Below are 144,179 nucleotides of genomic sequence, written 5' to 3'. Positions count from 1 at the left end.
AGGGATGCACAATTTAACCAAAATTTGTGATTATATATCAATATAATAATAATGTAATATTTTTATATAATAAAATTATTATTATTACTAAATAAGAATATAAAACAAAATAAGACATTTTGTGATTTATATAAATATCAATATAATAATAATAATAATGTAATATTTTTATATAATAAAATTATTATTATTACTAAATAAGAATATAAAACAAAATAAGACATTTTGTGATTTATATAAATATCAATATAATAATAATAATAATGTAATATTTTTATATAATAAAATTATTATTATTACTAAATAAGAATATAAAACAAAATAAGACATTTTGTGATTTATATAAATATCAATATAATAATAATAATAATGTAATATTTTTATATAATAAAATTATTATTACTAAATAAGAATATAAAACAAAATAAGACATTTTGTGATTTATATAAATATCAATATAATAATAATAATAATGTAATATTTTTATATAATAAAATTATTATTATTACTAAATAAGAATATAAAACAAAATAAGACATTTTGTGATTTATATAAATATCAATATAATAATAATAATGTAATATTTTTATATAATAAAATTATTATTACTAAATAAGAATATAAAACAAATGTAATATTACTAATATAAAATTTATAATATACATTATTAATAATTATTTATTAATGAGATATATATATATTATATTATATATATATCATTAATTCATTGTTTTATTTTACATTACAACTGCAAAATTACAATACTAATATTTATGGATGTTGGCTGTATGTCGCACCGATATCAATGTTTGTAGATTTTGATGTCAGTTTTCTCTATGTCACACTACCAGATTTGGAACTCAAACATCCTCCTTACAAGGAAAAGGATATGACCTCTCCCCCCAAGTTCACCGCACCCCTCGTCAATAGATCTGTGACTATAGGCTACAGCACCGCCATCAGCTGCTCAGTCAGGGGCTTTCCTAAGGTAAGACACAGTGATCATCTCAACAGTATGTTGAGTACATGTGGGCAGAATCCTTGTCTTCAGCTCAGTGTGTAATATTATTGGGTAGCTTTGATTGAAACCAAGCTCCCAAAATGACTCGTTTCGGATATTGTCTCAGTATGACATCATAGTGTGACGAAAGACCGCCTCTCTGCAGATGATCAACGCCTACTTCTACATCATCACTTCTTTAGCCCCGCCCCCTGATTCATGCATGCCATGCAGTGGTAAATACCAGAGACCAGTGTTGGGGGTAACTCATTACAAGAAACTTGAGTTACGTAATCAGATTACTTTTTCAAGTAACTAGTAAAGTAACGCATTACTTTTTCAATTTGCAATAAAATATCTAAGTTACTTTTCCAAATAAGTAACGCTAGTTACTTTTTCACATTTATTGACTGACAGCTCTCCTGTCCCCATGTTGAGAGAAACAAAGTGAGGTGGTGGTGTGTGCGCTGTGTAAACATGATGGTTATTGTAGTTCTAGAGTAAATGTGAACTTACTCATCTCACTGCTCAAAATAAATAAAAACAGTAAAATGCAATCTCAACTTTTTTTTTTTACTCAACTTTTATAATTAACTATTAAATTACACAAATATACTTTGTGAATTTAATCTCACTTTATTAATGTCTTTGCTGCTGACCTTCAATGATCTAATTCAACCATACTAATAAGCAACAATTACTTAAGATTTAGAAATAAGAGTGTTGAACTTCCTTCTCCTGTATATTATTGCTCTTTAATCCAGAACAGCAGCGCGAGCGGCACCCTTTACTGTACAAGCGTAAATATACATTTCCTTCAGCCTGAGGCTTATTCAGTTCACTTTTGGTGTGAAAGGGCCTTAACATTTGCCAAAAATATAACTTTTTTGTTGGTTTTGTTATTAAAAAAACAAACAAGCAAGCCCAGCCCAGGTGAGAAGAAAAAGTAACGTAAAAGTAATGTAACACATTACTTTTCATAAAAAGTAACTAAGTAATGCAATTAGTTACTTTTTTGGGGAGTAACGCAATATTGTAATGCATTACTTTTAAAAGTAACTTTCCCCAACACTGCCAGAGACACAGGATTAGTCCAGCAACAAAACCATAGAGACGCCTCTGAGGATTACAAGACGTTTTACACAGTCTTTGCTTTTCCATACTTATGATCCTAACATTAAGAAAGCATGGATGAACTTTATTTCAGTAGGACACGGTTCGTGTTCACTTCATTTGACTGCGGATTCGTGTTTAAGCGACACAGTTCGACACTAATATGGTGTAATAAAATACAATACTACCTTACAAATACATAAGGAATAAATATAAATAAAGATGATTAATTACCACGCAGTCGCAGACTGGAGTGTCTTTGGTATTTGTGTAGGTTTGTCTTTGATTCAGGATCAGACTCTGGCTCAAACATGCATGGCTGAATTTCACCGGTTGCTATTTTTCAGCATCGGAAGTTTTCAAAACAATTTCACACTTGTAATGGCGGCGGGGATGTTGAAAATTATATTAATATGCAAAACTGTTACCCAATCATTGCAGTGGGTGTTTACTTCCACACCAATCAAAACGTTTTTGAAAGAGAGGGTCAAAAACAGGATAGAAAATAGCTTTTATTTCTTGTAAATTAGGATGCTTTGCTGTAAAAATCTTGCTAACATTATAAGTGGACCTTAGATATCATTATAAAACTTAAAAAAAATGCAGTTCTTCAGTTTTATTCCTATCTATATTCTGAAAGTTTTTATTGAGAGATTTGTTCATATAGATACAAATAAAACTGTACAATTTGGTGTATGTAAGTGAAGATTTTGAGAGAAAAAAAGCCTTTAAAGATGTATTTTAGTGCAAATAGATAAAGTGCAATAAAATAAACACTTACCAGTGTAATTTGGATTTTTTCTTTCCACTAGTCTGAAACAACAACATTATGAAAAGCCAAATAGCCCAAAATCTTAAAATTGACCAATGTTTTTGCCTTAACATGCACTCACCATCATTTAACATCATTCACATCCCTTACAATCCACTGCAGGAAAAACTACAACATATTCACTGATTTTACCATGAAACAAGATCAGTGTCATATCTAGTTTAATACTATGATGTTAATAAATAAACAAACATTAAACTTCAATCCTGATTAGAGTAATTATACATTAATTCAAATTCAGTTCAATTAAAAAAAACTTTATTATCTGTCAGCTAGTGATAGAAATTTGTCTTAGGTTAAAAGGCTCACATAAACAGTGAACACAACTTCACAAAACACAACTAATACAAAGAAAGTACCTTACAAACATGTAAATAAATAAATGCTTAAATACAATATACGAATACAACTTTTTAGTCTTATTTGAAATAGAATTTGCAGTAGGAATTACAGCTTGACCTCTTTGTGTTCCTGTCCAGCCGAAGATTATCTGGATGAAGAACAAGATGATAATAGGCGACGATCCAAAGTTCCTGATGCAGAATAACCAGGGCGTTCTGACGCTCAACATCCGCAAACCCAGCACCTTCGACAGTGGAAAATACTCTTGCAAGGCTGTAAACGACCTCGGAGAAGATGAGGTGGAGTGCAAATTGGAAATCAAAGGTAATATAATGTGTGGACTTAACAAAACTTAACAAACATACTAAATAATGCCTTAATAAAAATATAAAAAGGTTAATGGGCAGGGATAGGAGTTAGAAAATATCATAAGCTCAGTGTTAAACCCATATTATTCAATGAAAAATCCCCACCGTGATAAACAGATGTGTGTAGGAACAAGAGCTGATTGTTTTAAAAGCAGCGCTTCAGTGTGTCACTAGAGGGCGCATGTAGAACGAGTCAATGCTTCCTTAATTAAACTGCTGTGTCATGTTTTCTGACATTCTTGTGTCACCAGTTAAACATTATCACTGGGAGAACCTCTGTAAAACATCAGAATATGTCATCAGACAACATTCAGATGGAAAGTTACATGACACAGACAAAGAATACGAACAAACAATGAAGTTACGCAACCTGACATCTCTAGAGCTAGTTTTCAAGTCATTGCCTGAGGAGAATGAATACATTTAAGGTGATTTAATGTATATGTCATTCTGGCTTCCACACAGAATTCAAACAAGCTTTAGATGCGGGAAACTAACTAGATGCGTTATGGATTTCCTCCCACGCAACATGTTACAGAAAGATAATTAAAGCGGGAAAGTCATACTTAATTTCACATGTCTCTTTTTAGTAATGCCACTGGCTGGCGTAATGTGGAGCATTTAAAACAGCACATTATCATCGTGCTACATCTGAATTCTGTGTGCAGAACACACAAACAAGATATTATCCACATTTCCTGCTCATTCCATCCACTTATCATCACAATTTACAGTTAGATGTTCATAGGCCACTTACTAATCATAGATCCCTTAATCTGTTTATAATATAAGTAGTTTACCCAGATTAAAAAAGGATTGATTATATTAATTAGAAGACATTCATTTACCTGTTTTGATGGCCAAGACAACGTGTATTAAAATGTGATTATGTGGAGATGAGAAGTTTGTCACCTAGTATTAACTGGAATGTGTTGAGGTCCAGGTCATGTTTATCCTCCAAAATAAAAGGAAAATATATTTAAAAATATATAATAATAATAATATTTATATTATGTTCATGACAATTAAATAAATGAAATTTATATATATATATAAATAAAAAAAATCTAATTATTGTAATGCAAAAAAAATCTCATTACATTCTTATTCTAATTACTCTATAAAATCATCCTATTCAGACACATTTTTCTTAAAATTAGCATAAGTTAAATGCAGTACACCAGATACTACCATGATATACACTTTTTATATGCACTCAATTTACATAATATATCATTTCATGAGTAATGAGAATGATATTTCTTGCACATAATTGGTTGAGAGGTTTTGGGTGACGGCATATCATATCTCACTTTCTCTTTCTCTCTTTCTCTCTTTCTCTCTCTCTCTCTCTCGAACTCAGCCAGGCCGATAGAGAAGGAGTAGGATGAACGGAAGCAGCGGAGATGAAATGGATCGGAAACGACACTGAATATGATCGGCCTTAAACTTATGTTTTACAGTCATTTGTGTTTGCCAGGCTCATGAAATGACTAACGGCGGCTCACGTGGTGTTAAACTCTCGCTCTGGTTTTGTAGCTTTTGATGGCTTTGAATAAACGCTCGGTTGACTGCATTAAGCCCCAGTGAGAAGTATTTTTATCAAAACTATAGCAACCGCTGACGTTGAGCAATTATGCATGTTCAAAAACAATGGCTTTAATGGGGACTGAAAACAGAACCTTCCTTTCAACATATATCCTCTTCATAAATGATTTTAGGGTTAAAACAGGTGATCAATTACCTTGGTTTTGCTGATCTACGTTATTATTGATAGCAGTTACATACCTTAATGATAAGTGAATTTAATCACATCAAATGGAATTGTGCTTTCATTTTGCTACACACTATCTGGACTCAAAACTGCACTGTATATGTAACTTGTATCTGCATTTGTTGTGTTTCAGGACAGAAAATAAACTATTTTATGGCAACTGCACCATCACTGATTTCACAGCACAACTGCAGAGTAAGATAAAGCACACACCTAAACACATAAACTATGCGCATATTTTCAAAGGCCACTAACCAGCGATATTATAGATCTGTTAATCGGTTTATAATATAAAGAGTTACCCAAATTAAAAAAAGACCACTAATTGCACTGAGTATATAAATTAAAAGACATTAATTGACTTGTTTTGATGGCCAATGAAACATGTATTAATATTTATATATATATGTATATGTATATATATATTAATTGTTTTGTAATATATATATATATATATATATATATATATATATATATATATATATAGATAGATAGATAGATAGATAGATAGATATAGATATAGATGTGTGTGTGTATATATATATATATATATATATATAATTACAAATTAATTATATAAATGAATTATTTTGTAATAATATATGTATAATTAAAAAATATGTAAAAAAATATATTACATTTTTTTTACAAAAAATATATAAACCGTTTTTAAGGTTTTGTAATTTTATAATTATATATATATATATATATATACAAAACATATATAGAGAGTTTTTAATGTTTTTGTCATATATATATATATATATATATATATATATATATATATATATAACATTTTATATAAATGTATATGTATCAATATATATATATATATATATATAAACCGTTTTTAATGTTTTTTCAAATGATATATATACAAAAGTAATCCTAGTACAAATAAAACATTGTCATTTCAGTTTGACTTGGCCAATTTACTGTATTAATTTGCATACATCATTGCATGCAGTTGTGCTCAGCCACTTGGTGCTGCTGAGGCAATGCTGTAAGACCCGTCACCATAGTTTCTGGAGGTTTCCATGGCAACTGAGCCACTATATATCAGCCGAGATGGAGGGAGAACAGCGGAGGGGAGCAGAGAGGTGAGCTTTGGAAAGCAAAGGGGAGGAGAAAGCCAATGAGGGGAGAGTCAGACAGCAGGGGAAAGGAGGAAAAAAACACTGGCATGTCTTCAGAGACAATAAATACATGCATGTTAGAAAGAGAGAGAGAGAGCGGGCTATTTTCAGCCCGTGGTTGTCATGGAAACAGAGGCCTCGCTACTGATGCAGACGTTCAGTGCTCACAGATGCTCGGCACTTGAATCTGATTAACAACAACTGGCGATAACTATTCGATATATATCAAATGTAACAAGCCAACATAAACACTACGACCTTAGTGTAGAGAGAACTGCAAATGTTATAAAGCACTACAAACATCTCAGATTGCATGAAGCATCCCAGAGATGCAGTTTGCACTGATGTAGACACAGTCAGAAAGCATCTGTCATTGGGAAATAAGACCGTGGAGAAATACAGTAACGCATACAGTCAGTCAGCGAGCGGCATCATTGCAGATGATTTCCATGAGTGCAAACACTATATGCTGATGCTCCATCACTGTTTTCAATCACATGATTACCAGCACCCCCTCACTCCTCTCTGAAGGACAGAGGGTTTCCCACATTTCACAGTTGCTATGGAAACGCTGCAGCCAGAGCGGGGAGTGTGTGCAGGAAGTGTGTGTCGTATAGGTGAGGCCACAGGAAGACGGCGACGTGTGCACATCCACTTCAGCTTTACATTACTGCTCAAAAGTTTGGAATAATCGTGATTTTTGAGCCACTCCAAGGCTGCATTTATCTGATAAAAAATGCTGTAAAAATGTTTAAACAATTTTAAACAGCTGTTTTCTATGTGAATATATAGTAAAGTGTAATTTATATCCTGTGATCAAAGCTGAGTTTTCAGCATCATTACTCCAGTCTTCAGTGTCACATGATCCTTCACAAATCATTCTACATTCTCAATCAACATTTCTGATTATTATCAATGTTGGAAACGGTTCGTATTTACGTGGAAACCGTGACATATTACCATACAAAGTTTAAGGTAAGATTTAAAAAAAGAAAGAAATAATTGAATGTTTATTCAGCAAGGATGCATTCAATTTATCAAAGTGACACATTTATAATGTTACAAAAGATTTAGATTTCAAATTAATTCTTTTGAACTTTCTATTCATCAGTAGCCTGGGAAACTTCCGGTAAATTTAGATTTGCTCTGCAAGTAGTCTGGCAAAGAGCCCATTTCTAATCCGTCGAAATCGCGGCACCAATCAGAAACGCTGAGGCGGGCTTTACATGATGACGATTGCTCTGATTGGTTTTAGGTCTATCCAATTGCGCCCAGAGGCATTTGAGCGACGTCCGTTGGTGAAGCGCACCAACTTTTAAATGCATTATTATATTCAAATTGCACACACGAGGACAGTCTCCATGAAAGACCCACTGGCAGATGAAGGTGCTACTACATTTCTCTCCGAAACGGTAGGAAATTAAATTAGATTTAATAGAGGATTTTAACTGTGACACGATGATTGACAGGGCAGTTTACGTGACAGGACGCACGCGACAGATCCGTCCGATAAAGATGACGAAGTAGTATGTCCCAAAGCTTGCCTACTTTTTTGCTACACATTCAAAAGTAAATACCTTTTCTTCACATACTTTTATGGCGTAGTGTAACTTAGGTGTAACATATGGCTTTACACGATGACGATCGCTCTGATTGGTTTTAGGTCTATCCAATTGCGCCCAGAGGCATTTGAGCGACGTCCGTTGGTGACGCCCCTTTGGAAATGAGTTATTAATGAAGCTTTGCCAGACCATAACTCAGTTACTACTGAGAATGGTCTGGTTTTAACCAGGCTAATTCATCAGAATCCTGAAAAATGTAGCACTGTTTTTAGCATTGATAATATTCAGAAATGTTTCTTGAGCATTAAATCATCATATTAGAATGATTTCTGAAGGCTCATGTGACACTGAAGACTGGAGTAATGATGCTGAAAATATAGTTTTGATCACAGGAATAAATTACATTTTGCAATATATTCACCTACTGTAGAAAACAGCGATTTTAAATGTTAAAACATTTCACAGTATTACTGTTTTTACTGTATTTTTCATCAAATAACTGCAGCCTTGGTGAACATAAAATAATCGTAATTATTCCAAACTTTTAACCGGTAATTTAAATGTCATATTCCAAATGACTTGTTTCTTTGGTCAATTGCAGCATTCTGCTGCCAAATACTCTAGTATAATGACGCTAAACTCTACAGTTCACTGAACTTAATTTCTCTCAGAATCATTTACACTTGAATCGGTTCATATAGTAGCCGTGTAATAAGTGGGATCATGTACAGTCATCCGGTCATTATCCCAAACTAACCCGGCCGCTCTATGGCGTGTATTTTGCGGTATTGACTGTACACGTGTGTGTCTGAGAATCAGAGGCTTGATGTGGGTCGCAAGGTCACGGTAACATCTGTTGAATACAAATAATAAAATGCAACTTACTGTAAACATGCATAGGATAGCAAAATAAGGTCACGCTTTAGTTTAGGGTCCAGTTCTCACTATTAACTACATCTTTGTGTATTACTGCTTCTCAATAGTAAGTAAGGTAGTTAAGTTTAGGTATTGGGTAGGTATTCATGCAGAATAAGGCATTAATATGTGCTTTATAAGTACTAATAAACAGCCAATATCCGCATGCTAATAAGCAACTAGTTAATAGCGAGAATTGGACCCTAAACTAAAGTGTTAAGCATATTGCAATGAGGATAAATATGGTTTGTACACCATTTGTTTTGTGCTGGCGAAACCAGATTCAAAGACGAGCCAAATAAATCATTAAGTAAATTTTCTCATTCAGCCAGTGTCCTCTTCCAATTTTATGTGTGCATTTCATGGCAATATTTCAGTGTTTGGCTTTTAGTTTTCAGTTTAGGACATTTTAGTATGATGAATAAGTGTTGTCCTGTGTTGGGTCTGGGTCTTGAATAACAGCCAGTTGAGAACCACTGATTTACTCATCTAGAAACTGCAGAAAGAAATAACTGTTGAATCAGACCACGCCCTCTTTTCAAAACCCCGCCCTCCACAGACATGAGTCACATCCAGACAGCATTAATGATTGGCTAAAAAAAAAGGCACAGGCCACTCCCCTTTCTTTGCTGTTTACAGAGTCTTAGGCTGTGCAACACTTTCACAAATATCTCAGTTTATGGATTGTTGACAGCAGCTTTAATCAAAGTTGAGCATAAAGACACACAGTCAGAGTTCTAAAGCCAAAATGTCCATGTTTTATTGGTAAAGAGCGTCTGTGTAGCGAATGGCATAGTGCAGAGGCTCACACGCACAGTTAAGCATTTGCCACAACCTTTGACCCGGAACTGATGGCCAACCAACTATAGCTCTTCACAGCCGAACCACACAGCATCAACAAAGAAACCAAATCAACTAAAAAATACTCAGTACAAATAAATAGGTAAACAGATGAAGAACAAAGCCGATATCAGCAGTGCTGTATTTTTCTTTTTTTTAATGCAAAAAAGATTAATTCTAAGGTTTTTTTTTTATTTCGTTTTTTTTTTTCTTGAGGAGTTTGTTGTTCTAAAGACAGAATAAGAGAAATATATGAGTGAATCTCACAAAACCTGCAAAGAACTGGTTTCGGGTCAAATTTCACCCCAAAATCTCATTTTATTTTGTTTAATAATAGTGAGAATAAAACCCATTACTTTTTTTTTTTTTTGCAATGTGTCATTTTCATAACAGATTTTTTTTCTTTTCTTTTTTTCTGGGACAATCTCTCAGAAAAAAAGGAGAGAATAATAATTATTCTCAACATTGCAAAAAAGAAATATATATATATATATATATATATGTGTGTATTTTTAATGTATGATTGTAGTACTTGTACAAAATGTTTTGCTAATATATATTTACATTTTTAGAAATTATTTTTATTTATTAAAGCACACACAGAAAATTGGAAATTACAAACAAAATATCAAGATGTTAATAATAATTAGTAGGAAAATTAGTTAAAAATGCCACAAAGCAAAAAACAAACCAGCATTATTTTTCTCTATGCACAATATGATTTTGTTCATTTGATACTGTGGTGAAATTTGACCTGTTTTCATGAGATTCACCCATAAATAGATGGAGAGAGAAATGCAGATAGTTTCCAAAAAGCTTCGTTCTGTTTCAAATCCTGAAGAACGCGTGTTCTGCTCATGGTAAGTCAAAAAATAGAGAATATTTACATCTTTAGATTATATACATGGCAATATATGAACACATGGTCAGTGTGAGAACGTGATAGAGAGATACGGAGAGAGAAAGACCCACCACATCAAGAGTCTACAGTGATGAAACTGCTTCATAATACAATCTTTCTGCGCCTCGTCTTAAAACACACTGCAACACGGGTCTCAGCCTCAGTGTCTTCATCTCACAGCCAGTGAAATCAGCTTAGAGCAGCTTTCTGAAACGGGGAAAGGTTTAGATGAATTGTCTCTCAGTAGCCGTAAGGGTAATGTGATTTTTCTGACCGCAGAGAGGATGCATAGAGGAGAAGAACAACCTGCTACAGGACGAAACACACATCTGAACTCTGACACACTGTCTCGGGCAGGTCAGGGTTTAGCCATTTTGCATTTCACAAGTTTATATGATAAAACAGAGGTATGGAAAGGTTAAAGGTGAGGTTTGCTGGCTATAACGCCTGTCTGTATCAACTACACTTGTTTGTAGTTGATGTATGTTAGCAATATGCTGGTGTACTCTTTAAAAAAAAAAAAAAAACCACTCCAAAATGATCATATATATATATATTTGCATTTAAAATGTACAGACTATGTCTCATCTTGCACCAAAAATGCTCTCTAGAATTAGAATTTTTCTCACCCAATACGGCTAATTGGCCAAATCAAGGTTCAATTGTGGTATCTGCTTTATCATTGCGCTTGGAATTATACAGATGTGTTCCACCAAAATCAATACCATTCAACAGGCAAAAAATGTTCAAATCTGTTATGCAAATTTTGGATCCGGGTTCAATGCAAACATGCCAGCATGTGTGTTTGTAAGATCATCTCGTATCTTTCCCAGCTCAATGAGCAGTTTTTAGGCGTCGAGGACACAAAGCGAGGCAGAGAACACGTTCCTCACATTAACTAACCTTTTGCTTATGTGATACTGACGTAATTCTGCTCTACCTATGTGCCGCATCAGCCGATGAGGGTCAGGTGCTACAATAAGCTTTTAAGAGCATTTCCTGGCAATGATGTTGTTGCTAAGCAACTCCACTGGATATTCAAACACAATCAGCTTTCATACTGTAGGGAGAAAGAGGGGAAGCAATAAAAGAAACAGAAAAAATAGAGTTTGTCCTATAATTCCATTATGAAGAATAGCAGGGAGACATTTGAGAGGGATATAATGTCCTCAGGTTGCTGAGCTATGTATAGCACTTCAACAAAAAAATCAAAAATGTCGATGGAGAAAACAATTGCCAAGTTGGTCAAATGAAGTCCAGCTTGATTAATGAAAGTTCCCACCATTTGCAAAAGGATGAATCAGTTTTAACAACAACAGTTTGATAAAAAGATGATGAATTGGAAATTAAAAACCGAATAAAGTTTAATGCAGCAATTACAATAATACACGCATGTGTACTCTACTCCAGTTAATGGCACATTGCACATTGTTATTATACAACTTCAAAGCCATTCAAGAATGAGGAACTTGATCAATAGATCGCTTTATGTAGTCAGCAGTTGTTGTATGGCTCCCACGAAGGACTGGTCAGTCCACAAATCTCTTCAAAGAAAATACTCTCTGAAAGTGAGGCATACAATTTCGCCAACTGGATGGCTAACGTTTAATCTGAAGTGGCCCAAAGAGCGGTATTCCCATTCCCTGAACCCTGACCCTTAACCAGCCCCTTGAACCCAAACCCACTGATTTGGTCTATAAACAGTATACTTGAAAATCTTTACATAAGATTACATGTCATATTGCAAAATCTTTCGTCAGAAAAATCTGGACATTTTCACAATGTCTTTCATTCTGTCTCTGTTAAAAATCTAAAATTTTCAAGTCAATGAAATTCTCCTGTGCTGCGTATCCCAGTATATTTCAAAGCTTTAATACAGCTTATTTTAAAGTCAACATGAACTCAAAATGGACACTATTTACTTTCCTAACACACATTCCTGGCCTTATTGTGCACGATTCAACTGTGCACATTATGCCAAGCCAAAAAAAAAAAAAAAAAAATCTAGATTTTTTTTTATCAAACTGTAACCTGCTCCGCCTCTGAAACGACTTTCCATTTCGGCTAGAATCACAAATCCCTCCTGGCTCCATTCTGGTACACCCACTTTTCACGATCCAATCAATTCCCGATGGATAAAGTCAAGTCCCGCCCCGCATCCAATGTTTCACATAGAAATACTACAGAAGTTAAATGGCGCTTCATGTTGGCTTTAAGTCCAGATACGTTCTGCGCACATCAAAAACACCCAATGCCAGTGAAATAGCCCTTACACACTGCTGTTACTCTTCATTTCAGCGCTGACAGGCGAAAAGACAAACATATGACACTCACGATCTCTTCAAACGTAGATATGCACAGAGAGTTTGCACTATGGCGGCTTGTTGGGAGGTACTATGGTACCTTTGCTGAGGACAGCAGCCAAGTAACTCTTATTGTTCACAGGGAAAGGCTTCTTCTCTCTGCCCTCTCCTCTAGGTATGATGTGTGTCACCCTGAAACTGGTGTCTTTTAGAGTTCAGATTTCTGAGCTTATGAACTGATCCTCACTTGTGCTAGATTCAGAATGTCATCATGAAGCAGAGTGAACATGAGCATGTATTCTGGATCACAGCAGTTTAAGTCTTTATTTCTGAATCAGTCTCAGTTAATACTGTCCCTTACACACACACATACACACACACACACACACACACACACACACACAGGTACACTACCTACCGAGGTGAGTACAATGAATAATGATGTCAACCTCCGGGGAGTGTAAATGTGTGTATGCTTTTATACAGGTCTGTTAGCTGCTGTACATCGGTGTGTGCACTCTGTGTCGCTGGACTGTGGCAAACCAACACTTAAGTAATTACACTACTTTAATATAGACTATATTTTTTTATACGCGGACACAACTCAAAAAGAACTGCAAAAAAGACGCTTGCTTTGGCACATATGTACTCAATAGCGCCATGTCCACGTCAGTAAAACCCTGTCTCTCTGTTCACTGAACGGAATATTCCATAGAATCTGTCGGAAAGGGACGGAGTTCCATAATCTCAAAGACTTGACAGTCACACTGGCGTAAAAACCAGTCTACTTCCCTTCCTGCATGTGTATGTGAGTAATCAGATCTGGGTCTCCTGAACGCTCTCCTTGGAGCCATTCGATAGCAACAGCGGCTCAGTCTGCATATTGGGAACGTGACTAAGGCCTTTCAGAGTTCCATGGAAAGTCATCGCCATTGGGATGGGGATTGGCAGGGGAGGTGAGGTCGAGCCAGGGATGGTGTCACCGGTCCCTATTTTCATGGTCGAAGCCTGATTTTGGGAGGAAAGATTGGGTTTGTTGTTGAGCATTCCAGTGGTCATGTTTAAGCCCAGCACATTGTTGTTAAAGTGGTGCGCTTTGTAGTAGTGGTTCAGGTGATCCGATTGCCCAACGCTCGGCAGGGTCATGATCTCAGGTTCATGAATCCTTGGACTCTGCCCGCTTCCTCCACCAGTTCCCGCTCCGGTGTGGACAGTGCTCCCTCCAGTGATGCCACTAGTTCCCGCAGATCCAATCTCATCTTCGACGTTGATGATCTCGATGGCGCGCGCCGGGCCGTGGTGTTTGTGCAGTTGGTGCTGCTTGCGAAGCTTGTAGAAGACGACCAGCATCACGGCCGCCATGAAGGTGATGGCCACAAAGCAGCCTATGATGATCTTAGTTGTCTTCATTACGTCCTCAAGACCCGACAGGTTGGCGACGTCTGTGATGGAGACGGTGAACGGGCGATCGGGTGCACGCGTAGCTCGCGGTGACAAGGAGGACAGCATCGAACCAGTGGGACCTGCTGATGCAGATGTGGCTGTTGGTCCAAAGCTAATAATCGTCTCGTTGACGAACTGCCGAGCTGATTCGTGCCCTTCTTGCCCCGTCTCTACAGTTTCAACAGTGACAGTTGTGAAGTAGCTGTAACCATTGCCTGGATCAGGAGCTGAGACGTTCAACACAGCAGTTGCTGTGGTGTTGCCAGCAGAGTTGGTGACCATACAGGTGTATGGTCCGGTGTCTTGCATGGTCACGTTGGTGAAATTCAAGGTTCCATCATGCAGGACAGAGATCCGGACCTTGTACGCTCCATGGGTCATCAAGGTCCCATTGGGGGTCAACCAGTTAACAGAAGTCATGGATGTCCCGCTGCGGCATTTTAGCTCCGCTGCCATTCCCTCGGTCACGTTCAGGTCCGTTGGTGGCTCCACAATCACAGGTGCATAGCAGGTGAAGTCTCTCTGATCAAGGTCACCAATGTACCTGCCCTTAGTACCTGGTGGGGCATGGCATCGGGCACAACAAGTGGAGTTATCAGGTACGGTTTCTTTAAGCCACCAGCTCAACCACAGAACATCACAGTTGCAAACCCAAGGGTTGTGGTTCAGATGGACACGCTCTAACTGCTGCAGTGGAGTGAAGAGATCGTGTGGCAATGAATGCAGAGAGTTATGCGACAGATTGAGCTCCTCCAGGTTCTTGAGGTCATCAAAGGCATTCCTCTCAATGACAGAGATCCGAGAGTGCATGAGCCACAGTTTGTGTAGAGACACCAGGCCTTGGAACGATCCAGGACGCACCACGCCCAGCTGGTTTCCCGACAGCTCCAGTTCCTCTAGCCGCACGAGAGGCGTCAAGTTGGGTACGTCCTTAAGCCCGCACATGCCCAGATTCAGGAAACGTAGGTTCAGCAACCCTTCGAATGCGGCCTCCGAGATGAAACTGAGTTTGCGCAACTCACCGAGGTCTAACCGTCGCAGTGACGGCACGCGGTGGAAGGCGTACGCTGGGAGTGTCTCTATGGGGTTGTTCCTTAGCCAGAGTTCACGCAGCTTGCTCAGGTACTCAAACGCCTGTGATGGTACCAGTGGGAGTCTGTTGTCAAAAAGCTCCAGGGTGATGAGATTGGGAAGGCCATTGAACGCTCCCACTTCTATCTGACGAATCTGGTTCTTAGACAACTGTAAAATTTCCAGATGATTTAGGTGCTTGAAGGTGTCTGACCTGATCAACTGCAGAAGAAGAAGAAGAAAGGAAGAAAATACTGTTAGTTATAACAGCTGACACATTCTGGAACGGGGTTACTGCATCTTCTGAATCTATATTGTTAAGGTTTAGCCTGTTTTGCAGAACCCACGAATGTTGCATCTTTGATATTTTGTTCTATTTCAGTATGTGCGTATGCGTGACCATCTGTCACTCTGTGATTGGAGATGACTGATCTACAATGCCTGATGGTTGTTGCATTGGAAGGTCTAACTAACAGAGCTTGTAAACAAAGGCTAACCAAGTATGTTTGACACTAAGGCTCTGCAAGTCATTGCAAGGAATCCATCATTTTCATTTTTAGCTAATTTCGGCATGCAGTTTTCATGAAGAAAACGTATATATTTAGGGTATCAAGGAGGTTACCTGTATGGAGTTCTCCTGGAGGTTGAGGTATCGCGTATTGGACGAGATACTCTGTGGAACTTCATTTAAGCCTTTTCTGGTACAGATCACTCGACTGGCTTGATTGGAACAGCTGCAGGGATTGGGGCAGGCGGGACTGGCTTCGGCCAATCGAGGTCCAAGGAGGTGTGGCCACAACAACAGTTGGACCAACCAGATAAGGGGGGAGGGGCTGAAAAAGCCTGTTACGATAGCAGCCTGCATGGCAACTGAATCATGTCCTGCCCCTTTCCTGAACAAAACAAAGCAAATAGTGAGCACCAAAAACCCTCAAAACTTCTTAAATGTTAATTTTATGATAAATAATAAATATGGAAGTGTATTTTGAATGACAACATCCACAAAACAAGAAAGAGAATTAACTTTTTTTACGATTAACTTGTGGAATCAGGTATCTTGTGGCATCAAAGTGTAATCCACACAGTTGTCAACAGCACTGGATGCTGCTACGGGAGTCTTCTGCTTGCCATCACAATCATCACAGTCAGCACTGGCCTTGCTTACTGGAAGAAAAACACGGGACGGGGAACGCGCGCGAGAGAGAGAGAGAGAAAGGACGAAGGAGGTCAAAAACTGCATATATGTACAGCTTATCGTATTTCATTTAGCTAAGGGTGTTAGGGTCAGTACATCAGCAACTAAAAACTGTGACCTGTGCAACTAAATACTGTGACCTCTAGTCCAGTCAAAGCAGAATTGTAATTTCAAATTATTTCCACTTTTATTACTTATAAACATTGAGCAGCCACAGCTGTAGTCAATAACACAGTCTTTCTTTTTCAACCTTCCAGACTTGGATTGGTCTGGCCTTGACTGAAAAAAAATTGAGGTTTAATATTTAATTTGACTGGTTGAAGGCAACAGGTTTGTCAGAACAATGTCTAGCTCTAAAATTATATTTGCAAATTAGTATTCTTTATTTAATGTGCATAGATGTGTGGTTCTGTAAACGTAAAAAGTAGAATAATGAGAATATACAATATTCACATTATTACTTATGTAAATGAAAACAGATGTTTAATACAAACTGCACAAAGAAATGTGTGTGTGCAACCACTGTGTATACGAGCAAGAGGTAAACAACTCTCATGTCTAAACACTTATGTTTACAATGAATAAATAGAGAATAATGACGAATGTTGGATGACAGTAATGCAACAGCAGCAGGATTAGTTTGTATAAACAGACTGCAAGAATGTTAGTAGATGCTGCCTTTATTTAAACAAATGTTGTTTTTTCTGAATTCTACTCACGATTCTATTAAAAAAAAAGTTCATAAACCAGAGACCAGTCTTTAAGTCTTTTAAGATTGGCTAGAAATGAACTCTAAACCAAAAGTCCGAGCTCGACACCACCATGTTTATATGAAATTACTGACATCAAAATGGAAACCAATAGACACAGAAAAAGAAAGAAAATATTTGGACACCAGAAAAGGTTTACAAGTGGAATTGAGGTAATATGGGCAAAAATGCAGGTGTTCCAATCTTTTTTTTTTTTTCACTTTAAACTATTTGTGACATTTACCTAATAAAACAACACGTTTCAATGCGGTTACATGAACTCACACATTTATTAGAGACATAATCAGTGTAAGATCATGCACTCATTAAAAACGATCAAAAATCATCCTACAAACCCAAGGCACAAGAAAAATATGTTTGCGTTACATTTGAAATTATCACTTTTATTATTCAATTTTGACATCAAAGCAGGCATGCGCAGAACACATGCGCACAGTGAATAAGTCGCCAAAGCAGGGTATTTAGCCTACATGCAGAGCAAAATCGAGGTAATGGGAAACTAATGCCAGTCGGGTTTGTTTCAAAAGTTTACGACCTTTAACTGATAACAGAGCACGTTTATTAATTATAAAGTAAGATTGTGCATGCAAATACACACCCTGTCTTGCATCAGAAATATTTAAAATGAATAGTCTTGCAAAATGCAAAATACGATTTTAATTCAACGTTTTGTTCTAATATGGCTCTAACATCTTTGTCCATCATCACACACAGGCGCATCTTTACTGTGTGTGTGTGCGCGTGTGTGTGTGTGTGTGTGTGTGTGTGTCACAGGTGCGGTGGTGCAGCTTCACTGTAACCATGACAACGCTAAATTGATTTGCAGATGCTGGATGTCGGAATCCGGTTGGGTGGCGGCGCTCTGTTTGCACTACGGCTTCGTTAAAACCAGCCACAGGCCAAAAAACGAGTCAAATGCATGGATTAAACATCTATTTCATAAGCCATTATATTGATTATTAATTAACCTTCATAAGGCATCAGATGCAGTGATCTCCACCATGCCAGAGACTGCAGTGGGTCTGATGCTCTTATGTGAGTAAATCGGTGCATCTGAATGCGTTAGTGACTGCGGCGTCTTAACGGAGACCGCCGTACGCGCGTGAAATACACAAGTGAGGCCCCGACACGCGCGCGCGCTCCCTCGAAGACGCGCAACAAAATGGCACACGGGTGTCTGTGTAATTCACGGATAATGAGAAAGAAAAATGCAAATCAAGCCAAGCCATCATTAACACAACTGCCAGCTGCGAAATCATCACAATTCCAACGGCCAGATTCATTGCTATGAATAAATATTTAAGTAAATAAACTGACTAGCTAAATAAATAAATCGAATTCTGAATGAAAGATCTTACCGTTCTCCTCTCATGCATCCATCACATCCTCCGGATCCTCTTCTAATGAATCATGTTGGACACGAGGAAACCTAAATCAAACCAATTCCCGTCAGTCCCACAGCATGAATTATAACCAAACCTATTGATCAGTTCCACAGCATTTGAGAACATTCATCTAATCAAATGCACATTGTACCTTTTCCTTTCTCCTCGCGCCGACTCGACGAATCTTCTTCTAATGATTTTCCTCCCGTTGATTCGGTGTCTCTCACAGATCCGGAGCGCGTCAGTGCGCGCGGACACGGTGAATATATAGTTAACAGATCATACCACCGCTGGGAGAGAGAAAAACGACGCAATCGCTCGCTGTAAAGTGTAAAAATCGAATGTAATTTGATTATCCGGGGTACGAGGCGTACAAACCTACTGGCGCATTTTTGTGAGTGTATGCAGGCAGCTCGCGCGCGTCGTGGCCGTACACAGGGACTGATGCTGCACCCAGCGCAACATCTTACGCAAAGTCCGTAGCCACGGTCCTGAATACAGCGACCACTGAGACATGCACAAAACACACCTGCTCTAGCCTGTTTCCATACATCCATGCATACACACACACACACTGTTTCATCTGCAGGGACGACTGAGATTGTGATCATGCCTAGCCTACTACGACAACTTAAACAGAAATCTAAAATGGAAAAGCTGTTTTGGTTCTGAGCTGCTTTTGCTTCAGAGTTTACAAAAGGAAATAAAACATTGAAATGTGTTAGTATTACCCTGAACTGCATAAGCCCCAAAATATGCCAAATCATTAACATGATATTGACTAAACATAGGAAAGCTGACTATATTTGGATTTTGTTGGTTTTTGCTCACAGCAAGTTCATTATTTAATGTCATCTGGGTCATATTTTCTTGTGCCTTGTGTAGTTTTGTGTATGTTTATGAGGGTGAAGCTGTCACAAAACTTTGACATCAAATGTGACTCTACCTAACTCTGTACCAAAATACAGTTTGACTGGATGCATGGCAAGTGTTTTCTCTTCATATGCATGATTATATATTTACCAGTTTATATATTTACTTTCGCAGTTAGAATTGCTTTTACATTGCTGTCTGCAACCCTATAAGAACATTGCGTTTTACATTACATATGTGCATTTGGCAGATGCTTTTATCCAGAGCCACTTACATTGCATTACAAGATATTTTTCATGCATTCCCTGCGACTCGAACCCATGACCTTGACGTTGCTGGTGACCTGGCTATTTAATGGACTAAATTAGTTTTGTGTATGCGGATGAATTAATCATCATATTCACAGAATGATTATTTTGTTCACAAAATGTTTTTTTCTTTTCTTTCTTGTACATTAAAGTATACAGTAACAGTGTTTTGGCATGAAATACATGAAAAGCTCTTATCCGAATGATGGTTAAATTGTAACTTGAGGTGTATATATATATTTACTAAATGTATATTTGTTAATTGTCACCATTGTTGAGGGTTGATATAACAGATAACTCGCACTAAATGTTTTCAAGAGATGATAACCATGAAGCAATAAGACATTCAAGTTCTTCTAGTTTCAGCTTCAGGGTTTGGAACATGAAGGTCCTGCCCATGGATAGACATAAAAACAGATTTTCTTTTTTTTTTTTGTGCAGTGGAAAGACTCAGTGGAACCATCAATGCCAATAAAGAACCTTCATTTTTAAGAGCACAATATTTGTTCAAGTTATTTCTAAAATATAACCAGGAAAGCAGTTCTTTAGTGTGCAAAACGCATCAGATGAATTCACAAGCGGGCCTAAAACATACATTTACGCTGATGCTTAGCTATGCAAACTCAGTTTTATCTCATAATTGGTCACCGTGCAATTTCTGCTTGGAAAAAATTGGAACACTTTAGTTCAGGGTCCAATTCTCACTATTAACTGGTTGCTTATTAGCATGCTACTAGGATATTGGCTGTATATATTCTGCATGACCATATTCTACATCTCTTAATCCTACTCAGTACGTAAACTTAACAACCTTACTAACTATTGTGATGGATTTTTTAATTAATCAACTAACATTTGTTTTTCTTGCAGGAACGACATTCATATGCTTTTAAATGTTTCCAAACTCTTTGGGGAAAAATTGTGACTTTGATTTTGTGTGTGTAATAAATAACAAACAGGGGAAGTGAAACTAGACAGATGACTAGTTCTCAAACCTTGTGATAAGTAATCACAAAATCAGAGTTTGCTTGTGCCAGTGACAGAGGGAAAGGTTGGGGCTTTTGAACCAGTTGAACCAATCATATTGACTCACTCTAATCTTATTTGTTGTCTCGATTCTATAAAAAATGTTGTATTCGTGTTTTCTGGTGGGATTCTCAATGGAATTTGTCTGAGATCCTCCAGCCTTGCTTCTTGGGAGAGATTCCCTGAGAACTGCTCGGGAAGATCTCCCGGCCGTGATTAAAGCATTTGAAGGACATTTGCTGAAGTCTGTTTGTCGATTATTCCTGCACAGGAAGTGAGCTAGTTTAGGGAAGCAAGTTAGTTAGAGTAAGACTCGGCCAGTTGTCGACTGAAGACGCAAGAGCTAGAGTATAAAGGTATTGGGTGTCGATTTGTAGACGCCCCCAGATAAAGGTATTGGTGTCGATTTGGAGACGCCCCCAGTTAATAAGATCAATTGGGTGTCGATTGGAGACGCCCCAGATAGTTAAGTTTAGGGAAAAATCTACCACACTCTTAATACGCAGTGATTAGAAGTTTACTGAGGCAAAAGTCGTAGTTAATTATTTAGTGAGGATTGGACCCTAAACTAAAGTGTGACCAAAAAAAGGTTGCATTTTTATTAGGCTATTTTTGCAGCTCCTGGTAAATGCCGATGGCCGCTAGCAAAGCTGATTCTCCCAGTAAAGGAATAAATGAATAAGCAGGGCATCTTGACCAGATCTAGCGGGCGTAATGGTAATGGAGCTCGGCCTCCATGTTGAACATGCTTGAGGTAGTTAGTTCACATTAGCGGCCCTGTTTGAGCTCTCCTGTGGTTCTGTGTTGAACTCTGTCTGCGTCCCACACACTTGTGTCCTCCAGTATGTATTATGACTTAATGATAAGCCATCTACCTACCTCTCTCTCTCTCTCTCTCTCTCTCTCTCTCTCTCTCCATCCCCCCTCCCATTAAGAATCCAGTCACACAGTGGTGCAGTGGATATTCTGCCTTCCCTCACCTCACTCCGTTCCGTACAACACGCACAGACGCACGCACACACAAATATAAACAAACAAACAATAAACAACAACTCCCCCGTTTTGCAGCGTCTATATCACTCGCTCTGGTTTGAGCTGAAACTCGAGCTGTGTCATCAGTTTGGCTGATGTCTTTAACGCAGCTGTCGTGCGCTAGGTTTCTGCCCTCACAATGTCATATGATCCTCAGTCTTTCATTTTTCTTCCAGTGCATATGTGCGTCAACATCTTGTGGCATGTATTATTGTGTGTTTCCTCCCACTAAGGGTTTTCATGTGTGTGTGTGTGTGAGTGTGTGTGTGTGCATGTGCATGTGGAGGACTGTGCTTGTGTGTGAATGAGTTCTCTGTATCTGCCTCACTGAAACGCTATGTGCTTCTGTTACTAATACTGACGCTATCGCCTGCTACATATGGACTGGACACTTTATTGATATTATTAACCAATATAATCTCAACAGCTTGTTGTTTTCGATCTTTAATTAGCACAAACCTTTAAGATATTTTTGTTGTGAAATTATATCGCAGCGTCCCAGTTCAGTTGCTACATCCTAATAAATAGTACAGAAGAATAAAATAGCTAATATCTAAATGTGCTGGTTCGAAAGAAATTTAAATGCATGAACGTAGCTGTGAAATAATTATTAATTGTAATGTAATGGATTTAGCTATAGATTTTAATGCTTGCATCCAAACGAAAACCGTTCGTTACAAGGGTTTGGTGTTATCACGGTTTACTAACTTGAAACTTTCCCATTACTGCTGTTAGGCTGTAGTAAAGGCCAGACACATGATCCACAGAAGTACGTGAGCGTTTGTGAACAGTTCTGGGCCTGAATAAATTAAAAAGTGGCACCAACTTGTTACACGAGAGACTAATAAACAATTCACAATTAAAAATAGTCTCTTAGTGAACTAAAGATGCTTCAAACTTGTGGATTTTTTGGTGTTTACAGATTTATTTATTTATTTGCTAAGAAAAAGCAGGCATAAATTGGTGCTTTTATGAATTAACATTTGTTTTGTTGTTGAAAGAATTCAATACTTTTATTCAGCAACGATGCATTAAATACATTTATAATGTTATAAAAGATTTCCACAAAATATTAAGCAAGTGTTTTCAACATTGATAATAATGAAATGTTTCTTGAGCATCAAATCATCATATTAGAATGATTCCTGAAGGATCACGTGACACTGAAGACTGGAGTAATGATGCTGAACATTCAGATTTGATCACAGGAATAAATTACATTTTACAATGTATTCAAATAGAAAACAGCTGTTTTAAATGGTAATATTATTTCACATTTTTACTGTATTTTTAATCTAATAATTACAGCCTTGGTGAGCAGAAGAGACTTCTTTCAACAACATAAAAAAATCCCTAAACTTATATGGTAATTAAACTGCATTTATAGTACTTCATATCCACAAAATAACATTCAGAGTAATACTTTGTGCAAACAGTAAAATAGACTAGCTTTGAGGCTTAACTTCTGTCTTGACTGTAAAAACAACATTAAAACAGATGGAGAGATGGGAATTCAGATCGGCCACCAGAGGTCCCTGTCATTCCAGAATTATTGACTGGTTGCTATAGTTACGCACCTGTTCCTTGATGTTTAACCAGATACCTGTTCAAATCCCATCTTTACTCGTTCGGTCCTGGGTGTGTGACAGAGCCGGAGCTGATAGTCAAGTGTTCAATGCACAGAAATGTTAGTTTTATTCCTTCCACTTTTTCAGGTGTGAATGCCTGTAGGTGAAATATAATATGGATTTGGCTCTGATGATAATGGAGGCTTTTCTCCAGTGCACAGTAATCTTTCTAACAAGCTCCTACTGGTTTTTGTACAACCCCTCATTAAGCAATATATAAATTACAAAGAGGCCGTTTCTTGACTCTGCTTGAATCATTTGCAGGTCTCTGGCTCTCTTGGAGGTTTTCCAAAAGCAAAAATGTGTTAATTAAAATTAATGACATCCCATATTATTAAATAAAGAGGTAAAGGTTCCATTGATGAAACAGAATTAATATTTTATTATCATTTTGGTCTGTAGAAACACTGGTTGTAGTTGTAGGTTGTTTTCCGATGAACACACTTATTAACTTAATTCTTTCCATTCATACGGTGGAAGTATTTAGAGACATAAAAATATCTGAATGTCACTGTTACTAAGTAGCACTGCAAACTGAGTAGCAGTTCATTTATAGAAATAAAACGCAAATACACTTGACAAGAAGAAGAAAAAAGAAAAAAAAAATCACATAAAGACTTTAAGATGGTTTTAACCCTTAAACACATACCTTGTGATTTCATTCACTACCCTCCTCATTCATTTTTTTTTAAAAGTTAGACATCAACCTTCTTAGTATTCCTCAATCAATTCATTATAAACAATATAACAAGAAGAAAAAAAAATGATAAAATGATGCCTGTTTTCCCATTCATTTTTTGTAAAATAAATTATATATGGTTGCTAACGATAACGAACGGTTGTAACAATCTAAGTATATATTTTTTGCACAACAATAATTGAATCTTTGATGACTGAATAAGTGCAATTCACCATTATTCCACATGGTGGCGATGTCTGATCCACAATGATGATGTGATGTTTCACTCATAGTTACCGCAGGCAGAAAACAAAAGAATAGGAAGAATAATCAGAAAAACTTGAAATGGCTCAGCGACTCAAGTACTGACGCAATCAAATATTACTGTCACTGTCACTTGATGGTGGATCTAGTAAAATAGCTGTCAGCGATCAAAATATTGGTTTTGAAGATGAAAACGACGGTTTTGAGAATATGGCTGGGCTGGCGAATATGAGCCAGATGCTGAATGTACTGAGAAATGAGCTCTGATGAGGACAGTGATGATGGTATAAAACTTCTGCTCAAACTGAACCCTTCCAAGCTCCAAAAGATAACAAAATATGCTTTATTTCATCCTTCTGTAACTGTTACTCTAATATCTGTGTTAGATACAGATCCGGGTCGCTAAAGACCCGAATATGTAATGATTGGCAAAACATTCATGCATTTAAGGGTTAAATGACAAAACAATAGAAATAGTGTTGAAAAAGTCTATGCAATCTAATGCAATGACATTCAGACATTTACATACTTTTTGATGGCCACCGTATAAATGTTTTCCATAACTGTAAATATGCATGGTTGTGCCTCATCTATGATTCCTGATGTCCTTTCACAGGCAACACGTAATTGGCTGGGTATAACCCTTGGACTCCGCCCTCCTTCACCCCCCAGCACCAGCCCTGATCATCCTCTTCCTCAATCTTGAGGAACTCTTCACCTGTGAGACAGAGCGACAGCCGTCAGCGCCTCAGTGAGATTCAGTTTAACTTCACAAGGGTCGAAGATCACCTGCTCTGAAGGACAGTTCATCTTCTTCCTCTCCGGTGTAGTTGTACAGCGCTCGCACACGCACTCCTCCGATCATGACCCTGCGGGAGAAGATGACAGAGAAATCTGAGCGCTTTCAATTTTACCTCAACTCCTGAGGCGTCCAAACCGTATGGAAGCTAAAGTGCTATTTTACTATTATGCTAATATATTATATACAGTGTAATAGATGGAAATGTTATATGCAATTCAAATGCATGAATCTACTATATGCCTCGAAACATAACACTAAAAGAAACCTCGCCAGCACTGATTAATTCCTCCCCAAAAACGTTTATTCAACCCACTAAACAACTTGCAGCCATTAACATTGAATATACCTTAAAGCACACCGAACACCATCATTAAAAAGGTGACATTCACAAATGTGAATCTGCCCAGGACTGGCTGCCCTCCAAACACAGTGTCCGCATAAGAGAGAAACTGTTTTAAAGGAGACTCATGCCTAAAAGAGTTACAGTCCTCATGGCAGAATAAAACAGTTCACAAAGATGAAAACATCTCAACTGGAGCTCAGCCAAAAGCACACTGGAGGAAGATGACAAAACCAACTTTTGGGTCTTCATGCTTAAGTGCTAAAGATTGTCAGTAAGATTGTTCATCACAATGAACACACACAGCGTCCCTACAGTGAAACATGGAAGTGGCAGCATGTTTTATAGATGTGCTCTGAGGAAGGGACAACAAAACTCATGAAGGAGCGGAACACACACACACAATCTTGGAGGAAAAGTCATGTTGCAATACCTGGCTGGCTGCCTATTTTAAGCTTTTTTCGAATATAACCTTTCATGCAGTGTGTAATATAGCAGTTTGTGAATGTAAAAGGCCTGCAAAGTTTTAAAGATTTAACAAATCTGCATAATGGTCTTCATTGGTTGCCTGTGAACCACATTTGCTTTGCCCCGCCCTCAAACGCTGAAGCTGTCGCTGAGACGTTTGGTTCGTGTTGTTGAGAAGACGCTGTTTTCTGCAATGCAAATACACTTTAGAGAGACTGAATCTTCAAACGAACCGTTTTCAAACTCCAGAGAAAAGAGCTGATGCTGCAATGTAGAATAAGTATCTGGAGAAAATTAAAAGGTTTTTTGACCCTTGCATGTAAACCTATTGTGAGATTTGAAACCAAAGATAGTGTGTCAACCAAGATAATGTTACCTTAAAGAGCTATTTCTACCTGATTTAACACATAAAAATGAGTTTTGTGGGTATAAAAGTATGTATTCAGGTTGATTCAGTGATCGTCAATCATATTTCTGACTAGGAAAAAAAACATGTTAATTTAGATGTTAACCATTTTTAAATTCTATCTATAACATTCCATTCAATGCATCATTATTTTTGAACATTAAAATCAAAGAAAAATTAAAGTAAAAGAATGGAACGTTCACAGACTGTTAACAGCATGCACTACATGCTATTTTTAAGTATGCATTGTGCAACAATAAGCATTTTAAAAAGTAGTATGCAACATTGTTGTCACATGACCTCGTGTTTAATTCAGTGACTGCCAGCCAGGTATCATGCAAGAAACATAAATATGCATTTTTAATGCATTTTGTGTAAAAAACATTTCTTCAATCTTTTGACGGCTGATCAGATGATCAGATGAAATCAGCTCCAGTTCATTCATCACAGTGGAAATGAAGGTCAAGCTGAGCGCATTATAATATTGCACACAGCATTCTGCATATTTCGGCAAATGACACACTTCACCTTTATGACTGCAGTTCACAATCATTCCTCATCCAGCCGAATCACTTCAGCCGAGAAGGATTTGAACCGCTGACAGACGGAAACCCAAAGAGACTCGCTGCTCAATACTTACACATTTCATTTCATAATCTGATTCATTTTCTAATTAACTTGAATTAATTAATATTACCTTTGACATTATAATAGAGCACGTTGAGTGCAACAATTCTCAGTTAAGGCAAGACACTACAGGTGAATAGGGTCAAAATGTAGACTAATAAACATCACCATAATTTCCCTAGTTGATTAATTACAGTACATCAAGACTATTGTAATTTATTACAAGTTCTCTGAAATATGTTTAAATACTGAAATGAGGCATTATTTAATTAAATATGCCCTAATTTGCATACATTTCCAGAACACAAATGTGACACTGATAAAGCCAGGTTGCTTCATTTTGTTGACATATTAGAGCTAAAGTTTTTTTTACAAAGGGGATCTCTTTTTATCATAAATCAGAAAATACTGTCAACAGAAAATTCATGTTTTAGGGATAAAATGTATTAAATCAGGCAAATTATACATGAACAAACCCCTCTGTAAAACCCGTCAGAATATAGATAGGAATAAAACCGTAAAGTTTTTAACCTTAAGGTTAAGCTTTTAACCTTAAATACATCATAGTTGAAAATTTAGACAAAAATCTAATGGTGTTAAATATACAATTATAGACACTTTATTGTGTGTGTGTGTGTGTGTGTGTGTGTGTGTGTGTGTGTGTGTGTGTGTGTGTGTGTGTGGTGAGCTTACGCTTTCTCCTCAGGTCCTCTGTGTGCTTTTGGTTTCTTTCCTGGTTTTTGTTTTTTAATCGGAGGATTCCAGTCCTGCACCAAAAACACACATAGACGAGATTAGAGGACAAAAACACAGAAAGAAAGAAAGAAGAATCAAATGGGTCCTGTAGTCATTTTAAAACTTGTTTTGTGAATAGTCAAGTCATGAAACACTAAATTACAACAGTTTTTGACACAATCTGGATGCATATGATGACACACACCTCTATTTTGGGCCAGTCGGTTGGCATGCCCGGCCCATGGTTGTTCTTCCACCAGCGGAGATCATCAGGTTCACTGATGGACATGAGTGTGTGATGTAGTTCACCGTACACTGCTTTTATACTGAAACACACGCAATATACATATAAAAACCCTCAGGCTCAAACCCCATCAGCTTCCATAATATACATACATATAAAGTATACATACAATTTTTTCCTCAGAATTGTTCATTTAAGCTTGCAAATGCAAATTATAAAGTCAGAATTTTGAGATATAAACTCGCAATTCTGAGAAAAAAGTCGCAATTACCCTTCTTCTTTTTTTTCGTGGTGAAAACAAGCCTCCATAATATATACACATACATACATAAAGTGCAGAAAGCAAATATATATGTACACACAGGGTTAGAAATGGACACCCGCCAAATGCGGTTAAAAATCAACTGTGGCGAGTAACGCTGTCAAATCACGAGCCAATTTGGCGTTACTTATTATGTTTACTCACTTTGCTGGGGAAGTTCGTGTATGCCAAATCTGCGCAGATTTAGCACAAATACTCAACTTGTGAGTCATCATGATATATTAAATCCAGCGTATTGCGCAGAATCTGCTCATATCTGGTTTACTTGAACACACACGCCACTACGCAACAAATAACGGCGCGCTTGTTCATTTGCATTGAAGCAATAGCGAAGATTAAAAAGCATTTGGTTAACAGAAAAGACTTGAAAAGATTGTTATTTTCCAACATCCTACTTTTTTTTTTTTTTGATGTTCTTTGTACTGTATTGATCTGTCCACCTAAAACACATTTTTGTTGAAAAGGATGAGGATAAAAGAGGAAGGGAAGAGATGGCTGGATGACAGGATTTTGTTAAAATAAGAAATTAATGTATGAAATCCAAATTTTATAATATATATATATATATATTGCTGTGACGTAGTTAATTTGGATTGTTTTATCTTTTGGCTAGTAGAAGTTCTGAATGGCCGGTAACTTTAGCAGCCAAATTGGCCGGTGAGTGAAAATGTTAATTTCAACACACATAATTTTTTGTTAAAAATCAATTTCAATTGAAACTGTTCTGAAATCAACACTAACACATATTTGTTTTTGCTCCCTTCATAATGAACGGATCGCTTTAATGTATTCACTACAAAAAAACAACAAAAAAACTATCACAATTGTTTTATGGCAGCTAATGTAATGTTGTAATCAAACGCGTGTTGCCATTTTAAACCTCTCATTGTTGGTGATGTCGAGGTGTCTGTGAATGGACAGGAAGGCCTGTTTCAGGAAGCTGATCCTCTTCTTCTCCTCCTCCTGTGATTGGTCGAATACAGACTCCATTTCCTCCATGTATCGCGGTGCAAAGCCAGTGACGTCCTCTAGGACCTTCTCATAACGATCACGTGCCTGCAAAAACACGTAAATAATTCATGAATATATTATATATAATAAATATAATATGTATGTGTAGAAAGCCTCATTGCTCATTGACCTTGCTGCGCTCCTGTGTGGCTTTCTCTCTCGTCTGCTGAATCTTGGACAGTTTGCTCTCACTCAGGTTGGCGTTGTGTTTGGCTTGATTCTCTTTTTCCTGAGCGATCTGCTCCCTCTGACATGACTTATGATACGCCGCACGGGCCTTTTCCAGCTAATGGATACACAAAAACTTATTATTAGGATCACGTAGTGCTTTTCATGTCATATTCAGCTCTAACTTATGCTATTAAATGCACTGGGAATACAACTCATCTCATCTTCTCTCTCTAACTGGGACGTTTCCAATGTCAAGTAATATTTTTTTCCTCACTAAAAGCTGAATGCTGTATGAAAGGAAATAAATGCAGATAATAATAGGGTACAAATTTGAACTAATAGATATCACCACAATTTCCCTATAGTTGATTAATCACAGTACATTAAGACAATTGTTTTGAAATGCAAGTTTCCTGCAGTGTTGTTTAAATATGCTGTGAGGCATTATCTAATTAAATTTGCACATACATTTCCAGAGCTCAAATCTGGAAAATTTCTGGTTTCCTTTTATTGGCATGTTAGAGTTAAAGGGTTTTACAGAAGGGATTTTGGATATCTATTTTTATTATTCCATAAACCCCCAAAAAATACAGTCAACGGACAGAAAAAAATATTTTTAGGAATAAACTGTATAAAATCAGCCAAATGATATATGAACAAACTCCTCAGTAAAAATCTTCAGAGTATAGACGGGAATAAAACTGTAAAATTTGGTGTATATAAGTGATACCGAAGTGGAGAAAAAACTCAGAATAATGGCCTTTAATGATATGTATTGTAATTGAAATCTACGCTAATAGATCTACGTGTAATAAATGTGTATTTCGGATGTTTTCTTTCCACTAGTTAATGAAGCAAAATAGCTTGAAATAGCCTGTTTTTTCCTGTACTATCTTGCTTTAATATACTGAAATACTGAGTGGGATTTTAAAACAAATGGTTCAGTTATCGCCTATTAATTTGAAATAGTTGGCGACCTCCAGCGATTATATCATCGTCAGTATACGTCTTACTATCACCTTCTTTAATCTCTTCACCCAGGGCTTCTGAGCACGTGAGAAAGCCGTTCCAAGGTCATGTGACTCCCTGAAGCCGCAGAACATTTTCCGTGGGAACGTCTCTTTCTTCCACGAGCGAATGCGCTCTCCGTCTTCTGAAACCAGAGACTGGGAGATTGACGTGTGAAGGGCAGACAGACGCTCGGTGGACGAGAAAAAGCACTGCCACGCTCGCAAGAGGGACCCGTACAGCGGCCCTGAGAGAGAGAGAGAGAGAGAGAGAGAGAGAGAGAGAGAGAGAGAGAGAGAGAGAGAGAGAGAGAGAGAGAGAGAGAGAGAGAGAGAGAGAGAGAGAGAGAGAGAGAGACATCAGCTTTTATCCATTTACGTCACACTAAGCAAAACTGCAACTGAACTTGACAGCCAGCAGATTTTTGTTTTTATGTAACAGTGCTATTTTAATATCACTGAGATACTGTTAGCTTTTGTTAATATTTTGAATTAGCTTTTATTTTTATATTTTTCTGTTTTAATTTTTTTTTAAATGCATTTTTTTTAATGTATTCTTATTTCAGTTTTAGTTATTTTAGAATTAAGTTAAAATTTGTTTTATTTCAAGTAATGAAAATGTTTTTTTTTTCATGGTTTTAGTTAAAGGGGTGGTTGATTATGATTTCACTTTTCTAACTTTAGTTAGTGTGTAATGTTGCTGTTTGAGCATAAACAACATCTGTAAAGTTACGACGCTCAAAGTTCAAAGCAAAGGGAGATATTTGCTTTTAAAGAAATCGCTTTTTAAGGACTACAACAAACGGCTGGTAGAGACTACACCACATTCCTCCCGGGTTAATGACATCACCAACCCTAGAATTTACATAAACCCCGCCCCCTGAACACGACTTATAGATTATCAAGACAGAATATGCTAATCAATGACTAGAAGATAACTACACATACGCTACATAAATTCATCAACTAACCATTCAGAAATGTCCTGTTGCTTCTACATGTTGTCACTTCTTCTTGAGTCTCTCCATCTTTCTGACTCCGGTTTGAACATAAAAGGCTAAAAGTTTTTGAAATTTTCAGTGCATGTGTGTGTGAGGTAAAAGGACACGAACTCTTGTAACTCCGCCCTCTGTGCCGGGAGCAGCAGCTCATTTGCTTTTAAAGGAACAGACACAAAAACGGTGCGTTTTTGCTCACCCTCAAAAAGTAACAATTTTAACATGCTATATAAAAATATCTGTGGGGTATTTTGAGCTAAAACTTCACATACACACTCTGGGGACATCAAAGTCTTAATTTACATCTTGTGAAAAGGGCATTATACCACCCCTTTAATTATAATAACCCTGGTATGTAAAAGAGCAACAAAATAAGGGGTGGGTTGATGATAACAGAATCTTCAGATTAAAGCAAATGAAACTACTGTACAATAACTGACAAAGACATCAAATACAAAAACTCAAAAATGAGCAAAGATTCAATAATACCTATGCCAGTTTTAGTGAGTGTGACGCTTCTGAAAACAGTGGACCAATTTCGGACCAATGAGATCTGACTGTGGGCGGAGCTACTCTGAGTTTTAAACTGATCACTTATTGACAGTTTTTGACAGGTCAGACTGAAGCACTCACGAGTCTCAGTGATTGATTTCCACTTGCTGCTCCACTCAGTCAGCTGACGGGCGTACTGTCGCTCCACATGAGCCCGGTCCTTCATACATGCTATGATGTCATTACACGCTTGGTACGACTCTGATGTCCTCCGCACCGTCCGCACGTAATTTCCTGGCTTGAGACAAGAACAGAAGGAAATGGATGGCGTATTTTTGTAGGCCAAAACCCAGAAACAAGTTAGCATTTTAGCACTTAAAGTCAATGGGGGCTTTGAATGTTTGTTTGTTATTTGTTAAATACCCGAAATAAGGTCTGTGGTGAACACAAGATATTTTCACATTTTATTCTGTGACATAAAATGCATCCGTAAAACTCCCTTGTGATTTTCTGAAGAGCCTACAGAGACTACAGAGGTTGTTGGACATTAAATGTCATCAAAACTGAACAGGAAAACTCATAGTCAGGTAATGAATATGTTTTTTAATGATCTAACTATAATAACTCTAGTATGTAAAAGAGCAACGTTTACAAAATAATGGTGGATAGATGATGACAGCATCTCCAGATTAAAGCAAATGATCGTGATTGGACTAACCAAATTTACATATGTTAATGAGTGATTTTTTGCCATGTTACCAAAAGTAATTGTGCAAATTATATGACAAAGATGATAATATATAATTTCCCAAATGGGGGACTGGGAACATAATGTGTGCAAAGTTAGCACATCTGCATAATATACAAGAGGACAATATATTAGCAATAGGCTTTTTTTAGAAAGGAAAATGTAAAAGATAAAAAATATGATTTAGAGAGAATATATTGAATAAATAGTTAAAATGGGGGGAACAATTTTCAGATATTTGTGTGCCACACTTTTTAAAATAAAGGTTCCAAATGTGGGTTTTCACAGTGATGCCACAGAAGAATAATTTTTGTTTCCCCAAAGAACATTTCAGTAATCAGTTCTTATAATATATAAGATAATACATAATATAACTTAATTTTTTTTTGTGTGTGAAGAATATTTAAATAATCTGAAGAACCTTTTTCCACTATTAAGAAAGGTTCCATTAAATGTTACAGATTCTTTATGGAATGATGGATGCCCATTTGAATCTATGTGAATTGAGTCTCTCATGAAAAGCACTATTTTGTGTGGCACATGCTATGTAGTGCAACCCAAATCAGTCACTTTTGATCTATGGTGCTGCCGTAGAAGGAAGCTACCTATGTAGGGTGTAAACAGCAAGGCAGCTCACTATAGGTGTTGGGTCAGCTTTTTCCTTACCATCCAGAAGCTGATTTTGTTGAGGTCCTCAGGTGGGCCTGCGGGAGTGTCCGCCATGGTCACAGCTGGCTGCAAAAGACAGTCTGATTACATGTGTGTAAGTGAGGAAGAATCTGCATGCTTCATGTTATGGAGTATAAAACCAATACACCAAGAGAAGTCCAAGTTGTCCAGTTTCCTCAAGGCTGTTGTTACCCCTGCACTATCAGAACCTGCCTTGACACATCAGGTGACATGTATTCAGGGGCATCTGGGTATGTTTACTCATTTGTTTCCACAATCCTCCTAGAGGCTTCATGGCAAACAGACGGCCGCTCACTGCAGCGTCTCAGAAGTTTTTGAACCTTCTGCACATTTGCATTCCCCGGGCCTGTTGTTTCATCGGATGTAAACATCTTCTTGTTTTGACATATTGCAGAATGAGTTACATGCAGCAGTTTAGAAGTGTTAGAGATTTGTTCAGAACACTATGAGCAATGGTAATGATGCTTGACTTGCAAACACAGATGCTCTTGAAAAAGAAAAAAACGTCACCTGTGTACAGCCAGGTTGTTCCTTTTGACTTTTACAATATAACAACAGCCAACATTTTAGTCATGTTGATGAGTAACTTTAATCTAATATATGTCTATATTTATGAACTGAATGTAATGTTTTCGAAAAATTAAATTGCATGTCATTTGCAAATGAATGAAAATGTATTAAAGTTTAAATTTATCTTTATATGTGTCATTTCATAATTATTTCTATTCTCTTTGACGTGGTTAAAGTGCACTGTCGACTGAAAAATGTATGGTACACAAAAATAATGTAATTTCTATCGAAACTTGTATGTCATGTATTTAAATATATTGACAGTTAAACATTTGTAATGAAGAAGTTCCAATTTAGTGCATTTAAAATGTATTAATTGAAAAAAAAGTAACATCAGATAACACACTAGTTAAAATTTGAATCAACTACTTTATGTGTGCTTTAGTATGCATGTCAAATGTGTACTTTAAAGCACAGCAAAAGATCATTAAAGTGCACTCCCTTTAAATGGCCTTTTTATTTCATTAATATCATATTATCTGCAAGTACAGCTTTTTAAAAATATACTTTTAAGATTTGGCGTACACTACAAGTGCATATTAAATATAATTAAGAGAACTTTTTCACAAGGTAACAAAGTCTAAAATTACATCCGCTGTGTTTTGGGGTCAAAAACACATGGTCACAAGATGCAAAATAGCAAATGACGAGAGCAACAAGTCCTGCGACCCGCTTGATATAAAAAAGAGTCTGTAGAGCAGTGATTCTCAATCTGTTGTCTGCAAATCACGGCAACTTGATTGGATGATGATTAAAATAAAAAAAGATCTGAATAGTCTTGCAAAAATAATGCACTGGTAAAAAATTAAGGCAACTTCAAAAATGATAAGTGTATGAGAGCCACTGCTATAGAACACAAAACTATTGACACATAATATGACTTGTGCCTAAATGCATGGGTGAAACTTTACAATAAGGTTTCATTTGTTAAAATTAAACAAGAACTAATAATGAACAATACTTCTACAGTAATTAATCATCTTTTAACATTTAATGATACATTTTTAAAATTAAAAGTTGAATCTGTTAACATTACTTAGTGCACTGTGAACTACAACTGGTCCATTTTATTCAATTAAATAGAAATTCAATTCAATTTCTATTGAATTTAATTGATTTGTATTTTTATGGCATTAATAAAGATGAATAAATGCTGTAAAAAATGCACTGAGTGTTGTTGTTAGTTAATGTGAGGTACAAATGAGACCTTACTGTAAAGTGGTAACACTTTATGCATGTATTTGAGAAGTCTATCTGATAAAAATAGGTCGTGGGTGAGTTTCTGGCCGTTATCCAGAGCATGCAACTGTCCATGTGAATCACTCTGGGGACTCGCTGCATGCGAGACTGCAACTGGATATAGTCAGTTGTGATGATAAACATCTCTGAAATGCGCGGTGAATTTAATACGATTAAAACTGACAGAAATCTTTATACTAAAGATAAGGCTCACAAAATCACACAAACTAGCCAAATTAAAGAACGCCAAAATAATTAATGGACATAACTGCATCGGTATGTATTAATACATGCATTTATAAGCATACTATAAAGGCGTGTCTGTCTGTGTGTGTTGCTACTGGAATCTGGGATCAGAAATAGAGTTCTCCCCCACCCAGGATTCCATGCACCAGCCGAGCGAACTCCAAATAAACAAGAGCTGGTGGGTCATCTTACACATGCTTCACAACACACACACACACACACACACACACACACACACACACACACACACACACACACACACACACACACACACACACACACACACTGTGCAAAATACAACAGTCACAAAGTGGAGTGATATTTGCCCCCCTGGAGGCGATTTTATCAGAAAGTAAAGCTATAGTTAAATAAACTAATTAAAATGATCACTGTCGAGTCTAAACCCATAACTAGAACCCAGAATAAAATTGTCAAATATATCCATTAGAGTCACATAAAATGCCCACAAATTTAAAACATCATCAGAGGGATTTCCCTTAAGTCCAGGTTCACTTCTGACCGTGATGGTCATTTATATTCTCATGTTTCTGCATGAGAAACCTACATGAGATCACAATCATATCTCTAATATGAAAGAATGGCATAGGGAAAAACACATGTATACAAAAATACAGCATCATATCAAAATTAAATCACATCTTTAAATAAACTCATAAAGCCCAAAAATCTAGGATTTTTGTTATTGCACGTAACAATCAATTGATAGTAAAGTACAAAAACATAATAGAAGCATTTCAACAGCACTGATCTATTGATCAAGCTCTGCGTGAGCTAAATATACACATTAACACACAAAAGTTAGTTTTTCACATGCAACACTTTCAGATAAATCAGCGTGTGTGCGCAACACTCTTTACACTGTATGGGTAGTTGACGTGACACACATCTAAAACAATTTTTTATGATTATCATGCATGCATATTTTATGAGCTCATATTATGAACTAATTGTACCTACTTAAAAAAGAGGTGCAAAACTTTTTCTTTTTTTTTTTAAAAAGATAGAAAAAAGACCAGTTGCAGCACCTAAAATAAAAACATTCATGTCAATCTAATCTTAAAATCTTGATGCTGAAAAAAAAAAAAAACATGAACATGTTATTTGTCAACTACCCAATAAACTTAAGTTAAACTGAATAGAAAAAAAACAAGGCTTTTTACCTCCAGTCCTTGGCTTGTTCTGTCCTCCTTCAGGATCCTTCACTTCTCTCCCATGTCTCTGTCTGTCTGATGTTCACTCCAGTGTCTGTGCAGTCAGTCAGCTGTTGCCAAAGTGCATATGTACATGCAAGTGTGTGTTCTCCTCCTCTCTCTCTCTCTCTCACACACACACACACACACTGAAACATACATAATCTCTCATCTCAGTGTAAATGAGTTGTCAGGTGTGAAATTTAAGTGTGTTGTAGAATGTGAGAGTTATTTCAGCTCTCTGCCAACCACAGCTCAGAGCGAAAAACCGCCAACATGTGAAGCAATTAGTGTGTATCGGTGTGGTTCATAAGTTCAGAAGCAAACAATACAGCCTGAACAGAATATGCAATTTCTATATCAAAGCATTTAAAGTTATAAAGTGCTTAACTTAGCATCGTAACACTGGCTGAGTGAATGTTGATGATTGTTTATTATCAGAGTTCATCACCTCAGCAACAGGAACGGTGAAGAACCCGCAGTGATCTCTACTGCATCATACACAGTCAATGGTGGCCTGTGGGAATTTAAGAAATAGTTCATCCTAAAATAAAAAAATGACATTATTTACTCACCTTAATGGTTGTTTCTTCCATGGAACAATGTTCAAGCATTAAATTAATAAAGCACACAGTGAAAATAGGCTGTTAAGCTGCAAAAATGGCTAAAAAAATAGGGGGGGGGGGCACTTACTGTATGTTTTGCGTATGATTGTTTCTCAAGAACAGATGAGAATAAATTCAACGAGAATAATTTATTCAAACCTCTTAAGTAGAGCTTATGTATCATCATATTCATCAATTATTGTACAGAACAATAGAAATATCTGATATTTATATATATACTTTAATTCTGCATTCATTTCCATACACACACGCACACATATATTCATATATATTTCCTTTGTTTCTAATTCCTTAAATATATTTTCAAATGAAATGGAGTTATGCTTTACTCCTATAAAACAACCACCACCGCCATCACAAAACACACACATACACACACAGTCCGTGTTTGTGTGTATGTGTGTGCGTGTAGGTTAAAAAGAGCGCACTTAAGCAATATAAACGATGGGTTCTTTCATTGTGTTCTGATCTTTGGAAGACTGATTCTGCTTATGGTATTAAAATGCTTACATACTTAATCCTTATATGGTTATTATTGGCATTACGATGACTGTTTTTAGTGCTTAAAGTCAACACGAAATAGTTTGTAACCCATTTTTCTTTCATAATCCAACATATTTTCCGATTTAAAAAAGGACATTCACTGATAAAAATGTAAGGCAAGGCTTGTTTTTATCTATCGCAAATTGATTGGATGGTGAAAAGTCACTCAACATGACTGATGGTTAAAAATAAGAGAGCTTGATGACATCAGCCAAAAAGGAATTACATTTGTTTTCTTTGGAATAATGTGCACTGGAAATGTGTATTAAAAAAGTAAACGGGGTCGATTCTGATTTCATGTTGACCTTAATCATCATATTATCAGATGAATCAAAGCCTGTACGTCATGATGCTAAAATATGCACAGTAGCCTCTTTTTTATCAATATAATGATATAATATTACTAAAATTCATTACACTTTTTGATATAGTCATCCCAAAAAACAATGAAAGAAGTACATTCTTTGTGTGTCTCTGATTGGCTGAAGAAGTTTGCCCATCTGGCTTCAGCTGAGATGACAAACATTTGCTCAGAACGACGGAGACGATGACTTTAGCTTTCACTCGGCAAGAGTGTTTGAGTATTTCATAGCACTTCTCCTTTGCAATCATCCCCATCTCTGTCCTTCAGTGGAAGTCTTTCCCTTTCATCCCAAGTGCTTTTTGTCTAACCACATTCTTTCTTTCTTTCTATCCTCAAACTAGTTCTCTCTAATTCTCCTCTAGCTCTGAGTCGTATCATCTCTCATGCGTTCGTTCTGCCCTTCAGAAGAAACAGTGGAGACAGAGAAAGCAGAGGAGAGCCTAGAAAACATGGAAGGGGGAAAGGAGGAAAAGAAAGGAGGCAGAGCATGAGGTATAAGAAACAAAAGTGCTTGACCATCTAGAGACTAAGATGAAGAATTTGGCATTCAAAAAGCAATTAGTTACATTAGTGTGCAGTATGTAATTATAGGGCATGTGTCAGTTGTGTAATTTTAAATAAATGCCATGTTTAACAAAAGGAATGAGATGCAATTCAATTGATTGGTGTGTTCTTAAATGGAATATGAAAAATCATAACTCAATGCATTTATAATATACACTACCAGTCAAAGGTTTAGACACACTTGACTGATTTTATGTTTCTTTCAACCTGATTTTAGGTTGACTTTTGATCTAAAGCCTTCTCTCTATGTTTAAAAAAAAAAAAAACAACAACTAGAAACTACACGTTTGCACGTGCATGAAAACAAAAATGTGAAAACTTATTTAGTCACTACATTATATAAATATTTCCATTTGTATTATTTCATAGTTTTCATACTTTACTATAATGCTAAAATTAGAAAAATGTACATAAAGAATGAGATGATGTACAAACCTTTGACTGGTAGTGCAAAATAAAACGTATACATGAAAGTCACAGTCTCAAGAAATGGGTTTTGTGATCAAATTAAGTCTTCCTTAACTACTCTTCATCTTAAGCATACAAAAACATTGAGGGCAGACTATTTATTTGTCGAGTAAAGCTGCAGGCAGAAATATCCATGCAGAGCTAATTTTTAATGAAATGGTGGACCATTTTTAGAAAAACAAATGTAAAGGCTTTTTTCCAGTTTAAAAAATGATAATTTCCCCTTCACTTCTTCTGTCTAGTTTGCTTTCTAATGTTCTTTTGCTTGTTCATCAGATCCTCGTCTGAATCTACCCTTCATTTCCCATCCTTTTCTCATCTTCCTATCTCACCTGTCCGTAAGTCTCTTAAGCGCACGCTCAATGTTCATGCGATGTCCGACCCGACTCACACCCAGATCCAGGAAGTCCTCTTTTGTCAGAGATGGCAGGTGGGAGCCATCAATCTCGTTGTCGAGAAAACGTTCCCGGTGCTCTGCCAGATTCAGGTAAGTCAGCCAATCAGCAACATCATATTTGCTCCAGTAGGGGAGGGGCTTAGACACAAATGGCTGATTGGGTGGAGGAGGCGTTAAGGGCGGGTAGCCCATACAAGATGGGGAGGAGCCTCCAGACAGGTAGTTGGTAGGGGAGAGTGACCTAGAGACAAGCGCAGGGTTAGGAGGAGCCACCGCAGATGGGAGCGAGAAGAGAGGAGAAGTTTGGGGGAAAAACTGGTCTGAATATTGATGGGAGACTCCCAATGGGGGTGTTAAAGGGGGTTGGATTTCAAACAGAGAGCTGTAAAGAGGCGCAGATGGAAAGAGAGGGAGCGAGGATGGACGCGGAGGTCCAGGTTGCGGGTGGTCCGAACAGGAGATGAGGGGACTGGGCGCTCGACGGCGCTGAGTGTATGAATGAGATTCAGAACGCCGCAGCTCTGGCCCGGAGAACTGAAACTCTGAAACTTTTCCACGATACTTAGAGCGAAGTTTCGGAGACAAGGGATAAGGAGAATAGGATGGAGAGAGCGGTGGATAAGAGACAGAGGAAGGTGAGAGGGGCGCATGAGAGAGAGATATTGGAGAAATGGGAGGATGAGGTATTGATGGAGGAGAGAGTGGTGCATGAGCCAGGGAAAGAGGAGAGAGGGGGGTATGGGGCAGTGACGGAGGGGACAAAATACCGTGAGGAAAAGAAATAGGAGAATTAGATGGTGTCCAGTCTTTGAGAGGGGATGGAGCTGGGGTTGGGGTTAGAGGTAATGGGATCGGGATCGGGATTAAGGCTGGGGTTAGAGCTTTTACAGGAAGAGGAGACGAAGGTACAGGGTTCAGAGCCACAGCGGGGCAGTTAGATGTTAAAGAGTTAGGGGGCAGGTTTGGAGAGAAGGGGCGTTGGAGAGACTGAACGGAAGCAGGGATGAGAGGTGCACAGCCAGAGGAGGGATCACCTGGAAACCTGAGAAAGAGAAAATAAAGGTATGTAAACCAGAAAAAAGGTCATCAATAAGATGCATGCCAGTGAAAAAGTTTACCACAACAATGCTAAAGTGTTGTGTGTGGTTGCCAAAGAGAACTGAGGTGGGTTAACTTATTGGGTTGCTATGATTTGAGGTATCATTCATGTCCATAGCCAGAGGCGTAAAGTCCAGGTTCAGAAAGTAAAAGTCCTCCTCAGTATTTTGTTCCAATCACCTGGATTTGCTAATTAGCACAGTTTTTCAGCCAGGAGATTACTAATTAGTGAACTAATTAGTGAAATCAGCTGGCAGAGTTCATGGGTGGAATAAACATATGGCAGCACTTTTACTTTCAGACCCCTGGACTTCACACCTCTGTCCATAGCACAAACAGGGTAAGTTCCAGGATTTGTTCAAATGATTGTTTATTTGAAAAACTGGTTGCTTATGTTAGTTTATCCAGACTCAATTTGTCTATAATTGTGACTTCATTATCAATGCAAAAATTCAGGTAATTTCAAATGCAGTACTGTATTATTAGTAAGAATGTGTCTACGTGTGTGATTGTTTTCACAAGATGTCTCACCTATGATTTGGTGGTGGTCCCTGACCCTGCCAGCCACCAAGCTGTTGTAGTTTACTGCTGAGTTCATTTATGATGCTGGCCTTAACATTGGAGAGAGGAGAGTTCAGACGTCGATCCATAAACGCTGGAATCTTCACTTCAGTATCATCTACTCTTCCCTGTTCTTGCTCCTCCTCTTCCCTTGACCTGTACATGTTGGGAGCAGTGCTAGCCTGCCGCTGTAGCGGTGGTCCGGTTCGCCCATTCTGTGTGTGTGCGTGGTATTTTAACATATTTTGAGTGTGTGGTTTAGCTAGTGGCTGGTTTGGAGGTTTGGATTTATGAATGTGCGTTTTTTGTGTTTTTTGAGTGAATTTATCGGTGTGAGAAAGAGACAAATCCAGGGACAGTCTTTGGTCTCCTTTGAAACCATCCCCTACTATCCCGCTCTCCATACTTTCTCGCCTTCCTTCCCTCTCCTTCTCTTGGCCTCCTTCTCGATCCATTCTTTCTGCAAAGTTTTCCATGTGGTGATCACTGATGCTGTGACTCTCCAGTTCCTCAATTCCAGAATCAACCACAGGCTCCGACCAATCACGCCCCTTAAGTGCCGGAGGAAGTCGATCACTTGCTATAACTGATTTACTTTCCAAAGGCATAGTTGTGGTGACGGTCATTACAGCAGCAGGTGCAGCCATGGTGGAATACGACAGAGACACATTAGTGTGACCTTGGTGTTGATAGAAAAGTGGTAGAGGTCGATGCAATGACATAGGGTCAGAAGAGGAGGTGGTGGCTGGGGCGGAAGGGGAACTCGAAGGAGGGAAAATCTGAGGAGAAGGAAGAGATGGGGAGAGAGCTGACTGAGTCAGATTGGCCACCTCACTGTCATAAGATGTAAGACTAGAAGTGGCAGAGTCTCCCGCTTGTGGCGAGGATAAAGGCTGGGGTTGGCCAGTGTTTGGGTGCTGGGAATAGCCAGAGGGTTGAGACTGAGGAGGGTTTGCAGGAGGTATTTTAGGACACAGCTGTGGAGTGAGGATTAGAGAAGACGGTGGGAAAAGATATGGATGTACCACAGCAGAAGGATGGATGGGTGTCTGCTGTGAGTCAGCATGCATGTTGTCTGGTAGGGACATGGCATCTTGCGGGGGATTGGAAAGCATTTGCAGGGACTGTTGGTCATTGAGTGACTGAGATCCTGACAGCTCCTTCTGTTGTTGTTGTTGATTATATTCTGTTGTTCCATGGGTGTCTATTTCTATTCCGTTTGCAAACTGTATAGGGGGAGGTAGGGGCTCTGCAAATACAAACTCATCATCCACATCCACAGATGGAGCAGGAGGAGGAAGCATCATCACATCGCCACCCTCTCCAACCCTTAGATTTCCCCCTATCTTCACATCCTTCTCTCCCTCCTTTTCCATCCCACTCTCTCCCATCTTCTGTCCTCCCCTGTCATCCTGGGAATTACTGGTGGGACTTTTGTCAGCTGTGCCGAGTTCACTCTCCTTATCTATGTAGGAAGGCCTGCGGGGAGGAGGCTTGGGGGGTATCCTCTTGTGCCCTTCTCTCTCTCTTTCCCGCAGGTAAGTGTGGTACTGATTGGCTCTGTTGTCCCTGTCCTGAGGGTGAGACTGGTACTGACTGGCTTGATTATCTGTAAACCGCACCTTTGGTGTCCCTCTTTCCTCTCTATCCATAAGGTTCTGTTCATTCCATTCCAGGCTCCCCGTCCCACCTCCAGTCAATCGCAGCATTCGAGGAGACTGGGGGCGACTCTGTGGGCCTGGCCCACCTGTTGTTGGAGAGGCACCACTAAGGTAGACTGAGGTGTGTGATTGGTATATGTAGAATGGAGGAACGGGCTTTTGGTTTGTAGGGGAGACTGCAGAAGGAAAAACTCCAGTGCTGGACATCTGGCGACCGAAGTGCCGTTCCTCTCTACGTGTACGGTGGTCGTCTTTCAGTGCTCGCTCACGTGCTGCCAACGCGAGACCAAGCGGGCTTGTTGGGTCTAGAACTTTCCCCGTCAATGGGTGGATGAAGGTAGTGGCTTGATGAGGTGTAGCTGATGCGTACTGCGGCAACCCAAACGCAGGCGGCATGCTTAAGGCATCACCAGAGATCAATCCCTCATCAATAGATTTAGAAGAGCGCAAACGAGAGGTGGTGTTGGCCTCCAGTGGAGTTTGAGCAGATTCCTTCTCATCTAAAATATCCTCCTCAGAGGAGTAGTAAAATGAGGCGCTTTTCCGACGGGAATCACGGAAGCGCTCACGTTCCCGCTGTGCTGTGCTCCTGCCCAGTGTTTCCAGTTTACCTGGGATATTAGGTGGTGGAGGTGGAGTGGGTGTAGGAGCCATGACTGGGTTTTGAGGCTTTTCCTCTTCCTGCTCTTCATTCATCTCAGGAGACAGTTCTGTATCCTCACTGCTTGCACGGCTACTGTGCCCAGAGCTGCTGGTAGATGGCGCTTTAACAATAATCGTAGGGATTGAAATGGAACTTTTCTGCAATTTTTCTCGGGCTGTTGTCTCCTCCACCTTGCGCTGCTTCACCAACAGCCCCTTCCCACCTTGCCGACTTGCAATCTTAGCCACCGCTTGCGCTTGGTTACGCTGTGTGGTGGACTGTTTGGCGCCCACATCAGAGGGAGGTGTGGCGTTGCTATAGCCACGTCTCATACCCCCCATTCTTGCTCCTCCCATCTTGCTGGTATCAGTTTCAGCCTGTAAAACACAATATTTCTAAGATTTAATACTCTTTTTTTGTGGAAATATATGTAAAGGAAAAGACAAGAAAGAACAAAGTCTATGACCGATGGCACTTCTTGGGACCTTTGACCTATGGTATCAAGCTCTTACCCTGCGGTTGGGCGGGACCCTGTGCTGTGTCTGGGTGTGAGAAGGGTGGTGTGATGGAGGCAGAGGAGGGACAGCATAAAAATGTGTTGGTGCTGCTCTCCTATCTGTGTGGCCACCGGCAGACAGGGGCGGCTCAGGCGCTGAGGTGTCGGGTGGAGGGGGAATGTCCTCTGGTCCAGGCACAGAAAGACTACGGGACAACTTCATAGTAGGAGGATGGAGATGTCCCCTCTCCTCTTCTGTAACTCCTTTGGAGAGAAGACATGCAGAACACAGTTAAATAAAGTTTGTGCAATTCACCAACGACAGGTCACGGCTACAGAGGGTCACTTGTGGGGTTCCACAAGGATCAGTCCTTGGACCAAAGCTATTTTTTATTATATATCAATGATATTTGTAAGGTGTCTACTCAATTAAATTGTGTCTTTTTTGCAGATGATACAACTCTATTTTGCTCCGATCAAAATTTGAGACAACTTCTGCACACAGTGGAAGCAGAAATGAAAACATTTTAAAAAATGGTTCGATGTTAATAAATTGTCATTAAATATAAATAAAACTAAATTTGTTTTATTTAGTAATAAAAAAAAAAAAATACAAATGTCCAGATCAGAACTGAAATGAATGAACTAGAAATGGTAAGTGAAACTAAATTGACCACAATCTCAGTTGGAACATAACCTACATAAAGTCAAAAATTTCAAAAACTCTTGCTATCCTTTCCAAAATAAAAACACATTCTTGATTCAAAGGCCCTAAACATACTGAAATAATGGCCCAGTCTCTAATAATGACATATTGCGTAGAGATCTGGGGAAATACATACAAAACAACAATAAAACCAATTGTTGTTCTGCAAAAATACACAATAAGAATTATAAATAAAACAGATTATTATCACCTAACAAACAAGCTATTCATAAACTCTAAACTATTACAATTTAATGACTTAGTAGAATTTAAAATAGCCAAAATAATGTTTAAAATAATAAATAATACATTTTCAGACTGTGTCCAAAACCTGTTTCAGATGAAATCTACTCCTTATGAGCTCAGAGGAACACTCATGTTCAGTAAACCAGTGTCAAACAGAGATGTCTGTCTGTTCAGGGGGTTAAACTGTGGAATAGTTCTGATGATGAACTGAAAATATGTAAATCCATAGGTAGCTTTAAGAAATTATAACATTAGAATTATATTACATTATACAAAGCTGAATGAATTTAGCTTCTTCTTATTTTAGTCATTCTTTATGTGCGCAAGATGGCTTTGGTGTTTGGTGTTGTGTGTAAAATAAAATAAATGTAAAAAGGATTGGCGCAATTAGCATAAGCTTCAGCCGACACCTTTTTGGTCAAGTAACTTTTACACTGTTTTTTAATTTTGGTTTCTATGTTTGCTTGTACAATTTTTTTCTTTTATTTCTTTCTTTTGAAGTTGCTAAATAAACTAAAACCGAAATAAACTAAAACTAACTAACTAGCATCCGTAATTGTAATTGCAATTACAAATTTGATTAATTGTGCAGCCCTAGTAACAGTGCAATTGAACTAAAGAAATGGATTCAACACCTTCTGCATTTAAACTCACCCATGGATTTCTGACGCATCATCATAGCACGCTGAGTTGAATGGCCTGATGAAAACTGGGCTTGGTTATAACCATACCCAGACCCTGATGGCATCATGCCAACACCTGATTGTTCAAAAGTTTGCTGTGAACAAAGAAAAGAGACTGATGGGATTAAATATTTATCACATTTCCTTGCTGCCTCAGTGAAATACGGATTACAGCACTATATTCACACATGAACTGCTTGTAAATGTACTTTTTTTCAGCAAATGCAGCACAGAGGTTGTTGCACTCTTACACTTATTACCAGGTGAAAAGCCTTACTAAAACAGCTTTTCAACACCTAAGATCGGTCTAACAAACGTAAATGGCCATTTGTAGCAATATACTATAAAGAAACACTTTCTTCAACCAAAGCTACTAAGTTTCAAAGCTGTGTACTGTATATAACTCCTTTGAAGCTTATCTTGTAGCTACTTTTTCCAACGAGAAGCGGTGGTTTTTGATGTCATGTGCGACTCTACAGCGGAGTAAGCTGATGCAATATTCAAACAGGCTTTTCAAAAGTTCTCTCTCAATTTTAATGTTAGAAAGTCCACTTCATTCTAGTGACTTGTTTTGTTCGGATGGTTCACCGATTTGAGTCTCTGCACAGCATTTTAGATCTTCTTTTTTATTCTGAAATATTTAACTACAGTATATGCTGCTGTTCATTACAATGTTTTTAAGGTAGTTTGTTCAAGTTTATGCTGGTGATAAATGACTAAATATATCATCAGTAGCTTTACCTTTAAGTAGCTTCCATTTTTCCACATGAGTAGCTTTAAATTATGAGTACCTTGACAAACTAGCTTTAAAAGTAGCTTCCTCAAAACTGTCGAATCACTGTTAATCAGTACAGAGATAAATGAAACCGAGATGTTACCTCATTAGCGTTTAAGCCCTTGTTTCGTTCCTTCTTGCCCCCATGACCTCTGTGACCCTGAGAGTCTGATGTGCTAATTGTCTGTTGAGCAGCGGCTAGAATCTCGTCCAGCTTATCTGGAGAACGAAAGGATAAAAAAAGATGCCATTCATGCTATAAATCATGAAAACATATTTATTGCCATTTGGTCTTTTTATTCAACAGACTGTCAGACTGGAGGTGAAGCCATGTGCATATATCATAATATACATTAAAATATATTTTAAGATATAAAGAGAAATGTATAGCAGGAGATGGATATAAAAGATGTCATAATAAAAAGGAAGATTTCTTACTAAGGGCCATTTGATAGACACTCTTCTTCTTTTCTGGAGCTTGAGAACTCTCTGAATGATCTAAACAGAGAGAAAAATCACATTAAAACAAATATGCAACTTCACACACAAATACACAGACAGAGATAGTTACACATGTATCTGACCATAATGATCCAAACAAACAGCTTACAAGGCACATTCATACATCCCAGAGAAACTTTCATGAATTGCTCATACAGTAAATGCCTCCCATATGATAGTTGTGCTAACTTGAGGCAGTCACAGTACACATTTCATCATCATCATGCATTTGATAACTGACATCCACATACCCATTAAAGCAAAATCAAAAGATAAATCACCTGGTTTCTTCCATGGGGTGGCAGCTGTAACAGAAAGTGAGTAATCTTACATATGCAATAACTTCCCACAAGTGCACGCTTTACTGGACACTATGGTGACAATGTAATATAATATTTAGTTTTTTTTGTATCATTAATTTAAATGATTCCCTTGTAACAGTATTAGCACTCATCAAGTGTGTTTCTCAAGTTTGCAATCTATTTTGAGTTGTCATGGTAACAAACTGAGAAGACGACTGACAGCCAACAAACACTGTAACATGTTTTCATTGTCGTTGACCAGAAACACATTTTATAACTAATAAATGTAAATCACATACAGTTGTTCGTTGTTTAAAATCTACCACGACCTCTGGGTAGCACATGGTTAAGTTAAAAGCACAGTGTAATTTCTACTACTACTACTACTACTACTACTACTACTACCAACAGAATAATAAATTCATATCCTTGAAACATTTTATATGAGAAGACAGATTACTGAAAGAACATTCTGATGAGATTAAATAGTTGATTTCATGAAACATGTCAGAAAATTAAGATATTTTTCATCCTTAATTCAGAAAATATACGTTTTTTTTTTTGTTTTTTTTTGCTTATTAAAAATGAAGCCTGTTTTAAGTTTAATTTTGGTTTTTCATTGTGACATTTTCATGACAAAAATATGTATATGTGTAATGTACTATTTAATGTTTTCAAATAGTGAAGTATTTATACATTATGGTTGTGACATACAAATATCATTTAAAAAAAACTTGCATCAATGCAAATCTAATGATTGAGAAACATTGAGAAACAAGGATGAGAATCCTTGAGAAACATTGTGAATGAATGAAAATTACAAAAAAAACGAATGTTTAATTGCCACAAAATTATATATATATATATATATATATATATATATATATATATATATATATATATATATATATATAAACACACACAAAAGTCGTTTTTGTGGCAATTAAGTACATGGTGTGAATTGTGGATAGTTTTAGGTCATTCATTCTAGAATAATAATATAATGGTTCAAAATGACAAGAGATTGCACAGACCTTTCTCCACTGTGTGCAAAGAAGAGAGAAAAATAAGCACATAATCAGTCAAAAAGATGACAATGCATGATAATAAGTTTTGGGATAAAACTGCTTAATATACTAACATGTATTTCATGCATGTATATGTATGTAAGGTGAGGATATGTGTTTGTGAGATTGTACCCATCTCCTCCAGTTCTGAAGTCATGGATTTGGAGCGCAGAGCTATAGCCGGAGGGGTCAGCCGCTTACTTTGCTGGGGAACTAAAGGTAAGGAGAGAGCGCTATTAAATCAAATCAAAAACTGTCTGCAATGCCATTTATTCATACTCCCACAGACACATCCACAGTAAAAGCAGACCCTGACCTTTCTTCTTAGGCATTTCCTCCATCTCAGGATTTCGTGCAACCATGACGACCTTCACCATCAGACTGTTCCCGCCCTGGCGAATCATGTTCACCACCTGCCGGTGACCCACCTTCACTACATTGATTCCATTCACCTGTGAGAAAACAGCGATAATGGCGACACTGTACTTTGAATAAATAGTAACACTTTGGGTTAGTTCACCCAAAAATTAACATTCTGTCATTAATTACTCAACCTCATGTCATTCCAAACCCGTAAGACTTTCTGTCCCTCCATTGACAGCTACGCAACTACCACTCTGATGCTTCAAAAAGTTCATAAAGAGATCGCAAAACTAATCCATATGAATTGAGTGAGAACATTAATCAACTCACACATCAGTTGTGGTAAACGGAAGCTCAAGCATTTTCGCTTGAAGTGTGAGAACCAATGAGGTTCATTCTCGTGTTACGCAGCACGTTTGAGCTTCTGCAAGAACCAATGAGGTTCATTCTCACGTTACGCAGCACGTTTGAGCTTCAGCAAGAGCCAATGAGGTTCATTCTCACGTTACGCAGCACGTTTGAGCTTCAGCAAGAGCCAATGAGGTTCATTCTCGTGTTACGCAGCACGTTTGAGCTTCAGTAAGAACCAATGAGGTTCATTCTTGTGTTACGCAGCATGTTTGAGCTTCAGCAAGAACCAATGAGGTTCATTCTCACGTTACGCAGCACGTTTGAGCTTCATCAAGAACCAATGAGGTTCATTCTTGTGTTACGCAGCACGTTTGAGCTTCAGCAAGAACCAATGAGGTTCATTCTCACGTTACGCAGCACGTTTGAGCTTCATCAAGAACCAATGAGGTTCATTCTCACGTTACGCAGCACGTTTGAGCTTCATCAAGAACCAATGAGGTTCATTCTCACGTTACGCAGCACGTTTGAGCTTCAGCAAGAGCCAATGAGGTTCATTCTCGTGTTACGCAGCACGTTTGAGCTTCAGTAAGAACCAATGAGGTTCATTCTCGTGTTACGCAGCACGTTTGAGCTTCAGCAAGAGCCAATGAGGTTCATTCTCATGTTACGAAACACGTTTGAGCTTCAACAAGAGCCAATGAGGTTCATTCTCGTGTTACGCAGCACGTTTGAGCTTCAGTAAGAACCAATGAGGTTCATTCTCGTGTTACGCAGCACGTTTGAGCTTCAGCAAGAGCCAATGAGGTTCATTCTCATGTTACGAAACACGTTTGAGCTTCAACAAGAGCCAATGAGGTTCATTCTCGTGTTACGCAACACGTTTGAGCTTCAGCAAATGGTATGTTCTCATTCGTCAAGCCGGTTCAGTTTAACTTCTGTTTATGTTTGCTAAACAATGTTTATATGTGAATAAAAGCCTAAATTAAATCTGTTCATTGTATAAAACAATGGAGTCTCTTCAGAAAATTTGGACTAAACTGCTCAATTCATATGTATTAGTTTTACGATCTTTTTATGAACTTTTTGAAGGGTCAAAGTGGTAGTTGTGTAGCTGTCAATGGAGGAAAAGAAATCACTCAGATTTCATTAAAAAGATCTTCATTTGTGTTCAGAAGATGAATGAAAGTCTTACGGGTTTGGAACGACATGAGTTTGAGTAAATAATGACAGAATTTTCATTTTTGGGTGAACTAAAGCTTTAAGATATTTTGTAAGAAATGCAACCGTTCAAAGGTTTGGGGTCAGTAAGGTTTTTTTAAAAATACCTGTTACTTTTATTCAGCAAGAATGCTTTGAAATGATCAAAAGTGACAGTTAAGACATTTATAATATTACAAAAGATTCTATTTCAAATAAATTCTGTTCTTTTTAACTTTCTATTCATCAAAGAATCCTGTAAAAACATATCACGGTTTCCGCAAAAATATATTATAAGATGCTGAAAATTCAGCATTGCATCACAGGAATAAATTACATTTTACAATAAATTCAAATAGAAAACCAATAAATTAAATTGCAATAATTTTTTAGAATATTTGTTTTTTTGCTGTATTTTTTTTATCAAATAAATGTAACCTCTGTGAGCATAAGAGATTTCTTTCAAAAACATTTAAAAAATCTTACCGACCCTAAACTTTCTACCTCATTATTCAGTTCAAGTGACTTTCACGGTACACATAGCTTTACAAAGATTGTTTTTAAATAAAATTATATTTGACAATTATATAAGAAAGGAAATCTGATTTGCAGTTTAGAGAGAGAGGAACACAAGTGGGCGTCTTAAGCATTATCATCAGACTTGTTTCAAAATGATTCAACATGATTCACACTCCACATTAACCAGCCGGGAACCGTGAGGTGAAGGTGTTTGCTAACAGGCCGAAGCGTCTGGAGATGCATCAATACAAATATATTTTGCAATACCAAATAGTCAAGATGGCATATACAGGGTACACAAGCTCCACGTCATCTTCTCTTGCAGAATCAAATTAAAGTCAGTAACACAAGTATCACAGTGAGGCTTATCACCTCAGTGTAGGTGTTAAGATTTGTTCAGTCTAGGGTTTAACACCTCACAGACAGGAGACTACACCGCTAAACTCGTTTTGGCTTTGCGTTCAATCTGTATTTGTATAACTGCCTGTGGCTCTTTATCTAATAAAATCCGTGCATTTATTGTCTAAAACATGGTTGCATCTAAGGAGGCGAGCTCTTTGCTGACCTCGATCAGGAAGTCCCCCATCCGCAGACCGGACCGCCACGCGACGCCCCCCTCGTCCACGGACTCCAGATACTGCAGAGCCGGAAAGGCAGGAGTCGGGCTGAACTCCTCCACAGGAGTCTGGGCTAGAGATCATAGATCATAATCACAGATGAGATCTGTCCATGTCATGATGTGCTGCTGTTATCAAACCAGAAAAGAGCTCGATGATGTCCATCACTCACCTTTGGCCCCTCTGAGCACAAAACCAAAGCCTTCATTGTCTTTTTTCTGCAGAAGTACAGTTTTCTCCTTTATGATGTAGTCACTGTCAGAGAGAAAAGACAGAGGTGTTTCGAAGCTCGTGTGAAAGACTCACAGACATGCACAAGCTCATTTCATCAACCTAGAATCAAAATTAAGACATAATTCGTCATCATTTGAGAATACCACTCTGGGTTATGATCGTAAACTAAAACCAAAAAATAAAATAAATAAAAATATAATAATTCAGTTAGTGGCCAAAGCCAATAAATAATTAATATTTTTTTTTGTACTAAAATGACCTGAAATAAAATTAATAAAAACTATATAGACATGTAAATCTAATAAAAATGACAAAAACATAACAAAATACTTTAGTCATTTTAAAACTTAACGAAAACAATATGTAACAATAAAATAAAATCAAACTAAAAATCTAAATATTAATAGAAAAACTATACTAGTACATTAATGATACTAAAATAACACAGTTCTGAATTGACAGGAAAATGTAGCTGTTTTGTAAACCTTTTTTCGATTTTTAACCGTTTCAAGCACGTTAATCATCTTGAATCAGCAGAAAATGAGTTACAGCATAAAGTGGTCAAGCTGTGGCTGGTAAACCAGTTAAAGTACAGCTTTCGTTAGGTATTGACCAGCTTGGACCGGTTAGAAACCAGCTGCCATGTTCCAAAACACAGCTTCTATCTAAAGCTCAAAAATAGATTTTGAAATGTCATATATGTTGGATTTACAGTAGCAACGATAACGTTAGTAACTATGGTATTTTGGCGGACACTATGGTTACCATGGTGAATGTATGAGGGTTTGTAGGCTAGAAGTGTGCAGTTAGTTCAGAGCAAAGACAATGACAGTTACAGACTAACATTATGTTTTGTCGGCTCAGCTCTATCATTTTGAACATTGTGTGTTCTGACTGCGATGTCAAGGCAAAATATCTTTGTTCTGATGCTCGAATGCCTCCAGCTGAATTAATGCTACAACGTTAAGCCTGTACTCTTATCATCTTGCAAGAATTACCACATGGATCACCTGCAACAAATTTAGATTTAAATTTTTTTTTTTCCAAACATTCAATTTTGGCTGTGAGAATTTTAAAATATACAGTAGAGGAAATATACAACCTACTCAACATTAAGCCTAATGTGAGTATAATGTCATTTAAGGTCAGGATGTTCCAACAATGCTGCGATAGGAACGTTTTTTAGAACATTTATCTAACATAATAACCAGTTGCTGACATGTACATCACCTTCACATAATGTTATCCAAAACAAATGTGAAACATTCTCCATTATTAGCTTTACGTCAGCCTATGTTGATCAAAATGGATCTCAATTTAATAAATCAACAAAAAATGACTTTATAGTGCCTGTGAGCTCTTTCCATTAGCTAAATCTGTAGTGATATTACAGTCTTCTTTATCTTCTTCCACAGGCATATAGATAAGATCCCCATAATCCTGGAGATCCATTATGGATACAGCACAGTTAGCTATTTAAAATTTGCATATTTATCCCACATTCGTTCAATCAAGGAGCATCACAACAAGCAAACAAATTAATATTCAGATTATCAGTGTTGGAAAACTAAAACAAGTTCAGTTTCTGTATATAAAATGTACAATTTAACACCTTTAACTTGAGCTGAATTTTTTTTTTTTACGAAATCCTCTCACATGACAAGTCTCAAATTTTAATCCGACACAACAGCCAAACTTTCCAAATTAAACACCGTTCTGAATGGCATCATCATCCATCATGGATACAGCACACGACCCACATAATTGGCAAACACAAGGTTTAACACATCGAACAACAAACATATCAGATGTTCCTGAATGACAGCGGAAAATACTGTGATGCAAAATGACAATTTGTTAACAAGAGTTTGGAAAGAGCAACCATTCGTTTAAATGCATCATTATACTGTACTGAGGTACTGTACTGTACTTAACTAACAAATGACACACTTTAGACTTCTAGTTCTTACATAAAGCTAATTATAAACACTTATGACGAACCCGAGCCTACAAAACAGAAAATTGTACAATTTTAGTCAATCCCAACATTTATAAATCCATCTATTTATGCCACATTTGTTCAATCCAGGAGCATCACAAGATGCTAATGAAATGATATTCAGATTATCATATTCAGTTCAGTTCCTGTAACTGAAGATGATTACAATTTAACATCTTTAGCATGAGCTAAACGTTTTTTTTAATTATTATTATTGAAATTGTGATTTTCAAATACAAAATCCTCTCACGTGACAAGTTCGCTCATTTTCTAGAAGTTGATCCGTCTCGAATTTTTACCAGCATTTTCCTACTTTAACACCATTCTGAAAAGCATCATCATATCGCATCTGTGTAGGAATGACAGCGGGAAGGACTGTGATGCATAGATGACGATACGCCAGGAATACTCACACACATTCATGCCGTATTTGATCAACCCCGAAGGATCGCAACTTTCTATGATGCACACTTTCACACATATATACACCCATAGTGACTCATACCCCTTTCAATGATTCACAAACACACATACATGTCACATGAACTCATTTAAAACACACGCACAGCAGGAAAAGGTTTTCTGACGTGTTGTTCCTCCATCGTATGTACAATGACAGACACATTCACGACTCAAATGCACACGTATAGACGCATACACACACGCACAGAAGAGGGATCTGATTACGATTAAAAGAGCAGACTGTTCACACACACACACACACATACAGATGATATATACTGTATATGAAAACATTGATTCTGCTCAACAGTCTGTCTGCTACCTCTTCAGAGCATCCATCTGCCTCTCTCGCTCTCTCTCGCTCTACCTCTCTCTCCGCAGCGACAATAAAAGAATGGAGCAGCCGATACCTGTAAATGAACCAGACGCTGCGGTTCTGGGGACCGAGCGAGGGCCATGAGGATGAGAGGGAGAGAGGGAGAGACAGGTCTTTCTCTCCGTATCCCCCCATTGCCATGTCCCCCCCCTCCTCTGAGTCCTCCTCCTCTCCGGCCCCTCGTCTCTCAGCGCACACACAGCCAGAGGAGGAGAGAGAGAGAGAGAGAGAGAGAGAGAGACACCGTGCAAACCTAGAGCCTACATGCTTAAGAACGAGTGAGGAGGAGGGAGAGAAAGGGAGGGTTTAACAGAGCTCACATTCAGTCACTGCGACATTCAGAGAGAGACAGAACGAGGAGGGGTTGTGTGAAAAGAGAGGAGGGAGAGAACGAAAGAAACAAGTGTGGGAGAGAAACATGCTTTAAAGGAATAGTTCACTCAAAAACGAGAATCCTGCACTCGTTTCAAACCTGTATGATTTGTGAAACGCTGAGCGTTCACGCAGCTCTTTTACATATAATGAAAGCATATAGTGAGCAAGGGCTGTCAAAGTATCTCCAATGACATATACTGTGGCTTCCTGAAGCCATAAGATAACTTTGGATGAGAAACAGAATGAAATCTTAAGGGAAAGTTCAATTCTGTCAATCATTTACTCACCCTCAAGTTGTTCCAAACCTGTATGAGTTTCTTTCTTCTGTTGAACACAAAAGAAGATATTTTGAAGAATGTGGGTAACACAGTTGATGGACTCCATTGACTTCCATAGTATGGAAAGAAATTCAATGGAAGTCAATGGGGTCCATAAACTGTTTGGCTACCGACATTCTTTAAAACATTTTTGGAACATTTTACATTTGTGACCCTGGACCACAAAACCAGTCACATGGGTACATTTTTTGAAATTGAGATTTATGCATCATCTGAAAGCTGAATGAATAGGCTTTCCATTGATGTATGGTTTGTTAGGATAGGACAATGTTTGGCCGAGATACAACTATTGAAAATCTGGAATCTGAGGGAGCAAAAAAATCTAAACATTGAGAAAATCTCCTTTAAAGTTGTTCATTTATGTTCTCGATTGTGCTGTATTTACTCACAAAAATAACTGTTTTATATATTTACGGTAGGAAATTTACAAAATATCTTCATGGAACATGATCTTTACTTAATATCCTAATGATTTTTGGCATAAAAGAAAAATCGATAATTTTGACCCATTCAATGTATTGTTGGCTATTGCCACAAATAAGCCCGTGCGACTTATGACTGGTTTTGTGATCCAAGGTCACATATAAGCATAGACGCTTTCACTCAAAGCGACTTACTTTGCATTCACGGTACAGATATTTTTATAATGACTTGTGTATTGATTGCTTTCACGATACTTTTATGGTGCATGGAAAAAACAGACCAAAAAACATAATAAAAGCAGTGCAAATGTTGTTGAATGTAGTGCATTTTTCAATGACACAAACACAAATGAGATTTCAGAACTTTGATGGAGGTATAATTAATCTTTTCCTCAAATAAAGCATCATATGACTTCAGAAGACTGTGGATATAGTGAGAATATACACTACTGTTAAAAGGTTTGTGGTCAATAAAAATGTTTTTATGAAAGAAATTAATACTTTTTATTCAGCAAGGAGGATGCATTAAATTTATCAAAAGTGACAGAAAAAAACATTTATAATGGCTATACCATTCTTTTGGGCTTTCTATACATCAAAATATTCACAAAAATATGAAGCAGCACAATGTTTCCAACATTGAGAATAATCAGAAATGTTTCTTGAGCAGAAATCATCATATCAGAATGATTTCTGAAGGATCATGTGACACTGAAGACTGGAGTAATGATGCTGAAAATTCAGCTTTGATCACTGGAATAAATTACTTTAAATATATATTACAATAGAAATTATTTTAAATTGTAATAATATTTCACAATAATATGGTTAGATCTAATATGTTTGATCAAATAAACGCAGCCTTGTTGAGCATAAGAGACTTCTTTCAAAAAATATATTTTTTTAAATCTTATAAAAATCTTTGGGTTACTAAGAACTGCATAAACATTCTTCACAAATTTCCCTGTTTGGACAGATAAAAAATAACAGAGTACAGGTTTGGAAAGACATGAGGGTGCGTAAATGACAGATTTTTCATTTTTTGGGTGAGCTACTCCTTTCATACAGTACTGGAGATAAATTGTGGGATATTGATGAGTGGGTGAGAGAAATGCGAGCGGATACTGGTATTCATCGCACACATTCGGCCTGCATGGCAACAGATGATCAACACAGCTTATATGTGCACGGACACACACACACACACCCATGCATACATACGCAATTAGTTGTACATAACACAACCTATGCACACACTTTTACATATTCACTGGAAACCAAGCCTTTTCAGCTGATGCACCGTGTGTGAGAGAGAGAGAGATCTGAGCAGAGAGACAGCAGTGGCTCACACCGCATGTGTTAATATTCCACATGAGAGCCACAGATCCAAACATTGTTGTGTAATTTTTTGAAAGTGGCTGTGACATTTGCATTCCCGTCTAGTGGAGGCAAAGACTCGCTTTTTGCACCTGCCAGCAAACGTTTGAAACAGGAAGTAGCAGCTAATCTTTCTTATGGTGAATCCATTTGACAAAAAACCATCAACAGATTTTATTGGATCAACATGTACAGTTTAGTTTATACTTGCACAAACACACACACACTTGTTTCACTATATTACAAACACACACACACACACGTACACATAGGTGCACACACAGGCGCGCGCACACACACACACAACCAATGCTGGGTACACACCAAAAGATTTTTTACATCTTATAATATTTTCAAAATGTGATAGACCACAAACATGGGGACAAAAAATCCTAGATTTAAGCGTTTTGCTCCTATAGTGTGTGGTGTGCCATGATGTGACAAAGACAACACACCACACACAAACAGATTTTCAACCAGAGTCTCGACTGTGAACACAGGAAATCTCGCAAAATCTCGCGAGACTTCAGAATAAGCATGGCGGACGATATGCAGGAAGAAATTGCGATGATAGTTTTTGGAAAGATGTACATTGTACCCAACATTATATAACCTCTTATACAGAAATATATTCATTCTTTATTGTCTTTATTTATTCTTTATTGGATTTATTGTCTCTTTAGAAAAAGTTATTTAATCCCTCTATAGAACCTCACTGAAACCTTAACACTCAGCTTCCTGCGAGAGTGTGTGTGTGTGAGAATGACCGTGTCTTCCATCATCTCGCTTTCTGACTGGATATTGTTTTGTTTCACATGATAATCTCCAGAACGTGCGCACGTTTGTCCCCACACATCAGGATTTCTGATCGTAAATATTAAACATGTTGAATATTTACGATTCGCGATTGGGGCGGCTCTGACGTTCGTCCGAGCAGGTTCGGACATTCTTAACACACCTCACACCAAGGGAAAATCTGATAAGATAATCTGTTGAACCATCAAGATAATCGGGACATAGCTAGGATTGTCGGAAGGGGGGAAATCGGCCCAAAATCAGCCTGATTATCATTTGGTGTGAACCCAGCATAAGCTAGAAATGCAAAACCAAAGTGAAACCACGATCTAAGTTCAGTTTTTTTAACGTATATATTATGTTAACAAGGAGAGTTTTATTCTGATCAAATATTTCTACTGTACCTAAAGTATTTAGAAATTATGGAATATTAACTAACATCATTTTGGTGTCAGTCAATTTTATTTTGAAAAAAATAAATTAATACTCTTATTCAGTAAGGATGCATTAAATAAATGCTGTTCTTTTGAACTTTCTATTCGTCTAAGAATCTGGAAAAAAATTATCACAGTTTCCACAAAAATGATCAGCATATTTCTGAAGGATCATGTAAAACTGAAGACTGGAGTAATGATGCTGATAAGATTGTAAAATAATTTCTACATAAGTTTATATATATATAATTTGCAAATAATTTAATTAAAATATAATTGTTAAAAATATTATCATATTATTTAAATATAATATTATTAAATATTAAATACATTTGATATTACAATAATAGTAAACCAGATAAATGTCTACTTAATTCAAACTGAAATATTCATATAATATGTGAATACAGATTTTGTTCTGTTCCCACCTGGGCACTTCGAGGCCATCGTACGTTCCTACTGTGTAATGACGAAACAGTTTCCTCTTCACCTTCTCACTGCGGCTCTCTGAAACACACACACACACACACACACACTCCGACTGTTAGCACATGTAGGCGTGTATATCTGTGTAAGTGGAAGTGTGATGTATTCAAATTGATGTGATTTTGCATATTTGTGTGTCGTGCGCATGAAGATTATGTGAGTAGGCAAACCACCACAGGGAAAAGCTCTCGGGGACGTCCTCAAAAAAAGAGAACAGGACCCATAAAGGATTCATAAAGAAATTAATTCACTGTTGTGTTTCAGGATTACGGTTACAAAGTCCCTACAGAGGGAGTTATTCTCTGTTATTATCTGAACTCCCTGAAACGCTTCCATTGTAGTCTTTGAGTTTTCTTCCGGGAACAAACACTTCACAATATTCCTCATTTAAATAATTAATATGCAGAATAAAGGGGCAGGGCCTGGTTGAGTTAGGCCCCGATCACACCGAACGCGTTTTTCAGGTTAAAAAAACCTTTTTTATGTTGCTAGGCAACCACCGAAACAGCTGTCCTGTCAGTCAAGTAAACGTCATATTAGCCTTTTATTAACTTTATTTATTTTCTGTTAACATTGTGGCAGTTACTGCGTTTTTTATGTTGCTAGGCAACCACAGAAACAGCTGTCCTGTCAGTCAAGTAAACGTCATATTAGCCTTTTATTAACTTAATATTACTTTCTGTTAACATTAGCCGCGTTTCCACTGTCGGGCCAGGGCCGGGCCGTGCTAGTGCGTGCCAGGGCCAGTCGCGTTTCCACTGTCACTTCCGGGGCTTGATCGGGGCTTGCTCAGGGCAAACGGCCAGGATTTCTGGCCCGTCGAATACCTTGGGCCAAAGCGGGCCAGCTCGGGCTAGAGGAGTGGTTACGAACAGAGGCTGAGTTTACCTGAGTCTGGAGACGGCAGCGCCGGATGATTCTCTCAGCATTAAAGGGGGGGTACAATGGTGTTTTATGTATTCAGAGTTGTTTACAGTGTTAAAGAGATGGATTATCATGCTAAACATGGGCAAAGTTTAAAAAAAATATTTTGGACGAATAACGGAGAATTTCTGTGCCGAAAATCTTACTTCCGGGTTGGTACAAGTTTCGGCTGGTTTTTTTCGATCGTGGATCTAATGACGTAGATGAGAGTGGAACTCCTTATATGAGCATTTCTCTCGGAAAAGCTCGCCCGCGCACACGTCGACCAGAGGAGAGCGAGACCGCGCACATCAACGCGCTTCAACAGGAAATCATAGGCGCCAGCGCTGCATAGGATTTGTTCAAGAATGTCTCCAAAAAAGTGTGTTTTTGGATGTGAGGGAAAGCTTACCGTGTTCAGTTTTCTAAAGAACCCAGTGTTACAGGAACAGTGGATGCAGTTTGTTTTTCCGGGGCAGCAACGGAGTGTAGGAAGTGCGGTTGTGTGTTCTGGTCGTTTCAGTGACGAATGTTTTATTAACAAGGCCCAGGTCGACGCTGGATTTGCAAATCGTTTGCTATTAAAACGTGGAGCGGTCCCAGTGATAAAAGACCCCATTCATGTAAGTACAACTGGATCAGATTTCTGTCTTTTGCTGGAAATCAAGAACTACCGCTTGACTCTATAGCTCCGCCTCCAGGACCTCGGCTTTTTCCGGAGAGAATCGGAAAGCTGTATTTTTCTTTTATAAATATAATAAAACTAAACACTTTTTGGAGATATTAAGGATGCACTACTACTCTATAGGTACTCAAGATTAACATGAGATTAGGTGAAACTGTGCATGTTATGTACCCTTTAAAGACTTTTAAAATAATTTAACTCGCGTTCATGTTTGAATGCCTTCTGTTTGTGATGCAAAAGACTATGCGCGCTAACATTACCATAGTAAACATAGTAAACGCTTGAAGATACGCATAGTAAAAAAACAGTGAACGCTTGAAGAAATCAGACCAATCATAAAGGCTATCATGTTTTTATTTTATCTGTCAGTAGCCTAACTTACGTCTCGTCTCTTTATACCGGACTCTCATAAAATAAAGCAACTTTTTTTTTCGGGAGCTTCCTCTGTTTCTCTAACTGAAAATATCAGTATGGGAGTCGAGAGAGTGCTAAAGCTCCTCAGGTCGTATTTTTGGTGCCATATATTTGTAGAAATTATCATTCTTTCTAAATGTGATGTATTATGTCCTGTAACTACCAGATAAACAGAAACAGACGCGACTGAAGAAGTAAGTGTGTCCTCTTTCTTTTGTGAAATAGACCTAACGGTAATTTATTTCTGAGTGACTAATGTGCAGTTTTGACATAAATTAATTCATTATGATCAATGTATCACGTTTTATTGTAAACCTGAGGTAAAACATCGATGCTTGGGTTTTAAATATTCAAGTAAACAACAAAAATGCCAGCAAACGGCCGCTTTTATCATGTTTGTTTTCAACGCTGTTTCCAGTGATTTCTGATTAGTTTTCTGATAAAACTTCCATTTGTTGGTGAAATGATGGGTTAGTGTGACGTTGTTCCAGAGAGGCGTGTTACGGGCGTGTTTTAGTGAAGCGCTGTGGAGCTTCTGGCCCGACAGTGGAAACGCAGGCCCAGTGCTATTAGCCCGAGGCTATTAGCCCGGCACGGCCCGTTTAAAGCCCTGGCTCGCACTGGCCCGACAGTGGAAACGCGGCTATTGTGGCAGTTACGGTTCGTGAAGTCGTTAAGCTCCTGGTAACCCGCGAGATGACGTTAAGCTCAGTGGTAAATCACTGTCATAGGAAAACAATTTTAAAAAAGCGCCTCTCACTGCAAAAAACGTGTTCGGTGTGATCAGGGCCTTAGTTAGTAGTGTGTTGAAACTGGCGGTTATGGTAAGGGGCGGGATATTTCCCAAACACGCTCGAAGCGCTTGGCCAATCACAACACACTGATCCAGCTGACCAATCAGAGCACAGTGTGCTTTTCAGAAGGAGGGGCTTCATAGAGACAGGAACTAAACAGAGCGTTACTGACAGACTGGGAGGAGAGGAGCTGCAACAATGGAGAATATGGGGGAAATAAAACATTCAACATTCAAACAGGAAAACTTGTTCTAGTAGAGCACAAAAACAACATCAAGACTTTGTAAAAGGGCATAATATGGTCTGTTTACTTTAAGTGCAACATAAGTTCACATTTAGATGTGCAGAAGATGTTAATGTTTCATAGGTCAGGAGAACTAGCATTCACAGTTTTGTTTAAACTTTGTCTCAGATGTTTCGCCAACTCCTACTGTTTATCTTGAGAGAATTTGATGAGAAACGTTTGAGTTCATATCGAGATCTTTGACTTTTCTTTCCCAGGACCTCTACAAACCTGAGCACTGTTTGAGACCCTGTTGAGACTCCGAATAAAAGTCTAATTGATTTCCACTTTTTCTCTTTGTTGTCTAGGTAGGAGACAAAATTGAGATATTAAATAGAGCTCAGGTGTGTGTTTGTTCGTATACACTACCTGTGTGCTGCTCCTGGTTTTGGGGCAGCACCTCTTCTACACATTCAGAAGGAAACCAGCCAGTGCGGCCCTTCACTGTTCCTTCCCAGAATCCTCCTTCACCGACGCCCAACACTGAGAGAGAGAAGAGTTTGACAGCGCTTTAGTAGATTTAAATATTTAACGTTAACATTATTTGGCATTTGGAATGCAGTTGAGTGAAACTGAACAAGACGAAAATGTAAGATTTTTTTCATGCATTTTTTATACATATTGACTCGAAGAGAACGACATTATGAGAAAGATCATCTGACCTTTGACCTTGTCCCCTTTGCTGAAGCTGATCTCACGCTCACCGTGAGCAGAGTGAGAACGTGTCGCCACAAACACGCGGCCTGGAACGGCACTGTAGAGCCTTTTCCTCTGACCTCCACCCCCCCTACAACCGACACACACACACACACACAGACGGATAACAGTTCCGTCACTGTTCACTAACACTAAAACTATTAACTTGTTAACAGTCAACTCTCTTTTTGAACACAAATCTGACCTTAAATGGCTGTAGTTTATAAATGCTTTGGAATACAGACCAGAGGTCGGTCTATTTTTTAAGGCACTTAGATTATTGCAGAAGTAAAAGTAGCTTCAAATAATGAAAGTGTAAAAATGTTATAGAAGTTTAACTTTACTCTAAAGCAAATGAACTGAGCTAATATATATTACTAAATAATTTGGACTCTAAAATTGCTGTAAAGTCAAAGCCATATGTCAGATTAAAAGTTGATATGACAAAAAATTGAGCCTGCTAAAAGGTTTTAAAGTACTGTGTCCAATGTAATGCAACGTCAAATTTCAAAAGTTTTCACGGGATGAATTTTGAGTGTTTTGAATGATACCTAATTTACTGTATGATGATTTCTAAAATATGTGATAGGGGAAAAGGGCAATAAAAAGTGTCCTGCTACCAAAACACTGACCGTTAACAGTCTAAAATTGTTTTCGGTAATTCAAATAAAGCTGAAATAAAATAAAATAAAATGATGAAAAACTTAGAAAACTTGAACAAAATTTTTTAAAAGTTACCTAAGCAACTAACTGAAATAAGTTTAAGTTGTAAAAATACTAAAACTAAAATAAATATAAATTAGAGCTACTGTACATAGAAATATAAAACACTAGACAAAAATACAAACTTAAACTTAGAAACTTAAAAGCAAATTAAAATGACTAAAACTGAAATACAAAATCTGATAAAAATGACAAAAACACATAAGAATGAGTACTAAGAACTATATTATATTAATACTATATTATATACATAAAGTACTAAAATAACACTGGAAAGACAGAAGAATCCAAAAACACAATAACATGCAGGCATAAAGTTGTATCTTATCCAAAGTAATAGAAAATGGTGTAGGCGGGTGACTTTGTGCATTAGAGCCCATTTATAATGTTGGCTTGGCTTTATTTTATAGGGTAAGTTTCCAAGGATTTTGTGCAGGAATGTGATTGTCATAACTCCTTAATATTTGGATACCATCCATTATTGAACACCATGGGACCAAACCACCATGCAAAATGATTATTTCTAGGATGTAACCAAATTTTCAAGACCAAATGTAAGTGAATGACCAAAAGTATCCCAGTCTAGTCTGAATATATTCTAGGTATACTACTGTACAGACTCCATAGAATGAAGGTTTTAGCCAGATGATTGATTCTTTTACACAGTAGACAGTGTTTGTTTCTAACCCACTGAGTAAGAATTAACTCAGTATGGCAGCGGAGCTTTGGCCAGAAGCCTAACAGTGCAAAACAGTGAGTCAGAGCTTCTGTAATGGTAACATAAGAGAGCAACAGAAATCAGTGCTGACAGTTAGCATGTAAAAAACCCCACAATGATAGAGGTAAGGGTCTAAACATGAATTAACACTTGAAATTTGATGTTTATGCACTACTGAACAGCAAATGTCTCAAATGTCTATAAACTACACTCTGAATCTAAGGGTGAATATAAATGGCTGATCACATTTCACCCCAAAAGCAAAAGAAATGACATTTTGCTTAAAATATCATGGGAAAAAAGCTATTTTTAGGGCCATTAAAAATTGTCATGACAATTAAGCCCATTTTCCTTTCTCATTACTGTAATGCATCGAGACATTTTACTTTTAATTTTTTTTTTTTTTTGTAATTTCCATTTTTCTTAATTGCGATTATTTTTAGGTAGTCATTATCATGTTTTGTTTTATTAAAAAAATTACAACTCAGCATAAATAAAGGCAATATAACTGAAGCTACAGTCGATAAAAAGCTAATAATTAATCAAATCATTAAAATGTAAAATAAAAAATGAACATGCAAATATTTTGTTAAATTATTAAATTTATTAAATTATTTAAATATTAAACTCTCAGTTGGTTTGGAAATCCTTGTATTATAGTAGGAAAACTGGGAGAAATATTTGCTAAATTATTATGAAAACAATGTTGCGATGTAAAACAAATTGAACTTATTTTTAAGACTTAATTTGTTTTGAATTAATAATCGTTTTGATTTTGGTTTGAAATATGACCCGGAAGAGTTCCTGACAGCCTGAGATTGTTTAGTCAAAAAAGACACGTTTACCATGGAAATCAAACGACGGGGTAAAAAAAAAAAAGGTAATTACAACCCATAGGCATCCTGGGAAATTCATTTATTAATTTATGATGCCCTAAGGTGATTCTCATTTCCATCGGTTTGAACTTGGCTTAAAAAACAGCTCATCCTAGCAGGAGTCGCTCTTGTTGCGTGTGCTTAACGCCTGCTGAGAGTCTGATGATTGATTTTGCAGCACAGACTGAACTGTTTTTCCCAGACTGTAAGATTTGTGCTGTTTGTCATGATTTGCTGTTTGCTTTACACAGCATTGGTAAGTAACTAGCCATTGCAACTAGCTTTTATATTTTTCAGTATTTTCCACAAAACAGCAGATTTTCCATAATTTAGCTACAATAATCAAACTTCATGTCAAGCATTACTAAATCTGATTCATTATTTGAAATAAAACTGAATAAATATATATATATATTTATATATGTGTGTTAAATGAAAAACTTAAACTAAATTAAAATTATAAATGTTGCCTTGGCGATTAACTGAAATAAGTTTAAGCTGAAGCACTAAAATTACTAACTGGAAATAAATAAATAAAAACTAAAACTAAACCTGAACTGAAAAAAATTAATCAATTAAACCTAAACCTTTATTTTTGAAAAACAAAGACGACAAAAGTACATAACAAGATCACTAAAAATAAACAATAAAGCTAATTCAAAATATCAAAACTATAATAGTGAAATTTTATGCATTATATTATTATTATTATTCTACTCACTTTTTTTTACACAATTTTTTTATTTGAAATATATTTTTATGTATTAATTTTTTTCTCATTTTTATTATTAATTCATTTTAGTCTATTTATTTTATTTCTTTGTTCAGTGAATTGGTTCATTCAGATGGTTAGTGTAAATTAAAACTGTTAAAAAAATTCACTGATTAGTTTCAACTATTTATTGAGACTATATATATATATATATATATATATATATATGTGTGTGTGTGTGTGTGTGTTTCTAGTTGCATTTAGTGTACTTTTATTCAGTGTTGTTGGATGAAAATGATGCACCAACAAACCCAGTGAACCTGCCAAATCTGCCAAAAATAAACTCTTCACAGGATTTTTACAGGATCTGCTTTTGAAAATCATCACCGCAATGGCCAAAGACGACCACCACAGACATTTTTTATGTATCCATTCTCACCCCTGCCTCCCTCGCTGCTTTTGCTGCTTTTCCTGCTTTTCCTCCTTCTCTCCTCCCTCCCTCCCACGAGACGGGGACCGGGTTCGGGCTCCACGGGGACTGCTGGAGCTCCTCAAAGCGAAAGAGGCCCGGCGTTGAGTCTGATTGAAACGAGAAAAACGAATGATTTGGCGACTGATGTCTGTGCTTGTGTGTTCCCTTGATGGCCAGCAGGGGGTTAAGGGCTACCTGAGCAGGTGGCATGCTGGCGGCAGCGGTGGGCATCGCTACGGGATCCATGAGCGTTGTCATCGTGTTCTCGCTCTTGGCGCGGAGCAGCGGGTGAGGATGCTGAAGGCCAGCCGTGATGGGCTGATTCAACATACCGTCCAGAAAGTGAGGAGAGTATTTGGGAGTTTCCAAAAATGGAACTGATGGGAAAGAAAATAAAAGATTAAAGGAGAGGAGATTATATAGAGATGGGCTCTGTTCCAAAACTTAGTGAGCTGCCTTGATGTCTACTGTCTACTTAGGCATCTGCCCTCTAAGGAACTTCAAAAGCAAGCGATTTGGAGAGAGTTCACAGGCAGAAACTAAGTACAACGGAAACACGACACTGTTCCTGACAGTGTTATTTTAGTATTATATACAATTATAGTATATTATCGTTTTAAATTGTAGTAATGTTGTTATGTGCCTTTGTATTTTTGCATATTTCTATTTAGCCTTAATTCATTTTTAATTTGAGCAATTTTAGTACTTAAACTTCAAGTTATTTCAGTTAGTTGCCAAAGCAACATTTCTCTTTTTTGTTCAAGTTTTTTTAAGTTTAAGTTTTTCCTCAAATATTTATGTTATTTTATTTAACAATTAAAGAAAACTTTTATGAAAAATCACTAAAACTAATGATGCAATACTCTAATAAGAATAAATAATGCACAAAACACAAATATTGAGTAAAACAGTCTGCTGTTCATCAGTATACAGACCAGTACTTTGTTTTTTTTTAACACTGAGCTTGTCACAATTTTGGCTTCTCTGTAAAGGACACATGAGACTAGACAACAAAATCACACCGATGATGTCTTAAAGAGCGGCCTACATAGGCTAGACTTTGGAAGAGAGCTTTGGTATACTTATCATTTCTTTCTGTCATAAAGATGCACACTCACCAACATCTGCATCATTGTGATTTTTGATGATTTCTCCAAGTTCAAAATGGCCCGACATCACAGCAACCTGTAAAAACAGAATTACAATGTACTTTGCAACAATGCAATCTTTAATTTGAGGATTTGAGGACAACCATTTGCACAAACACTTGCTACTGTGTGTTAATTTTTTATCTGTGCACTTAATGTGAATGTCTTTTTGTTTCACTAGCCTTTAAATTTTCAGTACAGCGGTGAAACATCCCACATGCATTTATAATAAGTCATGTGATTAGAACTGATAGCACACAGTCACCTGGAAGGGGGTTTGACCATGTTTGTTCTTCATCTCCTTACTGGCTCCTCGGTAAAGAAGGACCCGAACGCAACTCTCCTGAATGGACAGAGGAGATGATGTCAATCATTAGTCATTAGACTAATTAGTGTAAACTTAAACCATTGAAACATTTTGTTAATTGTAATAAAGCTGAAATAAAATAAAATAAAATAAAATTCAGAATTAGCAATGTTGCATTGGCAACTAACTGAAATAAGGTTAACTTGATCTAGAACTAAAACTAAAACTGAAATAAAAAATAAAATTAAACCTAAAATGTATATTGTAAAATAGATAAGCACCTAAATAAATGACTAAAAATAAAAATAAAATAAACTACAAATATAAAAATTAAAACCAATTCTAAATATTAATAAAAATTATAACAGTAGATAAAAATAAACAAAAATAACACGAAACTAAACCAAAAATACAAAAATGAAAGATAACTCAAAATATTAACAACTACTAAAACATTTTGTTTATTGAAATAGTGAAATAAAACCTTGATTACCTTGTTGTAAAGGGCACATATGTGGAGGGCAGTGTTTCCTGATGCATTCTGGGAAGTGGTGTCTGCACCATAGAACAGAAGGTGTTCTAAGTGTTGGGCAAATCCATGCTGGCACGCCTACAGTTGAGTGAACAAAACACAGAGGTTAAAGAAATAAGACGACATCTGACTTATTGGGGGAAAAGTCCGAAGAACGGGGAAAAACTAGAGGAACAACCTAAAGAGGACAGTAAAGACAGGATAGTATTACAGGCACTGCTAGATTAGAAGCTTGGACATCACAAGAAACAGGGCTGGATGCCTTCCTTTTGTGAAGGTTATTATTGAAAATAATATTGCTGAACCTAAAATATATATTATTATACTCTTTTTCATATGAACAGCTTAAAAATTCAACATGTTTATAGTATTACTTAATTATGTTAATGTGATGCAGTGAGATTTTCAAATGCATGCTTGGTGCCGCCCCTCGAGTTTCACACCGATGTATAAATAATTGATAAATAATAAATAAATAATATAAATGTCAATAATTGATATCTAATATCATCATAATGTGCATACAATACACAAAACAACTTCTTTCAGCCAATGCAAGTAAGTGCTTTGGGGTCCGACTGAATCTTGCACGACAATGTATGTTAGAGCGAGAGACAAATCTTGGCCAGTTAACAGACGTGGCAGTTCCTCCTTGAGCATAATTTGTAAAATAAGATCTACAAATCTGAATCAAGTGTGCCACACACATCCTGAAAAGAGAAGCCAAAGCATTTCGGTGGCTGGCCTCAGTATATGTCATAAACCCCGCACTCTCCATGTAATCAAATAGCACGTAAGCCAAACTAAAAAAATCCAATTATACTTAAATGGCTTCTGTCATTTTAGGTACTTCTTATCAAGCAGACATACATTCAATGGTTTGTTCTTCCAATAAGTTTGTTTTTAGTTGCTATAAAAACGGGGTGTAACGTCATGATTGACAGCTGTGAGTCTGTGGAAGCAGGAGTTTGGACGGGACCTTGAATTCTTTTTTAATTCTATATTTTCCATTATCATTATTTTTATTTCACTTTTAATTTTAGCTATTTTAGTACATCAAGTTAAATTAAATAAAAATTATAAATGTTGTATTTTATTTCAAGTAACAATTTTTTTTAAAATAGTTTTAGTTTACTACAATAATCCTGTAGCCTGGAAATCCAGACCCAAATCTGAAAGATTAATGGTCTGGCATCGACTAATGAAACTCGGCCAGCTCGAGGGGCGGCACCAAGCATGCATTTGAAAATCTCACTGCACGCAATTGGATAACACTACGACCAATCACAACAAGCCATACGCTTAGCTACCAGCGGAGCTAACTGGTAGATTAGTCTCTTGCCGTATCCGGTCGGCAAAACAGCAAAAACGTCCTTCTTGCAAAGGAACGATTCGAGCGCCGTCTTCTGTTCCTCTTTTAGATAAAAAAACAAGTCTAACTCGTTCATTGTAGCGGCCAAAGCCGTTTCAAAAATGTTTACTAATGACTTTGACGTCACAGCACTGTCGTCATCTCGCCTCTGGCCCGCCTATATCAGATAACCCGATGTGATTGGTGCAGCTCAGATACAAGGGCATATTTAATGAGCATCATTACTCGATGCCAGAGTAAACTCGCTGAGCAAATTCAACTGGTGCTCTCGTGAGAACTCTGGATTTCCAGGGTAATAATCCTGCCCTGCTCTCTAGAGATTCAGTACTGGTCATTAAAACTCCCATGTTGTTTGTTTGAAATTCATTAAATTCCTCCTAAACGTTCTGCGTATGGGCCAGAAGCTCAGAGGTGTTGTGGGAGTCGTACCATCATATCATGGTGTGTGGGTCACTGGCAGGTAGGTGGTTGTGAATTGGGGAAAAGAAATCGTATTCATATATTTGTGCACAAAGAGGTTCAGAAAAGAGGAGAGAATTAAAAAGAGAACCTTTTGTTTAATATCAAGCAAAGACAGACATTAGAAGACGATGAATGAAATGAGAGATGAGAGATGGGTACCTGTGAACTTCAACCTCTCCAAACGTCTCTTCATGTCTGATCTACGGAGAGAGACAGAGAGAGAGAGAGACAGGGGAAGACTATGGACGGCGTCTGACAGTTGATTCAAAAGCACCTAGACTAGGCTTTTATATGCTCAGCTGTGATTGGGTGGAAGGGATTCGTGTAGTTTCAGGTGCACATTGCACAGAAACGTCTGTGAGTCTCATGACATTGGTGGTGTAGTGGTTATATCTCAGGGTTGATAAACTGGATCGGTTTCTAGCAATGAACTTTCACTGTTGTGCCTTGAAGCAAAGCACTTAACTCCAGGTTGCTCCAGGGGGACATGAACTGAACTAAGTACTGGAAGATGTTTCGGATAAAAACATCTGCTAAACCAGAAGTTCTCACAGGATTTTACATAAGACAACATGTACAGCCCTGATACAACAATGTTGAATTTTGATAGTTTAACGCTGCATTCAGCAGCAGTGTTGTTTTAGTATTATTTATATATTCTAATAAAGATGTTTTTAATGTTTTTAATATACAGGGTGGGCCATTTATATGGATACACCGTAATAACATGGGAATGGTTGGTGATATTAAAGTCCTGTTTGTGGCACATTAGTATATGTGAGGGGGCAAACTCCTCAAGATGGGTGGTGACCATGGTGGCCATTTAGAAGTCCACAAACAGGACTTTAATATCACCAACCATTCCCATGTTATTACGGTGTATCCATATAAATGGCCCACCCTGTATATATGTGTGTGTATGTGTGTGTGTGTGTGTGTTCCTTAAGGTTAATTTATAATGTTTTTTTTGGGGTTTTTTTTGGTTTTTTTATAATTTTTGCAAATATATATGGGGAAAAATGATTATTTTCAACCTTTATTTTGACCCTCTGTTTGAAATGATCTGTTTTTAAGGTGCGGCTCCTTTAAGGCTTGTCATTAAACAGTCACTGTTATGATTGGTTAAGGTCATTGCATTGGAAACAGTATCAACAGCCACTCGCTATTCTCCTATATTTTAAAAACTAACAGGCCTAATTAATTTCATACGTTTAATTGCATTTTACTCTATCCTCATTTTTAGTTTACAACCCATTTGGTTCATCATATTGACATTTTGGTGTGTAATAAAGTTATAAGGATAAAGGTTGAGGAATCCCATCCTTTGACACCAGATGATTGTGGAAAAACATCTTCAACAGAGGATAAACAGAGTCTAGTTGCTTACGAATACAGACACTTAGTGATGACCAGGATGAGACACTCAAGCATGTGCGGGTGTTTAGAATCACAAAAGCAACGAGCATGAGAGACTGACAGGAAAGAGTTCAAATGTTGTTATTTAAGCACTATTTGAATTTTAAAAAATTAAAACATTTAAAAATTCCATATTTTTCCATATGCTTAAGGCTAGTTCTAGTCATTTTTCTTTTATAATTTAATGTGGGCCATCAAAGATGTGCAGCAGGACCACAGTCTGGCCTTGGAATGAGAAATGTAGGAATGCTGATTGGTTTAAAGAGGAAATTTAGCAGCCATATAGAGAAATGAAAAGAGAACCAAAAAAAGAGAGAATGATGTGTGATTATAAACAAAACCCAAAATGGACACATGCATGCACACATATAAACAAAGAGTCCATAATCTCAGATATGCATTATTCCCTAAAACTGTAAACTAGTGACACAAACCTGGTGTGACTCGTCCCAGCCGTTCTCATCTCTGACTCCCAGTTGTGCTCTATAGTACAGCAGAGTTTCACAACAGGACGTGTCGCCCCCTGTCAGCACTGAGTGGTACAGCGGCGTCAGACCACAGCGGTCTCGATAATCCGGAGAAGCACCCAAAGACAGCAGAGCCTGAAACATGGGATAGACATGAAGAGTTATGCACATTAAGATTTACAAACAAACCCCATTAAAGATTCACAAATCAATATTTTGTATTTGTCACCATAAATTTCCTCTGCAAATCATGATCACGATCTCAAGACAAAGGAACCTTTTCAAATGACAATTTTTTCATTTTCATGACTAGCCTTTTAGGTGTACAACTTATTTTAAAGTGCCCCTAATATGCTTTTTCAGATGTTACATTTGATGTAGTGTGTAATAGAGCTATTTGTGAATGTAAAAGGTCTGCAAAGTTTCAAAGATAAATGGAGTTATTGTCTCCCGAAAGAAAGAACTGAATCTGAACCGCCTGAAACGAGTCGTCAGTAATTCCAGTCTCACTTCCTGCTCGAACCTACGAAGGGTTGTAACACATTTGCATAATGCCAGCCTGTGGTCTTCATTAACTGCCCGCGAACAACATCTACTTTTTGTAGCTGAGACTAGAAGAGTTTGGTTCGTGTTATCGTCATATGGAGAAGATGCTGTTTTCTGCGCTATGAAAGCAAATCAACTTTGATGCACTTCCAAAAGATGTGAAAAACCAACGCCATCGTTACTGTTTGTATCGCTGTGTATCAAGTGCTGAGGAAGCTGAAATTCAGATATGGTAATGGGTGTTTGGTTTCCGACACAGGCTGTAAAAGTTCGACCAATCACAATAGACTGGGCCATCTGACCAATCAGAGCAGAGTAGACCAATCACAACAGACTGAGCCATCTGACCAATAAGAGCAGAGTATACCAATCACAACAGACTGGGCCATCTGACCAATCAGAGCAGAGTTGACCAATCATAACAGACTGGGCCGTCTGACCAATAATAGCAGGATAGACCAATTACAACAGACTGAGCCATCTGACCAATAAGAGCAGAATAGACCAATCACAACAGACTGAGCCATCTGACCAATCAGAGCAGAGTAGACCAATCACAACAGACTGGGCCATCTGACCAATAAGAGCAAAATAGACCAATCACAACAGACTGAGCCATCTGACCAATAAGAGCAGAGTAGACCAATCACAACAGACTGGGCCATCTGACCAATCAGAGCAGAGTTGACCAATCATAACAGACTGGGCCGTCTGACCAATAAGAGCAGAGTAGACCAATCATAACAGACTGGGCCATCTGACCAATGAGAGCAGAGTGGACCAATCACAACAGACTGAGTCACCTGACCAATGAGAGCAGAGTTGACCAATCACAACAGACTGAGCCATCTGACCAATCAGAGCAGAGTAGACCAATTAGAAAAGACTGGGCCACCTGACCAATCAGAGCAGAGTAGACCAATTAGAACAGACTGGGCCGTCTGACCAATAAGAGCAGAGTTGACCAATCATAACAGACTGGGCCGTCTGACCAATCAGAGGAGAGTAGACCAATCACAACAGACTGAGCCATCTGACCAATCAGAGCAGAGTAGACCAATCACAACAGACTGAACCATCTGACCAATCAGAGCAGAGTAGACCAATCACAACAGACTGGGCCATCTGACCAATCAGAGCAGAGTAGACCAATTAGAACAGACTGGGCCGTCTGACCAATAAGAGCAGAGTTGACCAATCATAACAGACTGGGCCATCTGACCAATCAGAGCAGAGTAGACCAATCACAACAGACTGAGCCATCTGACCAATGAGAGCAGAGTTGACCAATCACAACAGACTGAGCCATCTGACCAATCAGAGCAGAGTAGACCAATTAGAACAGACTGGGCCGTCTGACCAATCAGAGCAGACAGCAGAGTAGACCAATCACAACAGACTAGGCCGTCTGACCAATCAGAGCAGAGCAGCTCTCAGAAAGGAGGGGTTTAGAGAGACCGAAACCTTTATCGAACCCATTCAGAGACACTGGGAAAACAGGTGATGCTGCAATATATATTATGAGAAAATTAAAGTGTTTTTTGACCTTGGTTGCATGTAAACCTGTTGTTCAAAAACTGTTATTCCAAAAACTAAATTAGGACCCTTTAAAATAGCATAATAGGGACACTATAAGAGAGAAAAAACTACTTTGCACCTCAAAATATTTAAAAGCATTTTGTTCAGTCGTGCTGTGAATGAACTGTATGTGTTTGTACCATCAGTGTGGATTGGTTGTGTGCTCTGACTGCTTTGTGGAGGGGTGTGAGTCCGTCTCTGGATCTGAAATCCACATGAGCTCCGTTCAGCACCAGAACACGAATCCCTTCCGCGCTCAGACACCCCTGAACCGCCAGAGTCAGAGGCGTCTCTGAGAGACAGATGGAAACAGACACGGACATTACAGCTACAGAAGAACAGCTTTATTTAAGAATAACAGGCAACATACTAAATGCTAAAATGGCAAACATGAAAGGATTGTCTCGGTTAGAAGTGACCAATGAGCTGCAGGATTACTGTGACATCATCCTGCCTGTGAGCGACATACTCAACTCTTGCTTATTCTTAGCATCAGTGCAATTAGTGCGCTGAACGTCACATCAAATAAAAAGCATACTCTCAATGAAAAAACACAACAGATGATGAGAATAGACTCAGAGGAACATAATGAGCTTTGAGTCTAAGGTTAATGAAATGAGACGATTCTGACAGGGCAATGTTGGCAACACAATGACGCTCATCAGAACTGAAAATGTCAAAGATTTAAACATATTCTCCATGCAATATACATCTACTACATCAGTGGTTCTCAATTCCGTTCTTCGTACCCTCCCGCTCTGCACATTTTGCATGCATCTCTTATCAGTTCAGAGATTTGCTCAGTTCGACCGTAAGTGCTCTGCAAAGTGGACTTCACAAGGGTATTCTGCCATCATAAGTGAGATTTCAATCTGAAAGGAGCGTACATGTTCAGTTCAAAGGGCTCTGCTAATGGCATAGGGAACAAGGGAACATCGATACGCCAGGACCGGGATTGAGAACCACTGTACTACATAATGTATGCAATCTAGGCCAAAAGAACAAAACAAATTTAACTTACAGGATTGCCCAAATAATATGATTGCACTTTTTTCCTCATGAAATTTCATACTCATGAGTTTATATAATCAAAGCACTTCAAAATGGGTTTTCAAAAATCACTTTTCTGCAAGCTGCATTTAAAGGGATAGTTCGCCCAAAAATGAAAATTCTCTCATCAATTAGTCTGGAACAACTCGAGGGTCAGTAAGTAAAGACAACATTTTCATTTTTGGGTGAATCCCTTTAAGGGATTGTCTTGGCATATTATCAAAAGTACTATTTGGACACTCTCAAGACCCTTCACATACAGTAGTTTAAGTTTTGTGTGTGTCTCACCTCCGCTTTCAGTGTCATGGTAGTTCGGATCCAGTCCTTTCTCCAGAGCTTTACTCAATTTCTCCACAGCTCCACCGTGAACATAATCCAGGAACTTCTTTAGATTGGCCTGTAGAGGGAGACACACACAGTCAGACACTTCACTTCCTTACTTTAGTCTGTCAACACACCCGTCTCTACTGGATATTTCATTTTTGCTGTAATACAAGATATGTTTTTGGTGGATATTAATATTTTTGTCCTGTATTCACCTTGGTGTGCAGCTTCGCTAGTTGTTTCTCATCCAGGTTCGTCTGTTTGTAGACTCGTGTCTTATATCTGAACTGTGAGTTTAAGACACCAGGAAGAGAGGGGGGAACAGAGAGAAACTGGTTAAAGCTTGTTCAGTTTACATGTTCTGAGAAACAAGAACTGAATGAGTCATTAACAACTAAATGAGTCATTAATGTAGATGGTCGGTCCAAACTGTGCACATCAAAAAAATGCTCCACTTTTGGAGACTTGAAAAATAAAATAAAATAAAACATTAACAAATAAAATGTAAAATAAAATAATTGAATTAATTAAATAAAAAAAAATAACATAACATAAAATAAAAATATCTATAAAATATAAAAATTAAATAAAACTGCAAAAATTAAATACAAATAAAAACAGATAAACTCAAACTTCTTACTAATACATATTAAGAAGACTGATTAACAAAGAATAAACCATTCAAATCTTAAAGTATAAGCCATTAAGAAAATAAGTCAACTATACAATGAATGTAACAATGGTTTGATAGTTTAGTCCATTTTTGCTGTTTCATGAATTTTATTTTACACTGTAACTGTTTAAATGTCTAAAATGTCCTAAAATGCCACTAAAAAGAACATGTAATGCATAAGTATCTTTTTTAACAATTCATATTTTTTTTAAAAAGGTATTCGGAAACACTTTACAATAAGGTCCCATTAGTTGATATTAGTTCATGCATTAACTAATATTACCTATAAATGAGCAATACACTAACAGTATTAATCTTTCTTAATATTAATTAAAACACATTACTCATCGTTAGTTTGTGTTAGCTCAAGTCCGTGAAATAATATTAACATTGAAATGTTTAATAATTTATTAGTAAATGTTTAAATGAACCTGCTTTTGTTTAAGTACTGTTAGTTAATGTTAACAAATGGAACCTTATTGTAAAGTGTTACCAGGTATTTTTCTCAAGTGTCAATAAAACAGCAGGTTCCTATTGTGACAGCTTGCCCCTGTAAGCTCGGCATGAGCCAAAAACTAATGAAATGTTCAAGCTTTTTTGTAGCCAAGACTTTAAGGTATGTCTGTACAGAAGGTTATGAGGTTCCGGAGCATTCTGGGTGATGTTGTCTAGTGTTTGTGAGCCTGTGATCTATTATTCGCTACAGCACCTCCAGGTAGGGCACTCCCTTCTCCAGGGACTGGGAAAACTCTCGAAGCAAGCGCTCCTCCTCCAGGAACTTGGCATCTCGTCCGTCTCCAGCTGGCTGGAAGAGGCCGTAATTGTAAGCGTCCCACAACGACTCGCTGAGAGAACAAATAATCTGCTGCTTCGCACTCCAAACGCTCGTGTCGGGATCAAACCGCAAACACTTCTACAGACGGCGAAAGAGAAAACAGGTTTGAGAGAGAGAGTAAGAACAACAGATTGAACTGGATTTAAGGTTCGAAACGACTTTCGCACAGACCTTCATTTTGACTCATACCACCTCATACAGAAGTCGTGTTTACAGTAATGCACTTACAATGCATGTCTAAGGGTTTACAGGCAGAGTGTGCAACCTGTATATTTGAAGACTTTTATTTACATTTACATGTATGCAACAATGTGTGTGCAAGAGTTTTTGAGCATGTTAAGGGCCACTTAAGCCCCTGAAAATATGAATAATTAAAAGAAAAATTCTTAATAGAACGAAAGGAACTTTCAGTGTTTTGGTCTTATTAAAAAAAAATAATAATAATAATTACTAAAACTTTACCTGAAATTGAAGAAACAGAAAATTCAAAAACTATGATGGTATATCAATAATACTAAAAATAACACTTCCATTACTGTATAATGAACATAATAATGAAATGCATTACTGTAAACACGATTTTTGTTTATTTTTACAAAGCTGCAATAATTTTAAAACTGTGGTGCACAAAAACATGTCAGATTAAACATTTTGTATGCTTGAAAATATATATAATATTATAATAAAATATATAATATATTAAAATACTGACACCTGTTGAATATGAATTTGAAGCGGCACAGAAGAGCCTCTGTGTTGTTTGCATTCGAACAATCACTTTTACAAGCCATTTCAAAAGCTTTAAAACTGACATACTGCAAACAATAAACCATCCTGCATATTAAAATCCAACAGCAAAACTTCAGCACGATGAAGAGTGTGTGAGCATGCTGCTTTATCTGGGGATTGTTAATGTGCCGCGATTGAGCATGTTAAGTGAGCTGCTAATTGAGTCAGGAGTTTAGATGAGTTTAGATGAGAGCGATTTTGACATTAAATCAGGTCAGAGCTCCCACACAAATCATGAGGAAACTCGAGCTCAGTGTGTGTGTGTTTATTTAAAATGTCCCAGAATAGCTTCACACACACACACACTAATATACAACACACTAAATATTCTTTCATTAAGGATTCCCATGTTCCCCCTTTTATCCCCCTGAATTAAATTATTTTTTTAATTTTCTCTTAATGTCTCGATCCCTCCCACGATAACCTTGGGAGACACAATAGATCCAGAGTATATTAAAGTGTGTGTGTGTGTGTGTGTGTGTGTGTGTGTGTGTGTGTGTGTGTGTGTGTGTGTGTGTGTGTGTGTGTGTGTGTGTGTGTGTGTGTGTGTGTTCCTTTGAAGCTTTCAGAAACTTATTAGGAGCATTTACTGTTGTACAGTTAGTTTGATTGTGCGTGCATGTGTGTGTGTGTGTGTGTGTGTGTGTGTGTGTGTGTGTGTGTGTGTGTGTGTGTGTGTGTGTGTGTGTGTGTTTCTTTGACGCTTTCAGAAACTAATAATAACAACTGAAAAACCATATAGAACTATAAAAATAAAATATTATTATTATTAATTGAATCAATTTAAAATGATTTGAATTCACTTTATTTGACAACAATAACTAAAAAAACTATATTTCTATTATTATAAATATTTATATTTTTAACAACAAAAATAGTCATAACTGAAAAAAGATTACACAACTATAAAATAAAATATTAGTTATAAATGATTATTATTATCAGTAGGCGTGAATCTCGGTATACAAAATGAAACCAATTAGGTAGAAAAGTAGTCGAGATGATTATCGGCCACTCTCTAGTGCAGTTTATGAGTATGTCTGAATGTGTGTGAGCAGAAACGCACAGACCGTTTGTTTGATATCCGGTATGCCGATGCGGAAAACGATCACAGGGAGGTGCGAGTCTTCTACGGGCGAGACTGTGGTCATGCTCCGCTCCATCATACGCCGCCGGGCCTGCTGATTGGTCAAGACCGGGTGATACAGCGGCTGATTGGTTGTCTGATGATAAAGCGTCGGCTGACTGGGTAAATGTGGGATTCCTCTTTGGACCAGATTGCCAGCCCTCGGTTGTCTCTCTCCTCTCTGCCATCCAATCACAACGGCTGCCGGTTTGGATCCGTCCCCCTTGCGTCCGCCCCGGTTCTGGTGTTCCTTTTCTCCCATATCGATCATCCCATTTTGTTTTGCTCTCTTCAATCTCTCCTCCTCATCCTCCTCATCCTCACCCTCTTTGTCCTCGGCGCTGCCAAAAAAACGCTTGGTGTTTCCCAGCATCCTTTGCTGCACCGTGTCAGCAAGCAGCGTTGATGCTATGCTGTTGGGTCATGGTGCTTATCGCCGTCCACCTTAATGTTAGACAGACTGAAGAGGAAAAAAGAAAGACAGAATAATCCTTAGAGGGGTGATGCATTGATGTTAAAGGGTAACTCTTGCCAAAATGCGACCTAGGGTCTTTTTGTTAATCTACCCAAGGCAAACTTTTGTTTAGAAGCATAATTAGAATGGAAACGCCACTTTTAAATTTGACCGAATTTTCGTTTTCGGTCAAATTGCCTGTTGAATGGGAGTGCTTGGGGCACTTTTACGATAGCATCAAAAATTGCTATTTTTAAAACACTAATGCGGCTCGACACAACATGAAACTTTGCTGGAAGTATCACCAGGGGCTCTACACATGAACTCCAGCATTGAGAACAGTGTTTGTGTACACAGAGTTTACTAAAAGAAAGATTTTGAACAACTCACACTAGCTGTGTCCACCGGCATTTTGACAGTCAAAAATAGTTTATCTCCGAATGTGAATGAACTGACTCTGAATTTTAGTATTGCTTCTTATATGAGGATTCTTTTTCAAATACAAGGTCAATATTGATTTTCACTAATGACAAAACAACAAATTATCCGTGAATTTAAATGGAACTAAGCTTTAGGAGCTTTCCATCTTTACTCTCCTCCCTGTTACGTTGCATTCGGAGATCGACTATTTTTGACTGTCAAAATGCCGGCGGACACAGCTACAGTGAGTTGTTCAAAATCTTTCTTTTTAGTAAACTCTGTGTACACAAACAATGTTCTCAATGCTGGTGTTCATGTGTAGAGCCCCTGGTGATACTTCAAGCAAAGTTTCAAGCTGTGTCGAGCCTTCTTAGTGTTTTAAAAATAGCAATTTTTGATGATATCATAGTCATGCCCCAAGCACTCCCATTCAAGAGGCAATTTGACCGAAACGAAAATATAGTCAAACTTAAAAGTGGCGTTTCCATTCTAATAATGCTTTTAAATGAAAGTTTGCCTCGGGTAGATTAACAAAAAGACCCTATGTTGCATTTTGGCGAGAGTTACCCTTTAAAATAAATTCCAGATTGATATATGGAGTCAATATAAAGCCCCACCTAGAAACCAGAATATCTTTTAACTTAGACCAGTAATAAACCACATAGAACTCCTTAGCAATGCACTAACAACCACCCTGAACACCTTAGCAACTCCCTGGAAACAACACCGCTGTAAAGCCTGCAAATAACAGCTTGTTTTAGTAAAAAAAATCTTTAGAAACCTTTTATTTAATAAAGATCTGCAAGATAAGACACTGTGTGGGACTATTTCCACATTTTACTTCTAAAAATAAACTCCAGCTGTCTCTCCAGGGCTAACAAACTGGATTCAATTTGCGGAAGTTGAATTCGGGCTAAATTACAGTATGATTTAGTTGTTCTCTGTGAATCTCTATGTGCTGGTGGCATCCAAGAGGATGTTATTGTTCTTAGCTTGTTACTGTAACTCTTCACCATCTATTTGTGAGCCTGAAAAGACATAATCAAAATAAAATCAATGCATAGCTCCTTTGCTCTACCGGAATAATTGTGGTTCGCTCTTGAAAGAAGATACATGGGAAAGAAAAATAGTTAGAAACGCATATTTATAATGAAGTGAGTAATGAGCACACTTAAGTGCTTTAATACTAAATTACTGAATAGGTATCTCATTTATATGGAATAAATTATTTTAGTCATCAGGAATAAACAGCATTTAAAGAAAAACTTTGAGTGGTATTATAATTATATAAAATAGGTTAAATGTAAAAAAAATATATATTTAACCAGCTTTTATTTTTTGAGTGTTGCAATTGTTTGTAAAAATGAGTAATATGGTCTGTCATGCAGAAACACTTTTTTTTTTTTTTATCTTAAACTTAAAATTCAAACACACCATAAAGGAAACAACTGGACATTCAAGAAAAAAAAAACTTTACACCACACATTTTTTTGACGAAGTTAAACTTGTTTTTCTTTACTGAGCATGTGCTAAATGAGTGTATTTGTGCAATGTGCTCTACAAATAAATTGATTTGACTTGCAGATTACATTGGTTGCATTCAGTGTGTGATTCGGGTCATTGTCCTGTAACTGTGAAGCATCCGCCCGCTGCATTTCTGCGGATTATATTGTTGTTTAATTGCACACAAGAGAGGGTCACTGACTCTGAAGCTTTCAGTCAGCATAATTTGTCTCTGCTTTATTTTACACACTTAAAGAACATAACTCAACAGATGCAAATCATCTCCACCTCTCCCTCAATGCCCGTCATCTGTACAGTAAATACTGTAGATAGAAATGACGTCAGTGACGTCCACATTAAGAAACTGTCCTGTAAACCTCCAGAGATCTCCATCACCTCATTACTGATGGCTCATGGTGACTGATTCACCCGTTCACAGCTTTAGATGGTCATTTACTTTAATGAACCTGTTTGTGGTTCATCAAGAGCAAATTCCCCCACTGCAAATACTGCAGTAGCTCTCAGTATTATTGGAATACTATTTATAAATCAGCCCAGTGTTTTGACCCCTCAATTTGCAATGAGCTTTTTATCAATGCCTTAATTAGTACTGTATTTGGGTTTTTAATAATTTGGTTTTGGACTGTTTAATTAATCTTTATATAATTTATTGTTTCTGGCTATGTAAATATATCTCTGTAATCAAAGATGATAAACACACCACATGCTTCATCCTTTGAAAAGCCAGAAAATGCATGAATTAGTAAAAGAGATTGCTTTTATGTGTGATTAATCTGAAATGGATCACCACAATAATAGACTGTAAATTATGCCTTGACAGTTTCTGTGAACGGTTATACAAAAAACATCACAAAATAAGCAATACTCTCTGAACATCTTTCAAAGATTTGATGCCACTAACCTTGGTAAACTATGGCAAATCCAGTGATAATTCATCCATAAAAGCATCCATTGAATCAACCCACTACCCAGTGATGTAAAAAAACAAACAAATCAGATTGATCAAGAAAGTTTCCCCCCCATCTTTTATATGCAATATACATCAAGAGCAAGAGACTGTGGCGTCTGACATTGAGACTAATATCATATCGACTGTTTAAAACAGGCTATTAGGAAACTTGACTGGTTACACGGGTGCCAATTCAAGGATGAATCAAGCCAATGAGACACAGATGGTCTCGTTCACAAACCCTCCAAATCAATTGCTTAATCCATGTGTAAAAATACATGGATGGCAATATCAAGTTGAGTTTCTAATACAGGCTTCCATTGAGTCTGGGGATGTATGTATGTATGGATGGATGGATGGATAAATGGATGGATGGATGGATGGATGGATGGATGGATGGATGGATGGATGGATGGATGGATGGATAAATGGATCTATGCATGTATGTATGCATGTATGGATGGATGGATGGATGGATGGATGGATGTATATATGTATCAATGTATGTATGTATGTATGGATGTATGTATGGATGTATGTATGTATTTGTATATGTATGTATGCATGTATGTATGTAAGGATATATGCATGTATGTATGTACATTGCCGTTCAAAAGTTTGGGACACTTTGATTATTCTAAGCATGCGCTGTATTTTATGTCATCTGTCGCTTTAAATGCTCAAGCCCTTTAAAGCAAAATGGATTCTGATTGGCTGTCAATGTTTTTATTGGTCATCAGCTGGAAAAAATAATTCTGAAAGTGATTCCAACGATATAGTTCCTCTGTGCCGTTGTCGTTATAATTGTGCTTTGGACTCTTTTACATTTAGAAAGATTTTATAGAACTATATTTTTACCATTATCATTACAGTTATCGTCCTTGGTGGGAACGTGCTTTAAGAATTACACATGCATCCATGCATGACTCCCCTCATATTAACCAGCTAATAAAACAGGACCAATGAGAATGCAGAGAAGTGTTTCTACCTCGCCTGATTAGCTCTCTGCTGTATAATTGGCAGTTGACTGGGGCAGGTGGGGAAAAATAGAGCACTGGCCTCATTTCACTCTCTAGAGACGATTCAGAGAGAGTAATGCAGGCGCCACACAGAAACCAGCAGCCCAAGGACAAAGTGGGAAGAGCGGTGATACGAGACCAGGTCATGAAAACAGCAAAAAGACTGCGGAAACCAGTCTTTCAGGACACCGGACACGAGACAAGGCCTGTTAAACAGTATTATAACACAGAGAAACAAACGCAGTGTAGTTAGTAGTCCAATAAAACCAGTATTGGGTCACATAAATAACTAAATACAGCAACTACAAGGCTTTTCCACTCGCATTTCTGCACATAATCCATCACGTCCGAGTGTCCATTCAGCTCGCTCAGTTTCTGCGAGAAGAAACCCTTTTACGCACACCTCCTATCGTATTGTACTTCATTCTCTCACATACATAGCGCACCACCCCCTCCTATGTAGGACAGGGTGAATATAGATATATTTCCAGTGAATTGGTCCCCAGAAACTTTAATTGGAGAACTGCCATGGAACAGGCTGTCCCACTTTTATAACCCGTTAAAAAGAAGTGGAGCAACCAGGTCCGGCATTGGTCCCTTCCTCTCGCTCACACTCTTTGTGTCTCTCACCGGCCATCGCTCCATTAGAAAAGAATGACAGCGCAGATAACGGACAATTAAAAATGTTTTTTTTTCTGCACTCAAGAGTGAGACTGTGCCATTGAGAAAACCACAAAACCACTTCCTGTTTCTATAATGAACCTGCTGGTGTTCATGATGCAATGTTTTAAAACCCCAGGGATCATGAATGAGTGAAATGAGAGGCGTTCCCTCCTCTGTACACTTGTTTGCAGGTGATAGAAGTGTAACGTGGGAGGCCTGAAGATCATGAGAGATTTGTTGTGAATAACAGTGAATTGCTTAAAGGTTTAAGCCAATACATTCAAATACAGGCCACGGCCTAATAATATAGACTTCCATTCAAAAGTTTGAAAGAAGTCTCTTCTGCTAACCAAGACTGTAGTTACTTGATCTACAGTAAAAACAGTAATATTGTGAAATGTTATTTCAATTTTTTTAAAAAACTGTTTTCTAAAGTAAACTGTAATTTATTCCTGTGATCAAAGCTGAATTTTCAGCATCATTACTCCAGTCTTCAGAGTCACATGACCCTTCAGAAATCCTTCTAATATGATGATTTGCTGCACAAGAAACATTTCTTATTATTATCAATGTTGAAAACAGTTGTGCTGCTTCATATCTTTGGGGAAACCGTGATACATTTGTTTTCAGGATTCTTTGCTGAATAGAAAGTTCAAAAGAACAGCACTTCTTATAGGTAAAAATTTATTGTAATATTATAAATGTCTGAACTGCCACTTTTGATCAATTTAATGCATCCTTGCTGAATAAAAGTATTAATTTCTTCTTTTAAAAAAAAATTATTGCATCACAATAAGTGTTTTGTGATTGTCACATGTTTAGGCTACATGGTACAATTTCTGGTAAGCTATGCTTTTTTTTATTATTTCAATTAAATTCAATTATTGTGATTTGATTTAATATTGACTCATTTGGATAAATATTAGGTAGGCTACACAAGATAGGCATTAATTTTTCTCAAGAAAAAAACAACTAACCTAATGCTGTAAACATACAGAGAGCCCTATCAGCCGGCAGTATTATTTAAGGTTTAAGGTTTATTATTTAAGGTAAATATAATGCTTTTTTTTTTATTATAATAACAACTTTATTTAATGATATAAGTAAAAATATAATAAATATGTAATATAGTAGGCCTACACATATTTAGCAAAATACTCTCTATAGCTCTTTTTTCTAGCCAACTAATGTGCTATAGCCTATATTATGGTCATTAAATGGCTTTCCTGAGGTAGCCTAAATGTTATGTGACATAATTGTTCTCCAGCTGTTTTATTGACCCCTTTGTTTGATTGATTGGTCGATATTATGTATGAGGAATATACATTTCGATAAATTGCACAGTATCTTTCAACAGTGGTCATTCGTGTTTATTTACTATAAGCTAGAGATGATCGGTTCACGTGCACTAGGGATCTGTCGCGTCACATTTACAAGCGCCAAAACAGTATTTATTGTTTGAATTTCGTAATAAAAGTGACAGAATCTGAGAGCTGAGATTTTTTTTATATCATAAGTAACCTGCTCTGTCTAGTCTGTCGGTCTCCGTGTCCTCTTTGCTTCGCGATTTTTCTGTGCGTGAGAAAATGGATGTGTGGCGTGAAGAGCGTGTGAAAAGTGTCAATTGCGTGAGTCTCACGGTGAATGTATGAGAGTTGGCAGCTCTGTGCTTGTTATATATTAATTGTTCAATCAATGTTTACACATCCTATAAAATAATAATAATAATAATATTAAGTCAGGGATTATGAAACTACAGTGTAAAACCTCAAAACTGGCAATTAATTACCAACCCATATTAATGTCTGAACAGTGTTAAACTGGTGCGAGATAACTCAGAGTAATGTTAACACAGGAAATCACATGTGAACAGCCCAAATAATGAGCAGAAGCAAACGAGGAGGAAACCCACAGCCGTGACCTCGTTCAACAACATTCTGGAGGTCAGCGCTCTAGAAGAGAGGAGGAGTACGAGAGAAAACTGGGACGAGGAGAGACAGAATGCAAAAAACGAGTGTAAAAGCTGGAGAGAAAAAAACACCAAACCAAGAGAAACTCCACTAAAACACAACAATCTGTCCACACCACAAACGTCACAGACTGATGATGCTGCTCTCATACAGAAAGCACAAAAAATCCCTGAAACACTGGTCAAGAATATCAAAAAGATGAAGAGAAACTAGATAGAACGAACTATAGTACGAACGATAGATAGAATGAATGAACTAACGAACGAACAACAGATAGAACCAACAAACGAACAACAGATAGAACAAACGAACCAACGATAGACAGAACAAACGAATGAACGATAGATAGAACGAACAAACAAACGATAGAACGAATGAACAAACGATAGAACGAACAAATAATAGATAGAACAAACGACAGAACGAATGAACAAACGATAGAACGAACAAACAATAGATAGATCAAACGAACGAGCGATAGATGGAATGAACAAACGATAGATAGAACGAACAAACAAAAGATAAAAAAATGAACAATAGAACGAAGGAACGATAGAAAGATCAAACAAACGAAAGTTAGAACAAACAATATCGAACAAACAATAAAACAAACGAACAAACAAACGATAGAATGAACAAACAATAGAAAGAACAAACGAAAGAAAGATAGATGGAACGAACAAACGATAGATAGAACAACAGAACGATAGAAAGAACAAACAAACAAACAATAGAACAAACAAACGATAGAACGAACAAACAAACAAATGACAGAACGAATGAACAAACGATAGATAGATAGATAGATAGATAGATAGATAGATAGATAGATAGATAGATAGATAGATAGATAGATAGATAGATAGATAGATAGATAGACAGATAGATAGATAGAATGAACGATAGATTGAACGAACGATAGATTGAACAAACTAACAAACGAACGATAGATAGATAGATAGATAGATAGATAGATAGATAGATAGATAGATAGATAGATAGATAGATAGATAGATAGATAGATAGATAGAATGAACGATAGATTGGACGAACGATAGATTGAACAAACTAACAAACGAACGATAGATAGATAGATAGATAGATAGATAGATAGATAGATAGATATAATGAACGATAGATTGGACGAACGATAGATTGAACAAACTAACGAACGATAGATAGATAGATAGATAGATAGATAGATAGATAGATAGATAGATAGATAGATAGATAGATAGATAGATAGATAGATATAATGAACGATAGATTGGACGAACGATAGATTGAACAAACTAACAAACGAACGATAGATAGATAGATAGATAGATAGATAGATAGATAGATAGATAGATAGATAGATAGATAGATAGATAGATAGATAGATAGATATAATGAACGATAGATTGGACGAACGATAGATTGAACAAACTAACAAACGAACGATAGATAGATAGATAGATAGATAGATAGATAGATAGATAGATAGATAGATAGATAGATAGATAGATAGATAGATAGATAGATAGATAGATAGATAGATAGATATAATGAACGATAGATTGGACGAACGATAGATTGAACAAACTAACAAACGAACGATAGATAGATAGATAGATAGATAGATAGATAGATAGATAGATAGATAGAATGAACGATAGATTAAAAGAACGATAGATTGAACAAACTAACACATGATAGATAGATAGATAGATAGATAGATAGATAGATAGATAGATAGATAGATAGATAGATAGATAGATAGAATGAATTATAGATTGAACGAACGATAGATTGAACAAACTAACTAACGAACGATAGATAGATAGAAGGAACGAATGAACGAATGAATGATAGATAGATAGATAGATAGATAGATAGATAGATAGATAGATAGATAGATAGATAGATAGATAGATAGATAGATAGATAGATAGATAGATACCATAAAACTGACCATAAAATTAGTAGCATAAAAATGTCTTTACAATATCATACAACTTGTGCACAACTTCCATTTGACTTCTGAAGTCATGATGCTTGACGGGACAGAACCAGACCAGAGAGATTATTACTGATTAACACTTAAATTTAGGTTTGTTCCTCACACAACCCTATCATATGACTTGGAATATAGCAAAGTGGCCATGAACTACTTAATTGGTGCTTTTTGGATCTTTTTTTTTTTAAAGCATGAACATAATTCATGTACACAGCAAGAATGCACTTCGTACACAGCTCAAGATCACAATGCACCGTGTGCTCGTTTAAACCACAGATAAATCGAACAGCTAATTGCGCTCACACTGTTTAGACACACAGATTCTCTCGCTATACAGATTTCCTAGATAAGTGTTTGAGTGCATAATTATGCTCTCTGCGTACAGTGACCTACCTTTGCTCTCAGCAGGCCTCTCACACCAGGAAAACAACACACACACACATAATCACCCACTCAATATCAGCGCAATTTAGAGCAAAACACACACTGAAGTCAAAAGTGCTGCATATGCAACTACTGCAGTTCACAGTTCTGCTAAAGCACACCAGCACAACTGTATGTACGCAAAGCAACACTTTCCCAAAAGTCCTCTATTAAGCATCCCGGGAGTCACATGCATCATGCATGCATTAGTTTTTCCTGTGAACACTATTATATCTGCTCTCTCTAAGCATCATAACGGATACACTATCCAAGTGGGAAATCATACCTCAATGTCCAGCCTGAGCTTCCTCATTCCAGCACAGAAGAGCCGCTTTGCTCCAGAGATTTGGTCAGAGAAGGGTCCAGAGAGACACAACCAGAGCAAACAGTCATAAAAACGCCAATAAACGCACATCCAGGCGTTGCGTCCATGCAGGATCACCTCCAGCACTGGAACAATCTCTCTTCTGAGATCTCTCTCATCCCGCTGTCATGCACTCAAACACTCCTCCCTCCAGCCTCGCTCTCCACACACATACACACACACGGCCTCTCGGATGCTAGATCAAACTGGCTCGCATCTGAGGCTTGGGTTTCATCCGGATCTTCTGTGGCTTTGTGGGAAGAAGTCATCTGTTACACTCGGAAACCACTGAAACCCACGCAGGAAAACGTGGTTTCAAATGTATAATGCAAGACATGTATGTATGTATGCAGTCTTTTTTCTGAGCTAATAACATACTGTGACACGCACACACACTCTTGAACATAAGTGGGTCATGGACTGAAAAATGAAAGGATAAATTAGCCTGACTGCGTGTGTTCATGCGGTGAAGTAGAGAATGGCTGCAGAAATCCTCACCTGTCCTCATCACGCTGAGATCAATCGCCGTCTCTCACCCATAAGGTCTCGCACTCAAAAAACACCTAAAACACAAAGCTGTTAGACAGAACCACTGGCTTTCATCAGATAGACAGAATAAATGAAGAAACCAGACAGTTCCAATAATAAATCACCTGCTTCAGAAGAGCCTGTCTGCACTTTCTCCACTTCTAAATCAGGCCTGTTTGGCAATTCTTTCTTATTAGTGGCATTTACTTTTAGTTGAGCTTCACTAGTACTAGTGCTCAGAGATGTGATGATCGCCAAGGCAAATTTTTTCATTTCAGATTTATTTAAATAACCAAAAGTTATAGTTTAGTTTTAGTTTAGTTCACACTACTTTGTGCTGTTTCAGAAGACGCATTCATTCAGGAATCATTTTGGCATAACGGTTGCACAGTGTGTTTTTAATTCACTGCAAAGAACTGCTTCATACGAGTTATTCGTTTAGGAACCTGACTATACTTGGTTGCACTGATCAGACACACTGTTTTCACCTGCTGGACCATAAAAAACATGAAAAAAGATGCACATTGAAGAGGGACCCAAACCACATCTACAGACCATAAGACAGTGGGCGGGAACCTATGGCAAGGTCTCTCACCCTTTACCAACAAACGATCAATTAAAAAATGAAGACACATCAACAGAGATCGGCTCTCTGCAGAAAAAGCAGAATTACAATTCCCTTGTTATACAGCCTACCGAAGTTAATGAAAAGTTTATGATAATAATTGTTCACCACAGCAATCAACTAACCAAACCACTTAGGTTTCTGGTAACCGACAGCTCCTGCACTGGGAGTCAAGCAGCTGCAGCTTGTTTAAGGTAATGGCGAAAACCATTTTAGAACAGCAGCGAAAATGTAAAAGTAGGCTATATAAACTTAAATATAGCCTTTTATTGAAACGGGTGCATTTCGAAACATTGCACCCGCTGGTACTTTCACTTTTGCCGCAGAGACCCTTTATGTCCTATAAATGTGTCGTATTTTTGATAATCCATGCAGATTTCAGTTGACGATTCTGTTTAAAGTTAATAATAACAAAACATGAATGAATGAATGAGAAAGAAAAGAGCAGGATGTGTTTTATATTGAAAAGAAATATTAAAAGCGTGATAAGTCTTGAAAGAGAACTGATTCTACTGAGAGGACAAGCAGAGTAGCCTTTGTCTTCGGTTGCGCGCCTAAACGGCCAAATAAACACAGAAAAATATCAAAATGCCAAGTGGAGTATTCACAGTAAACACAGTAGATGTAAGTACTGTGTGCATTCTCTCTCTCTCTCTCTCTCTCTCTCTCTCTCTCTCTCTCTCTCTCTCTCTCTCACACACACGCGCACGAAGAGGATTTATGCTCATCAGTTGGTAACTCAACCTCTCAGTTAAGCCCTGCACAATTAATTCCATATTGCAACTTATTTATTGTTTGCTGAATATTTGTTTATTTTTAGTTGTCTATGTCTATTACCTAATAATTACTACTGTTTAAATTTTATTGAAAAAAGCATGTCTTTAATAATAATTTTTTTTTATTTTTTTATTTTTTTTCTGTGGCTCTTTTGGAAAAATGCATTAACCAAAAATGAAAAAAATAGCTCTTTGGTCAAAAAAGGTTCCCGACCCCTGCCATGAGACCACAGAGAGTTTTCATACGAGACAGTTAACAATCACTTGTCAACCACATAGCAACACCCTGGCAACCACCCACTATAGAGTGCAACAGTGCCCCCCCTTTTTCAGCGGCGCTGGTTCCGGAAGTTTTTTTTTTTCATTAATTTTTCCCATAGGGATTTTAAAATAGTCTTTGTTAAAGCGTTATAAGCCATGAACCAAGCCAATCAGCAACAAGAATAATCACAACAAAAAACACTACAACACTAATGACTTCTGAAGAAGTTTAGCTGTGCATTTAATGAATTAATTATTCTTATTTTTTTTTATTTTTTTTATTTCTTCTATGTAAAGCACTTTGAATTGCCATTGTGTATGAAATGTGCTATATAAATAAACTTGCCTTGCCTTACAAACTTTGATTTGAAGCAAAAAAAGTATTTGAAAATCAGACAAAAAGACAAAAGGTACAGGGAAAGAATTATAATCCCATGAAGCATTGTGAACAGCATAATCACATTAAAAACAATGGAGAAATATAAAACTACTCATTTACAAATGTTGATTATATGTAAAACAAAATATTTTAAGTTTATAATATGCATATATATATGTGTGTGTGTGTGTGTGTGTGTGTGTTGCAACATGTATATATATATATAAACATTTCCGTATTTTGAAAGTGTAGGGCAGGGATGTCCAAAGTCAGTCCTGAAGGGCCACTGTCCTTTCAACTTGCCTAAACATACATGCCTGGAAGTTTCTAGTATGCCTAGTGAGACATTGATTAGCTGGTTCAGGTGTGTTTAATTGAGGTTGGAGCTAAACTTTGCAGGACAATGGCCCTCCAGGAGCAGGATTGGACACCCCTGGTGTATAGATCAACTTGATTACATCATTCATGACAGTGGGTGGAGCTACAGAGCTATTTTGGAGTGTGTTGCTTTTTTCAACTCTCTGATTGGTGTAATTTTCCTTCCAGCATCATGGGTAATGTAGTTGTTGTTGTTTTTACCAGGAATTCCACTGTTAAACACAATTATTTTAAAAAATAGGCTGAAATAATGCAGGATGATGGCTTCAGCAGAAGCAAATATCATCGATTAATCGTAGCTCACAGTAGGTCTGTATTTAAAGGTTTATACAGAAAGTTTCATTCATTATCTCCATAAGGAAATTGATTTTGAACAATACAAAATCAATTTTCTTATGGAGATAATGACTTGAGTTTTTACTTCCAGAACTGTTGCACTAGTGTCAGTTGTGCACATGCAAAACTTCTGAAATTGTAAACATCTTTCCAAAACGCTGCTTCCCACTCAACTGTTTTCATGTACAAATTTGATCATCAATCAGTAGAATACATCAAAATATGTCTACATCTTTAATCCAGCATATATTTAGCTCATAGATCTAAAATAAACATTTGTTTTTAAAAATCATCATTTAAACCTGCAATGGTCTGCTTATCTTTGTCTACCCAACTGTTCATCTATCTATCTATCTATCTATCTATCTATCTATCTATCTATCTATCTATCTATCTATCTATCTATCTCTCTCTCTCTCTCTCTCTCGCTCTCTCTCTCTCTCAATTCAATTCAATTCAATTCAAAATCGCTTTATTGGCATGACTGTACATGTTACAATATTGCCAAAGCTTGGAACACATAGAATAATTATAAAGTATAAAATTATAAAGTACAAAAAAATAAAATATTATAACATAACTTAAATCTAAATGTACAACTTAAATTAATTGTACAAATTAACAGTGTAACAAATTATAATATCTGTGAACATTTTACACCACAGTGTTTTAACATATACACACACACACACATCACTGAAGGTCACTGTGGTGGACAGTGGGGAAACACACTGAGGTCAGACACACACATCACACACACATTCACCTGCTGTCTCTCAGGCTGTGGCACACACACACGTATCTGGCAGTCACGTATCTCTCTCTCTCTCTATATATATATACTGTATCTATCAATCTATCTTTCTATCTTATCTATATCTATACTGTATCTATCTATCTATCTATCTATCTATCTATCTATCTATCTATCTATCTTATCTCTCTCTCTCTCTCTCTCTATATATATATATATATATATATATACACTGTATCTATCTATCTATCTATCTATCTATCTCTCTCTCTCTATATATATATATATATATATATATATACTCTATCTATCTATCTATCTATCTATCTATCATTCTGTCTGTCTGTCTGTCTGTCTGTCTCTCTCTCTCTCTCTCTCTCTCTCATTGGACGTGTATAGTTTTGGTGAATTGAGGTAGTGGTGTTCTAGTGATTACTAGCGAGTTCTCAGGTTTGCGGAGTCCTCCAGCGTGGTTTTCTCAGTACATCTCTATTTTCAGGCGTCTGTAAGTAGGTCTGACACAGTGTTGGGAGTCACACACGCTAACAGTCCTGCTACCTAATTACTAATACATGTTTTTCTTCAGTCAACCCCTTCAAAACGGACTGATCGTGGCCTGTTTGTAGCCAGCGTTAGGCTGTGTGTTGCTCCCCACCACTGTCCTGTTTTCTGACCTTTCAAAGTAGACCCAGGTCCCACCCCGTCCTCTCACTATAACATCAAAGCTTAGCGTCCTTAAATTAGAACCGCGACGAAGCCGATAAACACTTCAGTTACTAGTTTATGCATTGACATCTTCACAGAGATGGTTTTTAAACTAATGACATGAATTTGATTTACAAGACAAAGGCAGAAGAGCTGAAACCACTTATATACTGGTCTGCTTTGCAGTCAATGTTTTGCTTGATTAGCATGCTATGCTACCAAAACAGCAACATCTTGAGTATAAATTAATCACATTATCCATAAGGATACATGATTTATTCAAGTAATTCTCAAAGCTGCATTGCACTTATCTGGTCGACCAATTAATAAACTTTATTTTTTCATTTCTAAAGAACGTGATTACAAAACTATGTATGATGCTTGATTCAATGTAAATCTGTGGGATTTTAATGCACCTATTTTAATGTCCAACGGGCATAACATCATAACTAACGCCTCAAGAAGACACATGATTTGTGGCAATAGTAATAGTGATACAATATATAGTAAATACCAGTAATTAAGCCTACTGGTCAGTAAAAACAAAATCCCTACTTCTATTTCTATTCTAAGCATTTTAAAGAGGGTTGGACTGTTTTAGCATTAAAATCAAACCACTGGAATGATTAAGCATATGATAACTTTCAGAGAAGACTTGTACTCTGTTCCTTCGAGAGACTAATGCAAATAACCTCAAAATCCCCAACATGTCTTAGGCCACATCACTGACCCTCAGACCGTAATGTACTATATTACTCAATCATTAGATATTAGTCATTCAAGAACTTTTTATTATAAGGCTGATAATCTGTAAACCCCGTTTAAAAGACGTCTAATAGTCATCCAAACACAGCCGTCTAGGCTAATACAAGGCAAAATCTGGGCTGTAAAAGATGTCTAAACCAGAGCCCAAGAATAGACTTTGTCACCAATTAGATAACAAAGAAAAGAAATGAGTGAAGAAATGAAACCAAACACCTTGTAATCACTGTTTACTTTGCTTACAAGATGGAATATTGTACGTATCGCAAGTTATTTTTGACATGTAACCAAATTCAAGGTTATTTTGTCTAGAGGTGAGTTACTCATAGCCGAACTATATCGGGTCTATGGTTAACCAAGTCGATGAAATGACGGCTATTGGTTGCTGAGCAACATTAAAAAAAAATGCTTTCAGTTTTGGAATGAGACATGTCTCAACTGACTTTCAGTGCTGTCTAAATAAAATAAAATAATGTAAAAATGAACAATTAAAAACTACACTTAACTGACAGCAAACACACAGCCTTTAAATAATCACTAACATATACTAAAGTGCAGCAACACAAACAACAAACAGATCGTTCAATTCTAAGAGTCAAAGAGATCATGGAAAATAGTCATTAAAAGCTATATTATCTTTATAAATAAAATAAAATAAAATAAAATAAAATAAAATAAAAGTGATGTTGCCTGGGTCAACATCCTTATTGGTTCTGGAACAACACTTCCTGTACAACAACCAACATTATTAGGTTAGGCCCTCTAGTTTAAGAGGTCATGGTTAGAGCTTTCCTTTCTTTCGACAGGATTGTTGCTCCAGGAACACGGCTTACTCTGCAAAACCAGGATGTGCATCAAGTCACTGTTACTTTACCACAGGCATCGAAATCTCTCTTTTCCAACACAACTATTAAAGGGCACAGGGCACAGAGTTCACTGCCACTAGATTTCACCATCTGGCATAAATATGATATTCTGTCCCACTCAAAAGTGCATTCTGATAATCAATTTAGCAACACCATCTCTGAAGCATCCATATTGTATATAATGCATTATAAAGGTATTCATATTGAATTATTTAAACAGCTCAGTTCTTTATTAAAATGAAGTTACGTCAAGAGCAAAAGCTATTTTCTTTTTCACAGTGCCTTAATACATGTTATATTCAAATGTGTTGCTGAAACATTGTGTGTTAGATAGATAAGATAGATGATAGATGAAAGACGATAGATAATAATAGATCTGTGACAAATTGCTTTGCAAGTCACTTTGAATAAAAGTATCTACTAGATGCATCAATGTAAATAAGATTAATAGATTATAAAGGTTACAATTATGTATGAAAACAATAGTGTATAATAGGGCACTGTCAAATAAACATTATAATGCATGATTATGCTGGTTTCATAGAAAGTGCTGCTATAAATTTATTTGTGGCTGAAATGACTCCTAGATTTCAGCACATTTTGTCCCTTATTTTTACAAAAAGCATCATCAGTTCATTTCTGAACATCAGCTTTCTTTACATGTGTAAATGTTACTATGTGTGCCTAAAAAACACTGTTGCGTGTGCATCGTGAACTTTACCAAATTCAACCAACGTATTTAATATACACTTGTTGATTGCAAAATCTATTTCATCTCAAATAAAACAAGAAGTAAAAAAGTGCTGACCAATTGGTTCTGTTCATAAATAACACCATCATTGGGTATTCTGGGAAATGCACAGGAAGGTAAACGCGCAAGCATGCACGCACACACACACACACACACACACACACACACACACACACACACACACACACAGTAAAGCAAGTTCCTCTTGCACAAATAGAACAAAGACTTAGGAACACATCTTGAGAAAATGAAATAAAGAACACAACAGAATAGAAATGACTATGAAAGCTTGAGTCTCAGAAGTAGAAAGACGCATTGTGACACTGAAGTGGAAGAAGAAATTAAATAATAAATTAATTACCTGTCACTAAAGTAGTGCATGTGACTTTTGCAATATAATTCCATCTATTTTCGTTTCACATGCATTTGTCACATTGCTGAGTGTGAAGTGTGGAGCTTTTTCTCAAACTTGCTCACTGGCTTTGAGATCTGTTGTCACATCACTACTGACCTGTGGGACCTCCTGACATATATGAATTACAAATTTGAATCATATTGAAATCAAAATCAATACCACATATTGCATAGTACCCAGATGCATCTGAATAACTCACTGAACATTAATTTTACAACATTTATCTGCTTTTATCCACAACTGAACTTTAAGTAAATACAAAAAAATTGCAGAGCCTCTGCACTTTACACTAAAAAAAACACGCTCACTAAACATCAGAGGGTGGTTAATGTTGTTAATCCAGTACACATGAAAAACGTTCAAAGGAAAGTAGCACTGTTTAGCCAACACTGAAAATACACAAACCTCAAGAGTTAACACAGGATCTGCAAACACGCGATGATGTTCTGTGCAGAGATCAAGACTAAAATAACCCGGGTCGTTTCAGGTTAACTAGCAAGCAGTTCAAATATTTTAGCATTTCACGAACTAAAAATGAATCAGCAGGTCAGGACAGATATTTGTGCGGGCTTCTGGGGACGGGGGCTATGCATCATTTCTCTCACAAAATTACTTTGAACTGTACATGCATGAATAGAAAATATTTGAATATACATTAGAAGTTATGATGTAAACAATGAACCAGTTAATAAACCTTACTATTGCTTATAGCTTTTAAAATGAACATCTGAATGCAAAAAAAAAAAAAATGCTAAATAAGACAAGAAAGCACCTAAGTTATAGATTCATATTATTTTTAACTTGAATTTTTGACATTGATATAAACAATATTCTACAATTTCATAAATATTCTCCGTGGGCAGAAACAGAATTGTTGAGTAAATTTGAATGAACTAAAAATGAATGCACACTTTTAAGTTAATAGTTGTATTATAGTCTATAGACTAATTAGACAGTGTATTTATCTTAATTAGAAAAAATATATATTTATCTGTATAATACCATAAATTGATAAATAAAATATATGAGTCATGCATCTTTCTTTCATGCTTATTGAGTTTGAGCCACCCAGTTGTTCTTGTTCACTGACCATCTACACAGCCATGACTTTGCACGTTCTGTAAATAGCAACGCCTGATAATGAACATTATGCACATTGAGAGCGACACTGCATGCATGAATACAAACACACGGCTAAAATGAGCTGTTAAAAAAAGTGTGACTAAAGGGTGTGGGCCGCTCTAATTGCCATAAGAGAAAAAAAACTGTCAGATTTAACAAAAACACTGGAAACATGCACACACATGCATACTTAGCTAAGCTTTAATGCAATAAAGCTGATAAACCACTTTTTCTCACACTTCCCCAAATTTCTACAAAAGGCTCATCTTTCTGCCCATCAGACAGTCATATTTCTCTTTCTCTTTTCTAAAGGACAGCGTGGCTCGGCGGATGGACATGAGGTCTCTACTGACACTGTCAGGTAAAAACACAAGAGTTTATGCAGTTTATTGTCTGATTCTGTGTAATGGGATGTTTTGACTTCAAAGCAGACAGTTTGCAGTTTTCACGCAGCAGATAAAGGGCAAATTATTTAATGAGCTTTGTTTGTCTGGTTAATATATTGGCATTAAATGAAGATAAATGTTGACTTTTTATATTTTTTTATCAAATTATCAATTACCAAAAATGATCAAATTTCAATGCAAACTTGACTGAATTAATTATGTAATATTATTTTTGGTGATGTTTGCACTATGATAATTCTGTAACACAGATCTCCAATTACACTGCCAAAAACAAATTTTTACAAAGATATTTAGAAAGATATGCAAGAATTACTTTCAAAACTACTTTTTTGAAAATGCAACTGGCCAGTGACTCTTGAGTCATGATTCACCCAAAACTGACTGGGTGCCGCCGTATCATTTCAATGTCAATGAAGCTGCAAATTAAACTTACAGATGTAGTTTCTTAGTGCAGAAATAATCTGATTTATCTTTTTATGTCACAGTGTTGTTGGCTCTCATAAGAGAAGACAAGGGACAAAACGCAACAGGTAAATACACACATTTTCATTGTGCACAAGATCAGAGGAGCTAAAAAAAAAACACAGCATTAAGAAAAAAAACAATGCAGATCTGCAGAACTTTGGTGCAGGAAACCTCATCATTTCACCCAACCAGCATACTGATGTTTCTAGTGTCAGTAAGTACCTCACTGAGGGTCATTTATAATGAACCTCCAACCTTGTCCAAAGTAATTCGTGGTTCCTCGAGAAGATTCAAGTAAACGCCACAGGGTGTGTCCGCTGAAGACTGAACAGCCTGACTCCTACATGATCAAAAAGCATCAGATCATTTTCTAAGATCCCAATGTTAGAAACCAGTTTATTACTAACAAGATCCTCATCACTTGTGGCACATTTCACATCAATTAGACAGTCAAAAACTACACTGAACTCGACAGAATACCTGAAAGCCCTTGAATCAGAGAGTCAGAGTCAGAGAGAGGGTGAAAATGGTGAAAAGCAAGACATTTTAAATAAAGCAAAAAAAAAAAAATCTTAAAAATTTTTATTCTAAAGAACCTGATAGTGGGCAAAAATGAAAAGATATATGATTTCATAAATAATTAAATGCATAAATAAGCGCATGCATTATTTATTTATGCATTTTTAAATGCATTAATAAAAAATGTATGCATAAATGTATAAATGCATAAATAAAATAAGAAATGCACCTTCTACGGTCCTTTTCAAACTTTTCCAATTACTCCAATTATTATATTTGTTGAGTAGACAGAACTAAATCACCATGGTTTACAATTATTGTCAATCAATAAATTAATCAATAATATTTTACAATATTAAAGTAGTCAGACAACCTGGCATTACAGAAGACGTGTCTCTTATGTGTCTGTATTCTTTCTCTCAGTGTTTCTCCTGCCGAGGTTCCCAGTTGTGTTTGCTGGAGATGACATCACTCTGATCTGTAAAGGAGTGGGTGAACCGATAAAATGGTTAATTAATGGAGAGCCACACTCACATCAGGGTTCTTCAATGCTTCTTACAGCAGTGACATCAAAAAACAACGGGAAGTACGAATGTGAGCGGGGCGGATCGAAGATTCCCCCGTACACACTCACTGTCGAAGGTATGAACACCATCCTAAATAACTCTAAACGTTCCCTCACGATCATCTGTTCCTCCTGCTGTTCCTCATCATCTCTCTCTCTCTCTCTCTCTCAGAGCTGGAGCCTCACGCTCAGCTCTCTCCATCTATAGGTGGCGCTGTGATGTCCAAAGGTGGAGGAAGAAACCTGGAGCTGTATGTGGACGATGATGCGCATGGCTGGAAGTGTTTTGCGTTGCGGGGAGAGAGTGGCTTCAGGCTAAACCCCGATGTTAAGACGGACAAGATGGCTGTTATATATGCACAATTGAACGAGGCAAAAAGAGCCACTTTCTGGTGCAAGAACGGTACACGACGAAGCAATGCTGTGACGCTGAAAATGACAGGTGACTCCTTCCTCATTTCCCTGTTGTATTTCAGATCCCCTGTGTAGTTAAAGGGAAATACAAAAATACTAATTCTGTCATTATTTACTCGCTTTTATATAGTTCCAAACCTGTATGACTTTCTTTGTTCTGTGGAAAACAAAAGAAGATTATTTTGAAGGATGTTATGACTTTTTGTGTCCAATGTCCATGCAATGAAAGTCAATGGGGTCCAAAACAACACCAGACTCCGCTGACTTTAATCGTATGAACAAACAAACCCTGAGACATCTTTCAAAATCTTCTATTGTGTTTCACAGATGAACAAACGTCTAAAACAGTTTTATATTATCATACGATTATCATAACATTACTAATTCTGTGAAACACATTTACAAAAGAAGGGGCTGCATTAATATTACACATTATTATGACACATAGTGACTGCATGTCTTCTGTTGCGTTTTCAGATCACTTTTCAGTGCAGACATCTGTCGTTCCTAGAAAAAATATCTGACCACAGGATGTTAACTAGTTCCCATCCGTCTTATTGGCTCTGAAACATGTTAAGCAATTGATGTTAGAGAGTCTACTGAATTTTAAGCTTGTTAGTCAAGGTGAAACAATCTTATTTTCACAATAATTAAATATGAATGTAATAGTCAAAATTGCTCATGTCTTTTTAGAGGTGTGTGTGTTAGAAAAAATACAAACGATATCCTCTAAATCTCAATGGCTTCCATAAAGAGCCATGGGACTAAACTGGAGAGCAAATGGAAACTGATTCTCAGATGTTGAGGAAAAGACACCTCACATCTGTCACCTCTGTAGTTGCAGGGCAAATCTCAACAATAGCTCAAACTGTGCTTAGACTTCTCAAAACATCAAAGTCTATAAAAGTCAGATCTCAATATAAAGTCTAACACTTCTCCAAGATCAGGGTTTATTCGTCTTTACTCCTACTGTATGGCAACTATTGACTAACAAAGACAAAGTTGATCATTATAGATTAAATTCCCAAAATTCCAAGATTCATTTTTTCCAGTGCTGACATTTCCTGCTGAATCCCTTTTTCTTAAACAGCCAATAGCCTGTAGTTAATGTCAGTAACACTATGATTTACTGCTTGGTTGCATGAGGGTCTCTTATTCTAGAGAGCATTTGATTGGACAGACATTTGAATACACCTGTTAGGGCAACAGTATATGCATTTCAAAGCCATCTTCAATATGATGGGATCTTTAAATGAAGCATCAGGTTCGTGCAGCAGTAGATGATGGATGTCTGACCTGTGTCTCTGTGTGTCTGTGTGTCTCAGAGCTCAAGGTGATGTTGGACCCTCCAGCCGCTCCTGCATGGTTGGGGGAGAGCGTGGCTCTCAGGTGTGCAGTCTGGGGTGGGAAAGCAGAAAAGGCTACATTCTATAAGGATAATAAGGCAATCCCAGACACAACAGAAGACACATACATCATCAGCAACGCCAAACAAGCTGATGCCGGACAGTACAAATGTCACGCCACCTACAGGTACAGCCACATCAGTGCAGACGCTGCCCGGCAGGAAGGAGATTCTGATGCCCAGGAGTTAAAAGTTATAGGTAAACATTACAATAACTGCCTCACCTCTCCCCTTCATTTATACACAACCACTACTAGATAGTACTAGAACTAGAAAGTATTTTTTGGACATGGTACCATGGCATTTATGTAATAATAATTATAACAAAACATGACACATATTAATATATATTTAAGCACAAGATTTATAAACAAGTATACACATTATGTATATTGATAATAACTCACTGTTTGCAAGTAAGATAAAGTAAGCTAAAATAAATAAAACTAATAAAGCAACCCATCACATCTTTCTCTTTTGTTGTTTTCATGGCTGCATGTAAAAGCAAGCACACCGCTTCACCCAGCATAGTCTGATTCATGAACAAATGACTCTTATGAGTCAACTCTTTTAGTGAATCAGTCAGAACGACTCACGTTATCGGTTCAAATTAGTCTAACGAATTACTCACTGGATCTGTCAGAGCGGTTTCATTTATACATTTGTCAGATGCTTTTATCCTTATCAGGATACGCATTCACTGGGAGTTTAACCCATGACCTTAGCTAACGTTAAGTCACTATCCAACGAGCTGAGTTACAGGAACAACCATCAATTCTTTTGCAAGTCATATCTGTGTGTGGTTCAGGTGGGCCTCCTGCTGCTACTGTGAAATCAACGTCTCCTAAGAATCTGGAGTGTTCCTGCAGAGACTGTCCTGACGACTGCACGTCCAGTTACTGGTATCACACACGCCCTAATCAGCCACGCCAAAGACTGCCTGAAAATACACACGTTATTACCGTGGAGGAAGGAGGACTGTACAGCTGCCGGAGGGTGTGTGGGAAAGGTTTCTCCCGTTTCAGCAACGTTTACAGCTACACAGGTACCTAAACACACACACACACACACACACACAAACACACTCCTTAGGCACACACTCCTTGTTCATTAGCCAGTGTTTAGTGTAATTAAAAAAATGTATTAATATTTTAAATGAGTTTTTAGGTAAATTTTGTAGTGTTTTTTTTGTAATTTTTATTAGTTTTTATTTAATTAGCTAGAAATGTTGCTTTGCAACTTATTGAAATAAAATAATACATTTAGCCTAATTTTTTAATTAGTTTTAATTCCGTTAACATTTATTTCAAGTTAATGATGTTTTATGGTTTATTTTAATGAGAAATTATTTTCTGTGGTAATCAGACACCTACAAGTTTCACACCAAAACAGAGGCACGCAGAGCTCTATGAACACTTTCGTTTTCCGTGCATTTTAATGTTGACTGTACTGATGTATGAATGCTAGACACTAAACACTTTCACTTCACTATAGTGCACTTCTCTTTGTTTCTTTTTTTTTTGCATGAAAACGCATCTTCTCTCTTTCTCGTGGCACAACCAGAGCCTGTAAATGTGCTGCCCATCGTTGTGGCTGCGATTCTGATGGTTCTTGGGGTGTTGATCGTGGTGCTGATCGCGCTGAAGCGCAGAAGACGCGGTGGAAGCAGTGTTCAGGGGACTGCACAGGCTAAAGATAAGACGACAGGTGGAGACTATGAGCAAATCCAACTCACCGATCAGGCGGTTTACCACACACTAGGCGAGCATACGGATAAGGACAAGGACAAGGCCGAGGGGGGTTACGAAGCCCTAAAAAAGAGGCAGGAGGAGGGGGTGTACCACACACTAGGAGCTGTAGAAGGTCAAGGTCAGGGTGAAGGTCAAGGTCAAGGTCAGGGTGGAGGTGGGTATGAGGCTCTTAAGAACGTGAAAGCCGAGGTGTACCAAACACTAGGAGCTGCAGAAGGTCAAGGTCAGGGTGAAGGTAAAGGTCAGGGTGAAGGTCAAGGTCAGGGTGAAGGTGGGTACGAGGCTCTTAAGAGCGTGAAAGTTGAGGTGTACCAAACACTGAGTTCAGCCGACTCAAAAACACCGGCAGGACAATCTGAGGGAGGGTATGAGCAGCTTCCTCAGAAAGACAAAGATTATGAGGCTGTGGCAGAAGATAATCCATATGAAGAACTGAAGGCCGGACAACAGGATAAGAAGCAGACGAGCAAAGAGAAAGAATGAAGGAACCTGTAAGAAAGAGCATCACGTTAATGCTAACCAATAGTCAAATGATGGCTAATTTTTTTATCTCACAATTCTGACTTTTTTTCCCTCAGAATAGTGAGTTTATATCTCAAATTTTTTACTTTATAAACTCGCAGTGTTATGAAGTAAGAATTGCGATATTTAAACTAGAATTTGTGAGAGAGAAAAGACAGAATTGTGAGTTTATATCACGCAATTCTGAGAAAAAGGTTCACAAATACTTTTTTTTATCTTTATAGTTAATTGAATACAGGGATAGGCCTACTCGACCCCCAAATTTAAATTTGTCACATAATTTACTCACCATCATACTGTCTCAGTTGTATGACTTGCTTTCTTCAGATTAACATGAATATTTTTAGAAAAACAATCCATCGTGATTAACGTTAGGCTACATAATAGCTACGTTACTGGTCCAAACCCAGACAAAGTGAACACGACAGTAAGTTAATCCAAACGATGGCAGCTGGTGATGAATCAGTGTCTTCTGAAGCTAAATTATAGGTGTGTGAGAGAAAAATATGAATATTTAAACTTTTAAACTCATATTTTGACTAAAAATCATAGCTGCCTTCCAGCCAACTGTCACAACGTTTACGCTTGATAAATTATCGCGAGAAGTGCCGTGAAGTCACAGCGGACCGTTACTTCTCGCTCGTGTTTCTTCGTTATATCTGGGCAAAAATCATGAGAGAATTTTCTTTTTGGGGGTGGGCTATGTAATATAATTAAGGTTACAATAATAGCCTACTATGAAATAATACAATTTAAACAAAGAAGTGTCACCTGGCGGGGATACATGAAGATGCTCTGGAGAGTGAACGTGACTTTCAACTTCCACCTCCAAAAGCTCAAAAGTGTGTACCGGTGTCGTGTTTCAGAATATCCCAGACAATCCGCTGGAAACTTAGAGATCTGACTCCATTCTGATCAGAAAACAAACCTTACATCAAATTCCCTTTGCTTGCCCTTTGCTTCAGACTCAATCTACAGTGAGTTTGGTCCAGATAGTGGTGAAGAAATAAGGCACTTCACCTTTAAAGAGTCTGATACTAGGCTAAGTAAAGAAAGAAATTAGAACATAAGCATACAGTTAACACAGCAAACAAGTAAGATTACAGTTACAGATCCACATTCACAGTTTTAGAAATTTTCTTGCAGTTATGAGGATTCAGAGGTTGATACAAATGTAGGCTACTATAACAGGAGAAAGAAAGTTAGTTTTGTGCAATAAAACTGAAGGATTGAAAGGCTGTAAATTTAAATACTATTAGCATCACGCATTAATAAGCATCAAACCCACACAAGGCTATAGATTGACCAGGCACACTCACACATAATTACACAGAATCAGTTATTGTGAATATCTGCGTGATAGTTATTGATTGTACACACTGTTAATTATTTCACTGTAAATTTACAATAAATTGCAGGTTAATAATTGCATGACTTTCACAGTAAGTTACCGTATCATTTTTACAGTAAATAATTGTGAAATGACAGCTGTTTACTGTGACTTCACAATAACTATGCCATCATATTACTGTGATTTAGCAGTAAGCTGCTGTATAATTACTGTATTTTACTGTGCAATTACAGTTAGTCTATCATATTACTGTAATTTAACAGTAAGCTGCAGTAGAATTACTGTATTTAACCATGTCTATACTGTGATTTAGCATAAATGATGGACCAAACAAAACTGATAAAAACAATGGTTTAACTTTTATTTTTTTAGAAGAAAAATACATTTTAATAACAGGAATAAACACTGGGTAACATGAATGAACACTGGGTAACATGAATGAACACTGGGTAACATGAATGTCTGTCAATATGTGTGTGAATGTGTTTACTGTGTTTACCATTATGTGATAATGGTACTTGAAAAATACAATTTAATAACAGGAATAAACACTGGGTAACAGGAATGAACACTGGGTAACAGGAATGTGTGTCTATGTGTGTGCACTGTGCATGTGTTTACTATGTGATAATGGTACTTCACAACGTAAGAGCTGAAAAGAGAAAGAAGGAGAGAGAGAAGAGAGAGTGAGAGAGGGAAGAAAAGACAAAAAGGTGGGAAAAGAGAGGGTTGCAGGTGTCTCGCTCCTTCCCTTGCAGCAGGCACCTGCATAGTATGGGTTCTGTCCACTATCTACAAAAGATAAGAAAGACAAAAAGTTTAAGTTACTCTGTGGTGCAAGTACCTGCAAGTATGGTACTCGCATTGTAAAACTAATCCTAAAATGTGTACAATTTAAGAAATTACAATTGTAAAACTCATGATAAATCAGATAAATCATGTGAATAGTACTATATCAATTAATATTAAATCAACAAACCAGAGGACTCTGAAAGTAACATGATTGAGGTTAAGCAAAAATTACATGACATGCGTACATAGTAATGCAACTCAGTAAGCCAGTAATGTGATGTAAATTTACACTTAAAACTATTGTAAAGTACGTCTGTAAATTTGACGTTTTTATTCTAACCTATCAATAACCTATAACATTGAAAAGGCATGTTTAATTCAAATAAATGTAAGAACAATGAATTTTAGACATTTTGCAGCCTGTCTAAACTCGTAGAACAGATTAAAGGGATAGTTTACCCAAAACCCCACCCTCATTCCAAACACGTTAGCCCTTCGTTCATCTTTGGAACACAAATTAAGATATTTTCTGACTCCTCCATGGACAGCAATTTTATTACCACTTTCAAGGCCCGGAAAGGTAGTGAAGATTGTTAAAATAGTCCATGTGACTACAGTGGTTCAACCTTAATGTTATGAAGCGATGCAAAAATACTTAATAGTGCGGAACGCACAAAAAGTATTCTCGTCGCATCATAGCAATAAGGTTGAACCACTGTAGTCACGTGGACTATTTTAACAATGTTTTTACTACCTTTCTGGGGCTTGAAAGCGGTTATAACATTGCAGTCTATAAGCGGGATCAGAAAGCTCTCGGACTTCTTAAAATTATCTTAATTTGTGTTGAACAAAATTCTTATGTGTTTGGAACATCATGAGGGAGTGTAATTAATGAGAGACTTTACATTTTTGAGTGAACTAACCCTTTAATAGCTTAAGTAAACATCTTACTGCATAACTAATTCTAGCTTAAAACAGAGACAGTGTTTCGTTAGTCTGTTCTGAAGTTGGAACACAACTTACATTAGACTGACATCCATTCAAAGTCAATGAGCTTCCTGATCAGTGTACAGACTTGCTGGTTTATGTGTCCTCTCTGCCTCTTTGATTTTGTACCTGTCTCTGGGTTGATGCCCAAGAAGCACATATAAACAAAAAGACAGAGAAGAAAGATGTTAGTTTAATTCAAGTGGGATTAAAAAGGTTTCAGTTCCCAGTCATCACCTTCAGTGGGTCACTGCTGTTGCAGTACTGAGCAAAACTAAAGTTAGCTCAGTTTTAACAAGGTGACATTACTTGGATTCAATTAAACAGCAACCATTTAAATAACTTAACAGCAACTGAAAAACATTTACATCACAAACACACAGTCAAGAATAGTCCTGCAACAAAGTAAGTTAGATGTGTGTGATTTACCCAGGCAATGCATTTGCACACAACAATTTACATCATTTACACGTACTGTTTGCAGAGGATGGAGGAAGAGTCTGTTCCTCCTAGAATTATTACCCGTTCATAGACAAAATGGCTCCTAATATCTTCAGATGTCGACCTGTTTTACTTTAGAATAGCACAGCTAACGAAGCTCCACTAATTCAGTGATAAACACATTTATTTTCCTATATCTTTTTTATAATAAAAAATGCACTTTATTTTTTCTGTTGACGAGACAGACAACGGCTGCTCCGTTTCACACACGGCAGAAAAATATGGACGACGCCCAGCTAGCTAACGTTACTAATTTGAGATTAATTTATTCCACCTTTGCACAAATCCACAACACTATAATGTATCTAGTTGATCATAACTGTCATAATACACACATTAAGGCCACAGCTTACCTTATAACTTTATTTCCCGGTGGTAGAAAAATGCTGTGGGAAAAGAGAGAACGCTGTTAGAGTAACGAACGTTAACTAAGAAAAGCATTAAGCAAAGCTAAAGTTCAATTTTGACGGTGTAGCTAACGTGAAGCCTCACAGTTAATAACTTAATATGGTACTACTACACTTATTAACACAACCAACGTCTGATCATTCAAATTTGCGCGCTCAAACCTAGACGCGAATCTGCTCCAGCTAAGTTACAAAAACATGAAACAGAACTTAACTAACGCTAATTTGGTTCATACTTTTAAATAACATGCAATTTCATATTAAAAACAGTCATCAAATTGACAAAGTAAAAATTAAACACTTACCGCACTGAATCCGTTGAGTGAGACCATGGAGGAGATCAGGCCAGGGAGCTCCGGGGGAGCTCAGATGACGCAGTTGCAGCGCGAAAATGACGGAATTCACAGTAGTTTCTTGTAAAAGCCCCGCGCCTGCATTATTTTCACAGTAAAAGTCTAAATACGGTATTATATTGTGAAATATCACAGTTAAAGCCTGTGAAGTGGTAATAATGTAATTACCTGTGAAATATTACAGTTATATATTGTGAAATCCTGGAAATATTTTACAGTGCAGTTTATGCTATTATAGTTGATCTATGGGGCTGAAGAGCATTAACACATCATTAGCAAATGTAGGCTACTAATTTCTGAGTTTTTTTTAATAATTACACTGGTTTAACAATAGATTTATTATATAAGCAATGATATTTCAAATAATGTCATTCTCAGCCTCATTCAGCATCATGTAAATGTATTTGGACTCTTGTTTATTTGGAGTATTTCATTCTTTCATCATGCTTATTGTTAGATCTTAAAGGGATAGTTCAGGATTTTAGACATGAATCTCTATAGCTTCCCCATAAGCAGTGTGGTGCATTGACCATGACTTACCCCCGACAGCGTCCTGTGAGCCGAGCTCCGGTCCAGTTTTGGTCAAGATGAAATTAGTCCGGCAAGTTTGCTGGGGTCACGGCAATAAAGCTTTTTTCTTCTCAAATCAATATGTGTTCAAAAGAGTGATATATTTGCGTCACTAAAACGTTGTCTATGGAGAGGTCAGACCTCGTAATGGCTTGGCACTATTTTCTCCCCTGTCATATCACTGCGCGCTGCCGCTACCTACAGCCAGCTGCGAGCTGCGCAGGCGCACACCACTTTTTCAGTTGTTCGGCAGTGTTTACAGCAGTGTTTACGTGCTCAGAACTTTCTAACTCCATCTGGCGTAACTCGTCATCTGTGTATTCAGGTTCGTAAAGATATCCTTTTGGCTGTGTGTCGAAGTCAATGTTGTCATCGTCGCTGCTGTAGTCAGACATGTTATCGTTCTCTTTACGAGCTGTAAACAAAGTGACACGTGCGCGGCTCCCAGCTGGCTGTAGGTAGCGGCAGCGCGCAGTGATATGACGGGGAAGAAAATAGTGCCAAGCCATTACGAGGTCTGACCTCTCCATAGACAGCGGTTTTGTGCTGCAAATATATCACTCTTTTGAACACATATTGATTTGAGAAGAAAAAAGCTTTATTGCCGTGACCCCAGCAAACTTGCCGGACTAATTTCATCTTGACCAAAACTGGACCGGAGCTTGGCTCACAGGACGCTGTCGGGGGTAAGTCATGGTCAATGCACCACACTGCTTATGGGGAAGCTATAGAAATTCATGTCTAAAATCCTGAACTATCCCTTTAATTATAGTTATTGTGTTTTTGTTAAATATTTTTATTCATGCACGTTGTTTTGTATTTTTTAAATGTAAGAACTTAAAAAACAATGCATTTTCTGTTTGTTTAATTAAAGATGTATATCAAAATGACCACAGCTGTATAACTGCATGCCGCAATAAACTTTTATTGCAATGCAACTGTAGTTCAGTGTGTCTCCACTAAACGGCAAACTGGTGTCCAGCATCAAATTCAGGTTTGTTTGTTTCAACCACAAGAGGTCACTGCAGGATTGAGTTGGTTTTCACTCACTGGTTAGTCTTTTTTTTTGCCAGTGATTAAACAGTTTATTCATGTTCCTTGTATAGTATCTTTTGTAATTCTGAGTGCTCAGATTAAATTGTGTATAAATTAAGCTGTGTTTTGTTTTCTCTGGTGAAACCTGAGACGGATAAATTGCTTTTTCCTGAATACTTGCATCTGCATCTTTAATTTGACCATCATTTATGGATCTTAGAAACTGATCCCTTGATAACTCCAATTCTGATGCATTATCACAACAATAATACACCAGATATTATAAATGTGAATCCCAAATGCAGATTAAGAACTCCAAGAATATCTACTACTGTAAATATAGGCCTACACACACACAAACAAACAAATATTATTTTAAGTATCTACTAGTTAACTATCAACTATTAAATATAAATGAATTATATATATATATATATATATATATATATATATATATAAATAAGTAGAAATTAATTTCTATTATAAATAATGATAAAGCAGTAGTTTTAGTATGCTGTATTGAAATCAGGATTTTGACCTTTTAGTATCTGTGTTTGAACTGCAGCAATGAAAATAATAATCACAATAATAAATAAGTTGCTTTATCATATTTTTTTTATATACATTCACATTTCAAAAAATGCGTAGAAAAAAAACCTCAAGAGACAAAAAGAAAGAAAAAGGCAGTGATGTACAAGAATGTTTCATCACAAGTGACTATTATCTTAAATATTCAGAGAGAGCCACAGAAGTATCACTTCATATGGGATCTGACAAAAATGTAAATTCTTTCATCAAAAAAGTAAATTCTTTCATTGGCTCGATTGAAAGTCTAGAAAGTCAAAATGTTTGACCGTAATGGGTGCTGGTTTTATTTGTTAGGATTTAAGTCTTCGTCGATGGACTGTATTGGGTCTAATTGGAGACTATTGGACAAGTTGACTGATTTGCAGGAGGAAACTGCGAGCTGCACTTCTGAGGAAAAAAGTTTTCCGCGGAGGAAACAAGCTTATCGTTTGTGGGGAGTAGGCTATCACCGACGATTGTTGTTGCTGAGAATGCATCGTAGGAGAGCTGCATGAGGAAGACGCCGCTGTTTCTTCACCCACGCACTGCACAAACGGTGGAACATTAAGGTAAAATATGTGACAACAAACTGACTTGGCAAACTTGCACGGCCATTTAAAAAAAGTTGTGAGCACACTTTAAAAAAGAGAGAATTGTTTGTTATGGTTTATCTTGTTCATGTATGCAATGTGTTACAATGCTTGTGTTTATGTACTAGGCCAAATGATGTAGACAAGCAGAAAGTGTTTATTGAAGCCTAAAAATAACTAACCTAACCTAAACTTAATAAAAAAAAATGTTGTTCGATATATGTTGCAAAAACTGAGAAAATCCAAGTTTGAAAAAGCATCACATCTTAGTCGTCATGAAATCAAAATTGACGTATTTTTGGCTTTTAGTATGAATATGTTAGTCTTAGCTACTGTTATCTATAAGCTATTCATAGCAGCGCCATCTTTGATTTTTAATGGGAATGAAAGCAAGGCTGTGAGTGACAGACATGCATCTCTTCAATGGGCTGTACTGTTATTTAATGCGTTTTTGGATTGTTCTGCTCATGAAACTTAAAAGACTTCACCAGGACATGATATGATTGACAGTAAAATATTAAAAGCAATTTACCCTGATATCATTAAACCATTACTTTATATTTATACACTCACCTAAAGGATTATTAGGAACACCATACTAATACTGTGTTTGACCCCCTTTCGCCTTCAGAACTGCCTTAATTCTACGTGGCATTGATTCAACAAGGTGCTGAAAGCATTCTTTAGAAATGTTGGCCCATATTGATAGGATAGTATCTTGCAGTTGATGGAGATTTGTGGGCTGCACATCCAGGGCACGAAGCTCCCGTTCCACCACATCCCAAAGATGCTCTATTGTGTTGAGATCTGGTGACTGTGGGGGCCATTTTAGTACAGTGAACTCATTGTCATGTTCAAGAAACCAATTTGAAATGATTCGAGCTTTGTGACATGGTGCATTATCCTGCTGGAAGTAGCCATCAGAGGATGGGTACATGGTGGTCATATAGGGATGGACATGGTCAGAAACAATGCTCAGGTAGGCCGTGGCATTTAAACGATGCCCAATTGGCACTAAGGGGCCTAAAGTGTGCCAAGAAAACATCCCCCACACCATTACACCACCACCTCCTCAACATCCGCCTCAAGGTTGTGCGTGTTGTGGCTTCACAAATGCTTTGCTGCATACCTCGGTTGTAACGAGTGGTTATTTCAGTCAAAGTTGCTCTTCTATCAGCTTGAATCAGTCGGCCCATTCTCCTCTGACCTCTAGCATCAACAAGGCATTTTCGCCCACAGGACTGCCGCGTACTGGATGTTTTTCCCTTTTCACACCATTCTTTGTAAACCCTAGAAATGGTTGTGTGTGAAAATCCCAGTAACTGAGCAGATTGTGAAATACTCAGACCGGCCCGTTTGGCACCAACAACCATGCCATGCTCAAAATTGCTTAAATCAACTTTCTTTCCCATTCTGACATTCAGTTTGGAGTTCAGGAGATTGTCTTGACCAGGACCACACCCCTAAATGCATTGAAGCAACTGCCATGTGATTGGATGATTAGATAATTGCATTAATGAGAAATTGAACAGGTGTTCCTAATAATCCTTTAGGTGAGTGTAATCTTTCCCTAGACCAAGGAATTGTACCTGTAGAGTTGAAAATAGCAAAAATTACACCAGTTTATAAAGAATATGACCATGCTATTTTTAACAATTATAGACCAATTTCTGTGTTACCAGCCCTGTCCAAAGTTCTTGAAGAACTTGACAAGTTATCTACTTGGTTCAAGTCCAACAAATTGTCACTCAACATAAAAAAAAAACCAAGTTATATATTGTTTGGTATTAAGTCTGACACATTTAAATCTTCAATGAAAATTCAAATATCTCCATTAACAATGTTAGATCTGCTCGTTTCCTCTGCGTTATACTGGATTACTCTTTATCTTGGAAACCTCATATTAGTGCCATAAGTACAAAAATAGCCAAAGTGGTCGGTATATGTTGTATTACTCAATGTTGTATCCATATATCAATTACTGTAATGTTGCTTGGGCTATTACCCACCCAACTAAACTGGAATCTATTTTTCGACTTCAGAAGCGAGCTTTAAGAATAATATTTTGTGTAAATCGTAGACACTCCTCCCAATCACTGTTTGCTCAGGCAAGTATTCTTAGTGTTTACCAAGTGAATCAGCTTCAAATTGCTTTATTCGTTTATAGCTCTATAAAAAAGTTATTTCCCCAGCACTTTTGTAATATTTTTATTTTTAATAATGAATTTCACCAGTATCCGACTCGTAGTAGTTGTCTTATTAGGCCTCCCTACTCTCGTACGACTCAAACACAGTTTAGTATATTATACAGAGGGTCAAAGGTATGGAACAGTCTTCCCACATCATTTATTGAGGTTTCTAAAGAACAGTTTAAACAGAGAGTAAAATTGTTGTTACTAAGTTGTTTGAATTTATGGGTTTGTGCTCTAAATCCAATTTTAAATTGTTTTATAATATGTTTTTCATTTGTTAAATATAATTGTTTCTATGGAGATTGCCACTAATTAAGCCCCTTGAGGGTTTTTCGGCAATTGTCCATCACATTCTTTTTGTGAAATGTATAACACTGTTTTTTATGTTTTTGTTGTGAAAATAAAATAAATAAATCAAATCAAACACTGGAAAAAATATATTTCCAAGAAATTTCAGTTGACAAAAACTCCTGACAAAATAAGCTGTAGAAAATTGGAAATTGACATGCAGCCAGGAATCATGTTTCCTGACATTTTTCTGAGCCTGATATCAACACCGGGGAAATAAAATAAAAACAAATAACCCAACGTTTTTTTACTGTGTAAGTAATCTAGGAGCTTTATATGTGACCCTGGATCACAAAACCAGTCACAAGTCGCACGGGTTTATTTGTGGCAATAGCCAACAATACATTTTATTGGTCAAAATTATTGATTTTTCTTTTATGCCAAAAATCATTAGGATATTAAGTAAAGATCATGTTCCATGAAGATATTTTGTACATTTCCTACCATAAATATATAAAACATTTATTTTTGTGAGTGAATGCAGCACAATCACGAACATAAATGGACAACTTTAAAGGAGATTTTCTCAATGTTTAGATTTTTTTGCACCCTCAGATTCCAGATTTTCAATAGTTGTATCTCGGCCAAATATTGTCCTATCCTAACAAACCATGCATCAATGGAAAACCTATTTATTCAGCTTTCAGATTATGCATAAATCTCAATTTCAAAAAATGTACCCATGTGACTGGTTTTGTGGTCCAGGGTCACATATAGTTTTTTACAGTGGATGGCATTGGAAACATGGCAAGTCCATCCCTCACAGCCTCACTTTCATGCGCTGCTCTGAATAAGGTCTATAGTGTGCTCCAAAACAATAGGCTCCTTTGAGATGCGCTCAGCCGAGGGCTGTTGGAGATATAGCAGCTGCAGTGAGAGGAGGAATGAAAATGTTTTCTGGGGCTTTCATCTAGATGTATGTTCTGCCTTGAGTTCAGTAAAGGTTCACAAAGTTACAAACGACTCATGTTATTCAATTATCTTACAAAAGGTAGGATGCTTGTTGTTTAATTCCATTCGAAAGACTTGTTTATCAATCACTTTTGCTTTAATACAGACATGTTTTTATATGTTTTTAGAAATATGAAAACAGTTACATATCCCATAGAGAGAACTGTCAGACAGATTAGGAATATTCACACATAATTTATACACATTAAAACATGATATCAGAGTTTTAAAATCAAACATTTTAAAACAGAACAATAGCCTACATCACAGTTGTTTAAACCAATGAGCATTAAGCTCTGTCATCAGCCAGTCATTTCCCATCATGCTTTTGATCAGTGCAGTCGTGGAGAAAAACTTCGCTCGACTGCAGAATCCGACACGGCCGCCTCGCTGTCGCAAGAGTTTTTTTTAGATAGCCTACATCAGCATGAGATAGAGCAAGGTGGACCGCACTCGGACACATTTCTAACCGGCATGCATCTCGCGGTGATCGGTTCTGGCAGATTTTGGGGGGTTAGTGCGCATGCACATGAAGGGGGGTGTGGGGAGTGGAGGAGAGAGAGAAATGAAGAGGGAAGTTAGCTAGAGGAGAGATGTCCTAGACAACAACAAAGACTAACGTTAAAAATTTATATTCTTGAGAATTCTGATATGGCCAACACACGACCATAGAGACGACATTCCGATGAACAAATAACAAAGAAGAAGGAAAAGGAGAAGGAACGCGCGAAGTCCCAAATTTACATCGGAAAAGCGTTCAAAAGGTGTCGAGAACTCCGCCGGCAGAAGGGCTTCCGATCCCACATTCAGGTGTCTCTGTTTTTGCTGAACAGGAGTGTAAATCCATTTTGGTTTTTCTAAATGGTTCATGACTGTTTCAGGAAGCACGGAAGGGAGGGGGAAGGGACGGGATGAGGAAGAGGAAGGGTCGAGCTAGCCTCCGTTTTGTTTGACAATACTTTGAACATCAACAAGAAGTGACGTCACCCAACATCGCTTAGAGCACCTTTAATTTAGCAGTTGATCACGTGACGCACTGAACGTTCTAATCGCACCGGTGTGATCGTACGCTTTAAAGGGTTAATTATCTAATGTAAAAAATATAATTTTTTGTCTTTTGGAAGCTGCATTCAAATCCATTTCCCCCCTCGGTTTAAATGGGCATGGCGCCTCTGCTATTTGTATTTTAAACCATGAAACATGGTTCCAAATCGCTGCGGCTGGTGGAGTTTCCTGTTATTGTCAATGAGGGGCTAATTCAACATCAAGAGGAAAACCAGTGCGCGGTCATGAAACTCGGGTGTGCAGTTATACAAACGACAGATCTGTCTCTGCTAAATCCAAGTTATCTGCCCAATGAGTGTGCGCATTCATGTGGAGGCGGAAAGAGGAAATGGACACTGTTTACAAGAATTTCAATATGGACGATTATGTGAAGAGCAGAGAAGAAAGAAAGCAATCCAGATTGCCAAACATCTGGCTGCTCTTAGTTAAGGTAGTTTCCATCTGACACAGAGGGACAGCAACAGCTGTGAGGTCTTGCAATCCATTCCAGAGCAAGACAGATCAAATAATATCAGTGAGCTTAACGTGGAGCGAGATCAACTGCGGATGGAAAGGGCTCTAGGGCTTCAATGGTGAGTGCAGACAGACACTCTGTACTCTGTAAAGGGCAAATCATAGTAGACGTGCCCGTGGGATTTTGTCAGTGATCGGCTCAGTCTATGATCCTTTCAAGATCCAGTCAAGCTCATTTTACAGGAATCATGCAGGACAATTTATAGCTGGAATGATGAGATTCCTCCAGTTCTTGACCAACAATAATTGAATGGGTTACTGGCCTGGATCAGATTAATGCATTTACAGTTGACTAATGTTTGAAGCCACATGGTTTTGGCGCAACTGCACAATTTTTGTTGTTACAAATATAACTACCTATTGTTTTATTTTTGTTCGGTTATTGTTGAAGTCCACTTCCCCATATTTCTCTTTCTGACAGACGGACAGCGTGGCTCGGCTCGGCGGATGGACATGAGGTCTCTGCTGACACTGTCAGGTAAAAACACAAGAGTTTATGCAGCATCATCTTATTGTCTGATTCTGTGTAATGGGTTTCTGATTCTGTTGATATTTGCTACAGTCATGTTGAATTTTAAAGGGGTCATATAATGCCATTTTTGTACAATCTAATATGATTCTTTAGGGTCTAAATTAAAAGTTTGTAATATACTTTAATTAAAAATTCTCATTAGTATTGTAAGAAAGCACTAATTTTACCTGGTCAAAAACAGCTGTTTTCAGCACGCCGTTTAAGTGCATGTGTCTTTAAATGATAATGAGCTTTGCTCACCCCGCCCCTCTGTTCTGTGCGTACACCGTTTGAAATAATAACACAATAACCATAATGCGTTGTTCATTATAAACGTGGGATTATGAATTATATTGAGAACGTCGTACATAGAAAACATGCTGTAATGTACCCTGAGTGTAAACAGTGTAAACATTCATCGTGAAGCGTGCAGCAAGGTTTGCAAATTTGCAAAGATTAATATAAATATTATTATAAAGGTTAATAAAACATTACACTCACTTCTTCTGGAGGTTCAGCAGGAACACGTTGGTACCGATCCGTTTTTTCTCGTTTGTAAAGCTGTCTGGTGTGAAATGATTGCAATCGTGGGGAATCCCCGTGAGGGAATCCCCGCGTTAATCCTTTGGGCATATCCCTTCAAAAACAAAACTCAGCCACTGCTCATTTACATCAAAATGACTGCTGTGTTCCTTATTACACCGAAGAACACCACAATCGCAGACGCCATTCTGCTCATAGACAGCACTCCAGTGAGGGTATCAACAATGACGTGCGGGCTATGATTGACAGCTCGCTCACGAGCAAGGGCGGGTCTGTGTTGAAACGCGTTGCTGTTAATCACTAATCGTGGGAGGGGCGTCGATTTTGTGACGTCACAAAATCGAACGGCTTGATTTCAGAGAGGGTCAAACATATAAGGAGATTTTAAAAAAACCACTGGATGGATTTTTATAATTTTATGATGGTTGTGTACAGGCACTGATAACACACATTTCAGTACAATCAACTTGTAAAAGTGCATGTACCATTATATGACCCCTTTAAATCAAACCAACCAGTTTGCAGTTTTCATGCAACAGAAGAGGCAAATGGTTTAATAAGCTTTGTTTGTCTGGTTAATTGACATTAAATGATGATAAATGTTGAAAATTTCCCCCCAAAATTATCCACTTTTATTGCAGATTTCACAGAAATATTAATTATATTACTAATATGATCATTTTGTTACACAGATTTGCATTTCACTGCCATTTTTTTCATGATTCACCCAAAACTGACTGGGTGCCGCCGTCTCATTTCAATGTCAATGAAGCTGCAAATTAAAATGAAAGATGTAGTTTCTTAGTGCAGAAATAATCAGATTTATCTTTTTATGTCACAGTGTTGTTGGCTCTCATAAGAGAAGACAAGGGACAAAAACCAGAAGGTAAATACACACATTTTCATTGTGCACAAGATCAGAGGAGCTAAAAAAAAGAGATACTATCAAATCTATTATAAAGCACAGCATTAAGAAAAAACCAATGCAGATCTGCAGAACTTTGGTGCAGGAAACCTCATCATTTCACCCAACCAGCATATTGATGTTTCTAGTGTCAGTAAGTACCTCACTGAGGGTCATTTATAATGAACCTCCAACCTTGTCCAAAGTAATTCCTGTCGTTCTTAAATTTCTTAAACAATCATGTATGAAGAACATCATGTTCATATTCCAGGATGACAATATCCAGATTCATCAGGCTCAGATTGTGAAAGAATGGTTGTGAGGAGCTTGAAGAATCATTTTCTCACATGAATCGGCACCTCTGAGTCCAGACCAAAAATGTATTTACATCTCGATTGAAAAAAAAGTTGTGGTGTTATTTCAATCAAGAGGTCATCAAGATCTTGTGTTGTCAATGCAAGAGTCCAGCACTCTGTAAAGTCTCCTCCAGCACATCCCAAACACTTTCAATGAATTTAAGCTCTGGATTCATGAGAGAAAATGATTTTCACAACCATTCTTTCACAATCTGAGCCTGATGAATCTGGACATTGTCATCCTGGAATATGAACATGATGTTCTTCCTACATGATTATTTCAGAAATGAAAAGCTACACACTCCATCAGTTAGAGTTAGAAGAACTGTTGCCAAATATATAACATGTTAGAAACATAATATTCACTGCAATAATGATCCAATCATAGACTTATAAGCTTTTGCACATTTAAATCCAAACAGTGACTTTTTTTGACGGGCAGTGCATTTTACAATAGTAAAGTAGTCAGACAACCTGGCATTACAGAAGACGTGTCTCTTATGTGTCTGTATTCTTTCTCTCAGTGTTTCTCCTGCCGTGGTTCCCAGATGTGTTTGCTGGAGATGACATCACTCTGATCTGTAAAGGAGGGGGTGAACTGATAAAATGGTTCATTGATGGAGATCCACAATCACATCAGGGTTTTTCAATGCTTCTTACAGCAGTGACATCAAAAGACAACGGGATATACGAATGTGAGCGGGACGGATCGAAGAGCGACCAGTACACACTCACTGTCGAAGGTATGAACACCATCCTAAATAACTCTAAACGTTCCCTCATGATCATCTGTTCCTCCTGCTGTTCCTCATCATCTCTCTCTCTCTCTCTCTCTCAGAGCTGGAGCCTCACGCTCAGCTCTCTCCATCTATAGGTGGCGCTGTGATGTCCAAAGGTGGTGGAAGAAACCTGATGCTGCATGTGGACGATGATGCGCATGGCTGGGAGTGTTTTGTGTTGCGGGGAGAGAGTGGCTTCAGGCTAAAACCCGATGTTCTTAATAACAAGATGGCTGTTATATATGCACAAATGAAAGAAGCAAAAAGAGCCACTTTCTGGTGCCAGAACGGTACACGACGAAGCAATGCTGTGACGCTGAAAATGACAGGTGACTCCTTACTCATTTCCCTGATGTATTTCAGATCCCCTGTGTAGTTAAAGGGAAATACAAAAATACTAATTCTGTCATTATTTACTCGCTTTTATATAGTTCCATGATTTGTAGATTATCTGCGTCCATGCAATTAAACTCAATTTAAAAACAACACTGGATCTCACTGACTTTCCTAGAATTTTTTTTTCTGACCACAAGCTAGTTCCCATCAGTCGTACATGCTCTTGAACATGTTAAGCAAGTGATGTTAGAGTATATTGAATTTTCACAATAATTAAATCTGAATGTAATAGTCAAGTAATAGACCATGTTCTCTAGTTTAGAGTAAGGATTAATGGACTCCTTGAATCAGGTCCTCCTCAAAAATTACAGACGATATCCTCTAAATCTCAATGGCTTCCATAAAGAGCCATGGGACTAAACTGGAGAGCAAATGGAAACTGATTCTCAGATGTTGAGGAAAAGACACCTCACATCTGTCAACTCTATTAGTTACAGGGCGAATCTCAACAATAGCTCAAACTGTGCTCAGACTTCTCAAAACATCAAAGTCTATAAAAGTCAGATCTCAGTATAAAGTCTAACACTTCTCCAAGATCAGGGTTTATCCGTCTATCCTCCTACTGTATAGCAACTATTTACTCATTTGCATCACAAAGACAAAGTTGATCAATATAGATTCACATGTAGTCGAAGGAAATCCACGCGTAGCGGCAAAACAGCCTTCTTCAGGATATGCTTTCCAAACAAAGTCAAGGTCAAGTCATCTTCATTTATATAGCGCTTTTAACAACGTAGATTGTTTCAAAGCAGCTTCACAGAGATAAGCGTATAATTTAAGGTAACAGAGATTGTTTTGGCTTTATAGCAGAGTTAAGTTATTTTCCATCTAAAGTTAGTTTTGATTGATTTGCTTCCGTCGCAACGATCATTTGTTATTAAATTAGGGGCCGCTAAGACGACACCATTCCCTCTACACAGACTTTAAACGCGAACCTGTGAGAAACGCTGATGGCGTTCACATGCGCATTTAGAATGGGTTCTATAGTTATGTGCGTTTGAAAATACGCAGGTTTGGAATTCCCTACAAGCCAAGCCTAAACAAAGTACTTGTCTTTCCTTATAAATTTTGATAAAGAATTTTATTTTATTTTGTTGCTTTGGGGTAGGAACGCGAAACGAATTTCCCGACAACGCCTTATCTGTAGAGTGGTAGAGGGATCCTCCATAGGGAGAGACTAGTTGGCACTTCAGCACTGCGTTGTCATCGGTCCAGGCGAAGGTCCTTCGTCAGATCTGGATACGGCCTGGATCCGGCAGGCTGCAGGAAAACCTCGGGATAAACACAGACACTAAAATTAGCGTAGATGCCATTCTTCTCATGATGTAACGAGTACATCAGGATTTATGGGAAGTGTTCCCGGTTCCGGCTGACCTAATCTATGCAGCCTAACATTAAATTATAGAAGTCTATAATGTATTATGTGAATGCTAGGTCAAAGAGATGTGTCTTTAATCTGGCTTTGAACTGACAGAGTGTGTCTGCTTCCCGGACAATGGTAGGAAGACTGTTCCAGAGTTTTGGTGCTAAATAGGAGAAGGATCTACCGCCAGCAGTCGATTTTGATATTCTAGGTATTATCAACTGGCCGGAATTTTGAGATCGCAATAGACGTGACGGACTATAATGCGTTAAGAGCTCGCTCAAGTAGTGCGGAGCTAAACCATTTAGTGCTTTGTAAGTAATCAGCAATATTTTAAAATTTATGCGATGTTTAATAGGGAGCCAATGCAGTTTTGACAGAACCGGGCTAATATGGTCATACTTCCTGGTTCTGGTAAGAACTCGAGCTGCTGCGTTTTGAACCAGCTGTAGTTTGTTTATTAAACGTGCAGGGCAACCACCCAGTAGAGCATTGCAATAATCTAGCCTTGAGGTCATGAACGCATGAACTAATTGTTCCGCATTTGTCAATGAGAGCATATGGCGTAATTTAGATATATTTTTAAGATGGAAAAATGCAGTTTTACAGATACTAGACACGTGACTTTCAAATGAAAGATTGGTATCAAAGAGCACACCCAGGTTCCTAACCGACGACGAAGACTTAACAGAGCAGCCATCAAGTGTTAGACAGTATTCTAGGTTATTACGTGAGGAAGTTTTTTGTCCAATAATTAGAAACTCTGTTTTTTCTGAATTTAGAAGTAGGAAATTACGAGTCATCCAATTTTTTATATCTGCTATGCATTCCGTTAATTTTATGAATTGATAAGTTTCGTTAGGTTTTGAAGAAATATACAGCTGAGTATCATCAGCATAACAGTGAAAGCTAATGCCATGTTTCCTAATGATATCTCCTAAGGGTAGCATGTACAGAGTGAACAGCAACGGTCCTAGTACTGAGCCTTGTGGTACGCCATACTGAACTTGTGATCGATGAGACATCTCATCATTTACTGCTACAAACTGATAACGGTCAGATAAGTATGATTTAAACCATGCTAGTGCAATTCCCGTAATGCCAACATAATGTTCTAATCTATTTAAAAGAACGTTGTGGTCAATGGTGTCAAACGCAGCACTAAGATCGAGTAACACTAATAGCGAGATACAACCACGATCGGATGATAAGAGCAAATCATTTGTGACTCTAATGAGAGCTGTCTCGGTACTATGGTACGGTCTAAATCCGGACTGGAAATCCTCGCAGATATCATTTCTTTCAAGAAAGGAACACAGTTGTGAGGATACTGCCTTTTCTAATATCTTTGACAGAAAAGGTAGATTCGAGATCGGCCTGTAATTGACTAATTCTGTAGGATCAAGTTGCGTTTTTTTAACAAGCGGTTTAATCATAGCCAGCTTAAAGTTTTTTGGTACGTATCCTAGAGACAAAGATGAATTAATGATATTAAGAAGAGGATCTAGGACCTCTGGAAGCATCTCTTTCAGTAGCTTAGTTGGTATAGGGTCTAACATACATGTTGTCGATTTAGATGATTTAATGAGTTTAGTAAATTCTTCCTCTCCTATAGCAACGAATGAATAAAAATTTTCCTCAGGGAGGCTACAATGCACTGCCTGATGCGATACTGTAGTAGACGGTTGCATAGTTATAATTTTGTCCCTGATATTATCAATCTTATAAGTGAAGAAGTTCATAAAATCATTACTGCTGTGTTGCTTGGAAACTTCTGGGCTTGAAGCTTTATTTTTCGTTAGTTTAGCCACCGTTTCAAATAAATACCTAGGATTATGTTTATTTTCTTCTAATAGGGTTGAAAAATAAGCAGATCTAGCAGCTTTTAAAGCCTCTCTGTAAGCAATCGAGCTCTCCTTCCATGAAATGCGAAATACCTCTAGTTTTGTTTTCTTCCAGTTGCGCTCCATTTTTCTGGCTGCTCTCTTAAGGGCCCGAGTGTGCTCGTTGTACCACGGCGTTGGACTATTTTCTTTAATCTTCTTTAAGCGCAACGGAGCAACTGTGTCTAAAGTGCTGGAAAAGAGAGAGTTAAAAGTTTCTGTTGCAATATCGAGTTCTTCTAAGCTATCTGGGATGCTGAGATGATGAAACTGATCAGGAAGATCATTAATAAAGCAATCTTTAGTAGCAGAAGTAATAGGTCTAACATATTTGAAACACGGAGTCGGCTTTGCAGCCTTGGCTAAATGAAGTTTACACGAGACTAGATAATGATCTGAGATGTCATCGCTCTGCTGCAGAATTTCAACGGCATCCACATCTATTCCATGTGATAATATTAGATCTAGAGTATGATTACGACGATGAGTAGGTCCTGACACGTGTTGTCTAACTCCAATTGAATTTACAATGTCTTTAAATGCCAATCCCAATGCATCTTTTTCATTATCGATGTGTATATTAAAATCACCAACAATTAGTACTTTATCTGCAGTCAATATTAATTCTGATAGAAAGTCCGCAAATTCTTTGATAAAGTCTGTATGGTGCCCTGGTGGCCTGTATACAGTACCCAGCACAAATCTCAAACGTGATTTATCGTTTACACTATATATTTTTACATTAAGCACCAATGCTTCAAAAGAATTATATTTGAAACTTGATTTCTTAGTGGTTTTGAAACTATTACTATAAATTACAGCAACACCACCCCCTTTGCGTTTCAGACGAGGCTCATGTTTATAACAGTAATCTTGCGGGGTTGATTCATTTAAAGTAATGTAATCGTTTGGTTTTAGCCAGGTTTCTGTCAAACACAGCACATCTAGGTTATTATCTGAAATCATATCGTTAACAACGAGTGCTTTTGAAGTAAGCGATCGAATATTCAGCAACCCAAGCTTTAGCATTTGCTCATCTGTATTATAGCTGTTTTTTATTTGTTGAACATCAATTAAATTTTTAACCTTAGATGGGTTAAAACTTTTTTTGGATTTCCAAATTCGGGGAACAGACACAGTCTCTATATGATGATAGCTAGGTGAAAGAGGCTCTATGTGATAGGATTTATCTGACCTGGGTGACGCGAGGCCGCTAGCAGACGGTCAGTTTAGCCAGTCTGTCTGCTTCCTGACCTGAGCCCCAGATTGTCATGTTTGAGCTCTAAGACTATGAGCCATATTACTAGAGAGAAGAGCAGCACCATCCCAGGAGGGATGAATACCATCTCTTTTCAACAGGTCAGGTTTGCCCCAAAAACTTTTCCAATTGTCTATGAATTCTATATTATGTTGCGGACACCACCGAGACAGCCAACCGTTAAGCGAACACAATCTACTAACTATCTCATCGCTCCTGCGAACAGGAAGAGGGCCAGAGCAAATTACAGTCCTTGACATCGTACTTGCAAGTTCACACACCTCTTTAATATTAATTTTGGTGATCTCCGACTGGCGGAGTCGAACATCATTAGTGCCGACATGAATAATGATCTTAGAGAATTTACGATTAGCATTAGCCAGCACTTTTAAATTTGCTTTGATGTCAGGCGCTCTGGCTCCCGGCAAACATGTGACTATGGTGGTTGGTGTCTCTATTTTCACGTTCCGTGTAATAGAATCGCCAAAAACTAGGGCACAATCATTCTCAGTGGGTGTTTCACTGAGCGGGGCAAATCGATTTGTTATGGTAATCGGAACGGAAGAGTGGTTTTTAGATCCGCAACTAGAGCGATCCCTCACTGTCACCCATTTGCCCGGCTGCAAAGGCTCTACTTCAGCCGGAACCACGCCATGTAAAGTGTTCACTATTCTATGCGCATCCAAAACATCTAAAGCACTAGCACTCTTACTATCCTCAATTAAAGTTTGGATGCGTGTTTCTAATTCTGAAATCTTCTCTGTCAACCTAACTGTCTCCTTACATTTATCACATATAAATCCTATATTGTCGACAGAGAAGGCTATACTAAACGTGACATGAAGTGCAAGTGACAATAACAGGACAAGACATTACTCACCGTGTTTGTTGACTGATTCTTACTCACCTGAGCTTTTTATGAACTCAAAGGCGCGGACGCGCGAGAGAAAAATAAATAAATAAAATAGCTGAGCGCACGGGTGGCGCGTTAACAGGCTAGCGAATTACTAGCGTTTTGTGCTAGTAGTACTAATAACAAAAGCTAGCGATGTCAGGTTAATCTGAGATGTTGGGTAAAATGTAGTAATATAAACAACTAGGAATGGTAGTAAAATGATGGTTCAAAACAAAGAAATATAAGGCTAAGACGGAGCTTACCGCACCGAAGCACACAAACACACTCACAGCAGGCAGCGAGGCAGACAGGAGCAATCGATCAGCGATCAAAACAATTTCCTCTTTTATAGGTGCTAATTAGAAACACCTGAATGACAAAATACATGCACATACAGAGAAGGTCCACTAGGTGGTTACATTGTAAATAGAATAAAAAAAACACATATATATTATGCACATATATACACATACACATATACATTCATATACATAAAAAAAAAGAAAGAAAAAAAAGAAAGAAAAAAAGTCTATACACAGAAAGCATTTATCACAAAAAAGGACTGAAATCTATTTCTTCATTCAACCCAGGGTGCACTGTGGCCTGTAGCTCATATATATAGAATGTTTCTCTCTGTAAAAGTCATTTTAATCGGTCACCACCCCGAATACTCTTTTTGATCGTTTCTAAACCCTCAACCATTAGGCCTTCTGGATTACTATTGTGTACATTTTGAAAGTGTTGTGCCATAGGGTAATCTAAATGAGCTTTTCTAATGGCATTTTTATGCTCCGATACTCTCTTTGAGACACCTCTTGGTCCGGCCTACATAAAAACATCCACATTAGCAAGATAACCTGTATACCACAAAAGTAGTTTTGCAATTAATGAATGCCTTTATGTTGTACATCTTATCTGTCTTGAAATGACAGAATTCTTTGCATTCTTTAATACTAGAACAATGGTTACAAGACCCACATTTGTAAGTACCTTTTAACTGTCTGTTAAGCCAAGTAGTCTGTTTTTTGGCAGGAAGATGACTAGATACTAGCCTATCTCGTAGTGTTGGAGCCCTCTTGAAACTAATTTTTGGAGATGCAGAAAACACTTCTCTAAGAACAGGATCACTCTTGATAAGATTCCAATTTGAGTGTATAATCCTTTTTATGGGATTGGCCAAAGAGCTATATTCTGTCACAAAATAGGCCTGATTTTGTAAACAGGATCGTTTTGTCTTCTTCTGGAATAGCTCTGATCTAGGAATAGACTGAGCTTTCTTATAAGCATTTTGTACAATTTCTGTGTGCAGAAATTCGACTACATGTGATTGAATTCCCGACCCCAAAGAGCACCTTCAAAAACACTTTTTTGAACTCCTTGAGCACCCTGGACACTTTTTTTCTTTCCAATATAGATTCAATTCCAAAAATTCCAATATACATTTTGAATCCCTTTTTCTTAAACAGCCAATAGCCTGTAGTTTATGTCAGTAACACCATACTTTAAATGAAGCATCAGGTTCGTGCAGCAGTAGATGATGGATGTCTGACCTGTGTCTCTGTGTGTCTGTGTGTCTCAGAGCTCAGGGTGATGTTGGACCCTCCAGCCGCTCCTGCATGGTTGGGGGAGAGCGTGGCTCTCAGGTGTGCAGTCTGGGGTGGGAAAGCAGAAAAGGCTACATTCTATAAGGATAATAAGGCAATCCCAGACACAACAGAAGACACATACATCATCACCAACGCCACACAAGCTGATGCCGGGCAGTACAAATGTCACGCCACCTACAGGTACAGCCACATCAGTGCAGACGCTGCCTGGCAGGAAGGAGATTCTGATGCCCAGGAGTTAAAAGTTATAGGTAAACATTACAATAACTGCCTCACCTCTCCCCTTCATTTATACACAACCACTACTAGATAGTACTAGAACTAGAAAGTATTTTTTGGACAGGGTACCATGGCATTCCTGAATACTGTATATGTAAGAGTGCCATGTGATAGTATATAATAATAATTATAATAAAAAGGATTACATTAATAATAATAACAATAATACTAATATAAATAAAAATATATATATTTAAGCAATATTTATATATAATAATACTTTACACTAAGTTTGCAGTACAAATGAGATATGTATGAATATATCAGTTATATATAAATTATTATAAAACATTACTAGTAATAATAATTGTAATGATTAGAAAAAAAAGCAAGCATACCGCTTCACCAGTAGCCTATAGTCTGATTCATGAACAAATTACTCTCTTGAATTTATTTTGTGCAAGAAGTTTTTTTTAAATGACATATTATTCCCTCCGGTCCGCTAATGTTATTTCGTCAACACTTCGTGGCCTATGCACACTAGCTTGCTTGATTTACGTTAGTTACGCGCATTTACGCGTTACGTTGCGTGAGGTACTTTGTGTTGTACGTTGCCATGTTCCCGCGCGCAAAACGGTAACAATGTATCTTACAAGTGTAACATGATGTAACCTTGCTCTCACTTGAAATGTGTCCCCAAATTAAGTCCTTGAATTTGAGGCTATTGGACCTGGAAAGTCCTTGAAAGGTCCTTGAATTTGAAGTTAACCAAAGTGTGGGAACCCTGCACTGAATCTGTCAGAGCGGTTTCATTTATACCTTTGTCAGATGCTTTTATCCTTATCAGGATACGCATTCACTGGGAGTTTCTCCATGACCTTAGCTAACGTTAAGTCTCTATCCTACGAGCTGAGTTACAGGAACAACCACTGAATCAATTCTTTTGCAAGTCATATCTGTGTGTGGTTCAGGTGGGCCTCCTGCTGCTACTGTGGATTCAACGTCTCCTAAGAATCTGGAGTGTTTCTGCAAAGACTGTCCTGACGACTGCACGTCCAGTTACTGGTATCACACACTCTTTAATGACTCATTTGCATGCCGAAGACTGCCTAAAAATACAGACATTATTACCGTGGAGGAAGGAGGACTGTACAGCTGCCGGAGGGTGTGTGAGAAAGGTTTCTCCCGTTTCAGCAACGTTTACAGCTACACAGGTACCTAAACACACACACACACATGCTACTCATGTCCATAAGCCAGTGTTATTTTAGTATAATTAATATTCTGTTATAGTTTTTATTCATATTTTGAATTAGTTTTGTTTTATATTATCATTTCAATTTTAAAGTTTTAGTAATTTTGTTTTGTGTTTTTTTTATTATTTTTTTTTAAGTAATTTTAGTGCTTCAACTGAAACTTAATGAACATTTGAAATGTTGCTTTGGCATAATTGGCAACTAATTGAAATAAAATAAGTTCAATCTCAGCTACTTAATTTCAGCTTTTACTTAATTTCAAGTTTTAGTTAAACGATAATAACCTGCCAAAAAAAACATTTGTTATTGTAAGCTGAGAGACGAGTCTAATTCATTTTCTGTGGTAATCAACAGCAGAAACGGTTCACAAAGTATCGGCTACACCCAGTTTCAGGGCAAAAAACACATGCACGCAGAACTGTATGAACACTTTCATTGTCCGTGCATTTTAATGTTGACATTACTCATAATGAACTACAGTCACTTCCAATTCTTACTTCACCACTTCTCATTATTTTTAGTATTAAAAAATGCATTCTCCTTCTTTCTCATAGCACAACCAGAGCCTGTAAATGTGCTGGCCATCATTATGGCTGTGATTCTGATGGTTCTCGGGGTGTTGATCGTGGTGCTGATCGTGCTGAAGTGCAGAAAACGTGGAGGATTCAGTTTTCAGGTGATGGACAGGTGGACAGGTGGAGACTTTGATCAAATCCAATTCACCAATTTACCACATGCTAGCCGAGGACAAGGACAAGGCTGAGGTGGGTTACGAGGCAGGAGGCGGTGTACCACACAATGGGACCTGGAGATTAATGATGGGTTGGTCATGAACGGTCATTTTGAACGTTTTGACTCAGGAACAGAGAGTTGTCTCAGAGAGTTATTTGTTCATTTTGTGTTTACCGTGCATGCGCTGTACTGGAAACAGAAATTATTAGTTCACTTCGAGTCTTCGGGTTCGAGTTAGGTTTGTTTGTTCACATTATGTCACGTGATGAACGAACGACTCGAACCTGAAGACTCGGAAGATGAACAAATCAATTCTGTATCCGGTATTACAGACTGCAAAGCTCAGTTTATGGGGATGTCATGTCATGAACAAACGGCTCAGATCGGGAGGTGAGGTAAACTAACAGACTGCATGGCCTGAAGACCCAGATAAGCAATGAATTAATCATTTCTGTTTCTCATAATTTGGCCTTGGCCTTGCATTGCAATTTTTTTCTTATTTTAAATGTGATCAACATTTGATGTGTTTGGAGAATTTGGCTATTAACATGTAACATTTTAATTATATTCTGCTATTTCTGCTGAAATTAACGAAATGACTTGAAAAAAGATTTGTTCATTTTGAAGCGCCTACTACGATCACATAATCCGATGGGTCACAGAATTTGGTGTAACACTGTAAAACAGGAGAAGAAACAAACAAGCAAATAAAAAGGATGAAAGAACTTGGAAGAAAAAGCACCACATTATGATTTACCAATGATCAATTCTCATTTTGACTTCCGATATAAATTCTCAAATTCTCAAGTCTTTTCCACCAATGTTCCCTATATACTGTCTAACCCTAATCCAACCCTACCAGTAACCTAAGGGGAAACCGATCATCTCTCTTTACTACTAGTTATAGCATAAACATGAATGAACATCAGAAGGTATGTTGAAAGATACAGCACAACTTGCCGAAATGTGTCATGTAATCATTTCCAAGCATGAAAGGATCTCAATAAAACAGCTTGTAATATGTCAAGTAACGTTATATTTAGCCGGGAAAAGCCATTCAGTGTCCGTAGCTCGACAAATAAACAATATAAAGGAGCATTTTGCTAAATATATGCAATATATTTCATATTCATTTTTACTCAACCTCTTCTTCAATATTTAATGTTTGAATAAATTAAGTTATAATAGCCTCCGTTTAATCGTTTATATTTTTTAAAAAACTCTCCAAATTCTCACATCATTTACATTTACAAATACAGTGCATGGACCTCCAAAGTCGACTCCTCAAAAACCACACAAAGTGAACACTACGGTAATCCAAATGACCCAAGCTGACGAATCATTGTCTTTGAAGATAAATAAAAGGTGTGTGAGAGAAAAATATGATTATTTTAAACTACTATTTTCACTATATTTTTCTTTCATCCCTTCCGGCCAACGGTCACACTCGGGTTCACGCTTGAGGTAACCTCAGCACATTATGAAACTGCAGCGCATTGAACGGCATAAATCATGAGCGAATTTTCATTTCATCCCTTTAATATAATGAAGATTACGACTATAATATCAAATTGCTAATGTAAATCACCTTTGGGATACGTGGAGATGCTCAGGAGAGTGAACGCCACTTTTAGAAAGGGACTTTGATGTATTTGCATTTGCACTGTTTATTCATGTTTAATAACTTGTTCAGACTATTAAAAAGCAAAGCATTTTCGGCTTGTTTAATTGAATATGTATATAAAATGTATCATCAAAATTATAACTGTTTGCAGCAATAAACTTTTATTGCAATGCAACTGTAGTTCAGTGATTCTCCACTAAAAGGCAAACTGGTGCCCAGCATCAAGAGGTCACTGCAGGATTGAGTTGGTTTACTGGTTATGCAACACTGGTTGCTCATTTTTCCTGTTTATTGTTCCTTGTATAGTATATTTTTATAATTCTAAGTGTTCAAATAAAAAAAATGTTATGAATGAAACCGTGGTTTTCATTACTTACTGACGTCTGCATCTTCAGTTGGACCACCATTTATGGATCCCTTAATAACATTATCACCATAATAATACACCAGATATTATAAATGTGAATACCAAATGCAGATTAAGAACTCCCAGAATAGGCCTACATACTACGGTAAATATACACACTCACAAAAAAAATATTATTTTAAGTATCTAATAACTATTTAATATAAATGAATAATGTATGTAGAAATGCATATGTAGAAATACCTTTACATTACAAATAACGATAAAGCAGTAGTTTAGTTTGCTGTAGATCAGGATTCTGATATTCTGCAGCAATGATAAATATAGCTGCGAGCAGCGATTACGGGCCCAAGCCGGTGGCACCGCCACCCCGGTGCCTTTAGTTACCTAAAGGCTCCGGGGTGGTGGTCCCGCCGGCTTTGGACCTTCATCGCTGCTCGCAGCTATATTTATTTATATATATATATATATATTGACATTACTTTAATCCCTCACTATAGCAAAACCGTTTGAGATTTTATTTTTCAAAATAATCAGTTAACAACATAGGCCTGCTGACTATAAAAATTACAAATATGGAGGTTTTATATATTTTATAACATATGATACAGTGAAGCAACCTCACTTGACGAGTGTCATTTCCTGAATACAATCACAGTTGAAACTGTGACATTGATTTCATACAACAGGTTAATAAACAGTTCCAATTAAGTCACTTACATTTTAGATGCAATATTGACTGTTTTTGTTCTGTTTCAGCAGCGAAAATAGTTAAACAAAGATCACAGCAGAACCATCACGAACCACGTGTTTTCTCATAACTGAACGATTCAGCATTTTTAACGAATCGGTTGACTCAAAGATTGAATGATCAATCCATAAACATCTGTCTTAATCATGATCGACTCATTCGAACGAATCGTTTGAACGAATGAATCAATGACTCGCTTATTAAGATGGATGCCTGGCGACACCTAATGGCGGTTTAGTGTTGTTTAAAAGCATCATTCTTTCCAACGTGTGTGTGATTTGTGTGTGCAACATTATCAATGTCAGTGTGGACGTCTGTATTTTTCTTTCACTTTTATATTAGCGATTTAAAAGCACCCGCTCGTGTCACACGTCGATTAACCGGTGGGAAAATATCCTCAGACACATACCTAATAAATGTATATTTAAATACAACATTGGCCTACCTGGTAAAAAGTTTTATATACTATTTTGATGTCCTTTTGGACACAAGAGGGCAGTATAGCCCTATGTTTGCTTTTTTTGTTTAACCAAATAGCACTAAATAGCCTGTTTTTAACATTTTCATTCTTCTTGAATTGCAAAAACAGAATAAAATGGGTTTAGTTGTGATATTTGTATACTTTTATATAGAAATAAATGGTATATAATTACATTTTTAGAAGATTTGAGACTTTTAGTGTTTCCTTTTTGGACATTACTTTAAACCCTCGCCATAGCAAAACCGTTTGAGATATTATCCATTCACAATTTAGCATATTTAATGTATTTTCATCATGTTGAAAAAGTTTGGTGGGAATAAAATATAGTTTAAGGGGAGTGGCTAAAAATTCAGAGGCTGATTTTGCAAAAAAATCCACATTCAGACCAAAATATCTGACTTCCTGATGGCCGGAGCTAATGAATGTAAATTAGAAAGTTGTCCGGCTTGATGAGTACAATATACAAACTAATTTTTTACTGTAGTTAAAACTAACCCCCCCACTTTTGTCAAAAGCATGTTGAAAGTGACACACTTCCTGCTGCCAGTTGGTGGCGCTATAACTTTGACTCACAATAGTTACATCCATCTGATCGGCCTTTTACCACGAACACACTGCTGAAGTTTCATCAAGATCAGTTAATGTATGCAGAAGTTATTCCACTTCGTGTTTTTCTTTTCTCGCCATAAATTCGATTCCTCGCCACGGCCAAACCGTTCGAGATATCAAAAATCCGTCCGCAATTTAGCATCCTCAAAGTCTTGACTACATGCACACCGAGTTTGGAGGGGACACGGTGAATTTTCTAGGAGGAGTATTTCACATTCCACAGCAAGCGTTTTCCAAACAACCCATAATAGCCGACTTCCTGTTGGGCTGGCGTAAAACTTGTCCAGGGGAAAGTTGTTCGGCACGATGAGATCTATATGTGTACCGAGTTTCATATTAATTCATGCAAGAGTTTTTGATATATGGACCAAGTTTTAGAACCCCGTTCAAGGGGGCGCTGTTGAGCCCCCCAGCCACGCCCGGGTACCAGTTTCAGCCCGGCCCTGATGGCCATGGGTTCTGACCTGTGTAAAAAGTTTCAAGAGTTTTCGAGCAGGTTAAGGCTCCCAAAAGCCCCTGAAACCTTGAAAACAAACATTAAACTCAACAGACAAATCCCTCCCACCCCTCACACACACAGAGACAGACAGAGAGAGAGAAAATTCTCCAAATAATCACATTCAAACTAAAATATCTGACTTCCTTTTGGTTGGAGCTAATGAATGTAAATTAGAAAGTTGTCCGGCTTGATGAGAACAATATACGAACCGAGTTTTGTGACTCTATGTAAAACTAAGCCCCCATTTTTGACTAAAGGTGGCGCTACTGAGCCCCTCACCACGCCCGTTTCTGAAACTTTGCACATGTCTACTGGCTAATAAGTGTGATGTGTCTGTCGAGTTTCATGCAATTTCAAGTATGTTAAGAGTCTCAAAAGCATAAAAAAAGAATTTTAAAGTTTGATGCGTTGCCACGGCAACAGTATCTAAGATATCAATAATCCTTTCACAGGTCTACATCTGCCATGTGTCTACATTGTACACATAAAGTTTGAAGCAAATCGGGTAAAAATAAGAGTGATTTCAAAGCATTTTGAAAGTGACACATTCCTGCTGCCAGTTGGTGGCGCTATAACTTTTACTCACAATAGTCACATCCATGTGATCGGCCTCTTACAACGAACACACTGCTGAAGTTTCATCAAGATTAGTTAATGTATGCAGAAGTTATAACACATAAATTGTGTCATCATTTACTCACCCTCATGTCGTTCCAAACCTGAATGATTTAGGCCGGGAGCCAGGTCCACTCCTCAGGATGTTTTTTGCTACCTTTTTTTCACTATTATTTCCTATTATCTTATACCTTGGGCCATCACAAGTTGATAATGACCACCCCCAACTCGGCCCCGTTTGGTCTCAGGGGCCAAAAACACCCTTTTTGGGGAAAAGCTTTTGGCGGAATGATGTAATTGTGAATATAAAGGTACTGCAGCTACATAAATGGCCATATAACCCTAAAATTTTGCATGGTGTATCCTGACACATAGGGGAAACTAGCAGAAAAAAGATTCTGGGCATTGCTGCCTTTTTTCTGTCAAAGATCACCCTCAACATACCCCAAAAGACTAAAAAATGGCTGTCCGCCTGACAAATTGTCATCAAAAGTGATCATTTTCAAGCATTTTATTATATATATCACTGCCTCAAATGTACATGAAAAACGTCCCAAGTTTATAAGCTTCAATTTAAGTCCAAGATGACCTTTCTATCTAGAGGATTATAGCTGGTATAACCAAAGTTCTCCACTGTACCTCAAATCGGAGAAAACAGAAATTTCAAGCATTACCATTCCATATTGGATTAAGCATATTTTTTACATATGAACAATGTCTTAAACAAGAGTTGAGACTTGACTTATGAGCTATACTATATGAAATGAAATTGCATGAAAAGTGAGCAATGTTATGCCCCTAGGTCAGGGCTATTCAATTAGCTTCATTCGAGGGCCGGATTATTAAATCGAAATGTTGAGGAGGGCCGGTGGGTTTAGCTTATTTATTGAAACATTATTTATGACTTATTGAAACATAACAGTATCAATAAATAAGCTAAAGTAAACCTAAAAAAAGTATTGTATTTACTTGGAAATGTGGTACCCAACAGTATGCAGATTTATGAGTATTTAATAAATAACTTATTTACAGCTATGTACAAAAATATGAATTATACAAGATCATAGCTATTGGTAAGAATTATTTTATTTATAACTATTATAGGCTTAAATGAAAATATTCTAACAGTGAGACTTGATAACCACAGATAAAACCATACATGGTTACTCACTCACTACCACTGTATAACAAAATGCCTAAACAGGTAAAAACTATACACAAAATGAATTGTATATTCCTCTACCAACCTAATTAATCTACTGCAATATAGGCCTAAATGACTATAAGTTAGTATTCAGTATAAATATTCCACATTTCTGAAACATAGGACGTGCGTACGCACAGAAATATTCGGATTTATAAAACTGTGCGCACGCACATCCTACGCAGTTTTCCCTTAATAAATCACAATCAATTCTAAATGTAGCGCAGCTTTTGCGGCTTCATGTCACGCCCATAGTTGCCCATAAATAGTCCGTGAAACGCCCACAAGTTAATATTCATCGATTGCGAAATCATGGCAAACACAGAGGAAAACCAAGAAACGTAACTTCACTCACGCGTCAGCCATTGTGCGTCATTACGCATTGTGATGGCATCATGGCATTTTATTACCATCCATTTGATTGCATCTGACAAGCTACAGATGTGTTATGAGGATGAATTGCATAACATGCTAATATTATTGCAGAACATATTTATATCTTTTTGCAAATATGTATTAATTTGCATTTCTGTTGTAATCTTTGTTTGATTTTGTTTGTTTTACACTGCAGATCGATCAAACGGGTGTTCGTGTAGGCTGTTAATTGTAAGACTTGCTTTGTGAAGTCTTCATGTTATTTATGAGAAGCAGTATTGCCATTTCTTTTACACAACGGTCTACATTTTCACACACTTTCACGTGTTTCTTCCATCTGCTGATGGTGTCGCCATTTCTCATTTCACCCGTTTTTGTGCGTACGCCTGGGTCAGAGTTTGCGTGAAGGACCGCACATTTTCCCGTCAAGTTTGCTTTTTATTAATACCAATTATTGCGTAGAGAGCGGCGTACGCCTTCTTTTGTGCATACGCAACGTTTATAAATGAGGCCCCAGAACCGGGAGTAAATGCAACTCCTTTAAGCTTGCGTTCTGTTATCCACTGGGCGGTGCTGCGTAGTTCAAAGTAAACTTAACTGCGAGTTGAACTGAAACTAAACTGAAAACAGCGTTATTTGTTCTAAATTTTTTTGTTACTGACCGAGAAACAACTTCAGATGATTCAGTGACAGAGCGGTCCGAACGAATCTGAATCATTTCAGACCATTATGCAAGCGCATTTAGCCAATTCATGGAAAGGAAATAATTGAACCAAAGATCGAACAAAAGATTCGCACCATTCACAAATGATTGGTATCGCTGGTTCAGTCGACAGAAATATGGGACACACATAATAACTGCTGAAATATTCGGACTGAAAACGTTTCTCAGGTTAGTCGGAGCGTTCATGGTATGCACAGTGCGTATAGGCGTACAGCTGCACGCGCCACTACGGCCACTCGCATATCTAACCAAATGTAGCCACACTGCCAGGAAAAGAGGCGGAGGGAGGCTGGAGTGCCTTTGGAACAGATAGAGATGATTGGCGGGCCGTATGTGGTCCACAGGCTGCCAATTGAATAGCCCTGCCCTAGGTGGACTGGGGTCAGGGTGCAACATAGGGTACATTCACACAAAATCAAGTCCACAAAGTCCTCACAACACAAGGAATAAAGATGACCCTAGTGTGCTGTCTGTTATCAAAAAGCCAACCTTCAATAGAGTAAACGTTAGTAACCTTCTGGGGCCGTATTCACAAAGCATTTTATCTTACCACTAGGAGTACTCCTAAATCGCACTAAAAGATTTTAGCTAGGAGTTTTCTCTTAAAAGTTATTCACAACGCCTTTCAGACCTACTCTTAGTAAAGAAAAATGACAACTCCTAAACTAAGAGTGAGTCTTCGTTGCTATGGATGACGTCATTACTCATGCACGAGCTGGACTGAAGTGACCACCTTGATTGGCTGATGATTGTAACGCGGGAATGATTCCAAACACCTCCCCTACGATGATGAGTGACAGGTCTGAGAATGCGTGCGCTACACAAGTAGTGCGAAGGACGGAAGATGATGAATAACTGAATAAATAGCCTAAATGAATAAAGAGTAAGGCAAAACAAATAGCCTAGTAGCCTAATGAAACTATGGATTGATGCAATATCTTTGCAACATTATTGATTAATCTGTCACTATATGCCTCTGCCTACGTTTGCAAAGAGAAGAACATTTTAATTTGATTCACAATCAAACGTTACGATTAGTTTACATGCAATGAATGATCCCTAGTTATGCCTACAATGCAAAATTGTTCCCTCGCGATTGGAAGCTCCTGTAGCCGCCGCATACGCATTTCAAAACATCGCAACGTGAAATGGTCTTAGTGAGTTAGGAGTCCTCTCGACTTCTTTTAAGCTGTCCCAGGCTTAGGTGCTACTTTTAGGGCTAAAATGCTTCGTGAATTACTCTTAATCAAAAATATTAGGAGTCCTAAAGTTACGAGTGACACGCCCATTATTTTTTAGGAGTTGCTCCTAAATTCGCCAGTTAGGAGCTACTTTTAGCCTTAAAATTCTTTGTGAATACGGCCCCTGTACAGGTAAACATTGTTTACAACCAAATGGTGAAACGTCTCGGTTACATATGGTAACCCTCGTTCCCTGAGGGAGGGAACGGAGACGTACGTTGTGACCGACTGATAGGAATCTCGCTAGAGAGGCCAATCTACTTTGAGTAAAACTAAAATGAGCCAATACACATTGGCATGCAGTCATTTGCATCAACTGTTAAGCCTTGCAGCGCAGGTATATAATGAGCAGCAGTTGCGAGGTGAGCTCCTTTTTTGCTGAGGAGCCAAGCCTGGTAAGCTGGCCGCCCCGTGGGCAGCAGCAGATGTGATGATGGGATGTACGTCTCCGTTCCCTCCCTCAGGGAACGAGGGTTACCATATGTAACCAAGACGTTCCCTTATCGGTCGGTCACTCGTGACGTATATCTTGACCGACTGATAGGAATCCCTACCAAAGCGCCACAGCTGCTGCACCCCATCCAGCGCCCGGTGTAAGCCTGTACCCCTTCTTGCCTGGACGGACGATAGGAAAGGGCTTACACAGAGCGTATCCATCACTGTTGTTCCATGTTAACCCATACAGTGAGATTATTGGATAACACTGGGAAAGCGTGCCCATTCTATGGAAGGGGAACGCTGCGGAAGTCACTTTCTTCAAGGGAGTTATGTGGAAAAATACATATGGACTAGTCCGAAGGTTGTACTGCATATGAATATTGGGTAACTTAGCCCAAGGGAAAGACACGGGGCTTCGATTAGAAGCAGCCATGGAAGTATACACATATGGAACCCAGCCTAACACCTGATCTCTGAAGGGAGTGGTAGGAACCTTGGGCACATAGCCAGGCCGGGGTCTCAGTACAACATGGTTGTCACCGGCCCGAACTCTAGGCACGATTTGTCGGCCGACAAAATGCTTGCAGGCCCCCTACCCTCTTGATAGAGGCCAGTGCAATCAGCAGCAAAATCTTCAAAGAGAGAAGCTTTAAGTCTGCTAACTTCAAAGGCTCAAAGGGAGCATCCTGAAGAGCTTGAAGCACCAGGGAAAGGTCCCAAGAGGGTATGGAGGGGGGACGAGGAGGGTTTAACCTTCTCGCCCCCCTATGGAACCTGACGACCAGTTTGTGCTTTCCATAGATGGCACATAGATGGCAACTGATTTGCCATCTATGTGGTCGTGATAAGCTGAAATGGCAGCAGCATGTACTTTGAGGGTGGATAGAGCCTTCGTTCCAACCCTTGCTGCAAAAAGGAAAGCACGGACCTATTGAACATCTTCGGGGGTCCTCTCGGCGAGAAGAAAACCACTTGACGAACAGGTTCCACTTCAAGGCACACGTCTCGTGGACGGCGCCCGTGCAGAAGTGATGGTGTTAAGTATCTCTGGGGGTAAGTCACCTAGAACCAGAGATTGAGTTTCCAGAGGTCCGGACGCGGGTGCCATAGGGTGCCCTGTCTCTGAGTCAGAAGATCCTTCCTCAGAGGAATGGGAGGGACTGTCACAAGGAGCATGATTTCTGGGAACCAGGTCCGGGTGGGCCTATAGGGGGCCACCAGAAGGACCTGCTCCTCGTCCTCCCTGACTTTGCACAGGGTCCTACCTTTGAAGGTGTTCAAGCAGTTTAGCACCGAGTTTAGCACTGAGCACGTTTGCTCTGTGAGGCGTGCTGTCTGTGCAACCGAATCCAACTCCATACCGAGAAAAGAGATCCTCTGCATGGGGGCGAGTTTGCTCTTCTCCCAATTGGCCGGAAGACGCAACTGGCTGAGGTGCCTGAGCACGAGGTCCCTGTGTTCGCATAACTGGTCTCGAGAGTGTGCTAATATGAGTCAGTCGTCGAAATGGTTCAGGATGTGCACGCCCTGTTCTCTCATGGAAACAAGGGTCCCCTCCGTGACTTTTGTGAAGACAGGAACAGCCCGAAGGGCAGGACCTTGTACTGATAAGCTCGACCCTCGTACGCAAAGTGCAGAAATGGCCTGTGTCGAGAAGAATCAAGACATGAAAGTACGCGTCCTTCAGGTCGATCGCTGCAAACCAATCTTGGGGACGGATGCATTCGAAAATGTGTTTCTGCATGAGCATTTTGAACCCACCACATTTCTTGGGTGCAATAAAGTAGGGACTGTAGTGCCCTGACCTCATATTGTCTGGAGGGACTGGCTCTATCGCGTCCTAGTAGGACTGCGATCTCTGCTTGCAAGACATGGGCATCAGCTGCTCTCACTGTAGTGGAGTGAATGGCCCGATCCATCTCCGGGTCGCCCGTCCTAGGGCTGCTTGCTCTTGGCTTTACCGCCCTGCTTGGCAGGGGCCTGGACGGGTGGGGGGGGGCCTGCCTGCGACTGGCTCCTTGGCTCTGCTTAGGTGGAGGCTGCTGCTGCGGCGCGGGAGCGAGGGCAGACACAGAAGGCCGCCCGGTGACGAGCAGACTGAGGGGCTGCGGGCAATGGGCTGGAGGCAGCAGCTGACCGCCGCGGCAGGATGTGCTTGATGGTCTCAGTCTGCTTTTCAGCCAGTTTCTGCTGGGCAAAGTTCTCGACCACGTTGCCTTTGAGTGCTCTCAAGCGCACCTTACCAGCTGTGAGAACAGCTTTTGTTTTCTCAAGTCAAAACAAAAGCAAAAAGAAAAGAAAGAGAGAGAAAAAAGACCGCTCGCGCTGCTGTGCTGTCACCCGCACCAGTGTGGAGAGGTCCGAAGAAGAAGAAGCTCGCTCAGTTTCACATTCTCCTTGAAGGTATGTAGAACACATCGAAGTGCTTGGCTCCAAAAACTGATGAAATCCATACAAATATAGATGAAGATGAGGAAAATGATGATTAAGAGTTTATATTCTACACTAATACAACACACTAACATGACCAGTCGTCAAAGTACAGCATGGATAAGCAGCAAAAAGATCTAAGAACCAAATAAATGTTTTCTATTTTATGTTTGAGCTGTATTTTAGTTTTGCAATTTGGCTGTAAAGAATGTTTACCTGTACAGAAGGTTACTAACGTTTACTCTTTTGAAGGTTGTTTTTTTTTGATAACAGACTACACACTAGAGTCATCTTTATTCCTTGTGTTGCGAGGACTTTGTGGACTTATGGAACCCATAAGGAATGGTAATGCTTGAAATTTCTGTTTTCTCCGATTTGAGGTACAGTGGAGAACTTTGGTTATACCAGCTATAATCCTCTAGATAGAAAGGTCATCTTGGACTTAAATTGAAGCTTATAAACTTGGGAAGTTTTTCATGTACATTTGAGGCAGTGATATATATAATAAAATGCTTGAAAATGATCACTTTTGATGACAATTTGTCAGGCGGACAGCCATTTTTTAGTCTTTTGGGGTATGTTGAGGGTGATATTTGACAGAAAAAAGGCAGCAATGCCCAGAATCTTTTTTCTGCTAGTTTCCCCTATGTGTCAGGATACACCATGCAAAATTTTAGGGTTATATGGCCATTTATGTAGCTGCAGTACCTTTATATTCACAATTACATCATTCCACCAAAAGCTTTTCCCAAAAAGGGTGTTTTTTGGCCCCTGAGACCAAACGGGGCCGAGTTGGGGGTGGTCATTATCAACTTGTGATGGCCCAAGGTATAAGATAATAGGAAATAATAGTGAAAAAAAGGTAGCAAAAACATCCTGAGGAGTGGACCTGGCTCCCGGCCTAATTTACTTTCTTCTGAGGAGCACAAAAGACGCTCATTTGAATACATGCAATTATAATGAATCAGGACCGAAGCTCTCCGGCTTAGAAAGAATCATAAAGCATCATAACAGCAGTTCATATGACTCACACACCATATTCAAAGTCTCAGGCTTGACAGCTCAAATCAACGTTCACTTTCATCATAATTGCAATGATATTTCCGATATGTATAAGGGGTTTACAAACTATACAAATTAAATATATGAATACAATTTATTGATTAAATTATTAAAATGTTATGTATACAGCATGGTAGGAATTTATTTATGCTGATTTAAATGACGAATTTTATTTAAAAAAAATAGAATAAATTAATCAAATTAAAAATATATTAACAAAATATTTTTACTATTTTTAGAAAAAAAAAAATATATATATATATTTTTTCTTATACGCAAAATTGAGGTTCTGTTTTGTGTGTGTGTGTGTGTGTGTGTGTGTGTGTGTGTGTGTGTGTGTGTGTGTGTGTGTGTGTGTTATTGCGATATTTAAACTAGAATTTGTGAGAGAGAGAAAAGACAGAATTGTGAGTTTATACTGGTTTATATCACGCAATTCTGAGAAAAAGGTTAGAATTATATGACAAAAGGTCACAAATACCTTTTTTTTATCTTTATAGTTAATTGAATACAGGGATAGGCCTACTCGACCCCCAAATTTAAATTGTCACATAATTTACTCACCATCATAGGCTACTCATACTGTCTCAGTTGTATGACTTGCTTTCTTCAGATTAACATGAATATTTTTAGAAAAACAATCCATCGTGAGTAACGTTAGGCTACATAATAGCTACGTTACTGGTCCAAACCCAGACAAAGTGAACACGACAGTAATCCAAACGATAGCAGCTGGTGGTGAATCAATGTCTTCTGAAGCTAAATTATAGGTGTGTGAGAGAAAAATATGAATATTTAAACTTTTAAACTCATATTTTGACTAAAAATCATAGCTTCCAGCCAACTGTCACAACGTTTACGCTTGATAAATTCTCGCGATAAGTGCCGTGAAGTCACAGCGGACCGTTACTTCTCGCGCGTGTTTCTTCGTTATATCTGGGCAAAAATCATGAGAGGATTTTCTTTTTGGGGGTGGGCTATGTAATATAATTAAGGTTACAATAATAGCCTACTATGAAATAATAAAATTTAAACAAAGAAGTGTCACCTGGCGGGGATAGGCTACATGAAGATGCTCTGGAGAGTGAACGTGACTTTCAACTTCCACCTCCAAAAGCTCAAAAGTGTGTACCGGTGTCGTGTTTCAGAATATCCCAGACAATCCGCTGGAAACTTAGAGATCTGACTCCATTCTGATCAGAAAAGAAACCTTACATCAAATTCCCTTTGCTTGCCCTTTGCTTCAGACTCAATCTACAGTGAGTTTGGTCCAGATAGTGAAGAAATAAGGCACTTCACCTTTAAAGAGTCTGATACTAGGCTAAGTAAAGAAAGAAATTAGAACATAAGCGTATACAGTTAACACAGCAAACAAGTAAGATTACAGTTACAGATCCACATTCACAGTTTTAGAAATTTTCTTGCAGTTATGAGAATTCAGAGGTTGATACCTACTATAACAGGAGAAAGAAAGTTAGTTTTGTGCAATAAAACTGAAGGATTGAATTGAAACCACAGAAATCTAAAGGCTATAAATGTAAATACTATTAGCATCACGCATTAATAAGCATCAAACCCACACAAGGCTATAGATTGACCAGGCAATTACACTCACACATAATTACACAGAATCAGTTATTGTGAATATCTGCGTGATAGTTATTGATTGTACAGTTTATGCTATTATAGTTTGTCTGTGGGGCTGAAGAGCATTAACACATCATTAGCAAATGTACTAGTTTCTGAGCTTTTTTATAATTACACTGGTTTAACAATAGATTTATTATATAAGCAATGATATTTCAAGTAATGTCATTCTCAGCCTCATTCAGCATCATGTAAATGTATTTGGATTCTTGTTTATTTGGAGTATTTCATTCTTTCATCATGCTTATTGTTAGATCTTAATTATAGTTATTGTGTTTTTGTTAAATATTTTTATTCATGCACGTTGTTTTGTATTTTTTGAATGTAAGAACTTAAAAAAACAATGGATTTTCTGTTGGTTTAATTAAAGATGTATATCAAAATGACCACAGCTGTATAACTGCATGCCGCAATAAACTTTTATTGCTATGCAACTGTAGTTCAGTGTGTCTCCACTAAACGGCAAACTGGTGTCCAGCATCAAATTCAGGTTTGTTTGTTTCAACCACAAGAGGTCACTGCAGGATTGAGTTGGTTTTCACTCACTGGTTAGTCATTTTTTTGCCAGTGATTAAACAGTTTATTCATGTTCCTTGTATAGTATCTTTTGTAATTCTGAGTGTTAAGATTAAATTGTGTATAAATTAAGCTGTGTTTTGTTTTCTCTGGTGAAACCTGAGACGGATAAATTGCTTTTTCTTGAATACTTGCTGACTGCATCTTTAGTTTGACCATCATTTATGGATCTTAGAAACTGATCCCTTCATAACTCCACTTCTGATGCATTATCACAATAATAATACACCAGATATTATAAATGTGAATCCCAAATGCAGATTAAGAACCCCAAGAATATCTACTACTGTAAATATAGGCCTACACACACACAAACAAATATTATTTTAAGTATCTAGTTAACTATCAACTATTACCTATTTAATATAAATGAATTATATAAATAAATAAAAAGAAATTAATTTCTATTATAAATAATGATAAAGCAGTAGTTTTAGTATGCCAGACATCCCAACCTGCAAAAAGTCAAGATAGCACTACACTCAGGTCTCTCGCTCCCTCTCCCTCTCTGCCGTGCGCGCGCAACACGGTTTGGAACCACAGTCTCTGTCTCGCATGCGCGCTCTTGCTAGACAAGACACCCAAAGTACTTATTTAATTCCATTCCAAATACATGTTTATCAATATTTTTTTCTTTAATACAGACATATGTGTTTTTATTTTTATTTTTTTTTTTTATAAAAATTAAATTGCATAACCCAAAGAGATCGCACTGTCAGATAGTTTGGGAATATTCACACATAACATATAGCCTACACATAAAACATGATATTAGAGTTTTAAAGGGACACTATGCAAGTCTGAGTGTTTTTTCTCTACGAGCTCCCCCTAGTGTCTGGTAGTAAATGCTTTCAAACACTCTGTCGTAAAAACGAACTGTTGTCCCTCCCCCCTCGCCACGAGCAACCCAGCTGATCAGCTGTCAACCCAGCTGAGCAGAGGAACCGGCTATTTCAAAACCAGTTATGTCTACCGAGGCAAGTAAAGCAATACTTTCTTTCCAACTGATGGCGATTTTTTTATTTATTGTGTTGTCATGCATACTAGTATTTTTACCGGGAACGAACGATATGAACGAGGCGAACTAC

At 37.7% G+C, this 144,179-nt stretch overlaps 6 protein-coding genes and 1 long non-coding RNA gene across 16 annotated transcripts in view; 3 read left to right on the top strand and 4 right to left on the bottom strand.

Annotated features, from left to right (window-relative positions):
* The window catches only part of mybpc2b (myosin binding protein Cb), a 29,801-nt gene extending 24,212 nt beyond the window's left edge, over window positions 1-5,589 (top strand). For both annotated transcript variants that reach the window (XM_079862748.1, XM_079862749.1), the window contains 3 exons: window positions 852-988; window positions 3,425-3,611; window positions 5,019-5,589. In XM_079862748.1, coding sequence (XP_079718874.1) covers window positions 852-988; window positions 3,425-3,611; window positions 5,019-5,041 — 347 coding nt within the window. In that variant the 3' untranslated portion in view covers window positions 5,042-5,589. The remainder of the gene's footprint in view (window positions 1-851; window positions 989-3,424; window positions 3,612-5,018) is intronic.
* A 5,678-nt stretch (window positions 5,590-11,267) lies between these two features.
* Window positions 11,268-20,108, bottom strand: lrrc4bb (leucine rich repeat containing 4Bb). 4 transcript variants are annotated; one of them, XM_079862758.1, is made up of 5 exons: window positions 19,102-20,108; window positions 18,924-18,994; window positions 16,641-16,764; window positions 16,223-16,493; window positions 11,268-15,822 (listed from the first exon to the last, which is right to left on the bottom strand). In XM_079862758.1, exons 4-5 carry the CDS (start codon window positions 16,463-16,465, stop codon window positions 13,903-13,905), a joined length of 2,163 nt encoding a protein of 720 aa, XP_079718884.1. In that variant the 5' UTR covers window positions 16,466-16,493; window positions 16,641-16,764; window positions 18,924-18,994; window positions 19,102-20,108; the 3' UTR covers window positions 11,268-13,902. The 4 variants fall into 4 exon arrangements, with proteins under 4 accessions (XP_079718884.1, XP_079718883.1, XP_079718882.1 ...); XM_079862757.1 differs by having other exon boundaries at window positions 16,625-16,764; window positions 19,102-20,106; XM_079862756.1 differs by having other exon boundaries at window positions 16,634-16,764; window positions 19,102-20,105.
* Window positions 20,109-24,175: 4,067 nt separating this feature from the next.
* On the bottom strand, window positions 24,176-37,486 carry LOC307153373 (protein kinase C and casein kinase substrate in neurons protein 3). The gene is made up of 10 exons (XM_079862811.1): window positions 37,058-37,486; window positions 33,798-33,866; window positions 32,525-32,681; window positions 30,906-31,141; window positions 29,846-30,001; window positions 29,585-29,760; window positions 28,344-28,464; window positions 28,097-28,170; window positions 25,550-25,629; window positions 24,176-25,478 (listed from the first exon to the last, which is right to left on the bottom strand). The coding sequence occupies exons 2-10, from the start codon at window positions 33,852-33,854 to the stop codon at window positions 25,351-25,353; spliced, it is 1,185 nt and encodes a 394-aa protein (XP_079718937.1). The 5' UTR covers window positions 33,855-33,866; window positions 37,058-37,486; the 3' UTR covers window positions 24,176-25,350.
* Window positions 37,487-38,932: 1,446 nt separating this feature from the next.
* LOC307153339 (SH3 and multiple ankyrin repeat domains protein 1) lies at window positions 38,933-89,983 on the bottom strand. Its single transcript, XM_079862727.1, has 28 exons — window positions 89,317-89,983; window positions 88,741-89,106; window positions 78,978-79,493; window positions 76,993-77,196; window positions 75,826-75,897; window positions 75,575-75,683; window positions 74,377-74,528; window positions 72,080-72,247; window positions 68,357-68,473; window positions 67,822-67,899; window positions 67,527-67,593; window positions 66,604-66,785; window positions 66,376-66,515; window positions 62,875-62,999; window positions 62,582-62,695; window positions 59,076-59,154; window positions 52,008-52,090; window positions 51,784-51,908; window positions 49,105-49,240; window positions 48,921-49,001; window positions 47,701-47,724; window positions 47,357-47,416; window positions 47,022-47,137; window positions 46,115-46,238; window positions 44,525-44,772; window positions 41,679-44,389; window positions 39,985-41,091; window positions 38,933-39,060 (listed from the first exon to the last, which is right to left on the bottom strand). Exons 3-28 carry the CDS (start codon window positions 79,404-79,406, stop codon window positions 38,979-38,981), a joined length of 6,933 nt encoding a protein of 2,310 aa, XP_079718853.1. The 5' UTR covers window positions 79,407-79,493; window positions 88,741-89,106; window positions 89,317-89,983; the 3' UTR covers window positions 38,933-38,978.
* A 7,646-nt stretch (window positions 89,984-97,629) lies between these two features.
* LOC307153356 (basement membrane-specific heparan sulfate proteoglycan core protein-like) lies at window positions 97,630-103,612 on the top strand. 2 transcript variants are annotated; one of them, XM_079862771.1, is made up of 8 exons: window positions 97,792-97,837; window positions 98,369-98,413; window positions 98,494-98,562; window positions 99,291-99,509; window positions 99,605-99,874; window positions 101,172-101,450; window positions 102,060-102,296; window positions 102,815-103,612. In XM_079862771.1, exons 1-8 carry the CDS (start codon window positions 97,807-97,809, stop codon window positions 103,483-103,485), a joined length of 1,821 nt encoding a protein of 606 aa, XP_079718897.1. In that variant the 5' UTR covers window positions 97,792-97,806; the 3' UTR covers window positions 103,486-103,612. The 2 variants fall into 2 exon arrangements, with proteins under 2 accessions (XP_079718898.1, XP_079718897.1); XM_079862772.1 differs by lacking the exon at window positions 98,494-98,562 and having other exon boundaries at window positions 97,630-97,837.
* Window positions 103,544-107,193, bottom strand: LOC307153404. The gene is made up of 3 exons (XR_013820146.1): window positions 106,691-107,193; window positions 103,611-105,667; window positions 103,544-103,565 (listed from the first exon to the last, which is right to left on the bottom strand). It is a non-coding gene; the product is annotated as an uncharacterized lncRNA (long non-coding RNA).
* A 3,276-nt stretch (window positions 107,194-110,469) lies between these two features.
* LOC307153364 (uncharacterized protein) lies at window positions 110,470-130,247 on the top strand. 5 transcript variants are annotated; one of them, XM_079862787.1, is made up of 9 exons: window positions 110,539-110,656; window positions 116,168-116,224; window positions 117,642-117,686; window positions 117,790-117,858; window positions 118,585-118,803; window positions 118,899-119,168; window positions 126,214-126,492; window positions 127,432-127,674; window positions 128,271-130,247. In XM_079862787.1, the coding sequence occupies exons 2-9, from the start codon at window positions 116,194-116,196 to the stop codon at window positions 128,477-128,479; spliced, it is 1,365 nt and encodes a 454-aa protein (XP_079718913.1). In that variant the 5' UTR covers window positions 110,539-110,656; window positions 116,168-116,193; the 3' UTR covers window positions 128,480-130,247. The 5 variants fall into 5 exon arrangements, with proteins under 5 accessions (XP_079718915.1, XP_079718913.1, XP_079718912.1 ...); XM_079862786.1 differs by lacking the exon at window positions 110,539-110,656 and adding an exon at window positions 114,134-114,208; XM_079862788.1 differs by lacking the exon at window positions 110,539-110,656 and adding an exon at window positions 115,325-115,805.
* The last annotated feature ends 13,932 nt before the right edge of the window (window positions 130,248-144,179 follow it).

The sequence above is a fragment of the Squalius cephalus genome (assembly GCF_949319135.1).
Source record: "Squalius cephalus genome assembly, chromosome: 25".
Lineage (NCBI taxonomy): Eukaryota > Metazoa > Chordata > Actinopteri > Cypriniformes > Leuciscidae > Squalius > Squalius cephalus.
The sequence above is the reverse complement of the archived record's forward strand: the minus strand, read 5'-3'. Positions and strand labels throughout refer to the sequence as shown.

Coding starts and splice junctions, on each gene's coding strand:
- LOC307153373 (XM_079862811.1), bottom strand. CDS start 33,854: ATGGCGGACACTCCCGCAGGCCCACCTGAGGACCTCAACAAAATCAGC. Junction 30,002..30,905: donor GGGTGAAGAGATTAAAGAAG/GTGATAGTAAGA, acceptor TGTATCCATTAG/CTGGAAAAGGCCCGTGCGGC. Junction 25,630..28,096: donor AGAGGACCTGAGGAGAAAGC/GTAAGCTCACCA, acceptor CTTCTCCCGCAG/GGTCATGATCGGAGGAGTGC.
- LOC307153364 (XM_079862786.1), top strand. CDS start 114,136: ATGTTCTGCCTTGAGTTCAGTAAAGGTTCACAAAGTTACAAACGACTC. Junction 117,859..118,584: donor TATTGATGTTTCTAGTGTCA/GTAAGTACCTCA, acceptor TCTTTCTCTCAG/TGTTTCTCCTGCCGTGGTTC. Junction 127,675..128,270: donor CAACGTTTACAGCTACACAG/GTACCTAAACAC, acceptor TCTTTCTCATAG/CACAACCAGAGCCTGTAAAT.
- LOC307153356 (XM_079862771.1), top strand. CDS start 97,807: ATGGACATGAGGTCTCTACTGACACTGTCAG. Junction 99,875..101,171: donor TGTGACGCTGAAAATGACAG/GTGACTCCTTCC, acceptor TGTGTGTCTCAG/AGCTCAAGGTGATGTTGGAC. Junction 101,451..102,059: donor CCAGGAGTTAAAAGTTATAG/GTAAACATTACA, acceptor TGTGTGGTTCAG/GTGGGCCTCCTGCTGCTACT.
- lrrc4bb (XM_079862758.1), bottom strand. CDS start 16,465: ATGCAGGCTGCTATCGTAACAGGCTTTTTCAGCCCCTCCCCCCTTATC. Junction 15,823..16,222: donor TCCAGGAGAACTCCATACAG/GTAACCTCCTTG, acceptor CTTCTTCTGCAG/TTGATCAGGTCAGACACCTT.
- LOC307153339 (XM_079862727.1), bottom strand. CDS start 79,406: ATGCTGGGAAACACCAAGCGTTTTTTTGGCAGCGCCGAGGACAAAGAG. Junction 62,696..62,874: donor CAAAGGGGACAAGGTCAAAG/GTCAGATGATCT, acceptor TCTCTCTCTCAG/TGTTGGGCGTCGGTGAAGGA. Junction 49,241..51,783: donor TGGGGGACTTCCTGATCGAG/GTCAGCAAAGAG, acceptor GTTTTCTCACAG/GTGAATGGAATCAATGTAGT.